Here is a 144,179-nt window from a genome sequence, read left to right on the forward strand (position 1 = left end):
ACATAACGATTCAATATTTTTAGATCCAGAACTGGTCTGAAGGAATTCTCCTTCTTTGGTACAATGAGGAGATTTGAATAAAACCCCAGCCCCTGTTCCAGAACTGGAACTGGCATAATTACTCCAGCCAACTCTAGATCTGAAACACATTTCAGAAATGCTTGAGCCTTCGCTAGGTTTACTGGGACACGGGAAAGAAAAAATCTCTTTGCAGGAGGCCTTATCTTGAAGCCAATTCTGTACCCTTCTGAAACAATGTTCTGAATCCAGAGATTGTGAACGGAATTGAACCAAATTTCTTTGAAAAAACGTAATCTGCCCCCTACCAGCTGAGCTGGAATGAGGGCCGCACCTTCATGTGGACTTGGGAACTGGCTTTGGTTTTCTAAAAGGCTTGGATTTATTCCAGACTGGAGATGGTTTCCAAACTGATACCGCTCCTGAGGATGAAGGATCAGGCTTTTGTTCCTTGTTGTGACGAAAGGAACGAAAACGATTATTAGACCTAAATTTACCTTTAGATTTTTTATCCTGTGGTAAAAAAGTTCCTTTCCCTCCAGTAACAGTTGAGATAATAGAATCCAACTGAGAACCAAATAATTTATTACCCTGGAAAGAAAGGGAAAGCAGAGAAGACTTAGAAGACATATCAGCATTCCAAGTTTTAAGCCATAAAGCTCTTCTAGCTAAGATAGCTAGAGACATATACCTGACATCAACTCTAATGATATCAAAGATGGCATCACAAATAAAATTATTAGCATGTTGTAGAAGAATAATAATGCTATGAGAATTATGATCTGTTACTTGTTGCGCTAAAGCTTCTAACCAAAAAGTTGAAGCTGCAGCAACATCCGCTAAAGATATAGCAGGTCTAAGAAGATTACCTGAACACAAGTAAGCTTTTCTTAGAAAGGATTCAATTTTCCTATCTAAAGGATCCTTAAAGGAAGTACCATCTGCCGTAGGAATAGTAGTACGCTTAGCAAGAGTAGAGACAGCCCCATCAACCTTAGGGATTTTGTCCCAAAATTCTAATCTGTCAGATGGCACAGGATATAATTGCTTAAAACGTTTAGAAGGAGTAAAAGAATTACCCAAATTATTCCATTCCCTGGAAATTACTTCAGAAATAGCACCAGGGACAGGAAATACTTCTGGAATAACTACAGGAGATTTAAAAACCTTATCTAAACGTTTAGATTTAGTATCAAGAGGACTAGAATTCTCAATTTCTAATGCAATTAGGACTTCTTTAAGTAAAGAACGAATAAATTCCATTTTAAATAAATATGAAGATTTATCAGCATCAACCTCTGAGACAGAATCCTCTGAATCAGAAGAACCAATATCAGTATCAGAATGATGATGTTCATTTAAAAATTCATCTGAAAAATGAGAAGTTTTAAAATACTTTTTACGTTTACTAGAAGGAGGAATAACAGACATAGCCTTCTTAATGGATTTAGAAACAAAATCTCTTATGTTATCAGGAACACTCTGAATATTAGATGTTGACGGAACAGCAACAGGTAATGTAACAGTACTAAAGGAAATATTATCTGCATTAGCAAGTTTGTCATGACAAACAGTACAAACAACAGCTGGAGGAACAGATACCAAAAGTTTACAGCAGATACACTTAGCTTTGGTAGCTCCAGCACCAGGCAGCGATTTTCCAGAAGTATCTTCTGACTCAGCTTCAACGTGGGACATCTTGCAATATGTAATAGAAAAAACAACATATAAAGCAAAATTGATCAAATTCCTTAAATGACAGTTTCAGGAATGGGAAAAAAATGCCAGTGAATAAGCTTCTAGCAACCAGAAGCACAAAATAATGAGACTTAAATAATGTGGAGACAATAGTGACGCCCATATTTTTTAGCGCCAAAAAAGACGCCCACATTATTTGGCGCCTAAATGCTTTTGGCGCCAAAAATGACGCCACATCCGGAACGCCAACACTTTTGGCGCAAAAGAACGTCAAAAATGACGCAACTTCCGGCGACACGTATGACGCCGGAAACAGAAAATAATTTTTGCGCCAAAAAAGTCCGTGCCAAGAATGACGCAATAAAATGAAGCATTTTCAGCCCCCGCGAGCCTAACAGCCCACAGGGAAAAGTCAAATTTTTAAGGTAAGAAAAAAATGATTTATTCATATGCATTATCCCAAATATGAAACTGACTGTCTGAAATAAGGAACGTTGAACATCCTGAGTCAAGGCAAATAAATGTTTGAATACATATATTTAGAACTTTATATAAAAGTGCCCAACCATAGCTTAGAGTGTCACAGAAAATAAGACTTACTTACCCCAGGACACTCATCTACATGTAGTAGAAAGCCAAACCAGTACTGAAACGAGAATCAGTAGAGGAAATGGTATATATAAGAGTATATCGTCGATCTGAAAAGGGAGGTAAGAGATGAATCTCTACGACCGATAACAGAGAACCTATGAAATAGACCCCGTAGAAGGAGATCACTGCATTCAAATAGGCAATACTCTCCTCACATCCCTCTGACATTCACTGCACGCTGAGAGGAAAACCGGGCTCCAACCTGCTGCGGAGCGCATATCAACGTAGAATCTAGCACAAACTTACTTCACCACCTCCATAGGAGGCAAAGTTTGTAAAACTGATTTGTGGGTGTGGTGAGGGGTGTATTTATAGGCATTTTGAGGTTTGGGAAACTTTGCCCCTCCTGGTAGGAATGTATATCCCATACGTCACTAGCTCATGGACTCTTGCTAATTACATGAAAGAAATGGAGGCATTAGGTTTAATCATCCAGCTGAAAATGTATCTCACTCACTGAAGTAGACTTTTGTTGCATGGAGTCATTTTTGGAGCTGAAAAATGTAGGTTCTGCAGCTTTGAACATACAGCAACCAAGCCTCTAACATCAACCTATATGGCTGGAGAAGAAATATTGATCCCTGATTAATAATTTTAGGACAATCAAACCATCCAAGATAGTTCAATTGCCAAATGGCAGATTAATGGGTGTTATAATCTTATGCTGATCCCAGGCATTTTTTAATTCCTTACAGTGTTTGTCGTTACCACCTATAATGGAGGCTTATTCCATGAATTAAATCTGTGCAAAAGCATTCACTCCCATTGGCTGTTTATATGGGAAGCATCTTAAAAATGTTGGCATTTGAAAGTTTTGTTGGATGCCATTAAATCTAAGGATTACCCCAAAGTTTGTTGAAAGTCTTCATATAGCTGTCATTATGTTTAATGAATTACGATTTTGCTCAGATAATTCTCCTCAAAATTCAAATCTGCACAATGATAAACTGATTAATTCTCCACAGTTGAGAGTAGCTTTTTAGGAGACATCTTTACTTTGTATTCACCCTACAAAATTATATTGCTGTTCTGAAAATGCTGCAATTCCAGAGTTATTGACAGTAGAATATAATTTTCTAGCTATAAAGACCCAGACAAGTTACTCCCCAGACTATATTGCTGGAATCTGTATTTATATGAATCCAGAAGGGGTCTCCACACTTTAGGAAGTATTGTTGCAAGAGCCGTATAAGCCATCTTGCTTATTTTACCACATGAATGGTTAAAAACAAGTTTCCTGAACATTTTCGACAATGTTTTGGCTGAAGGGAAGCTGCACTGCAGGAGCTGAATAGGTACAAAATGAGATCCTGACCGATTTTTAGTAGTTGGAAGAGACAATACTGCCTTTGGTATTGCAAACTCGTTCGAAAAAAGAAGATTTTCACTAGACATCAAATAACTTTTCACTAGATTCAGAATTTATCCATAAAGTCATAGTATTTGCAAGATGTCCTGTTTCTGATAGAACCAAAAAGTAGTAGTACTAATTTCACACTACAAGCAAAAGGTACTGCGCATGTCTGCTTCATGCTGAAATTTGGGGTCAAGCATCCTTGTGATCTATTTAAACCAGAAAAGTATGATCAGGAATTATGACAGAAGCAACCCCCATCTTAAACTTTTTTTCACTACTAAAATGCTGTTTAAGGGTTGTTCCAGAAGCTGAAACTTTGAATAAAACTGTGTGTATTTTTATAGTAAAACTAGCTTGAATGCTTAGTTTTAATATTTTGTGGCAAGAAACATTAATTTTTAAAAGAACAGGAAGTTAAAGCATACAATTATTTACCAAAAAGCATAGATAATTTAAGGGCAAATTTACCTTAGAAGATAAATCTTCCCCCTATGTTCTAGGACTTAATTTCAAGGGACATGAAACCCAAAATTTTTCTTTCATGATTCAGAGAAAGCATACAATTGTTAACAACTTTCCTATTTACTTCTTTTATGTAATTTGCTTTGTTCTCTTGGTTTGCTTTATTGAGAAGAATAGATAGGTAGACTGAGGAGTAGTGAATTGTTACTCTATCAAGAAAGGATACCAAGAAAAAACATAATTTATGTAAGAACTTACCTGATAAATTCATTTCTTTCATATTAGCAAGAGTCCATGAGCTAGTGACGTATGGGATATACATTCCTACCAGGAGGGGCAAAGTTTCCCAAACCTCAAAATGCCTATAAATACACCCCTCACCACACCCACAATTCAGTTTAACGAATAGCCAAGAAGTGGGGTGATAAAAAAGTGCGAAAGCATATAAAATAAGGAATTGGAATAATTGTGCTTTATACAAAATCATAACCACCACAAAAAAAGGGCGGGCCTCATGGACTCTTGCTAATATGAAAGAAATGAATTTATCAGGTAAGTTCTTACATAAATTATGTTTTCTTTCATGTAATTAGCAAGAGTCCATGAGCTAGTGACGTATGGGATAATGACTACCCAAGATGTGGATCTTTCCACACAAGAGTCACTAGAGAGGGAGGGATAAAATAAAGACAGCCAATTCCTGCTGAAAATAATCCACACCCAAAATAAAGTTTAACGAAAAACATAAGCAGAAGATTCAAACTGAAACCGCTGCCTGAAGTACTTTTCTACCAAAAACTGCTTCAGAAGAAGAAAATACATCAAAATGGTAGAATTTAGTAAAAGTATGCAAAGAGGACCAAGTTGCTGCTTTGCAGATCTGGTCAACCGAAGCTTCATTCCTAAACGCCCAGGAAGTAGAAACTGACCTAGTAGAATGAGCTGTAATTCTCTGAGGCGGAGTTTTACCCGACTCAACATAGGCAAGATGAATTAAAGATTTCAACCAAGATGCCAAAGAAATGGCAGAAGCTTTCTGGCCTTTTCTAGAACCGGAAAAGATAACAAATAGACTAGAAGTCTTACGAAAAGATTTCGTAGCTTCAACATAATATTTCAAAGCTCTAACAACATCCAAAGAATGCAACGATTTCTCCTTAGAATTCTTAGGATTAGGACATAATGAAGGAACCACAATTTCTCTACTAATGTTGTTGGAATTCACAACTTTAGGTAAAAATTCAAAAGAAGTTCGCAACACCGCCTTATCCTGATGAAAAATCAGAAAAGGAGACTCACAAGAAAGAGCAGATAATTCAGAAACTCTTCTGGCAGAAGAGATGGCCAAAAGGAACAAAACTTTCCAAGAAAGTAATTTAATGTCCAATGAATGCATAGGTTCAAACGGAGGAGCTTGAAGAGCTCCCAGAACCAAATTCAAACTCCAAGGAGGAGAAATTTACTTAATGACAGGTTTTATACGAACCAAAGCTTGTACAAAACAATGAATATCAGGAAGAATAGCAATCTTTCTGTGAAAAAGAACAGAAAGAGCAGAGATTTGTCCTTTCAAAGAACTTGCGGACAAACCCTTATCTAAACCATCCTGAAGGAACTGTAAAATTCTTGGTATTCTAAAAGAATGCCAGGAAAAATGATGAGAAAGACACCAAGAAATATAAGTCTTCCAGACTCTATAATATATCTCTCGAGATACAGATTTACGAGCCTGTAACACAGTATTAATCACAGAGTCAGAGAAACCTCTTTGACCAAGAATCAAGCGTTCAATCTCCATACCTTTAAATTTAAGGATTTCAGATCCTGATGGAAAAAAGGACCTTGTGACAGAAGGTCTGGTCTTAACGGAAGAGTCCACGGTTGGCAAGAGGCCATCCGGACAAGATCCGCATACCAAAACCTGTGAGGCCATGCCGGAGCTACCAGCAGAACAAACGAGCATTCCTTCAGAATCTTGGAGATTACTCTTGGAAGAAGAACTAGAGGCGGAAAGATATAGGCAGGATGATACTTCCAAGGAAGTGATAATGCATCCACTGCCTCCGCCTGAGGATCCCGGGATCTGGACAGATACCTGGGAAGTTTCTTGTTTAGATGGGACGCCATCAGATCTATTTCTGGAAGTTCCCACATTTGAACAATCTGAAGAAATACCTCTGGGTGAAGAGACCATTCGCCCGGATGCAACGTTTGGCGACTGAGATAATCCGCTTCCCAATTGTCTACACCTGGGATATGAACCGCAGAGATTAGACAGGAGCTGGATTCCGCCCAAACCAAAATTCGAGATACTTCTTTCATAGCCAGAGGACTGTGAGTCCCTCCTTGATGATTGATGTATGCCACAGTTGTGACATTGTCTGTCTGAAAACAAATGAACGAATCTCTCTTCAGAAGAGGCCAAAACTGAAGAGCTCTGAAAATTGCACGGAGTTCCAAAATATTGATCGGTAATCTCACCTCCTGAGATTCCCAAACTCCTTGTGCCGTCAGAGATCCCCACACAGCTCCCCAACCTGTGAGACTTGCATCTGTTGAAATTACAGTCCAGGTCGGAAGCACAAAAGAAGCCCCCTGAATTAAACGATGGTGATCTGTCCACCATGTTAGAGAGTGTCGAACAATCGGTTTTAAAGATATTAATTGAGATATCTTCGTGTAATCCTTGCACCATTGCTTCAGCATACAGAGCTGAAGAGGTCGCATGTGAAAACGAGCAAAGGGGATCGCGTCCGATGCAGCAGTCATAAGACCTAGAATTTCCATGCATAAGGCTACCGAAGGGAATGATTGTGACTGAAGGTTTCGACAAGCTGTAATCAACTTTAGACGTCTCTTGTCTGTTAAAGACAGAGTCATGGAGACTGAATCCATCTGGAAACCCAGAAAGGTTACCCTTGTCTGAGGAATCAAAGAACTTTTTGGTAAATTGATCCTCCAACCATGATCTTGAAGAAACAACACAAGTCGATTCGTATGAGATTCTGCTAAATGTAAAGACTGAGCAAGTACCAAGATATCGTCCAAATAAGGAAATACCACAATACCCTGTTCTCTGATTACAGACAGCAGGGCACCGAGAACCTTTGTAAAAATTCTTGGAGCTGTAGCTAGGCCAAACGGCAGAGCCACAAACTGGTAATGCTTGTCCAGAAACGAGAATCTCAGGAACTGATAATGATCTGGATGAATCGGAATATGCAGATATGCATCCTGTAAATCTATTGTGGACATATAATTCCCTTGCTGAACAAAAGGTAAGATAGTCCTTACAGTTACCATCTTGAACGTTGGTATCCTTACATAACGATTCAATATTTTTAGATCCAGAACTGGTCTGAAAGAATTCTCCTTCTTTGGTACAATGAAGAGATTTGAATAAAACCCCATCCCCTGTTCAGGAACTGGAACTGGCATAATTACTCCAGTCAACTCTAGATCTGAAACACATTTCAGAAATGCTTGAGCTTTTACTGGATTTACTGGGACACGGGAAAGAAAAAATCTCTTTGCAGGAGGTCTCAACTTGAAACCAATTCTGTACCCTTCTGAAACAATGCTCTGAATCCAAAGATTGTGAACAGAATTGATCCAAATTTCCTTGAAAAAACGTAACCTGCCCCCTACCAGCTGAGCTGGAATGAGGGCCGCACCTTCATGTGGACTTAGAAGCAGGCTTTGCCTTTCTAGCTGGCTTGGATTTATTCCAGACTGGAGATGGTCTCCAAACTGAAACTGCTCCTGAGGATGAAGGATCAGGCTTTTGTTCTTTGTTGAAACGAAAGGAACGAAAACGATTATTAGCCCTGTTTTTACCTTTAGATTTTTTATCCTGTGGTAAAAAAGTTCCTTTCCCACCAGTAACAGTTGAAATAATGGAATCCAACTGAGAACCAAATAATTTGTTACCCTGGAAAGAAATGGAAAGTAAAGTTGATTTAGAAGCCATATCAGCATTCCAAGTTTTAAGCCATAAAGCTCTTCTAGCTAAAATAGCTAGAGACATAAACCTGACATCAACTCTGATAATATCAAAAATGGCATCACAGATAAAATTATTAGCATGAGAATCATGATGTGTTACTTGTTGCGCTAAAGTTTCCAACCAAAAAGTTGAAGCTGCAGCAACATCAGCCAAAGATATAGCAGGTCTAAGAAGATTACCTGAACACAGATAAGCTTTTCTTAGAAAGGACTCAATTTTCCTATCTAGAGGATCCTTAAACGAAGTACCATCTGACGTAGGAATAGTAGTACGTTTAGCAAGGGTAGAAATAGCCCCATCAACTTTAGGGATCTTGTCCCAAAATTCTAATCTGTCAGACGGCACAGGATATAATTGCTTAAAACGTTTAGAAGGAGTAAATGAATTACCCAAATTATCCCATTCTTTGGAAATTACTGCAGAAATAGCATTAGGAACAGGAAAAACTTCTGGAATAACCACAGGAGCTTTAAATACCTTATCTAAACGTTTAGAATTAGTATCAAGAGGACCAGAATCCTCTATTTCTAAAGCAATTAGTACTTCTTTAAGTAAAGAACGAATAAATTCCATTTTAAATAAATATCAGCATCAACCTCTGAGACAGAATCCTCTGAACCAGAGGAATCATCAGAATCAGAATGATGATGTTCATTTAAAAATTCATCTGTAGGGAGAGAAGTTTTAAAAGATTTTTTACGTTTACTAGAAGGAGAAATAACAGACATAGCCTTCTTTATGGATTCAGAAACAAAATCTCTTATATTATCAGGAACATTCTGCACCTTAGATGTTGAAGGAACTGCAACAGGCAATGGTACTTTACTAAAGGAAATATTATCTGCTTTAACAAGTTTGTCATGACAATCAATACAAACAACAGCTGGAGGAATAGCTACCAAAAGTTTACAGCAGATACACTTAGCTTTGGTAGATTCAGCACTTGACAGCGATTTTCCTGTAGTATCTTCTGACTCAGATGCAACGTGAGACATCTTGCAATATGTAAGAGAAAAAACAACATATATATATAAAGCAAAATTGATCAAATTCCTTAAATGACAGTTTCAGGAATGGGAAAAAATGCCAAAGAACAAGCTTCTAGCAACCAGAAGCAATAAAAAATGAGACTTAAATAATGTGGAGACAAAAGTGACGCCCATATTTTTTCGCGCCAAATAAGACGCCCACATTATTTGGCGCCTAAATGCTTTTTGGCGCCAAAAATGACGCCACATCCGGAACGCCGACATTTTTGGCGCAAAATAACGTCAAAAAAATGACGCAACTTCCGGCGACACGTATGACGCCGGAAACGGAAATAGAATTTTTGCGCCAAAAAAGTCCGCGCCAAGAATGACGCAATAAAATGAAGCATTTTCAGCCCCCGCGAGCCTAACAGCCCACAGGGAAAAAGTCAAATTTTAAGGTAAGAAAAATGTTAAATTAAAATGCATTATCCCAAATATGAAACTGACTGTCTGAAAATAAGGAAAGTTGAACATTCTGAGTCAAGGCAAATAAATGTTTGAATACATATATTTAGAACTTTATAAACAAAGTGCCCAACCATAGCTAGGAGTGTCACAGAAAATAAGACTTACTTACCCCAGGACACTCATCTACATATAGCAGATAGCCAAACCAGTACTGAAACGAGAATCAGCAGAGGTAATGGTATATATAAGAGTATATCGTCGATCTGAAAAGGGAGGTAAGAGATGAATCTCTACGACCGATAACAGAGAACCTATGAAATACACCCCTTAGAAGGAGATCACTGCATTCAAATAGGCAATACTCTCCTCACATCCCTCTGACATTCACTGCACGCTGAGAGGAAAACCGGGCTCCAACTTGCTGCGGAGCGCATATCAACGTAGAATCTAGCACAAACTTACTTCACCACCTCCATCGGAGGCAAAGTTTGTAAAACTGAATTGTGGGTGTGGTGAGGGGTGTATTTATAGGCATTTTGAGGTTTGGGAAACTTTGCCCCTCCTGGTAGGAATGTATATCCCATACGTCACTAGCTCATGGACTCTTGCTAATTACATGAAAGAAACATAAATTATGCTAACCAGATAATTTCCTTTCCTTCTGTATGAGGAGAGTTCACAGCTTCATTCCTTACTTGTGGGAAATACAGAACCTGACCACCAGGAGGGGGAAAAGACACCCCTGCCAAAGGCTTAAATTCCTCCCCCACTCCCCTCGTCCCCCAGTTATTCTGCAGAGGGAACAAGGAACAGTAGGAGAAATACCAGGGTATAATTGGTGCCAGAAGAACAAAACAAAAATTTAGGTCTGCCCAATGGAGAAAACGGGCAGAGGCAGTGGACTCTCTGCATACAGAAGGAAAGGAAATTATCTGGTAAGCATAATTTATGTTTTCCTTCTTAATATGAGGAGAGTCTACGGCTTAATTCCTTACTGTGGGAAACATATACTCAAGCTCTAGAGGACACTGAATGAAACGGGAGGGTTAAAAAATGAAAAGGAGAGGCGAATCCTAATCTGAGGGCACCATAACCTGTAGAAACTTTCTCCCAAAAGATGCTTCAGCCGAAGCAAAAATGTCAAACTGGTAAAATTTTGAAAAGGGATGTAAGGAAGGTCAGGTAGCCGCCTTACAAATCGGCTCCATAGAGGCCTCATTCTTGAAGGCCCAAGAGGAAGCCACTGCTCTAGTTGAATGACCCTTAATCCTCTAAGAACAGAAGGACCTTGTTCCAGCAGATCCCTACAACAAGGTAACCTCCATGGAGGAGATGAGGACTTCCCCACCAGGTCCGCGAACCACATCCTCCGAGACAACGATGGAGCAATTAGGATAAAATAGACTTGGTTTTTCTACGATTACCGCTAAAGGCTATATATGGCATGATTGCATGATTAGAAACTACCTGTGTATTTATCTTCTTGTAATTGCATAATTGTTATCCGCTTATAGCCAATTGTTAGGGGCTATTTAAACCTTACAGGTTTATGGAAAAGCAGCTTGACAAAGGCTGAGTATCCTCAGCTGAAACGCGTTGCTGTTAACTTTTTCATCCCAAGGAGATCACATAGGAAGCATAGGACGCTTCTGAAATCACTATCAACTACAGCCGTAGAGCCGGAATCCTCATCATAGACGGCGACTCCCCCAAAGACTAGGACCAATCAGAGCCCCTTCCGGAGAAGGCGTGCACTCTGTAGGTTCACAGCGGGAGAACGCTGAGAAGTCCAAACCGGCTCCACGATCGGCTGTCCTCCTAAAAATTTGAAGGATCCCCTTGCATAGCTTCTACAGAAGCGAAACGGAGGTTCTATATTGGACGACCAGAACTGGACAATTTACAAAGACTCCGCTAAAGGTACCATTCAGCTGCACAAATATACGGTTAAACAGTATTTCAGATGTTTAATACATTTGTCATTCTTTGATGTTTTTCGCTACATGAACATTGATGTAACAGACTATCAGTCCGTTTTATAACTGTCCTTATCTAGTATATTATATATTACACCAACGATTAGAAGTTGATGAATTATTATTATCAGGTTTACCAGTGTATTTAGCACTGATCTTCTAGCCCTTAGATCTGCTGTATTAGATTCATAAGAAAACTTCGTACTTACATCGTTTTTTATCGTCTGTTATTGCTCTTTTATTGCTCTGTGCTACTACAGTTTTTCATTTTGTTTATTTTATATGCTGAGTAAGTTTTTATACATGCACTTATAGATATATCTATTATATTTACTACCTACACATTGTTGTTTCTGTTTTTAAGGTTGGTCACCCTGAATACACTATATTCTTCTGACACAGTGAGAATTACCAACGTCTTCTATCTGACTACCTACGTCCTTTATCTGATTACCATATTCTTATTGTTATTGTTTTTATATATAGTTCAGTAATAAATATTTATTTTTTCATAAATAGACTCTGTGTCCTTAGGGTATTTCAGCCTATTCTTGGCGCTGGTGTGTTATTTCTTTGCATGCTAGCAATTAGGATGGAGCAATTAGAATTACTGATGCTCGCTCCTGCTTGATGCGGGCCACTACACGAGGTAGAAATGGTAATGGCGGGAAAATGTAGATCAGACTGGACCTCAAAGGCACTGCTAATGCATCTATTAGCTCGGCCTGAGGATCCCTGGACCGCAGCCTATATCTGGGTAGCTTGGAATTGAGCCGGGATTCCATGATAACTATTTCCGGTGTCCCCTATCTGCTGCAAATCGCCGCAAACAGCTCGGGATGATAGGATTGTTTGCTGAGGAAATCCGCTTCCCAGTTGTCCACACCCGGAATGTGGATAGCTGACAGCGAGCAGTTGTGGGTCTCTGCCCATTCTAGAATCCGAGACACTTCCCTCATTGCTAGGGAGCTCCTCATCCCCCCCTGATGGTTGATGTAAGCTACCAAGGTTATGTTGTCCAATTGGAATCCGATAAACTGGGCCAAACCCAGAAGGAGCCAAGCCTTCAGAGCATTGAAGATCACTCAAAGCTCCAAGATGTTGATCGGGAGGAAGGATTCCTCTCAAGTCCACCGGCCCTGAGCCTTTCTGGCACCCCAAACAGCTCCCCATCCTGTGAGACTCGCATCTGTAGTCACAATCTCCCAGGATGGTCTGAAGAAGGATGTCCCTCGGTACAGGTGATCTGGACAGAGCCACCAGGAGAGCGATTTTCTCGACTGGCTGTCCAGAGAAATCTGTTGAGACAGATCTGAATGATCGCCGTTCCACTGTTTCAGCTGAAGAGGTCTGAGATGGAATCTGGCAAAGTGGATAATGTCCATGCAGGACACCATGAGCCCAATTACCTCCATACACCGAGCCACAGATGGCCTGAAGGAGGTCTGGAGGGCAAGACAATTGGAAATTAGCATGTAACGTCTCTGGTCTGTAAGAAATATCCTCCTGGATATGGAGTATATTATTGTACCCAGGAACTCCACCCTGGTACTGGGGATAAGAGAACTCTTTTCTAAGTTTATCTTCCATCCATGAGATCGATGAAGAGAAAGAAGGGCCTTTGAATGGTCCTCTGCCAGACGACAAGATGGTGCTTAAACCAAAATATTGTCTAAGCACGGCGCCACTGCAACCCCTCTGGTTCTGGCCACTACGAGCAGAGCCCCTAGAACCTTACTAAAAACTCTTGGAGCAGTAAAGCTAGACCAAACGGAAGAGGAATTAACTGGAATTGCTGATCCAGGAACGCAAATCTTAGGAACGTGAAGTGTTCCTTGTGTTTACGGACGTGAAGGTAGGCATTTTTCAGGTTTATAGTTGTCATGAATTGACCTTCCTGGACTAAGAGAAGAATGGACCTTATTGTCTCCATCTTGAACGAGGGAACCAACAGGAATTTGTTTAAGCACTTTAGGTCCAGAATCGGACGAAAAGTACCCTCCTTCTTTGGTACCACAAAAAGGTTTGAGTAGTATACCAGACCTCTCTCTGTTGGAGGTACCGGTACAATGAACCCAGGGAGGAGAGATCCCTCACACACCCTAGAAAAGCTTCTCTCTTTTCTGGTCTTGAAGACAGGTTTGATAAGAGGAATCTGCCCCTGGGAGGATAAGACTTGAAACCTATCCGGTATCCCTGAGCGATGATCTCTAGTACCCATGGGTCCTACACATCCCCAAATCAAGCTTCCAAAAATAGATAGTCTGCCCCCTACCAGATCCAAGGCCGGATCGGGGGCCACCCCGTCATGCCAACTTTGGCTCGGCGGGCTTCTTGTTCTGCTTTGATTTATTCAATGACTGAGAAGGTTTCCAGGTTCCTTGGACTGCTCAGGCTTCGAAAAGGGCTGCTGACGTTATGATTTGTCCGAACGAAAGGAGCTAAAATTAACACCTTGTCACTTAGGTTTATTCTTCTTATCCTGCAGTAAAAAGGCACCATTGCCTCCAGTAACCATAGATATGATTGAGTCCAGGCCTGGACCAAAAAGAATTTTACCCTTAAATGGAAGGGAGAGAAGTCTAGACTTTGAATTCATGTTTGCAGACCAGGACTTCAGCCAGAGTGCCCTACAGGCCAGCACATAAAAATCTGAAGCCTTGGCATTCAGGCAAATAATCTGCATATTAGCATCACAAATCACCCTTAAGGTCTTAATTCTTTCCTGTATCGCGTCGAGGAGACCTTCTACCTCGATCAATTTAGATAAGAAGTCGCACCAGTAGGTCACCACTCCAGCAACCACAGCAACAGCCGCTGCCAGTTGAAACAAATATCCCGTATGTTGAAATATCTTTCTTAATAGTTTCCAGCTTCTTATCCATAGGCTCCGTAAACGACGAACTATCCTCAAAAGGGATAGTAGTGTGCTTAGCAAGCGTGGATATAGCGCCATCCACCTTTGGAACAGAACCCCACAACTCCAATTGACAGTCCGGAATCGGGAATAATTTCTTAAAAGAAGGAGAAAAAGAAGAACCAAGTCTTTCCCATTCATTCTTAATCTTCGCCATCTTTACGGGAACCGGGAAAGTTTGTGGCACAACCTTGTCCTCGTAGACCTTATCTAATTTAGGAATACAGGGTTCCTCAAGTAATTTAGGTCCTGGAACCTCTAATGAAGCCAACACTTCCTTTAGCAGAAAGTAAAAAAGTGTTCAATCCTAAATCTAAACTCTGGTTCCTCCGCAGCTGGAGGCAGCAGATTACAACCCGAAAGAACATCCTCAGGAGTATCAGAGTTGTCTTTATCAGCGGATAATCTAGTATCTGATAAATCCAATAAGCTAGTAGATGACCCATGGGAAGGATAGCAATAATTAACCTTTTGCTTGCGCTTGGCAGGGCGAGGTAAAGCACTAAAGGCCACAGACACTGCCGCTTGTAACTGTTCAGTTAAGTCTGGCGGTAAAAGGGCCCCTCCACGTGGAGGATTAGGAGTGCTACGGGAAGTTGCATGTGCATTAGGAGATGACTGTAGGGTACGCACCTCACGGGATGGAGTCTCCTCAGAGGTGGAAGGTTCAGTCGTACTAAACATATTAGCTTTTTTCAGATAAAATTACTTTATCAAGGCATGTGGAACATAATTGAGCAGGCGGGTACACTGTTGCCTCCTCACAATATAGACAGGTATTAGACTTGGGTAAAGAGGGAGTACCCTCTAACGCATCAGAGTCCTCCATAGCTTGCGCTTATAAAAAAAAGACAATAGACAAAGATAAATGGCACCCTTATACCCCAATGGCTGGGGCACTCACCACCTCCTATGACCCAGGCCCAAGAGAGAAACCACTTAGTCTCCGGAAAACCGCACCCGGTCACATGGTGCCCCATACAGGACCGCCCCTGCTATAGCTTAAAGTGCTTCAAGCCTAAAAGGCTGCGCAACTTATGAAAACGAAAGTAAAAACCTGTACGAACAACATCTGCCTGAGCCACATCTCACATGTTGCAGCATAATCACAATATGTACATTATGTGAAAATATCCCCCCTGTTCAATAATCCCCTTTCTGAGATATTAACCCATGATTCCATACAGATATTGTGTTATCATATGTGTATAAATAATGAAACGATCTTACTGGAATCTATGCCATGGAACAGAACACAGCCTCTCAAGTTTGACAGTCTTGTAGCATCGCTCCTGACATGGACTTGAGTGATGGAAGCAGGCAGTGAAACTTGTCAACACTGATTGCTTAGAAGCTGTTAATACAAGTCTGGATGGGTTTGCATCTCCAGACTAACTTTTGTCAATGCTCTTACTGAGAAGGCTGACAAGACTACTAAAGGGACACTCAAGTCAACTTTCATTATTCAGATAGAACATGACATTTTAAACAACTTACCAATTTACTTCCATTAAAAAAAGTGCACAGTCTTTTCATATTTAAACCTTTTGAGTCACCAACTTCTACTGAGCATGTACAAGAATTCACAGAATAAGCATGTATGCATTTGTGTTTGGCTGATGGCTGTCACATGGTATGTGTATGCTTTTGTGATTGGCTGATGGCTGTCACATGGTGAGTGGAAATAGACATAACACTTTTAAAATTGTCAGGAAAAAAAATCTACTATTCATTTGGAGTTTAGACTAAGTGCTATTGCATTGTCTTGTTATCTTGCATTTGTTGATTATGCAAATCTACTGAGTTGACTGGTCCTATTCCAAGTCCCATTCCGAAGGGTAGATACCCTCCATAAGGAACTACTCCGTATCTTCTGACACTTCTCTGCCAACCTCCTGTGACAAAAGGTAAAGAATGACTGGGAGATGAGGGGAGTGGGGGAGGTATTTAAGCATTTGGCTGGGGTGTCTTTGCCTCCTCTTGATGGCCAGGTTCAATGTTTCCCACAAGTAAGGAATGAAGCTGTGGACTCTCCTATTATAAATGTTGGTTCATTTCCTTCTTAATATAAATAAATTGGAAAGTTGTTTACAAAAAGATATGCTCTATCTGAATCATTTTTTGAGTTTTATGTTCCTTTTAGTACAAAAAAAACCTAATCTTAATTAATATAGCATTTATATTCAAAAATTAGTTTGAATGTAAAAGACCGAGTTTTTTTGTGTGGCTATTGATGTATTACAAATGTGCTACCAGCACACACAAACACACACACTATGGGGCCTATTTAATATAGTGTGAGCGGACATGATCCGATATTACGGATCATGTCCGCTGCACATCAATACGCTGTCGGCATTTATCATTGCACCAGCAGTTCTGGTGAACTGCTGGTGTAATGCCACCCCCTGCAGATTTGCGGCCGCTAGCAGGGGGTGTCAATCAACCCGATCGCATTTGATCAGGTTGATTTCTGTCCGCCGACTCAGAGCTTCATAACTCCGTACGGAGCTTGATAAATATGCCCCTTTGACACTATAAGACACAGCTTCAGTCTTTTAAATATCAGTGATCTGAGAAGCACAGATACCATCTGAACACATATATAGGACTATTTGAAGTACATACACCCAAATGTATTAATTTATCTTACTGAGGCAGCGTAGAGCAACATGCAACTTTCAGGAAAAAAACACTTTTACATGGAAACTTGTAAACTATATTTGACATTGGGCAAAATAGCAAACATCCTATTAAATAATCAGCCAAAATCGAGCACTGTTTCCTTATACATTTTATTGGTTCATTGTTACAGTAGAGAATACACACTTGTTAAATAGACATGTTTGTAAAAAAAAAAAAGAAAATATATAGAAAAAAATATTCTACACTGTAGACATTAAAATCAGCTGCCACTGTTAGCAGCAGATGATACTACAATAATGCAAACTTTGTTGCATTTGAGCAGATCCTTCAGATGCACCAGATTAAACGAACAACTGGTGTATAAAGGAAAATTGTACTGAGGATAGGTATAGCAATTTTACCACTATAGAAACCTAAACAGCACCTAAAGGCACCTCAAGTACCAGTTTCATAACACTCTGAAAATACAGTTCCATCAAAGTACATCAACTTCACATGTAGCATACAGGTTCTTTACACAGATACAGAATCAATAACAATAAAAACCATTACTTCAGAATAGCAGCAGACTTATTATTACCTGCTGTTCTTGGTAAACATTTCTAGCTACATGTCCAAAAGGTTCTGTACCAATTGATATATGTTGGTGCCATTAGACACCTCAGTGCACAATTAGATATACAGGCCATAAATTAGATTCTACGGCTAAAAGGTGCCGTGCAATAGCACCATTAACAAAATATGGGTCACTATCTGCTTTTGAGGGGAGTGACAAGGACTTTGGGATTATTTAATATCAAAAAAATAAGTTTACTAATACTATATAAATGATGGAATAAGTTACATTTTGTAACTAGGTTTTAAAAGTTGTCCTAATTTATCTGCAAAATGTTTGAAAGTTCCTACAATTTTAATTAAATACACACACAAATACCAACTGCCTTAATATCCTGTACAGAAAAACCTAATATAAATGGGTTTGAGATAAAAACAAATGTATAAATGTGTGGCCCTCTATCATGGGAATAATTTGTACAGAAGAACTTTGTAACAGTTATTTACCACACAAAGCACATCCTGTTGGCTTACAGAGGCACTGTGTCAAACCTATAACGTCAAGTCTATTCAATGACATAATGTAAACAAAATATTATAAAGCAGTATAAGCACAACTTAGTTTATTGTGCTCAAAGGTAAAACAACTGCAAAATGTGACTAAAAAAAAAATAGTGGTACAACCTTTTCAACAAAATATAGTTGTCACTAAAATTCCTGAAGTGTTAAATCCAGTGCAACTGGGCAAAAGAATGTTTACCTCAGATAGCATTTTACTTTGAAGTTAAACGCCAACTTACTTAGAATCTGTGTCTACTTGGAAAGAGCTGTATTAATGGTATCCTACCGAAATGTCACAGGCAACAATTAAATGTTAAGCATGACTTTAAAATGTCACCCATCACAATGTTGACAATTTCTGATATTAACTTGAGTTAATGGTAAACATTTAAATGTCACTGTATAGTTCTGTAGTTCCACCTACTCTTATAATAATGTAATGGCATAACCCCTTGAATGAATGAGAAGCTACAAAAGCAACAATCAGCAACACTCTTAAAGGGATACCAAACCCACATTTTTTTATTTCCTGATTCAGATAGAGTATGCAATTTTAAGCAACTTTCTAATTTACTCCTATTATATATTTTTCTTCGCTCTCTTGCTATCTTTATTTAAAAAATGCATCTAAGCTAAGGAGGCAGCCAATTTTTGGGACAGCACTTGTTTATTGGTGGGTGCATTTAGCCACCAATCAGCAAGCACAACCCAGGTTGTGAACCAAAACTGGGCCGGCTTCTAAATCTACATTCTTACTTTTCAAATAAAGATAGCAAGAGAATCAAAAAAAAAATGACAATAGGAGTAAATTAGAAAGTTGGTTAAAATGGCATGTTCTATCTGAATCATGAAAGAAAAAAATTGGGTTCAGTGTCCCTTTAAGTAGTCAAATGTTTAAATGGAGAACGTAAGGTTAGGCTGACCCTAACTGTAAGTGTAATCCTACAAAGCACAGCAACATATTAAATATTTGACCAGTTTAACACAATTTCTTGACTGGGTCAACATCCCCTAGGGTTGCCCATTACCATGGGTAACAGCGTAACATGAGACATTATTTTGTTTATTGCTGCCAGTTACATTCCAAAAGCAAACAAATTAACCACATTGTAACAAATACTTTAGGGAGCACTTATTTACACCTCAGAGTTGTTTTGATCAATTGTTATGCACAATGGTTGCCTTTAAATAGTATTTTAAATAATACAATAACAATAGATAGATCACGATTACTGATTATATAAAGTATTTTTTATAGATATCAAGTTCTAATGAAGACAGCATTTTTAATACTACAAATCTGTTGACAGGGAAGCTTACATATTGGGTATTAATTAATATTTATTTGCTGGGCTTGTATGAAGTTCATCTAATTTATGACCTCCATTTCAATCCATCATAATTTCAATGTGAAAACACTGAGCTCAACTATTTTTTGTTACCATTCCAATCCATTAGAACAGCTACTGTTTGAATTGGTAAAACCACTCAAATTATGTATACATTAAAGGGATACAGTACTGAAACATTGTTACCCTTAATGTGTTTCCAGTTAATATTCTGTAGCTGGTACAAAAAGTAAGGGCCAGATTACAAAAGGAGCGGTATTTAACGCTCCCCCTTAACCTAGAAGTAAGGTTTTTGCATGCGACAGGTAGCGCTTGTATTATAAGTTGAAAGTAAAACGTTTTCGCTCGCATGCTAACCCAATGTATGCAAGAAGATCACGATCGCGTTAACTTATTTCCCAGTAGAAGTCAATGGATAAAAAAAGTGGGGGGAAAAATAACATCCTACTCGTGCACAAACCCGATTGCATATTCTCAAGTGTGCTAACCCAACATGAAACTATGAATATAGGCATGTGTATGTATGTATGTATGTATCTCTATGTTAAAAAAAAAAAAGACAGGCTCATATCTGAGCCTTTATAACTTTTAATTGTTATCAGAAAATGTTATTATGAGTGTAACAGTACTTTTAAATGTATTTTTGATGTGTTTTGTGACACTTTTTTGATTCACAAAACAGTTAACCAGAGCTCTGAGGACATGCTATCCTTATGCGCGTTAACTTCAATTGCACTCAAGTGATAGCGTTTACTTTTAACTTGTAATACGAGTGCTATACAAGACGTGCACAAACACCCACAATAATTTCCTTTTTGCTCACGCGTAACTGTTAGCGTGCCATTCGTAATCTTATACCTTAATGTATTGAAAATTGCTCCTTTAGCTAGTTTTGCTTATTGAAACCACAATCCATTGTTCTTAAGAACTTGCACATTTAAATGAGGTAAGCCAAAAGGAACAGAAGACCTGCTTATCCTATCTAGCTTTCTCTATATTCCAAGCCAATAATTAAGTATTGAAATTTTCATTGTGGGAGGTGGTTTTAATGATCAAACAGATATTTAAATTGCAAGAACAATTTCCAGTATATTTAATACTATGTAGATCGTATAACAAGTTATTAGAAACACATTAAGGGGAATAGTAGAGTAATGTTTGCCAGTAAGGGTAAAAATAGTTTTAAACATGAGACAAAATATATTTTAAAAAATTAGGAGTTTCAAGTGTTTTCACAGATCACAGGAAAGCAAAAAATATGTAATCAAAAGATAAAGTAAAATATAAGCTGGTAAAATATTGAAAATGACCGACTAATGTCTTATAATGCATGGCTTTCATTTAACACTTTGTACACATTAAAGACGTGCCCAGCTCACAATCTCATACAAGTATGAATAATTTACTGTCTAAAAATGTCCAAACACGTTAAAATAATATTTTGGTGTCAGTGTATAAGCTGTTCAGAAGCTTCATAATTTAAAAAGTACAGTATAAAAATGTAAACAATATATTTATATTTTTCTTTATCAAAGGGATAGAAAAATCTATCTAAATGTGCATGGTTGCATTTCAATTTAAAATAGAAGTATTTATTAATATAATTCCATTAGCAAAAATCCTACTAGTAAAAGTTATAACTGTTTTTCAGTGGCATACACACATACACTGTAAGGGCCCGTACACCGGTATTCAAACACCACACCTTTTCAGACAGTCATCAGTGGTATGACACAAATTAAGTATTCAAAGAAATAAAACACCACCACCGCTCTCTGTGCAGGCATGGTGTTTGAATGCTGGTGCACGGCCTTCACTGGATATGTGTGTATTCTGCTGAAAAACTAATAATTTTTACTAAAATTGTTTCTGCTAATGGGAGTAGATTGCAAAAATGCTTCTATTTCAAATTGAAATGCACCCTTGCCCATTTCAATTTTGACCTTTCTATAGCTTTAAACAATGAAACCATACTTTTTTTTTTTTGCTAAATTCTTAAAAAAAAAAATGGAGTGCCCCAAAATGAGGCTTAAAAACAGGCCAAACTGTATTTTAACGTTTTTAAGACCATTGAGAAAGCCTTATCAGGTGAAACACGTCAGGGCATGGGGGGGGGGGGAGTATTGGGGAGTCATCCATTTTTAATGGGAAAAGTTATAGCTAATATCTATAGCTGTATGTGATTAACAGAATTTTTGGACAGGATGCATGGCAGTCAAAATATTGGTCTTTAAAAACAGAATTTAATCATTGATAAATATGATAAAATGGAGATACTACTCATTAACGTGAATAAGGCTTACTGGTAACGTGATGAACAGTGTATATATATATATATATATATATATATATATATATATATAAAATAGAATTTCAGGACCTTAGTCTGCTAAATAATGAATTAATACAGATCAGTGCTAGAGTTTGAAACAATGATCACAGTAAATTGATTTAATAAAATGGACGATCTTATACTTGTTCAGCAACATAAACTTTGTTGTGCCAGCAATGAGTAATTAATATACAACATTGTGGTGTACATTAGAGCAAATATATATACCTCATATATGATTTCCATAGATTGTTATTTTGAGTACACAGTTGAATTGAATCAGCAAATATATTGCACAATTATATTGTTAATTTAGTTGAGAGGTTGATTTGAAACAATAGTATTGTCTAAACAGAGTCGGACGAATATTAGAATTTGATACTTACCATATCATATACCTCCAAGGGTAATTTAATTGAACACGGCTATACATATCCCGGGTTTTTAGGTTTTCTTATTCCCGGTTTTTAAAACAATAAATGTTAAGTTTTACTAACACTTTACTCCTTTGCAAAATCTAATAGAGTTTTTTCATGTTTATCGCTTTGTGGAAAATTATTCCCCCCCCCCCCCCCAAGTTACTGATGGATTTAAGGTTAAAAGGACAGTCTACTGGATTTTTTTGTATTGTTTAGAAAGATAGATAAGGCTTGTACTACCCATTCCCCAGCTTTGCACAACCAGCATTACTATATTAATATACTTTTTAACCTCTGAGATTGCCTGTGTTAAAGCTTTCACCAAGTACTGGTGAGGTTATTAAGATATACAACTACTGGAAAACCATGTGATCACTGATCTTTCTAACAGATTGGAATGACCTCAAATGTCAAAAGCCAGAAAAATGGTTTTTCTAATGGATTGGAACAGACCTCCAAAAATTGGTGTGATAAAAATTCAAGTAAGTGTAACTCTATTTACAAAAGCAACAATATAAAAGTAAGACTACCTTATCTTAAACAATATTTTGGCACACTGAACTATATCTTTGATCCCCGTTTATAACATTTGATCCCATATCCTAATCGCAGTAATATCTGGAGAAGACCACAGCATAAGACTTGTAAGCAAGTAACAATTGGGCAGATTCTGTTTCAGTTGAGAACCATATCACATAATTTAAAAATAAAAATCCCCATGTAGTACAAATAACATGCCAATAGATTTTTCAACTGGAAGGTCTAGCCAATGTCTGCAAAACAGTTAAATAACTTCTAGGACACATTCTTTGGCACCCAAATTAACTTTGGCCATGTTAATTCTATTTTTTAGGAAAAGATCAAACTATAAATAGGAGAAAATCTATGGTTTGGGAAAATAGGGCTGAAGTGCACATCATTTGGCTTTATAATAATATTGCATTGATTAATAGATATGCTCAGACTTGAAGACATAATGATCCCTGTAATTTCAGTTAAACAGAAGTGAAAAAAAATATGTATAAAGCGGATTTATGATATGCAGAAAAAAAATAATCAGATGCATTCCATAATTTTTGTAATCCAAAAAGCTTTGCATATAGTTCAATGACATCTTGAAATGAAATGACATTTTTTTTTTGTAGAGTTTCACATTCAAAATAGTACAGATGACTGCCAAAGATTTTTTTGGTTGATATTGAATAGCTTCTTGGAGAGCTATATTTTTTTCCATGCTACAGGTACTATAAAGTATTTAGTCTATACATGGTAGCGGTATTCTGTAATATAATCCTTCAGTCTCATAGGTAAAGGCAGTTCGTAAATCTTATCAGTACATTTATTAACTGTCATTCTACAGAGGTGCTGTAGAGATGGAGTAGATACATAAAGTGGCTTTACTAGCCAGAGGTGAACTGTTCGATTTGGAAGCGTTTCAGATTCAATCTTCTTATTCTTGGAAAGAAGAACATAATACTCAATAAGATGGACAACACTGTCAAACTGTTTCAACCTAGATCTGACACAGACAACAGAGTCCAAGCGAAATTTCCCTTCTCGGTACTCAATGCGCAGGTTGGTTGGTCCCGCAGAGGTTTTCACAGAGATAGTCAGAAGATAATCAGTGTGTGAACTGTCTCTAACCAAGAAAGTCCCTTCTGGAGCATCTTGCAATCGTTCTTTTGCTTCTCCAACAGTCATATTTCCCCAGTACCAGCCTGTTAAAATTAAACAGAAGTTTCATTAAAATTACAAAAAAAAAATGAAAGAACAATATTTACAAGCAATGTATCATAATACCACTATGTCATGCAGTACTAAGAGAGTGGGACACCAGATAACACAAAACTGAATAGAGTAATTTGGTTTATTCAAACACACACACACACACAGTCACATTCCAATTCCAAAAAAATGCACCCACTAGATCAGGGTTTGAATAATGTATTTCAAATTTAGAAGTCAGCAAGAATAGAAATAAGACCTCCAAGGAGGTGAGATTATTTATTCTGCCCCACCACCAATGTCACATTTTGTTTGTACACTTATTTTTAAATACATGAGCAAATAACATTTGGACTGTTTAACATACACACACATTATATATATATATATATATATATATATATATATATATATATATATATATATATATATATATATATATATATATATACACACACACACACACACACACACATACATACACATATATATATATATATATATATATATATACACACACACACACGCACACACAAACATTGTATATATATATATATATATACATACACACATGCATACACACACACACACACACATTATATAAAAATATATATATATATATATATTAGGGATGCACCGATACCGATACTAGTATCGGTATCGGTGCCGATACTGAGCATTTTCACAAGTACTTGTACTTGTTTACAATGCTCCGATGCCTCAGCCGATACTTTTTGAACCCTGTGGGGGAAGGAGGGAGCCTTGCGTGAGGAAGCTCCTGCTGTGCTAATACTGTACAATCAGAGAGAGCTACAGTAGAGACTGAGGGGCGGGACCGCGCTATTGCAGCAGGGAGCTAACACCTAACAAGGTAGACACTCAGAGATCGACGGCGTGTGGAGGAGTCAGACTGTATCAAGGTTAGGGGATTTTGCTTATGTGTGCATTATTTTATTATTTAAATATTGCAGCCAGCAGCCGTTACTAAAAGATAGCAGCCAGGTTAGGGGATATTTTTGCTTAAGCCATTATGTCTTGCAGGTCCGTTATTAACTGGAAACAGGGTTGAAAAACACAAACAGCGTTTGAACTGTTAGCTTAAGTTCAAACGCTGTTTGTGTTTTTCAACCCTGTTTCCAGTTAATAACGGACCTGCAAGACATAATGGCTTAAGCAAAAATATCCCCTAACCTGGCTGCTATCTTTTCAGCCATCAATGAAAATAATATATAAATACCCCCAATGTCTCTCTGCAATACGTAGTCCCAGGCTCCAGCTCATGCAGACCAACTCCCAATCAAGACACACACGTAAAGCAATTTTCACTGATTCTAACACCGGAGTGTGCCAGTACTTGTGATGCTTCTGGCTGCACACTCCGGTGTTAGAATCAGTGAAAATTGCTATGTCTGCTACGCTGCTTAGGCGTTTTTAATGCATCATTAATAAACAAGACTAAGTACCTCCAACTCCTGGGACTATGTTAAAGTGCTCTGAAACTATGTCTGACACCAGGGTGGAGAACGTAGGGAAAGCATTTTTGAAAAACGTTATACATTAGTATTTTTATTGTTACAGTACACAGAGAAGGGCACAGTGCATTGAAGTCACATAGTACAATAAAAATACTAATGTTTAACCTTTTTTCAAAAATGCTTTCTTGCTTAAATAAAAAACGTTTTAGTGACCTTATTTTTCACTGCCCAGTAACACACTGTGCAGCATCTTCTCCCCTCCGTATGTGCTCCTCCCCTGTGCCTCTGCCCCATGTGACTTACGTGTCATACTGTGAGCCCAGACTGACTAGGAAGTGGAACAGGAACACAGTGCTGCTGTCTGCTGTTTAGGATTTCAAGGTAGAAGCCCCAATGTGTCCCACTGCATAATGTCTTCCCCCAGTGTTCCCATCCAAATGTCTCACTGACTGGTCTGATTAGCTGATACAAAAGTGGCCAGGCATTTCTTCTAGTTAGACAAGGAGTTGACTATTAAACTTCTTTTTTAGACATTTGCCACAATAGAAAATAACTTTCTCCTCTCATCTGCACCACATGCTAGGGGTAGAACTCATTGTCCTCCAAGACAGTTTCAAATAATCCAATTGTTAACCCATTGACCACCAGAGGACTGCAGTGAATTGCTTTACACTTTACAGTGCATAGCAGCTTTTCTGGCAGCTATTTGGTTAACTGTATTTGTGTGTGTATTACTTGGAGCTGTCTTGGAGGACAATGAGTGAGTTCTACCCCTAGCATGTAGCTCAGAGGTGGAAAGGAGCTGCTTGGTGCTCAGTGCTGATGCTGTGATTTGCAAAAGAAGTGAGTCTGCAAAAATATATTTCTACTACACTACTTGTGTAAATGGAATGGTGTTCCTCAATCTACAGCACTTCATCAACCCCTGCACTAGTATAAGTTAAATTATATGGAACTGATCCCTTTATATTTGTGTTTTAAGTTAAAATACAAATATCAAGTGATCAGTTCCATATAATTTAGCTTATACTAGTGCAGGGGTTGATGAAGTGCTGTAGATTGAGAAACACCATTCCATTTACACAAGTAGTGTAGTAAGATTTTAACAGAGAAGGGAGGAAAGTTAAAAAAAAAAGTATATAACAAAAGGCTGTGGCTTGGCCATTCTTCTAATATAGTCTGGTGATTTGTTTGTGCTCCTTCCCAGTGCATTACTGTGCATGTTTTATATCTTCTTGAAGAATGCTGTGGCCATCACAGACATTCCAACCTGCAAAAGCTCATTTCAGGGAGGTGGCTCCACCCGCTACTGCGCCGCCGCTACCCCTAGTGTTGCCACCTCAGCCATGTTTTCCTGGGCCCTTATGAGTTACACATGCTGCAGGGTGTGCAGGGAGGAAAATGTATTGTGTTTCTGGACAGCACTATTCATATTCATTCCTGCACACCCTGCAGCATGTGTAACTTATAAGTGTTCTATATTTTAAGGGACAGGTGGCAACCCTAGCCACCCCCCTCCCAGTTATATATTGGACACCTTGAAACCCTAAATAAGATAGAGACTTATCATTAAAGTAGCTTCCCACTAAAGTCACATTAAAAAAAAAGTAGCTTTATTGCACAACCACATACAACAAACCTATTTTCCAGTGATCGTATACTTGTTGAATGCTTAAATATTTTAGAATACGAAGTTTAATTACGTGCAGTAAATAAGGTAGTATTTGTGTTTTATTTTATTAGAATCAATGGGGGCTTGTTATATATTTATTTTTATGTTTGTTCTGTGAAATTTACTTGAGTTGTTACAACAAGCCAATAAAGCTGCCTTTTTTATATATTTCATAATGTATTTTGAGTTACAGTTCTTCATACTTATAAAGAAGCTATCTTAAAACATTAGTTAGTCTGACTCTGTTGTAATGTGCTTGGGAAACTGTCACATGACAATAGAAAAGTATCGGTACTTGGTATCGGTGAGTACTTGAGAAAAAGTATCGGTACTTGTACTCGGTCTTAAAAAAATGGTATCGGTGCAACCCTAATATATATATATATATATATATACACACACACACATTATATATATACACTTATATATACATATATATATATATATATATATATATATATATATATATATACACACACATATATATACACACACACACACACACACAGATCCAATGATTGCACTCTCTGGGTTTAAGACACAGCAAACTTTAAAGCGTCACGTTTCGGGGCATTCACCCCTTCCTCAGACCTGGGGTGAATGCCCCGAAACGTCACACATTATAGTATTGTGTTTATCAAGCGTGGAGATAGTGCCATCCACCTTGGGGATGGAACCCCACAACTCCAATTGAGAGTCCGTGACAGGGAACAATTTTTTAAAGGAAGAAGGGGAAAACGACGAACCAATTCTTTCCCATTCATTCCTAATAATGTTCGTCTTTACGGGAACCGGGAAAGTTTGTGGTACAACCCTGTCCTCGTAGACCTTATCTAATTTAGCAATCAAAGGTTCCTCCGGCAATTTGGGCTCTGGAACCTCTAACGTAGCCAAAACTTCCTTCAGCAGAAAGCGTAAATGCTCAATCCCAAATCTAAAGTCTGGTTCCTCCGCAGCTGGAGGCTTAGAGGCAGCAGATTCCGACCCAGAAAGAGCACCTTCTGAAGTATTAGAGGTGTCTTCATCAGCAGATAATCTTGTATCAGATAAATCCAATAAGCTACTAGATGACCCCCTGGGAAGGATAGCAATATTTGACCTTCCGCTTGCGCTTAGCAGGGGCGAGGTAAAGCACTAAAGGCCGCAGAAACTGCCGTTTGTAACTGCTCAGTAAAGTCTGGCGGTAAAATGGCCCCTCCAGATGGAGGATTAGGAGTGCTACAGGACGCTGCATGTGTATTAGGAAATGACTGTAGGGTGCGCACCTCACGTGACGGAGACTTCTCAGAGGTGGTCGGCTCAGTGGTATCAAACATATTAACTTTCTTTGACATGATTACTTTATCAAGGCATATGGAACATAATTAAGCAGGCGGGTATACCTTGGCCTCCTCACAATATATACTTCAACAAAGGACAGAAGCGATCGGTCCGTAATCAAATTAAAGATTCTTTATTTCCACAGGTTAAAAAGGACCTCAGAGTCCATGGTACAACATAGAGGGTGTAGTGTATCAGATAAGCTTACGCATTTCGGCGAAAGCCGTAGTCATAGCCTGATCTATCCGGTACACTGCACCTATTTAAATACATAAAAAGGTATTCATTGGTTAATTGACAAATTAAAAATGTGCATAAACATACCCTCTAACAATGTTACATGATACCAGTGCTGTCCAGGATGAACATATAATCATTCTGGAAACATATAAATGCATACATCCTGCTTACGACCATATAAGAAATAATCGATACACCTAAAACTGACATACAAAAGAGAAGAGGGCATATAAAGAGATATTAATAAATAACTCCAATTTTAGTTGAAAAAAGTAGAGGAACAATTGTTATCCCACAAAGGAATAAAATACTGGATGCTAAATAATAATAATTTTATGCATGCGAGATTATCTCCCAAAACTAATGGCTCTTCTCCACCTAGCAATAATATCTCTGCTAGTTACCAACTCTATTCGCTACTAGGTAACTACAAGTAGCAAAGCTAATCTATATGCCCTTATTCCGTTAAGTATTCAGATAAATTACATATACCATACATAAGAATATACAATACATATATAAGGAGGTATCTATCCCGGAATGGGGGAACCAATCTAAGTATGAATACCAAAGATTTATGAACATCAAACCAAATCTAATGTTATCGCAAAAAATTCATATTGTCAGATATATTATCCCATTCCTGGCAGAGTATAAACAAACCTCCACAAGTTATCTATAAGCACTATATAAATATGAATTAAAGATGTAAACAAATCGGTATATGACAGTGTAGGATTACAAACAATATATGATAATATATCCAAACAGATATAAAGAGAATAAGCAAATATGTAAATATATAGTGATAAAATAATACACAAAAGAACTAAAAGAATAAAGTAAGAAAATAGGACACTCAATCTATTGCCAAAAAATAATTAAATCGCATTCAGAGTTTAGTCCTGTTGGTACCCTGGTTTTTAGACGGAATATCCAAAACATTTTCTGACGTTCAAGCCGTTTGTTCCTGTCCCCACCTCTACCTACTACAGGAATCCTTTCAATGATATTCCAGGCTAAGGTGTCAGTACTTTTATTGTGGAAATAAGTAAAGTGCTGTACCAAGGGAGTTTTTGCTTTACCTATATGTATAACTGAAAGATGTTCTCTGATACAGGAATTAACATCCCTAGTCGTAAGTCCTACATATTGAAGAAAACATGAGGTACATGTTATAAGGTATATAACAAAATGACTGCTCAAATCATTATCTTCATTTTCATACTGGCAAGTATCTGTACAGTTCCTTTTTGCTCGTATAAATTGGCCTTTGGCCACTGCATGGGGTACATGCCTTGGGTGGCAACTCTTGGCACTCAAGAGTGTATTACCTGAGATTGGCTTGTGATACATTCTTGACTCAATTCTACCATTGGGTAGTCCCTTGAGTTTCAAGTCCAAAAATTTATGGTATCCTTATGAAACTCATAGGTGAATAGCAAGCCTACCTCGTTGGTATTTACCCAGTTCACAAAGGTAAGAGCAGACTGTTCATCACCCCGCCACACCAGTAGCAGGTCGTCAATATACCGTCTGTATAGATGAATCTTAGTTCCAAAGGGATTAGTATCTGCAAAAATGTGGGACAGCTCCCACCATCCTATGAAGATGTTCGCATAGGATGGGGCAAATTTTGCCCCCATGGCTGCCCCACACTTTTGCAGATAAACCTTACCATTGAAACTGAAGACGTTATGGGTCAATAGAAAGGATGCAACCTCCAATACATATTCCTGGAAGTAGGTAGTGAAATCAGTGTAGTTGGACAGAAAATATTTCAACGCTTTTAAACCAAAGTTATGTTGAATAGACAAATAGAGTGAACTTACATCTATTGTCAACCAACTAGACTGTATATCCCAACCAGTCTCCTCTACTATCTTCAGGACATGTTTAGTGTCGCGAAGATAGCTTGGAAGGTTCTTAGCAATAGGCTGTAGAACCTCATCAAGCCATTGAGAGAGATTTTCAAAGAGAGAGCCAATGCCACTGACTATGGGTCTCCCCTGGACATCAGTTAGTGACTTATGGACCTTGGGCAAATGATGGAAAATTGGCATTCGAGGATGCTCCACATAGAGGAATTCTATGGTATTTTTGTCCAAGATCCCCAATTCACCACCTCTGTCCAGGAGATGCCTCAACTCTCTTTGATAATGGAGGGTAGGGTCAATGCTCAACAAATCATAGTTATCGCTATTGTCCAATTGTCTTAGGGACTCAGCTACATAATCACTCTTGTTGAGCACTACTACCCATCCCCCCCTTATCAGCATTACGTATTACAAGATCATTGTTATTTTGGAGTTCCCTCAAGGCTAGTTTCTCTTGTTGTGAGAGGTTAGAGGGGGCAGTCACGCCTTCACCTTTAAGTTGTATAAGATCCCTTTCTACTCTATTGAAAAACAATTCTAGAGTAGGAACTCTATTATGGATGGGATAGAACTGAGAAGGTTTTTTAAAACTCTTAATTCTATTTGTTCCTTACAAATGGCTAACGTCTGTAACGGAGTAATCTGTGATACATGTGGGGGTTGTGTGGGTTTACTAATTACATATTTCGAATGTTGGTGTATGGGACCAGCTGATATTTTGGGCACAATTGGATCCTTTGGTCTTACTGCTATATCCGCAGTTACTATGCTTTCTTGTGTGTTCTTTTTAAGAATACCAGATGGCTTGCTTACAAGCTCATCACCACTGGAGGATGCTCCATCATCAGACTGAAACCCTTCTCCTCCTGAGAATCAAACCTTTCTATTTTTCTTGTGTCTCTATCTACGTGCTCTATTATTATTAGAAAATGATCTATTTGCTTGTCTCAATTTTCTATTCCACACGTAAACAGTGTTACTATTGTAATCAGCTTTGTCTCGCAAATACTTAGAATGCTTGGTCTCAATCACACTCTGTCTAGACTCTGCTACAGTTTTCTGCAGTAAGTTGTCAAAGTTACAAAAATCATTATCCATACGAGTATTAAGTTCTAATAGTAAATTGTCTATTTCTAGTCTGAGTGCTTTAAGTTGTGAGATCTTATACTGTAATAATAGCTGCATGAGGCGAACAGAACAATCTGTAATAACTAAATTCCAAGAATCTATAAAACTTTTATCTGTAACATCAAATGTCGGATATTTGTTCATCTCTTGGTAACATTTGGAGCTCAATATACTTTTGAAAAGTCCAAATGTCCCATTGCAGTCTCAGTTCTTTTGTCAGATTTTCCATGCAATCAAATAATGCAGACAAACAGAAATTAGCTTTATCCTCTGAAAAAAATGTATCCATATCAGTGGTAACATGGTCCCTAGCTGTTGCAGGCAGGAGAGAAAAATATTGCACTGTTTGTTCCATGGCTCTTTATAAGTGCGGGATAGACTGTTAACAATGCAGCATTCAGGGGTTGCCAGAAAATCAATAATAATACAAAGTCACAAGAGGTCGCTGCACTGCTAAATATTTGTCATTAAAAATAATAAAGTTCAATAACCACTTAAAGGGACAGTCTAGGCCAAAATAAACTTTTATGATTCAGATAGAGCATGTAATTTTAAACAATTTTTCAATTTACTTTTATCACCAATTTTGCTTTGTTCTCTTGGTATTCTTAGTTGAAAGCTTAACCTAGGAGGTTCATATGCTAATTTCTTAGACCTTGAAGCCCACCTCTTTTCAGATTGCATTTTAACAGTTTTTCACCACTAAAGGGTGTTAGTTCACGTATTTCATATAGATAACACTGTGCTCGTGCACGTGAAGTTATCTGGGAGCAGGCACTGATTGGCTAGACTGCAAGTCTGTCAAAAGAACTGAAAAAAGGGGCAGTTTACAGAGGCTTAGATACAAGATAATCACAGAGATTAAAAGTATATTATTATAACTGTGTTGGTTATGCAAAACTGGGAAATGGGTAATAAAGGGATTATCTATCTTTTAAAACAATAAAAATTCTGGTGTAGACTGTCCCTTTAAGAGTTGATGGTGTAGAAAACGGCTTCCTTGCTTTAAACTAAAGGATGTGAGGTAAAGTCTCAGTATGCAAAAGGGTGATGCTCACCTTCCCTCCAGAGACAAGGACCTTCAGGCATTTTTGGCAGGAAACTCCGATCCAACCGAGTCTACTCAGGGACCCACGATATTCAAACTCCGCGGTCCGTTTGGAGTACAATGCCTGCCATACCATGCCCCCACATCCGTCTTCTTCCGGGTACGTAACCACTCACGTGGTCGAGTGATCACATGCTGTAAAAAATCCAATGGTCGCAAGCTGGCTATTTCGGTATACGGACTGTTCTTCTGGCGATAACAGTATACTTCAACAAAGGACAGGAGCGATCGGTCCGTATACAAATAAAAGATTCTTTATTTCCACAGGTTAAAAAGGACCTCAGAGTCCATGGTACAACATAGTGGGTGTAGAGTATAAGAAAGGCTTATGCGTTTCGGCAAAAGCCGTAGTCATAGCCTGATCTATCTGGTACACTGCACCTATTTATAGACAGGTATAAGACTTAGGTAAAGAGGGAGTAGCCTCTAACACATCAGAATCCTCCATAGGACCTAAAAGTCTTTCTCGGCTGATGAACCCATAAACTAGAGAAGATCCAGATGGGAACAATAAACACACATCCCTCCGGTCTATGTTCTTATGACCATACCCAGAAACCAAAGAGAATGGATATTACTTTAAAAGGTCAGCACTGGAGAAACTTGAGGCAAATATCCAGATTTCGTTCCCAGACAGGGGCTGAAACGTCCTGAACCCTGTTTAAGGAAAGTTTCTCATTGTACCTGGATTGCTGATACTCTAGAACAGTGATTTGTAACATTTTTTTTGCAGTGGCACACTTTTTTACATTAAAAAAATCCTGTGTCCAAGCAGCGATTATGGACGGTCGCATCTTCTTGAGCTCTGATAGAGACACTGAGAATCTGCCGATTGTCGGGGTAATTTTACAGCAAGATATATCAGATTGCACAATAATCCACAGCTTTCGTCTCTGGGAAACTTTACTTCATCGTTTGAGCTGTATTATTGACATCAGAGCCCAGAATCGGACAATAGAGGCCTAGAGCGGAAGCTCACAATAGGCAGAGCTTCCCCCTCGGATTGCCGAGGTCTTTGCCATAACTGGCTGCAACGCAGTACTTTACAAAGTATACCTCCTCACCCTGCGAATAAATCCTAACATAGCGAATAATGGCTTCTATAGAAGAACACAACCTACAGGATCGTCATGACCAGCAGTTTGCAAAAATAAAAGGCCTGTTGCATCGCATGATGGAAAAAGCTCCCTATGACAACCTAAAAGGCTTCTTTACCTGCAAAAGCACAATGTCGGATGTATCTAATAGACAGACAGAACCTAGCGTTTATATGGATGACAACACCTCTCCATATACAGACGGCTTGCCTTCTCAGCAGAAGAGATCTCGCTCCTCGGACCCGGGCTCCGGCCACTTACCGGACCCACAAGCCAAGCCTGAAACCACAGCTATACAATCACATCCAGGGAGTTTGGACACCGCCAAAGCTGATGTGCAGATAATGGCCGATTACAAATTAGAGAAAGCCCCTGAATATCCCGTGCTGAATAGAAGGGACCTTGCGGGGCCGAGGTCAGGGCAGGACTCACATGTGTCTCCAGTGGCCTCGGGGATCCAGCTGCCTAGCTTGGGAGAGGTCATATTGGTATCAAGGGGTGCAACCGACGCAATGAGCAAGCTGGCCGACAATGCAACATTTGGCAGCTCCACGGCTTTCCAGACCGATAATGTGTCGGTTACACATGAGACGACCCAGAATAAAAAACTTGTGCGCCATCATTCTAAACCGGCTTATGCTCAGACGCCATCTTTGCAGCTGGATTATGTTGCTCATTGATGTAGCCGGAGTGGGGGAACTTTTAACTGCCTGACGGAAAACAAGGGAGCCCCATGGTACCATAATATACTGCCTTATTTAGCAAGCACTAGCCAGCATGGTATAGCTGAAATGAACTCTTACAGCTACCATTATAGTGGACCTGATCTCATACCAGTAAAGGTTTGAACCACGCTAATATACTAGTATAATCTGCAGCACCTTTGCTAGAAACGTATTCTCTGATAGTTATGGCTGATTTTACTGTTTACATGTTTATTTGTACATATGTTCACTCTTAGACGGTCTTTTTCCCTTATCAGATATCTAACATTATTTAAATCCACGCCCCATATACAACCTTTACATAATATAAAATATCAAGGAGGCGCAGGACTTCACAAGCATAAAGACATAGAAACCAATGTCATGATCTTACTATGAATATTAATAAGCCCTTAAATGAAGGTAACCCCTACAGTCAACTAACATACAGGCGATGGCTTAGTTGCCTGCGGCAGAGGCAGCGGCTAAGTGCCTAATACTTTTAATCTTTCTTAAGTAGCAAATTACATCCCAGCTAAACGTGTACTATACCCAAGCGTTAATCATTTGGATAATGGCGCTCTCCTGCGCTAAATCCTCTTAATATATCAATAAGACATCTCCCATGAGCCTATCTCTTCCCACAACTATTCTTTCTGTCACTATTGACCATTAAGGGACTCAGTTAAGATACACGACATGTGAACCGTTTATGCACACCCTAGCACACCTAATTTCTCCATTTTAATTGTAACCTTAGTTGGTGCACACTAAGAAAACTGAATATTTCTGTGAAATCGCTATGTTAGTTGAAACATGTATGGAGGTCTAATTTTCTTTTTCATAATTGTGATACACCTAATTATATTGTACTGTACTACTGCAGTGTTTTTCAACCAGTGTGCCGTGGCACACTAGTGTGCCGTGAGAGATCCTCAGGTGTGCCACGGCAGACTGACAACAGTGTGACATATTTTTTAAACTTTGCTTTTTTTTTACTCCCAGTGCAGGGGTAGTTTGTAGGAGGCATGGCATAACAGCACAATACATACAGTATGTGTGTGTTTGTGTGTATGTGTATATATATATGCTGTATTAGGCTACAATGTGTGATTTTTTTAAAATTTTGGGATGGTGGTGTGCCACAGGATTTTTTAATGTAAAAAAGTGTGCCACGGCAAAATAAAGGTTAAAAATCACTGTACTACTGTATATGCCACCTCCGTGACCAGTTATGGTTTATAGCATCCTTTTCTCCCTAACCCTGTTATCTCAAAACCGTTATCAATCAAGATGTAATTTATTATGTTTAGTTTGCTTTGTTCTTTATTATCCCCTGGATACAAATCAGCACTGTTTCACGGGCCCAAAAGTGACCCACCATACCAAGGAAAAGGGGAAGAAAAATGAGGACTGTAATATTTTTATGTACAGCTTGGACAATCAGTTATGATGTGAATGTTTGATATATTTTCTGTATTATGTACTTATTGTGAAAACACTGTTATTCCCTCAATAAAAAGATTTAAAAAAAAAAAAAAAAAATCCTGTGGCACACCACCATCCCAAAATTTTACAAAATCGCACATTGTAGCCTAATACAGGATATATATATATATATACAGTATATAAATATATATGAGAAGGTATACCAGCTTAGAGAATGTAATGCACTGCTGAGCACAGATGAATAAAAAAATATCACCTGGTGCAAGGAGGTAAGAAAAATTTAAATAAAAAATGTAAGAAAAAATGTAGCTATACCTTTAACCAGCACTTGCCCATTAAGCAACAGTAAACATATTGGCAATCATAGATCAAGTAAATAGAGCCGGAGACCGAATGCAAGATATAATTTATACATGTATAAATTATATCTTGCATTCGGTCTCCGGCTCTATTTACTTGATCTATGATTGCCAATATGTTTACTGTTGCTTAATGGGCAAGTGCTGGTTAAAGGTATAGCTACATTTTTTCTTACATTTATATATATATATATATATATATATATATATATATATATATATATATATATATATATATATATATATATATATATATATATATATATATATATATATATAGACTAACGTGGAGTACGGCTAGACCCAATCATGAGAGGAAAGATCAGAGCAATCCTACTCTGACTTTCAAAATAACAAAATCTTGATTGAAGTGAAATAAATCCATTTTCTTCAGACACCAAACACGTCACCTCCTCCTTGCACGAGAGGCAAAGAGAATGACTGGGGTGTGTGGGAAGGGAAGTGATACTTAAAGGGACAGTCAACACCAGAATTATTGTTGTTTAAAAAGATAGATAATCCCTTTATTACCCATTCCCCAGTTTTGCAAAACCAACACTGTTATATTAATACACTTTTTACTTCTGTGACTAACTTGCATCTAAGCATCTTCTGACCGCCCCTAATCACATGACTTTTAGTTATTATCTATTGACTTGCATTTTAGCCTATTAGTGCAGTGTCTGCCACTAGCCACGAGCGTGATCACAATGCTATCTATATGGCCTACAAGAGCTAGCTCTCCCCTGCTGTGAAAAGTAAATAAAATAGAGGTGGCCTTCAAGGGCTTAGAAATTATCATATGTGCCTCCCTAGGTTTGCTTTCAACTAGAATACCAAGAGAACACAACAAAATTGTTGATAAAGTAAATTGGAAAGTTGTTTAAAATTACATGCCATATTTGAAAAATTAAAGGTTTTTTTGGACTTGACTGTCCCTTTAACAGCTTTGCTGTGGTGCTCTTTGCCTCCTCCTGGTGGTCAGGAGTGATATTTCCAACACTAATTGATGATCCTGCAGACTCAGTGTCATTAGAAAGAAATTAACGCAGTCATTCACATTCTCCCGGACCGCATCGGTATAAACAATACACAGCTGACCCTTAAAGGTTTGTGTGCATCACTGTGAATGACTGAGTTAATTTATGGACAAACAATACCTAATTTTTTATGAGTAAGTGACTGTATATTTTTTTATTACACTATTAAATATTGTTTAAACAGAGTTGCGCTCTTTTTCTTGTTTTACAGATTATATATATATAAATATCTAAAAATAAAAAGAACATTTTTTTCTAAGTGAAGTGCAACATAGGAATGTAGATTTCTATAAAAAAAACACATTACAACATATTAAAAATGATTAAATATGATATTGCATGTTTCAAGGTATTTCCCTGGGAAGGGCTCCAAAGAGTGAGATATTATATATATATACACATATACACACACACAAACACACGTGTGTGCACATACATGTTTACACATATGAATACATTGGACCAGTCAAACACCTTGCAATATACCATATCCCTTTTAAAACATTTTTATCAATATTAAAATTATATTGTTACAAAACTGCTGCCGACACGTGCACGCTCCTGAACTTACTTTCTGCTTTTTAACAATGGATAATAAGAAAACAAAGAACACATAATAATAGCAGTAAAACAGAAAGTTGTTCTATCTATAAAATTGTATGCTCTATCCAAATCACGAAATATCCCTTTAATATGTTTTTGATGGGTTTTGTAAAAAAACTATTTTTTTTAACCCTTTCACTTTACATCAGGTCTCAGGTCCAGCTAAATATTCTAGAACAGTTTTGTCTTGTGCTCAAGTGCAGACTATAACTTTCAACTTGTTTTAGCATTTATGTCTAGAAGCTCCTATGAGCTGTGACCCTGCATACAAAGATATGTTAAAGCGACAATAAACACCTTCAGATTATTATAGAAAGTGTTTAGTTATGTGTAATGAAATAACTTTTCAATAGCATTTCTTTTGCAGCCTTTTCATGTAAGTTTGCTCTATAAAGTAAGGATTTTCAAATTCTCAGAACCCTGCAGACTTCTCAAGGCTAACCTTGCTACATATATTTTCTTAATTAGCTTTTGTTCATAATAACTGCAAAACAATGTACTGCAAAACAATGTACATTATTCTAATATTATAACCGTGAACAGACTGGTTGACGGCTGACTAAAGTCTATAAGGCAAATTGTGGGTGGAGTTTGACTATTGAATAACAATTGCAGTAAAAAGAATGCTAATTTGTTTAAAAAAAATATACAAAACTGTCTTGTAATTGAACGGTGTTTACTGTCCCTTTAACAACTAATAAGGATTAGTATTTAAATTACAAGCACACTCATACTCTTGAGTGAACGGTTTAGAGACAACAGAGTCTATTAGAAAACAACGCATGCCAAGTAAGAATTTTCTTTGAAAGCTATAAATGAACTGCACAAGTAGTTTTCCTGGAAACTAAACACACAGCAATGCAGTGTAACCCAGATAGAACAGTTGATTGCACATGTGACTAAGCAAGTGTCTGAAAGTGAATTTTTCCCATTAAAAAAAAAAAGAAAAGAAAAAAAAGGTTACAGAATTATACACAAGAGTTTCAATAGAGTTTTCTACATTTAACACCATCTTTGACGCTGCTGCAAATATGTAAACAAACTTAGTTCTGATGCATAAAGTGCTACTTTACTTCTTTACAAATGCATTTGTTTAACCCCTTAATGACCAAGGATGTACCCTGTAGGTCGCTGGTCTTTTTATGGGGGGTGTATTTCAATAGTGCAGTCTCGTCACCAGCGGCAAGACGCGCTATTACAGGCAGGCAATCCCTTAACGACCAGCAATGTATATAAAAAATATAATAAAAAAAAATTAATAATAATAAAAAAAAAATTACACACACATATATATATATATATATATATATATATATATATATATATATATATATATATAATATTTCAAAATTTAGGAGCCAGAACAAAAATCTAGGAGCCATGTATTTTTTAGGGTGGTGTATAAATATGCATATATAGGTAAGAAGCTTTATTGTAACTTAAAACATAACCTCCTACACTCAAGCAAAGCCTATACACAAACACAAAATATAATTAAACAAAAGCATAATTATACATGTATATCTGTTCCCAAGCTGAGAAAACAAATATAACCACCCTCTTATAAGCTAAACATATTTGCCTATAATTATTATTTGGATGAATTCCTTTGCATGGTCCTGATGCCAGCCATACAATAAATTACACTATTTTATTATGCCACTTCACTAACTGGAGGTCATTTCTCAACACTTACTCAACAGAAATATGTAAGATGCTTAGAGACATGGCGGAGGTGGTCAAAATGCTTAAAGGGACAGTCTACACCAGAATTTGTATTGTTTTAAAAAAGATAGATAATCCCTTCATTACCCACTCCCTAGTTTTGCATAACCAACACAGTTATATAAATACACTTTTTACCTCTGTGATTACCTTGTTTCTAAGCCTCTGCAAACTGCCCCCTTATTTCAGTTCTTTTGACAGACTTGCATTTTAGCCAATCAGTACTTTCTGAATGATGAAAGTTTATTTTTGGACTAGACTACTGTCCCGTTAAATATTAAATGAGCCGCAGATGAAAAAGGAAATTTATGCTTACCTGATAAATTTATTTCTTTTACGATATGACGAGTCCACGGATTTCATCCTTACTTGTGGGATATCGCCTCCTGGTCAGCAGGAGGAGGACAAGAGCTCCACATCAGAGCTGCATATATAGCTCCTCCCTTCCCTCCCACTCCAGTCATTCGACCGAAGTTAGGAAGAGAAAGGAAAAGCCAAGGAGCAGAGGTGACTGAAGTTTAACAAAAATAAAGACCTGTCTTAGAAAATGACAGGGTGGGCCGTGGACTCGTCATATCGTAAAAGAAATAAATTTCCTTATTTTTTACAAGATATGACGAGTCCACGGATTTCATCCTTACTTGTGGGATACAATACCAAAGCAATAGGACACGGATGAAAGGGAGGGACAAGACAGGAACCTAAACGGAAGGCACCACTGCTTGAAGAACCTTTCTCCCAAAAACCGCCTCAGACGAGCCAAAAGTATCAAATTTGTAAAATTTGTAAAAAGTGTGAAGAGACGACCGAGTTGCAGCCATGCAAATCTGTTCAACAGAAGCATCGTTTTTAAATGCCCATGAGAACGCCACAGCCCTAGTGGAATGAGCCGTAATCCTTTCAGGAGGCTGTTGTCCAGCAGTCTCATATGCCAAACGGATGATACTCTTCAGCCAAATAAGAAAGAGAGGTAGCCATAGCTTTCTGACCCCTATGTTTTCCAGAAAAAACAACGAATAATGAAGATGATTGACGAAAATCCTTAGTCGCCTGCAAGTAAAACTTCAGGGCATGAACCATGTCCAAATTATGTGACGCTCCTTCTTATAAGGATTAGGACACAAGGAAGGAACAACAATTTCCTGATTAATATTCTTATTACAAACAACCTTAGGAAGGAACCCAGGTTTGGTACGCAAGATCACCTTATCAGAATTGAAAATAAGATAAGGAGAATCGCATTGTAAAGCAAAGCTCAGAAACTCTGCGAGCAAAAGAGATAGCAACCAAAAATAAAACTTTCCAAGATAACAACTTAATATCTATGGAATGCATAGGTTCAAACGGAACTCCTTGAAGAACATTAAGAATTAAATTCAAACTCCAAGGAGGAGCAATTGATCTAAACACGGGCCTGATCCTGGTCAGAGCCTGACAAAAAGACTGAACATCTGCCAGACATTTGTGTAGCAAAATAGACAAAGCAGAAATCTGTCCCTTTAAGGAACTTGCAGATAACCCCTTCTCCAATCCCTCTTGGAGAAAAGACAAAATTCAAGGAATCCTAACCTTACTCCATGAGTAACCCTTGGACTCACACCAATAAAGATATTTACGCCATATCTTATGGTAAATCTTTCTAGTAACAGGCTTACGTGCCTGAATCAAGGTATCAATGACCGAATCAGAGAACCCTCACTTAGATAAAATCAAGCGTTCAATCTCCAAGCAGTCAGCTGCAGAGAAACTAGATTTGGATGATAGAAGGGTCCCTGAATGAGAAGGTCCTGCCTCAATGGAAGTTTCCACGGCGGCAGAGATGACATGTCCACCAGATCGGCATACCAAGTCCTGCGAGGCCACGCAGGAGCGATGAGTATCACTGAAGCCTTCTCCTGTTTGATCCGAGCAATCACCCGGGGAAGGAGAGCAAATGGCGGAAACACATAAGTTAGGTTGAACGACCAAGGCACTACCAAGGCATCTTTCAGTTAGGCCTGAGGATCCCTTGACCTGGATCCATATCTCGGAAGCTTGGCATACTGGCGAGATGCCATAAGATCCAGCTCCGGCCTGCCCCATCTGAGAATCAGGTTGGCAAAGACCTCCGGATGGAGTTCCCATTCCCCCGGATGAAACGTCTACTCAAAAAATCCACCGACAGATAACAAGAGTGAGCTTCCGCCCACTGAATTATCTTGGATACTTCTGTCATCGCTAAGGAACTCCTTGTTCCTCCTTGATGATTGATGTACGCCACAGTTGTGATGTTGTCCGACTGGAATCTGATGAATTTGGCCGAAGCCAACTGAGGCCAAGCCTGAAGCGCATTGAATATTGCTCTCAACTCCAGAATATTGATTGGAAGTAGAGACTCTGACTGAGTCCACACACCCTGAGCCTTCAGGGAATTCCAAACTGCGCCTCATCCTAGTAGGCTGGCATCCATTGTCACTATCACCCATGAGGGTCTGCGGAAGCACGTCCCTTGGGACAGATGATCCGGTGACAACCACCAAAGAAGAGAGTCACTTGTCTCCTGATCCAGATCTGATTAGACAAATTTGCATAATCTCCATTCCACTGCCTGAGCATGTTCAGTTGTAGTGGTCTGAGATGAAAACGAGCAAACGGAATGATGTCCATTGCCGCCACCATCAATCCAATCACCTCCATGCACTGAGCCACTGATGGCCGAGGATTGGACTGAAGGGCTCGGCATGTATTCAGAATACATTCCGTCAAAAAGATTTTCATGAACAGAGAGTCTATTAGAGTCCCCAGGAAAGGAACCCTTGTCCGTGGAATTAGTGAACTCTTTTCTAGATTCACCTTCCACCCGTGAGTCCTTAGAAAGGATAGAACAATGTCGGTATGAGACTTTGTCAACTGATAAGACAACGCCTGGATCAGAATATCATCCAGATAAGGCGCCACTGCAATGCCCCGCGGTGTGAGAACCGCCAGCAGAGACCCTAGAACCTTCGCGATGATTTCGGGTGCTGTGGCCAGCTCGATGGGAAGGGCCATGAACTCAAAGTGCTTGTCCAGAAAGGCAAACCTCAGGAACTGGTGATGATCTCTGTGGATAGGAATATGCATCCTTTAAGTCCACGGTAGTCATATATTGACCTTCCTGGATCAATGGGAGAATTGTCCGGATACTCTCCATCTTGAAGGATGGAACTCTGAGAAACTTGTTTAGACTCTTGAGATCTAAAATGGGTCGGAACGTTCCCTCTTTTGTGGGAACCACAAAAAGATTTGAGTAAAACCCCTGTAACTGTTCCTGTATTGGAACAGGACAAATTACTCCCATAGTGGAGAGGTCTTTTACACAACGTGGAACGCCTCTCTTTTTATCTGGTCTACAGACAATCGTGAAAGAAGAAACCTTCCCCTTGGGAAGGAATTTTTGAACTCCAGCTGATATCGAGACACGATTTCCAGTGTCCAGGGATCCTGAACGTCTCTTATCCAAGCCTGGACAAAGAGAGAAAGTCTGCCCCCAACTAGATCCAGTCCCGGATCGGGGGCCGCCCCTTCATGCTGTCTTGGGAGCAGCAGCAGGCTTCTTGGGTTGTTTATCCTTGTTCCAAGCCAGGTTAGGTCTCCAGGTGGCTTTGGCTTGAGAAAAGTTCCCTTCCTGTTTAGTGGCAGAGGAAGGGGTGACTCCCTTGAAATTACGAAAGGAACGAAAATTACTCTGTCGTCCCCTTTGCTTAGATGTCTTGTCCTGATGGAGTAGATGACCCTTACCTCCCATAATATCAGAAATTATTTCTTTCAGATCAGGACCGAATAGTGTCTTTCCCTTAAAGGGAATAGCCAAAAGCTTGGATTTAGAAGACATATCCGCAGACCAAGACGTTAACCATAAGGCTCTACGAGCCAAAATAGAAAATCCGGCATTCTTTGCGACCAATTTGGCAATATGAAATGCGGCATCTGTGACAAAATAATTAGCCAGCTTAAAGGGACAGTATACTGTAAAATAGTTTTTCCCTTAATGTGTTTACAATTGCTTTTTTACCAACTGCAGAGTAAAAAAAATATGAAATTAGCTTTTAAAGGTTTATTTGTGTATATTAAAGCTCTGATTTTGTGTTTTGAAGCCACAACCTAATAAAATGGGTTGAGCTTGTAGGTATAATCAGATCTCATTACTGTATCACATTGTGTACATATACCTGCTTCTTTATCTTATATCTGTCCATAAAACAATCACCAGTACTTGGAGAGAACAATGGAAAATCAACATTTTATTACCTTATCTCTGCTATATCCCACTGGGAGTGTAATTTCTTCTGCTGGATGTGTTTACAAAGCTTATCTATAGCTTGGACCTGAGGCCACAAACTTTCAGAATAGGTGGGGATACCACATGCTAAATCAACTATTTCAAATGCCAATATAAGGGTATAGGAGCTACTTGTAAACAATTTAATACACTCCAACAGGTAAAGTAGATCATTGGGAACAAATTAAAGGGGAGAAATATTTTGAGTAAACTGTCCCTTTAAGGGCCTTAATTCTGTACATTATTTCCTCTAAAGAAATCTCAGTCTTAAGAGACTCCTCTAAGGCCTCAAACCAAAAGGTGGTCGCAGTTGTGACTGGTACAATGCAGGCCGTCGGTTGTAATAAATATCCCTGGTGCACAAAAAGTTTCTTAAGAAGACCCTCCAGCTTTTTATCCATAGGGTCTTTGAATGCACAACTGTCCTCAATAGGAATAGTCGTACGTTTAGCCAGGGTGGAAATAGCTCCCTCCACCTTGGGGATCGTTTGCCAAGAGTCCCGAACGGTGTCAGCTATAGGGTACATTTTCCTAAAAATAGGGGAGGGAGAGAAAGGGATACCCGGTCTTTCCCATTCCCGTGTAACAATTTCCGTCATTCTTTTAGGAACCGGAAAAACATCAGAGTAAGAAGGAATTTCTAAATATTTATCCATCTTGCACAATTTCTCTGGAGGAACCACAATAGAATCACAGTTGTCCAGAGTCATCAAAACCTCCCGCGGTAACAGGCGGAGATGTTCAAGTTTAAATCTGAAGGATGTGACGTCCGAATCTGTCTGGGGTAAAGCACTCACTGAGTCAGACAGTTCCCCTTCAGAGAGGGTCTCCTTACCCCCCAATTCAGATCCCTGGGAGGGCATATCAGAGATAGCCATCAAGGCCTCAGAAGTCACGGAAACCATATGAGTTTCTGTCCTGCTGCGTTTGCCCTGTAATATTGGCAACTTAGATAACACTTCTGTGAGTGTAGATGACATAACTGCAGCCATATCTTGCAGCAATGTGAAAGAAGCAGACGCCAATGAAGAACATGGCGTCGCTTGAGCGGGCGTTAAAGGCTGTGACGCTTGGGAAGAAAGTTGCGGCATACCCTGAATCTCATCAGTATGAGCATCTTCCTTAGACATATCTTTATTAAAAAAATATATTTTCTTTACATTGTAAGGCTCTCTCAACACAAGTGTCACAAAGTGTAACAGGAGGTTCCACAATGGCATCTAAACACACGAGACATGTATTTTGCTCCATGTCCTCCATAGTAACAGATGCAAGGTACAAGCTTAGCCAAGCCCCTTGTAACAATCAGAGCTCTAGTGTAGAATATAATAGAATACTGTGCCTTTAAATAATAAACGTCTTATTATTAATAGTGTACTGTGCCTTTAATAATTTTATTAAGCCCCAAAAAATAGCAGTATTTAGGTGCGGATCAAATATACTTTCACCTCACATGGGCCCTGTTTGAAAACAAAAAATAAAACACCAGTCAACCTGCCACAGCTCCGCTGCGGCTCCTACCTGCCTCCGTGAGACAACTGACCTCCGATCAGCATGCCTAGGAACGTTTGTAGCACTCGTGACAAACGTACTTAGGAGCTGAACCAGAACACTTTCAATGTTCCCCGGGACCTAACTGATACGCAACAGCGCTACAAAAGCGCACAAATAAAGTCCCACCCATCGTGGGCGTCAAACACGGAACCCAGGAAAAAATGTCGAAGGCCTTTAAACACAGTTTTGCCCGCAATGTCTCATAGTCCCAGCGTCAGCCACAAACACCATACACTGATCTGTCTTAATAAAAACTAAACAGAGCAATGCCCGCTATTGACTACTTCTAAGTAATAATTTACACGTCCCAGCCCTTCTGGCTAAATTATGCCTGACTTTCTGGACAAATAAACAATGTGTGGCATGTCTATCTCTTTAATAACATCCAAACATACTGTGTAGGGAGACCCCTTACCAGAGTCCTTAACCCCAAAAAACACCATAACAGAGCACAGTCACTTCTGAGTATCTGCTTCAAGCCCCAGAAATAAAACTGCACCTACCTCCATGCTGAGTAACAGCATGAAATCACTCACAGTGTCCAGAGGTCCGCTATTTCCCTCCAGAGGTCCTGTGGATAAGAAAGGGTCTAAGGTAAATTCACTAAGTCCATTTCCAGGCAGCACCAATAGGGGAGGCGCAGTGAGAGTAAAACCCCACCAGTTCCCAGCATAATTGGTCTTCCAGAAGTTGCCCGGTAGAAAAATAGTACACTTTGGCACCATTTAAAATAAAAAATTATTGATTGAAGAATTTAAACTAACACCTCACTTTACCTCTTCCTATCACTAACACAGGCAAAGAGAATGACTGGAGTGGGAGGGAAGGGAGGAGCTATATATGCAGCTCTGCTGTGGAGCTCTTTGCCTCCTCCTGCTGACCAGGAGGCGATATCCCACAAGTAAGGATGAAATCCGTGGACTCGTCATATCTTGTAAAAGAAAGAGTGGTAGTTAGTATGTAAAATGTAAAGTGTTCTTAAAGGTGACAAATGAATTATATTTTTGCATATAAACATATTTGCAATATACATGTATTGGCAAAAATGCTTCTAGTAAAAAAATTATCCCTGTGTTAGTGTTAATATTTTTCTCTGCACGTGAAGCATAGCTAGATATTTTCAGTGCAATAGCATTTTAAATACTACAGCTGCTCAGAGCATCAGTGGGGCTTGTATCATGCCAGCAATTATAATATTGAGTCATTACCAGATGATAGAAGCACCTTAGGCTCTCTGAGTAAGTGTTGCATACATACTTAATACACTTTAGAAACAGCTATAGCTTTTATTAGAAGCATTTTTGCTAATACACGTATATTAGAAAAATTCTATTAGAAACTGAAATGCATCCAAGTGTATTCCAATTTTGGCTGGTATGTCCCTTTAAAGTCGTATAGGAATTGTATGACCCTTTAACAGAAGATGTGTGGGTAAGGAACTGATATCAGATGAGGGACATACATATACACTTTTAGAATTCACCACTCTAATATGATGTGTCAAAGATAAATCAGAAACCAAGAGCAAATAGAAAACAAAAATGACAAATGTCCAGTCAATGTATTTAAAAAAAAAACAAAATCAGGTTATACTACATTACATAGCTATAGTACATTTGATGCCAATGCAAATTCGTCACCCCTATTTGTGGCTAGATTTAACAAAGTAAGGCAGAAAGGGGCGTATATCTTCGCCCCTGTCTGTTGAGCTTCACGTCTAGCGGGCAGCAATACACTCCCCGCATTTATCATTGCACACTGCGGCTAGTGGACAAGGGCTGTCAACCTCCCTGGCAGGAAAAGTCCAGGGGATTGTCATATGTCACATAACAGGTAGCAAAGTGGCTTATGAAGCAGCGGTCTTAAATCTCTGTTATAGGTTCACTTTGCAAACCAGCAGCCGATAGCGCTCCGACCCCTTGATAATTCTGGGCCTTGGTGTCCACCGCTTATTTGTAGCTAACTTGGCCTAGTGTCACATAAAGTTGCTCTTTTCCTCCTGATTGTGTGATCCAGCCGTATATATATATATATATATATTACAAATAATCAGAAATTGCATCTTCTCTATCATAAAGACAAAAAAAAAACATGTAAAAAGGTTTCGTCAAAAATAGATAAAGAAAAAAATTACTACATTAACAAGCTGTACAATACAAATATATGAGGTTTAAGTTGTACTAATGTGAACAGAATAAAATTAACATTTCAATAACACACAATGGGCTAGATTACAAGTGGAGAGCTAGTTTATTGCTCTCCCGTAAACTGGCAAATTCGTCTGTTTATGGGTGCACGATAAATAACCAGCCATTACAGGAGGCTGGTTAATGGTACCACTAACTCACGGTACCAATTAGAGCTCCGAAATTTAACTAGAGATCAGATCTCTAGTTAATTTAAAAATGTCCCCCAAAATAAACTGTTTTGTGCCTTTTTTTTTATTTTATATATTTTTTTTTTTAAATATAGCATCTTTAATTTTTAAAATAAGAACTGCACAAAGCAGTTTTTAGGGGTAAAGTTAGGAGATGTGAGGTGTTAGAAAACAAAAGGCACTGAAAAGTGTCTTTACGTTGTGGCCTATCAGGACTCTATGTTCACTGTAAATATATATATGTATAAGCTTATATACATCAAAAGAAAAGAGTCCAGCTATCCTTAGTTAAAACGAAATTCTTTATTGAATCCTTTAAAACAGCAAACAGCAAACATAGACGGTGTAGAGGGAGCAGCACTGTCTGGCTTTACATGTTTCGGATCAACTCCGTAGTCAGAGCCTACGGTGATGTGCCTCTCACCTGTTAAAATACCTTAAGAACAAACGGGATTGGCAAAAGGTAAAAAACGTCCACCTACTCTATCCACTAAGAAAGAGTTAGTCAATATTATTCACCTGTGTAGCAAGCAGTATTGTTGTTAATCCAAGCATAATTGTTTCAAATGCAGTATGGAGAATAAGAAATAATAATACTGCATATGACTGTACTGATTACTATTAACAAAGTCACATATAATTGTCCAGTGCAATAAATGCATATAAAGTGCAGAAACAATATTGGATAAACACCACTAAAACATATACTGTAACTCTAGAAAATGAGAATACCTGCATAATACTAGTTTGTTGGAGAACATATTATGAACAATTGGAAAATATTGATATTTGTACAAAGTATATGATGTGGATAAAAAATTTTTAATTATGAGTATTATATATAATCCTGCAGGGGCCATAGTAATCAAAACAGGATACTAAACTAAATAAAATAAAAATATTATTATTGGTATTAATATTAAAGGGACAGACCAGGATACTGGCATACATAGGACATATATATATCAAGGATACAATATACGTCTAAAATATGTTAGTTAAATTTATATTAATGAAAAATAATCCTCAATACATGTGCAGTATAATGAAGAAATTATTCCCATAGATTCATGACATCATATTTGGAATTTAGACCGTTGGGTAAACGTGTGCCCATGGTAAAAATCCAGTAAGCCTCGCGTCTGGCAAGAAGTTGGTTAATGTCACCTCCCCTGCTAGGTACCACAACCCTCTCTATACCACACCATTTAAAACCTCTAAGATCATTATCGTGATATGTACCAAAATGTTGAACAATGGGAGTGGTTGCCCTTTTAGTGGAAAAAGAATTGAGGTCACGAGAAGTGAGTCCAATATATTGGAGTTTACACTGGGTGCACTCAATAAGATATATAGCTGATTCTGTCCTACAATTTATACAAGAATTTATTTTGTATGTTTTATTGGACACCACACTGGTATATTCCTTAGTAATTCGTGTATATTCGCAGGGTTTACACTTACGGTGCCCACACTTATACATGCCAATATGTTTAAGCCATGTGGCTTTCTCTTTTTGTGTTGGTCTAAGTAAAGTGGGAGAGAGTATTGATCCCAAAGTGGGACTTTTCCGATAAGAGCATCTGAGCCCCCTTTGTACAATGTCAATGAGTTTATCCTCACCCCGTAGTACCTGTAAGTGTTTTTTTACTATATTGCAAATTTGAGTGTACTGGGCACTATGTGTTGTCACAGTGCTGCGCCCTCTACACCGTCTATGTTTGCTGTTTTAAAGGATTCAATAAAGAATTTCGTTTTAACTAAGGATAGCTGGACTCTTTTCTTTTGATGCATTAACTTTTTCCAGCAACCAGACTATCCATTCCTGCTATATTCAACCTAGGAACACCTGTGCAGCTGAAAGTTTCTACTCCCTTACCCGCATGGTGATTGGAACGTCACTATTGGTCTGTACTGCAGCCTGGTCTGTGGGTTTCCTGACCTACCAATTGGAGGACTCTTGGTGACGTAACGCCGGATAGATCCGGTACTCGAGGCGGAGGGATCCCGAAAGGAGCCGCAAAGAGTTAGCGGAGAATACGGACGCCGACGAACAGCTGGGACAAGTTGAGGCGAGTGGTTTTTACCATTAGGTCTCGTCCCATGCCGGATACTTATCGTCGGAACCTGCCAGTGACAACACTAAGGGTGAATACTTCTTGGTGAGTTGCCCGCTGAACCACAGCGTGTTTTTTGGGACTTTGTTACTCTTAAGCTGAACAGGTTTTCTGTTTATTACATTTCAAGTATACATTTACGTGCACTTTATGAAACTGGGTTTCTCTTTTTTGTGACTAAGCTTATATACATACATATTTATGTGTTAATATGTGTATATACACATAAACACAAATCTATATTTATTTATAAAATATTTTACCAGGAAGAATACATTGAGATTTCTCTCATTTTCAAGTATGTCCTGGGTCCACAAAACATTGCATTGATACAATAGGGTACAATAATACAAAAAACAGAATTTATGTTTACCTGATAAATTACTTTCTCCAACGGTGTGTCCGGTCCACGGCGTCATCCTTACTTGTGGGATATTCTCTTCCCCAACAGGAAATGGCAAAGAGCCCAGCAAAGCTGGTCACATGATCCCTCCTAGGCTCCGCCTACCCCAGTCATTCGACCGACGTTAAGGAGGAATATTTGCATAGGAGAAACCATATGATACCGTGGTGACTGTAGTTAAAGAAAATAAATTATCAGACCTGATTAAAAAACCAGGGCGGGCCGTGGACCGGACACACCGTTGGAGAAAGTAATTTATCAGGTAAACATAAATTCTGTTTTCTCCAACATAGGTGTGTCCGGTCCACAGCGTCATCCTTACTTGTGGGAACCAATACCAAAGCTTTAGGACACGGATGAAGGGAGGGAGCAAATCAGGTCACCTAAATGGAAGGCACCACGGCTTGCAAAACCTTTCTCCCAAAAATAGCCTCAGAAGAAGCAAAAGTATCAAACTTGTAAAATTTGGTAAAAGTGTGCAGTGAAGACCAAGTCGCTGCCCTACATATCTGATCAACAGAAGCCTCGTTCTTGAAGGCCCATGTGGAAGCCACAGCCCTAGTGGAATGAGCTGTGATTCTTTCAGGAGGCTGCCGTCCGGCAGTCACATAAGCCAATCTGATGATGCTTTTAATCCAAAAAGAGAGAGAGGTAGAAGTTGCTTTTTGACCTCTCCTTTTACCAGAATAAACAACAAACAAGGAAGATGTTTGTCTAAAATCCTTTGTAGCATCTAAATAGAATTTTAGAGCGCGAACAACATCCAAATTGTGCAACAAACGTTCCTTCTTCGAAACTGGTTTCGGACACAAAGAAGGCACGACTATCTCCTGGTTAATGTTTTTGTTAGAAACAACTTTTGGAAGAAAACCAGGTTTAGTACGTAAAACCACCTTATCTGCATGGAACACCAGATAAGGAGGAGAACACTGCAGAGCAGATAATTCTGAAACTCTTCTAGCAGAAGAAATTGCAACCAAAAACAAAACTTTCCAAGATAATAACTTAATATCAACGGAATGTAAGGGTTCAAACGGAACCCCCTGAAGAACTGAAAGAACTAAGTTGAGACTCCAAGGAGGAGTCAAAGGTTTGTAAACAGGCTTGATTCTAACCAGAGCCTGAACAAAGGCTTGAACATCTGGCACAGCTGCCAGCTTTTTGTGAAGTAACACAGACAAGGCAGAAATCTGTCCCTTCAAGGAACTTGCAGATAATCCTTTCTCCAATCCTTCTTGAAGAAAGGATAGAATCTTAGGAATCTTTACCTTGTCCCAAGGGAATCCTTTAGATTCACACCAACAGATATATTTTTTCCATATTTTGTGGTAAATTTTTCTAGTTACAGGCTTTCTGGCCTGAACAAGAGTATCAATAACAGAATCTGAGAACCCTCGTTTTGATAAGATCAAGCGTTCAATCTCCAAGCAGTCAGCTGGAGTGAGACCAGATTCGGATGTTCGAACGGACCTTGAACAAGAAGGTCTCGTCTCAAAGGTAGCTTCCATGGTGGAGCCGATGACATATTCACCAGATCTGCATACCAAGTCCTGCGTGGCCACGCAGGAGCTATCAAGATCACCGACGCCCTCTCCTGATTGATCCTGGCTACCAGCCTGGGGATGAGAGGAAACGGCGGGAATACATAAGCTAGTTTGAAGGTCCAAGGTGCTACTAGTGCATCTACTAGAGTCGCCTTGGGATCCCTGGATCTGGACCCATAGCAAGGAACCTTCAAGTTCTGACGAGAGGCCATCAGATCCATGTCTGGAATGCCCCACAGTTGAGTAATTTGGGCAAAGATTTCCGGATGGAGTTCCCACTCCCCCGGATGTAATGTCTGACGACTCAGAAAATCCGCTTCCCAATTTTCCACTCCTGGGATGTGGATTGCAGACAGGTGGCAGGAGTGAGTCTCCGCCCATTGAATGATTTTGGTCACTTCTTCCATCGCCAGGGAACTCCTTGTTCCCCCCTGATGGTTGATGTACGCAACAGTCGTCATGTTGTCTGATTGAAACCGTATGAACTTGGCCTTTGCTAGCTGAGGCCAAGCCTTGAGAGCATTGAATATCGCTCTCAGTTCCAGAATATTTATCGGTAGAAGAGATTCTTCCCGAGACCAAAGACCCTGAGCTTTCAGGGGTCCCCAGACCGCGCCCCAGCCCATCAGACTGGCGTCGGTCGTGACAATGACCCACTCTGGTCTGCGGAAGGTCATCCCTTGTGACAGGTTGTCCAGGGACAGCCACCAACGGAGTGAGTCTCTGGTCCTCTGATTTACTTGTATCTTCGGAGACAAGTCTGTATAGTCCCCATTCCACTGACTGAGCATGCACAGTTGTAATGGTCTTAGATGAATGCGCGCAAAAGGAACTATGTCCATTGCCGCTACCATCAAACCTATTACTTCCATGCACTGCGCTATGGAAGGAAGAGGAACGGAATGAAGTGTTTGACAAGAGTTTAGAAGTTTTGTTTTTCTGGCCTCTGTCAGAAAAATCCTCATTTCTAAGGAGTCTATTATTGTTCCCAAGAAGGGAACCCTTGTCGACGGAGATAGAGAACTCTTTTCCACGTTCACTTTCCATCCGTGAGATCTGAGAAAGGCCAGGACTATGTCCGTGTGAGCCTTTGCTTGAGGAAGGGACGACGCTTGAATCAGAATGTCGTCCAAGTAAGGAACTACTGCAATGCCCCTTGGTCTTAGTACCGCTAGAAGGGACCCTAGTACCTTTGTGAAAATCCTTGGAGCAGTGGCTAATCCGAAAGGAAGCGCCACGAACTGGTAATGCTTGTCCAGGAATGCGAACCTTAGGAACCGATGATGTTCCTTGTGGATAGGAATATGTAGATACGCATCCTTTAAATCCACCGTGGTCATGAATTGACCTTCCTGGATGGAAGGAAGAATTGTTCGAATGGTTTCCATTTTGAACGATGGAACCTTGAGAAACTTGTTTAAGATCTTGAGATCTAAAATTGGTCTGAACGTTCCCTCTTTTTTGGGAACTATGAACAGATTGGAGTAGAACCCCATCCCTTGTTCTCCTAATGGAACAGGATGAATCACTCCCATTTTTAACAGGTCTTCTACACAATGTAAGAATGCCTGTCTCTTTATGTGGTCTGAAGACAATTGAGACCTGTGGAACCTCCCCCTTGGGGGAAGCCCCTTGAATTCCAGAAGATAACCTTGGGAGACTATTTCTAGTGCCCAAGGATCCAGAACATCTCTTGCCCAAGCCTGAGCGAAGAGAGAGAGTCTGCCCCCCACCAGATCCGGTCCCGGATCGGGGGCCAACATTTCATGCTGTCTTGGTAGCAGTGGCAGGTTTCTTGGCCTGCTTTCCCTTGTTCCAGCCTTGCATTGGTCTCCAGGCTGGCTTGGCTTGAGAAGTATTACCCTCTTGCTTAGAGGACGTAGCACTTGGGGCTGGTCCGTTTCTACGAAAGGGACGAAAATTAGGTTTATTTTTGGCCTTGAAAGACCTATCCTGAGGAAGGGCGTGGCCCTTACCCCCAGTGATATCAGAGATAATCTCTTTCAAGTCAGGGACAAACAGCGTTTTCCCCTTGAAAGGAATGTTAAGTAGTTTGTTCTTGGAAGACGCATCCGCTGACCAAGATTTCAACCAAAGCGCTCTGCGCGCCACAATAGCAAACCCAGAATTTTTCGCCGCTAACCTAGCCAATTGCAAAGTGGCGTCTAGGGTGAAAGAATTAGCCAATTTGAGAGCACGGATTCTGTCCATAATCTCCTCATAAGGAGGAGAATCACTATCGATCGCCTTTACTAGCTCATCGAACCAGAAACACGCGGCTGTAGTGACAGGGACAATGCATGAAATTGGTTGTAGAAGGTAACCTTGCTGAACAAACATCTTTTTAAGCAAACCTTCTAATTTTTTATCCATAGGATCTTTGAAAGCACAACTATCTTCTATGGGTATAGTGGTGCGTTTGTTTAAAGTAGAAACCGCTCCCTCGACCTTGGGGACTGTCTGCCATAAGTCCTTTCTGGGGTCGACCATAGGAAACAATTTTTTAAATATGGGGGGAGGGACGAAAGGTATACCGGGCCTTTCCCATTCTTTATTTACAATGTCCGCCACCCGCTTGGGTATAGGAAAAGCTTCTGGGAGCCCCGGGACCTCTAGGAACTTGTCCATTTTACATAGTTTCTCTGGGATGATCAAATTCTCACAATCATCCAGAGTGGATAATACCTCCTTAAGCAGAGCGCGGAGATGTTCCAACTTAAATTTAAATGTAATCACATCGGGTTCAGCTTGTTGAGAAATTTTCCCTGAATCTGAAATTTCTCCCTCAGACAAAACCTCCCTGGCCCCCTCAGACTGGTGTAGGGGCATTTCAGAACCATTATCATCAGCGTCCTCATGCTCTTCAGTATCTAAAACAGAGCAGTCGCGCTTACGCTGATAAGTGGGCATTTTGGCTAAAATGTTTTTGATAGAATTATCCATTACAGCCGTTAATTGTTGCATAGTAAGGAGTATTGGCGCGCTAGATGTACTAGGGGCCTCCTGAGTGGGCAAGACTGGTGTAGACGAAGGAGGGAATGATGCAGTACCATGCTTACTCCCCTCACTTGAGGAATCATCTTGGGCATCATTTTCAGTGTCACATAAATCACATCTATTTAAATGAGAAGGAACCTTGGCTTCCCCACATTCAGAACACAGTCTATCTGGTAGTTCAGACATGTTAAACAGGCATAAACTTGATAACAAAGTACAAAAAACGTTTTAAAATAAAACCGTTACTGTCACTTTAAATTTTAAACTGAACACACTTTATTACTGCAATTGCGAAAAAGTATGAAGGAATTGTTCAAAATTCACCAAAATTTCACCACAGTGTCTTAAAGCCTTAAAAGTATTGCACACCAAATTTGGAAGCTTTAACCCTTAAAATAACGGAACCGGAGCCGTTTTTATCTTTAACCCCTTTACAGTCCCTGGTATCTGCTTTGCTGAGACCCAACCAAGCCCAAAGGGGAATACGATACCAAATGACGCCTTCAGAAAGTCTTTTCTATGTATCAGAGCTCCTCACACATGCGACTGCATGTCATGCTTCTCAAAAACAAGTGCGCAATACCGGCGCGAAAATGAGGCTCTGCCTATGATTAGGTAAAGCCCCTAGAGAATAAGGAGTCTAAAACAGTGCCTGCCGATATTATTTTACAAAAATACCCAGATTAAATGATTCCTCAAGGCTAAATATGTGTATATATGAATCGATTTAGCCCAGAAAATGTCTACAGTCTTAATAAGCCCTTGTGAAGCCCTTATTTACTGTCTGAATAAAAATGGCTTACCGGATCCCATAGGGAAAATGACAGCTTCCAGCATTACATCGTCTTGTTAGAATGTGTCATACCTCAAGCAGCAAAAGACTGCTCACTGTTCCCCCAACTGAAGTTAATTCCTCTCAACAGTCCTGTGTGGAACAGCCATGGATTTTAGTAATGGTTGCTAAAATCATTTTCCTCTTACAAACAGAAATCTTCATCTCTTTTCTGTTTCAGAGTAAATAGTACATACCAGCACAATTTTAAAATAACAAACTCTTGATTGAATAATAAAAACTACAGTTAAACACTAAAAAACTCTAAGCCATCTCCGTGGAGATGTTGCCTGTACAACGGCAAAGAGAATGACTGGGGTAGGCGGAGCCTAGGAGGGATCATGTGACCAGCTTTGCTGGGCTCTTTGCCATTTCCTGTTGGGGAAGAGAATATCCCACAAGTAAGGATGACGCCGTGGACCGGACACACCTATGTTGGAGAAACAAGATTAATACATAACATATGCAAAATTTAACATAGCACAGGTAGGAAATATATAATCAACCATGACAGGTGCATTCTGTTTTGAGATATGCAGAGAGGGATCACTTAAAGGATTTTAGGCTTGGGGAAGGTTTTAAAGTGTGCGGGGAGGTCGTTCCATAATTGTGGTGCTCTGTAGGAAAAGGAGGATCGAGCTGCTTTCTTTTTGTATAGAGGCAAGCTAAATAATGTGCTGGTACTGGATCGGAGGTTATAGGAGGTGGGAATAGCCGGGGAGGGCATTCTGCTCAGGTAGGGTGGGAGCTTCCCAGAAAGGCTCTTAAACACAAGGCAGGAAAGATGGAGGGTGCGTCTGGACTCCAGCGACAGCCAGTTTAGTTCTTTTAGCATGTCACAATGGTGGGTCCTGTAGTTATATTGTAGCACAAAGCGGCAGAACGAGCTATACAATGTATTAAGTTTATTAAGGTGAGTTTGCGGTGCAGGTGCATATACTACGTCCCCATAATCCATGATTGGCATGAGCATTTGCTGTACAATCTTTTCCTTTACTGTAGGGCTGAGGCAGGATTTGTTTCTGTACAGGGCACCTAGTTTTGGATAGAGTTTAGATGCAATTATTTCTATGTGGAGGCCAAAAGATAGATTGGGTCTAACGACATACCTAAGTATTTGATAGCGTGGACTGCGGTCAGTGTGCAATATGATTTTGTTTTGATGCGTAGATAGGAATTTTGCAGTCTGTGTAATTTAGGTCCCATTCCAAAGATCATTGTGACAGTTTTGTCAGTTTTTAGGAAGAGTTTGTTTTTTGAGATCCACTTTTCTACCTTTGTGAACTGGTCTTGGAGCACTGCCTCAAGCTGCAGCAGATCGGATTTGTTTGCATAGATTACTGTGTCGTCTGCGTACATGTGTACAGTTGAGGATTTGCAGACATTTGGCAGAACATTTATGAATAATGTGAATAGTAGGGGGCCGAGAATGGAACCTTGGGGAACACCACACGTGACTGGGAGAGAGTCACTGTCAGAAATGGAGACATACTGTGATCGATCCGATACATATGATCGAAACCAGGTTAGCAGACGATCACCAATACCTGAGTTTTTTAGTTTGAGCAGTAGTATGTCGTGGTCTACTGTGTCAAAGGCCTTTGCAAAATCAAGGAAAATTGCTACAATTATGTCTCCTTGTTACATGCCAGTTTGGATGTCGTTGCAAACTTTTAGGAGGGCAGTTGTAGTGGAGTGATTTGGGCGAAAACCTGATTGAACAGGGGTCAGATAATTAGATTGTTGGTAATACTCACAGTTCCGTATGGACGCATTTTTCTAAGATTTTTGACAATACTGGGAGCAATGTTGGCGATAGTTGGTAACCAAGGTTAACTCACCACTTTTATGGATAGCCACTACTCTTGCAGTCTTCCAAAGTTTGGGTATGTAACCAGACACCAAGGATTTGTTAATTAGGGTTGTGACAGGTTTAGCAATTGCCGGCGCACTGAGCTTCAACAGCATTGCTGGAATTTGATCAGGTCCAGACTGGTTTTTCATTTTTAGATTATTAAGGTGTTTCTTAATGACACTGATGGGTACAGGTCTAAAATTGAACTTATCTATACTGGGTCTTTGCAGATTTAGCGGGGCCAGATCCACATTTGTAGTTTCAGGATGCGTGTCACTTATTAGTTTGTCAATCAGGGTAGTGGAGCATCTGAAAAAATAATTGTTAAAGGCATTTGCTACTTCTAAGGGAAGTTGCAGGGTTTGGTTTATCCACTTTGACAGTGGAGGATTGGGAGTGGATTGGGGGAGTGCGTAAGTTATTTATGACTTTCCAAAACTTTCTAGGGTTTGATATGTTATTGTTCAGATTTTCACAGAAATATTGGGCCTTGGCCAATTTTGTTTGTTTAGTGCATATATTTCGCCATTGTCTATATACACAGTGATCATTCATAGAGGCAGTATGTTTGTACTTTGACCATATCTATATACCATTTTCATATCCATACAGTATATATTTTACATTTGCTGGTCATCACTGTGCTAGGTTCTCTGCAGTGTCTGTCGGCATGAGAACAAGGCTCCCATTGGGGTCTATGGAAGTGTGATCTTGTGAGCGCAAAGCTTGCCTGCAATGCGAACGTGAGTTCGCATTATGCTGATCATGTAGTACCAGGACACACGTTTGCATGCGCCAGTATTACTGAGTGGAGCGCAAATATTGCACTCGCAGAAGTGCAATTTTACACTCCACTTGTAATCTGGCCCAATATATGTAATCAAAGTAATAATGAAATACTGCTACTTTTCATAGTTATAACAACTAACAAGTTTTAAAGAATTTAATAATAGATCAGTCGTTAAGTTTCTCTAAATACAAAATGTTTAATTAAAATATGCTTAATACTCATTAAGCAAAAGTTAACAATAATCATACAATTTTAAATAAGGCCCTAACAATAAATTCAATAATATTAACCCCTTAACGACCAGAGCCGTACTCTGTACAACTCTGGTCACTATGCCCTTAAGGACCAGCTTCTCTCTGCCGCGATCTCGCTCAAAATTGCGAGATTGTGCTATTTCTGCATGCCCCAATGAGTGGGGCACTGCAGAAATAGATTTGCAGAGTTACCGGTGCAAAGAGGAGCACTCTGTAGCCCTCTCTACATAGGACAGTGGTGGTGCCGATCCTTGGTGGGTGGTAGGGTAAGGAGGGAGGCGGGTGGGCGGCCTATCGCTGGAGGGGGCGGGAGGAGGGCGGGACCGATACGCCAGTGAGGGGGAAGGAGGTAGGAGAGCCAATGAGGGGTATAATAAATAAAATTAAAAAATGTTGGGGGAAAGCAATCTGGGAGGGGGTAGGTTATTGAGGGGGGGGGGGGGCAGCTACACTACAGAAAAAACGATTAATTTATTTATTTTTAAAATGCCTAATTTGCAGCAAACTGGGTACTGGCAGGCAGCTGCCAGTACCTAAGATGGCAGAAAATAGGTAGAGGGGGAGGGTTAGAGAGCTGTTTGGGGAGGATCAGGGAGGCTGGGAGGTAAGAGTGGATACTACCTTGCAGAAAATATATTTAAAAACAAAACAAAAAAAAAAAAAAACACTTATTTTAAACTGGCAGACTTTCTGCCAGTACATAAAGGGACAGTTTACTCAAAAATGTTCTTCCCTTTAATTTTTTTCCCAATGATCCACTTTACCTGCTGTAGTTTATTAAATTGTTTACAAGTATTTCCATTACCCTTATATTGGCATTTGAAATAGTTTATTTAGCCTGTGGTATCCTCACACATCCTGAAAGTTTTTGGCCTCAAGGCCAAGCTATAGATAAGTTGTGTAAACACAGCCAGCAGAAGAAATTACACTCCCAGTGGGTTATAGAAGAGATAAGGTAATAAAATGTTAATTTTCCATTGTTCTCTACAAGTATTTGTGATTGGTTATGGACAGATATAAGATAAAGAAGCAGGTATATGTGCACAATGTGATAAAGTAATGAGATCTGATTATACCTAGAAGATCAACCCATTTTATTAGGTTGTGGCTTCAAAACACAAAATCAATTAATTCATAGACACAAATAAGCCTTAAAAAAAGCAAATCTAATACATGTTTATACTTTGCAGCTGGTAAAAAAATTAATTGGAAACACATTAGGGGATTTTTTTTTATAGTATACTGTCCCTTTAAGATGGGGGTGACGTTTCAGGGTGGGGAGGGAAGAGAGCTATTTGAGAGGGGTCAGGGAGGGATCAGGGGGGGGATGAGTCAGGTGGGAGGCTGATCTCTACACTAAAGCTAAAATTAACCCTACAAGCTACCTAATTAACCCCTTCACTGCTGGGCATAATACAAGTGTGGTGCGCAGCTGCATTTAGCTTCCTTCTAATTATCAAAAAGTAATGTCAAAGCCATATATGTCCGCTATTTCTGAACAAAGGAGATCCCAGAGAAGCATTTATAATAATTTGTGCCATGATTGCACAAGCTGTTTGTAAATAATTTCAGTGAGAAACCTAAAATTGTGAAAAAGTTAACAATTTTTTTTTTATTTGATCACATTTGGCGGTGAAATGGTGGCATGAAATATACCAAAAATGGGCCTAGATCAATACTTTGGGTTGTCTAGTAATATATATATGGCTCTATTTCTGTTTAAATGTAGTGATGGCAAAAATGCTCTGGTCTTTTGGGGAAGTTTTTGTCTGAAATGCCTGGTCCTTAAGGGTTTATAGTTTGAGTTCTTAAAGGGACATGAAACCCAATTTTTTTGGCATATCTAGATATGCTCAGTAGCTGCTGATTGGTTGCTGCACATAGAGGCCTTGTGTGATTGGCTCACACATGTGCATTGCTATTTCTTCAACAAAGGATATCTAAAGAATTGAGCAAATTTAATAATAGAAGTAAATTGGAAAGTTGTTTAAAATTACATGCCCTATCTGAATCATGAAAGTTTAATTTTGTCTAGACTGTCCCTTTAAATAGCAGAGCTCCAAACTGTCCGGCATATTGAGGGATTGTACCTTCCACTGCTTCCCATGTTCAAAGCAAAACCAGTGACTGCTATGGCTTTGCCCACAAGCTACTTGACTACATCCATAGAAAACCCACTTCTCCACCCCCAAAAAAACTGTGGTCCACCCATAAGTTCCCCTCCCTCTGCTGTCCTGTAAAGTCTCTGGGAAATGTTGGGAGGTATCTTATAGCTTTAAAAAAAAAAATGAAAATATAATGTAAAATATAGTTTTAATTTAACAAATTCAAAGCTAGCCTTAAAGGGACAATTTACACCTTAGTAATCTTAAAGACTTATCTTAAGTCAGTGTTTCTCAACTCCAGTCCTCAGGACCCTTAACAAGCCAGATATTCATTAGATCTTAACTAGAGCACAGGTGAAATAATCAGCTTATCAGTAATCATGGTTACTAACCCGCTCTCACCCTTCAGATGATTATTTCACCTGTGCTCTAAGATATAATGAAACTCTGGCCTGTTAAAAGGACACTGAACCCAAATGTTTTTTTTCGTGATTCAGATAGAACATGCAATTTTAAAGGGACAGTCTAGGCCAAAATAAACTTTCATGATTCAGATAGAGCGTGTAATTTTAAACAATTTTCCAATTTACTTTAATCACCAATTTTGCTTTGTTCTCTTGGTATTCTTAGTTGAAAGCTTAACCTAGGAGGTTCATATGCTAATTTCTTAGACCTTGAAGGCCACCTCTTTTCAGAATGCATTTTAACAGTTTTTCACCACTATTAGTGTTAGTTCATGTATTTCATATAGATAACACTGTGCTAGTGCACGTGAAATTATCTGGGAGCAGGCACTGATTGGCTAAACTGGAAGTCTGTCAAAAGAACTGAAATAAAGGGGCAGTTTGCAGAGGCTTAGATACAAGATAATCACAGAGGTTAAAAAGGAAATTTATGCTTACTTGATAAATTTATTTCTTTTACGATATGACGAGTCCACGGATTTCATCCTTACTTATGGAATATCGCCTCCTGGTCAGCAGGAGGAGGCAAAGAGCACCACAGCAGAGCTGTATATATAGCTCCTCCCTTCCCTCCCACTCCAGTCATTCGACCGAAGTTAGGAAGAGAAAGGAAAAGCCAGGGTGCAGAGGTTACTGAAGTTTAACAAAAATAAAGACCTGTCTTAGAAAACGACAGGGTGGGCCGTGAACTCGTCATATCGTAAAAGAAATAAATTTATCAGGTAAGCATAAATTTCCTTTTCTTTTACAAGATATGACGAGGCCACGGATTTCATCCTTACTTGTGGGATACAATACCAAAGCTATAGGACACGGATGAAAGGGAGGGACAAGGCAGGAACCCAAATGGAAGGCACCACTGCTTGAAGACCCTTTCTCCCAAAAGCAGCCTTGGACAAGGCAAAAGTATCAAATTTGGAAAAAGTTTGAAGAGACGACCAAGTTGCAGCCTTGCAAACTGTTCAACAGAAGCATCATTTGTAAATGCCCATGAGGAAGCCACAGCCCTAGTAGAATGAGCCCTAATTATTTCAGGAGGCTGCTGTCCAGCAGTCTCATATGCAAAACTGATGATACTCCTCAGTCAAAAAGAAAGAAAGGTAGCCGTAGCTTACTGGCCCCTACGGTTTCCAGAAAAAACAACAAATAATGAAGATGATTGACGAAATTCTTTAGTCGCCTGCAAGTAAAACTTCAGGGCACGGACCATGTCTAAATTGGGAAGAAGTCTCTCCTTCCATAAAGAAGGATCAGAACACAAGGAAAGAACAACAACTTCTTGGTTAATGTTCCTATCTGAAACGACTATAGGAAGAAAACCTAAGCTTGTTCTAAACACTACCTTATCTGAGTGGAAAATAAAGTACGGAGATTCGCACCGTAGCGCCGAGAGGTCTGAGACTCCTCGCACAGAAGAAACGGCACCCATAAAGAATGTTCCAAGATAGCAACCTGATAACGAAGGAATGCATAGGCTCAAACGGAGCCCCTTGGAAAACTCTGAAAACTAGAATAAGACTCCATGGAGGAGTAACTGAATTGAACACAAGCCTGATTCTTACCAAGGCCTGACAAAAAAATTGTACAACTGGTACACCTGCTAGACATTTGTGAAACAAAAATGGATAGAGCTGAAATCTGACCCTTTAGGGAACTAGCAGAGAAAAACCCCTCTCCAGAACTTCCTGGAGAAAAGACAAAAGTCTAGGAATCCTAACTCTAATTCAAGAGTAGCCCTTGGATTCACACCAATAAAAGTATCTAAGCCAAACCTTACGGTAGATCTTTCTATGTACAGGCTCACGAGCCTGCATCAAGGTCTTTATGATCGGATCAGAGAACCCACGCTTGGATAAAATGAAGCGTGCAAGCTCCGTGCAGACAGCTTCAGAAAGCTATATTTTGGAAGAAGGAAGAGACCCTGAATGAGAATGTCCATCCTCAACGGCAGTCTCCAAGGTGGTAGAGATGCCATCTCTAACAGGCCCGCATACCAAATTCTTTGAGGCCATGCCGGTGCTATGAGTAACACCGACGCCCTCTCCTGTTCGAGTCGGAGAATAACCCAAGGAAGAAATGCAACAGAGGAAACAGGTATGCCAGATTGAAGGTCCAAGGAACTGCCAGATCGTCTATGAAATCCGCCTGGGGGTCCCTGGATCTCGACTCGTATCTCGTAAGGTTGACATTCCCTCGAAATGCCCACAGATCCAAATCCGGCTGTCCCCAATTGAGGATCAGGTTGGGAAACAACTCCGGATGGAGTTTCCACTCCCCCGGATGGAACGTCTGTCTGCTCAAGAAATCTGCCTCCCAATTGTCTACTCCCGAGATGTGGATCGCTGACAGGCAACAATAATGGGTCTCCGCCCATTTAATCATTTTGGATACTTCGGCCATCGCTAGGGAACTTTCCTGTTCCCCCTTGATGATCAATGGAAACCACAGAAGTTAAATTATCCAAGCAAAATCGGCCGCAGCTAACCGAAGCCAGGCCAGAAGAGCAATGAGTCGTTCTCAGTTCTAGTTGTTTATAGGGAGAACCGACTCTGACCGAGTCCAAAGTCCCTGAGCCCTCAGGGAGTTCCAGACAGCTCCTCAACCCCCGAAGGCTGGCGTCTGTTGTCCCAATATCCCAAGCTGGCCTGCGAAAGCAGGTTCCCTGGGATAGATGATCCAGAGATAACCACTGAAGAGAATCCCTTGTCTCCTGATCTAAAGTTATCAGAGGAGACAGGTCTGTATAATCCCCGTTCCATAACCTGAGCATACTTAGCTGTAAAGGTCCGAGATGGAACCGAGCAAAAGGGGATGATATCCCTTGTCGCCACCATCAGCCCAGTTACCTTTATGCATTGATCCGAAAATCGGAGGGTGGACTGAAGGGCACGACAGGAATGTAACAACTTAGTTTGTCTGACCTCTGTCAGAAAAAAATCTTATCGACAGGGAATCTATTATGGTCCCTAGAAAGGTTACCCTTGTACTCGGAAACAAGGAACCCTTTTTTTTTTCTTTTTTTTCACCCATGAGTACACAGGAAGGATAATACCAGGGTAGAATGGAATCTGGCTTGTTGAAATGATGGCGCTTGAATTAGAATGTCATCCAGAGACGGCGCCACTCCAATGCCCTGCGGTCAAAGAACCGCCCAAAGAGATCCCAGCACCCCTTTAAAAATTCTTGGAGCAGTGGCCAGGCCCAAAGGTAAGGCCATGAACTGAAGTTTTTGCAAAAATGCAAACCTTAGAAACTTGGAATGGTCCCTAGAAATGGGAACATGTAGGAATGCATCCTTTAGATCCACCGTGGTCATGAACTGACCTTCTTAAATCAGTGGTAGAATGGAACGTGTAGTTTCCATCGTGAGCACGGAACTCTAGAAATTTGTGTAGACTCTTGAAGTCCAAGATTGGTCTGAAGGGTTCCTCTTTCTCGGGAACCATAAACAGATATGAGTAAAAAACCCTAACCCTGTTCCTGTGCTGGAACAGGAACGATCACTCTACACAATGTAGAATGCCTTTCCTTGTATCTGAACTGCAGATAATCTAGAAGAAAGGAACATGCCGATAGGGGGAAAATCTTTTAATTCCATTCATACCCCTGGAACAATCTCAGGCTTCTTGGTTTGCCTGGGTTTCCAAAAAATGTTGGGTCTCCATGAAAACTTAGGTTATTCCCGCTTAGCGGAGAAAGAGGAAACAATTCCTGAGTAATTCCGAAAGGACCGAAGCTTAATCATCCTATTGCGGGAGAAGATGGCCCTTACCTCTCAGGATATCAACAATGATCACCTGCAGAGTAAGTCCGAACAAGGTCTTGCCCTTGTAAGTAATAATAAGAAGTTTAGTCTAGAAGACACATCCACGGACCCAGGCCATAGCCATAAGGCCCTGCGGGCTAGAACCCGAACTCTTATTTGCCAGTTGAAGACTTGCAGATAAGTGTCTGTAATAAAGGCAGTAGCAAGCTTCATAGCCTCTATCTTGTCTTGAATCTCCCCCAAGGGAGTCTCCTACAGTTTAAAATGTGTTTCATATCACTTTGTAAGTAATGGGTACTTGTAAAGCGCGGCTAACCACCCGTAAGGGTCTCAAGACGCTGCTCATTTTATCCACCCCGGAAGGATGAAAGGCTGTTTCTGTAGAAAAACAACTATACTCATATGTTCGTTTGAACCATCCTTAGTCACAAAAGATGAACTAACACGCAACCAGCCCAAATACATGTATTCATAAGGTACACAGAACAAAACGTTACTGTCTCTTTAAACCTAAAAGTAACTCATTTCTGTGTTATAGTGTACCATCCTACTTCACAAAGGATGAAGTAACCAATAAACAGCCGTAAACCTACAAAGAAAGCTTACACAGAAAGCTGTTGCTAACACTTTAAGGTCTCTTATCATCCAATTAGAACCTTCTAAATGTAGAGCCTTCAGCCTTTGACATGTGGGGCAGCAATGCGGCCCATGAGGATACACCGGCTGTCTTTGTTTGAATTAGCCATTGCGATGTACATAAAACAACCATGTCCTGCGCCCACAACTCCATATGCAAGGAAGGAACCGCAGAGCACCGCATGGGATCAGAAAACATACTTAATGTGTGCACATATTAAAATATTAAACAGCAAATACATTAAACAGCTGCAAGGCAGCAAATAAAAACGTTACTGTCTCTTAAACACAGAACAAGAACGTTATTTCATATGTGCTACTGTCTCTTTAAAAATATAAAAGGCTTTTATTTTCTTGTTTGTAAAAAGGAAATACTGCAGCACTCAGGCAACAGATCAACCACTTACATTCTAAATAACAAAATGTCCATGTAGAGCGTCATGTTTATAACAACATGACCTTAGTCACAAACAAGCACAGGAGAGTTTATATACAAAGTGCAATACTGACTCTTGTTATGCCATATGTTGCATAGTATATCTATAGCGTGACATAGAGTCATCCTTAACCACTGCAACGCTCTACCCTCCGGAGTCTAATGGAGGAATTAATTGCCTGCACAGCTAACTCCGCCCCTCGTGGGCGACACTGTCTATTAACATTTTTAGACAACTTCTCCTCCCGGTCGCCATTGTTACTAAACAAGGAGTAAAAGAACAAGCTGCTGGTTCATGACTTTGTCTAGAGCCCAACTCATAGCACACAGTGTCCCTTTGCAGTCACGTGTATACTGACAATAGCTGTATACTGACAATAGCCGTAGAGAACAAAGTGCGCATCATAATAACAAATGGCCACAAGGCACCGCCCATCGTGGGCGTATTAACCTGCAGTTCCCGGTCTTTCTATAAGTATCGTTGATTTAACAACTACATTACCAGGAAACGACCTCTGTAAATGAAACTCGGGTACTGCTTCAGTATCGATCCCCACTGAAATAAATTACCCACAGCTCGAGTGATCTCTCAAGGAAAAAGCGAGCTCCTTAGCCCATCAAGTGCGCACCAAACTAACACTCCTGATGCTAATAAAAACTGACTAATAGCCTTAGACTGTTAAAAGGCCAACGGAGCCGACAGAAAAATATGGGGATAAGTATTCTACTGTGTCAGTCATCTCAACAACACAGCCCAATGTAAACCAAATCACCAGTATCTAATACCATCCTGCTGCACATCGTCCTGTAGCCCCTGCTAAGGAAAACTGTCGGAAAGGTCTCTCCTTTAAAATACAGGAGTTCTTACCCTTAAGTACAAGTGCTCCACTTCTCTGAGATCTTTTTATTACCCAGAATAAAAAGCTAGCACTTACCTCAAAAGCTGTACGACAGCATGGCAATCCATCAGGTTTTCAGAGGTCCTCTCCCTCCCATAGCCCTGTGGAATAAGATAAGCCTGGGTTAAAAGTGCTTAGGCTATCTGTATTTAGGGCAGCAAATATGTATAGGAGGCGCAGTGACAATAAAAACCCCACCAGTTCCTATTGCCTTAAAGCCAACAGATGCTTCTCTTTTTGTACTGAAGAGATTGATCTGGTCTAGGCTACACCCCAGCACAAAGCAGTACTCAGAGGCACTACTTTAAAAATAATAAAATCTTGATTGAAGAAACTAAACTAACACCTCACTTTGCCAGCTCCTATCTTGCTAACACAGGCAAAGAGAATGACTGAAGTGGGAGGGGAGGGAGGAGCTATATATACAGCTCTGCTGTGGTGCTCTTTGCCTCCTCCTGCTTACCAGGAGGCAATATTCCTTAAGTAAGGATGAAATCCGTGGACTTGTCATATCTTGTAAAAGAAAGTATATTAATATAACTGTGTTGGTTATGCAAAACTAGGGAATGGGTAATAAAGGGATTATCTATCTTTTAAAACAATAAAAATTCTGATGTAGACTGTCCCTTTAACCAACTTTCTAATTCACTCCTATTATCAAATTTTCTCTTGGTATCTTTATTTGAAATGCAAGAATGTAATTTTAGATGCCGGCCCATTTTTGGTGAACAACCTGGGTTTTTCTTGCTGATTGGTGGATAAATTCACCCACCAATAAACAAGTGCTGTCCAGGGTCTGAACCAAAAAAAGCTTAGATGCCTTTTTCAAATAAAGATAGCAAGAGAATGAAGACAAATTAATAATAGGAGTAAATTAGAAAGTTGCTTAATATTGCATGCGCTATCTGAATCACAAAAGAAAAAAAATTAGGTTCAGTGTCCCTTTAAGGGTCCCGAGGACTGTAGTTGAGAAACACTGCCTTAGATTAATCTGCAAATAGCCTCCTCCACAGCAGGAACAGTAAAAAAAGTTATTTTAAAGAGCATAGTTTCTTGGCACTTTGAAATGGCTGCCAAGCTACTCCCACTGATGACATCACAATCTGGGCTGCATATGGTGTCCAATCACAAAAGGCTCATTAGTTTGATTAAACAGACTGTCAATGTTATTCAGTAGAGTGCATAGATGCAGCCCAGATCGTGATGTCATCAATAGACGGAACTTGGCAGCCATTTCAAAGTGGCCAGAAACAATATTCATTTTAAATAATCTATTTTACCGTTCCTGCTGCAAGATATAGTAAGGGGTGTAGGAGGCTATTTGCAACTTAATTTAAGGTAAAACTTTAAGATAACTGAGGTGTAGACTGTCCCTTTAAGAGATATGAAGATTTTCCTCACCCAAAAAAATGTTTTGTTCATTAAACTTAGTTTGATGATGATACAATTTATTTTATTTGGTTTATAATGGTGTTTACCATTTAAAGTCTTCATTTCAAAGCTTTAAAAATAATGTATTAGGTGTTACTTATGACAATTTTGAGAGGGGCCTGGAACCAAACTCCCTCACTTCCCATTGACATACATTATAAACTGGGTTTCAATTTACAATGGTTTAGATTTACAATCATTCCTCCTGGAACCTAACCCTGACGTAAACTGAGGGCTATCTGTAATCGATTATAAGATTAGTTGACAACTATTTTCATAATCGATCAATTATATTGATTAGTTGTTGCATCTCTAAAAAATAATGTTTTACCGAATTCTAATAATAGTATTAGCAAATTAACTATCGGCTAGATTACGAGTTGTGCGTTAGGGCAAAAAAAGCAGCGTTAAGAGGTCCTAACGCTGCTTTTTTACACCTGCTGGTATTACGAGTCTTGCAGGTTTAGGGGCACCGCACACTTCTTTGGCTTTACCGCAAAACAACTTACGTAAACTTTGTAAAGTCTTTTTTCTATGGAACTTCCATAGCGCCGGTATTACGAGTCTATCCTGGGAGGCCAAAAAGTGAACGGTACACCCTACCCTGTCAAGCGTCCTAATGCATTTAAAAGTCAGTAGTTAAGAGTTTTATGGTACAACGCCGTAGCATAAAACTCATAACTAAAGTGCTAAAAAGTAAACTAACACCCATAAACTACCTATTAACCCCTAAATCGAGGCCCTCCCACATCCCAAACACTAAAATTTTGTTTGGTTGTGATTGAACTGGGAGTAAGTGTGAGTGTGTGTAGTGTGAGGATGGCAGGGAGAGGTAGGGCAGAGGGGAGGAGGGGAGAGGAGTGGCAGGGAGAGGAGTATTATAGAGGACAGGAGGATCAATGGGGTCCCCGTCAGAGAGTAAGTGGAGTGGGGAGAGGGCGAGCTAGAAGGGATGATGGGAGGGGAGATGCCCGAGAGCCCCAGAGACCAGGCACATCTAGGAGAGGGACAGAGGGTGCACATGGGGACAAAAACATTTGCTAAACCGCACCTAATATAATTATCACACAGACTGTATCATCATCAATCTAAGTTTAATGAACAAAAACAAAATAATTACACAACAGACTGTATCATCATCAAACTAAGTTTAATGAGCAAAAACGTTTTTTATTTGCATTTTTCTGCAAACAGTTCTCTGCACTGAGTCTGCAGCTAAGGGAAGTGGCTGCTAGATCTTGTTCCTTTGAAAGCTGATCCATTGATCATGTCTGGCTTGCTTTTCTTTGCATGTGTTTGCTGCAACACAAGCGGACAGCTCCACCTACTGGCTATTTTAATGTATGCATGTGCTAATGCTTTCAATAGCAGTCAATGCTTTTCAATAACAGTCACATGACTGAAAAAAAAGGTTGTTATTCTGAAACGGCGCAAATTGACTCAGCGTAAACCGAGGGCCACCTGTAATTGGTTTGCAATTAGTTGGTCTGCGCACAGCACCAGCTGCTTTACTCCAATGAGCTCCTGCACATGGCATTGTGTTTTATGGTTATGCCCTTAGCCTAAAGGATGTCTACAGACATTTTACTTTTCACTTTTTGAGGACACTAAGATTTTTTTTTACGTTTACATCTACTGCTGTCTTATGTGCAACCCAGAAATAAAATAGGTGTCATAATTTGGATTGTTTGTATTAAATCAGGTGATTTGGGACTGTGATTTGCTTGATATGGTGCCGAGCTTGTTATTTACACTTAGTTCTAGATTGATGGCATTTGTTATTTGAATTGATGTGCACTATTATCTGTTTGCACAATGATAATCGGCAATAGCAAGAGATCTGCTAATACTGTATAGATAAACGTGTAAGGCTTTGTCCTGTAGGGGTGTTGAAAATAATCTCCACCACGATGCAACCCTCAAAGACGCTGCATCGATGCAGTGAGGAGGCTGAATCGATTCACGCGGCATCATGTGTCCCCACCGGCACAAATCTTCCTTCCCATTCTTCCCCTATCACATAGTTAGCTCAGTAACAAGTTAAATACTATACTACGGTGTTCACGCAGGCTACAATCTTGCTTTCCTTTAAAAAGGTGTTCAGCTGGCTTATGCTTAGTTAGTTACTAAGTCCAACGTAACGTCAATCACTGCACTAGTATACTGCGCTTTGTATTCTCTGACTATACGCGAAGGTGGCAAGCCGAATGCACTGTATTCAAGTTGCGACCTTTGCATATAGTCAATAGAGAATACAAAGCACATTATACTAGTAGCAGTGATAGACATTACGTGGGACTTAACTAACTAACTAAGAAGAAAGGGGTTTGCTAAAAAGGTGGTACATGGAAGTAACAAATAGCGTAACGTAACACTATTTCCTCTGTGTGACACGTTGTAGACAGACTAGACCCGTGGCTCATTATTATTTTGTTACTTGGAATCCTACGGTGAGAAATTAAATTCACTGTTTTTATATAGCAGCACACTACATTCAAATTTTAAATTATCATAGTCGTAGGTGCACTTTATGTTGCGAGTGGGAGAGTATTTTTTGTGATAATTGTTCATGAAAACAAAATCTGATTCTGCATATCCTAATGTCATAGCTTAATTTATGACATAAGTTAATAAGGTGTTCTATTCCATAATATATATAGAAACTATGACAAATATGGGATCTGCGTCTATCCTTATGCATTAATTTATTAACCCCTCACCTTCCAGCTGCAATGCATTACTCTGAGCCAAAGATAAAACTTGTATACATGCACCAAGCATCACTATTTAATACTGATAATATGGTGATATAGAAGTGCGCTGGTTGTACTAAAAAATACCAGACACCTACAGTGGTTGGAAGATCCTTCAATCTTCCAAAGGAAAGTGTTAAGTAAAAAGAGATTAGTAGGTGCGCTAAGATTTAGCTTAAGGTATAAGTGATTTATATATATATATATATATTTATATATATATATATATATATACACACACACACACACACGTGTTATAAATCTCTATTTTTCATAGTGACATAATAGTGTATAGTAATTATAGTAAATATGATATGCTAAAGGGTAAAAAAAAATCTCCCTAATAAGATTTACTGAGAGTTAATATGGCACTATAGACTAAATTAATATAATATGTGACAGTGTTTCACAAATATTGTACCACTACCACCAGCCTTGCAAACTGCTGGAAGCACTAACTGTAGAATTAATTAGTAGACAACTTTATTACTTTGTCAGTGTTTTAGTATTGACAAAATATTGGTATATTCATCTTAGTTTGAAGTATAGTTATTTTTATTCTCCTATAGACAACATTAGACAATGACATGCAAACAAATAAAATATATATTAACTGCAAATCATGTACTAATTGTAATTTCACTGCGAACATAGTATTGCATTAAAAAAATACTGACATAAGGATCTTTATAATATATATATATATATATATATATATATATATATATATATATATATATATATATAGTGTATATATATATATATATATATATATATATATATATATATATATATAAAAAAATATGGAATAGAACAAGTGCATGAATATCATGGGCAGTAATCGTGATGCATCACGGAATCGAATCGTTGACAGGATAATCGTAATCGAATCGTGAGACCAGTGAAGATGCAGTGAAGATGCACACCCCTATTGTCCTGTACCTGATATATAGTCTTTAGTCTTCACAATTTTAGGTTTCTCACTGAAATCATTTACAAACAGCTTGTGCAATTATGGCACAAATGGTTGTAAATGCTTCTCTGGGATCCCCTTTGTTCAGAAATAGCAGACATATATGGCTTTGGCGTTGCTTTGTGGTAATTAGAAGGCCGCCAAATGCCGCTGCGCATCACACGTGTATTATGGCTAGCAGTGATGGGGTTAATTATGTAGCTTGTAGGGAGCTTGCAGGGTTAATTTTAGCTTTAGTGTAGAGCTCAGCCTCCCACCTAAAACATCAGACCCCCTGATCCCTCCTAAACAGCTCTCTTCACTCCCCCACCCCACAATTGTCCCCACCATCTTAAGTACTGGCAGAAACTCTGCCAGTACTAAAATAAAAGCTATATTTGGGCTTTTTTTTTTTTTTTAGCATATTTACATATGCTGCTGTGTAGGATCCCCCTTAGCCCCCAACCTCAATGATCCCCCACCAAATAGCTTTCTAACCCTCCCCCTCTGCCTTAATGGGCGCCATCTTGGGTACTGGCAGCTGTCTGCCAGTACCCAGTTTAGTAACAAAAAGTATGTTTGTTTTTTTTTATTGCCCTTTTCTGTAGTGTAGCTTCCCCCCCCCCCCCACCAAGACCAACCCCCCACCAAGACCAACCCCCCACCCCTTCCAGAACCCTTAGATGATCATTTAATTTTTTTAAATATGTTTTTTTTTTTTTTTTTTTTTTACTTTTATTAACTTTTTTTCTGCAGTGTAGCGGTTCCCTCCCGCCCTGTGCATGCGCCCGCCCGCCGCCCCCCGTGCGTGCTCCCGTCTGTCCCGCCCCCAATCCCACCCCCCTCCACTCCACTCGGCACATCGATGGCCGCTCACCCGCCTCCCAGACTTGCTCCCACCCACCAACGATACCGGCCACCGATGTCTGGTGCAGAGAGGGCCACAGGGGGGTTATTGCAGGATGCCTCGATATCGAGGCATCACTGCAATAACCGGAAAGCAGCTGGAAGCGAGCAGGATCGCTTCCAGCTGCTTTCCAGACCAAGGACGTACGCCACACGTCCTTGGTCACTAACTGTATTTATTTTGAGGACGTGTGGCGTATGTCCTTGGTCGTTAAGGGGTTAAGGGTCCCGAGGACTGTAGTTGAGAAACACTGCCTTAGATTAAGCTGCAAATAGCTTCCTCCACAGCAGGAACAGTAAAAAAAAAGTTATTTTAAAGAGCATATTGTTTCTTTGCACTTTGAAATGGCTGCCAAGCTACTCCCACTGATGACATCACATAGATGCAGCCCAGATCGTGATGTCATCAATAGATGGAGCTTGGCAGCCATTTCAAAGTGGCCAGAAACAATATTCATTTTAAATAATCTATTTTACCGGTCCTGCTGCAAGATATAGTAAGGGGTGTAGGAAGCTATTTGCAACTTCATTTAAGGTAAAACTTTAAGATAACTGAGGTGTAGACTGTCCCTTTAAGAGATATGAAGATTTTTCTCACCCAAAAAAATGTTTTGTTCATTAAACTTAGTTTGATGATGATACAATTTATTTTATTTGGTTTATAATGGTGTTTACCATTTAAAGTCTTCATTTCAAAGCTTTAAAAATAATGTATTAGGTGTTACTTATGACAATTTTGAGAGGGGCCTGGAACCTAACTCCCTCACTTCCCATTGACTTACATTATAAATTTGGTTTCAATTTACAACGGTTTTGATTTACAACTATTCCTCCTAGAAACTAACCCTGCCGTAAACTGAGGGCTACCTGTAATCGATTATGAGATTAGTTGACAACTATTTTCATAATCGATTATCAATTATATTGATTAGTTGTTGCATCTCTAAAAAATGTTTTACCAAATTCTAATAATAGTATTAGCAAATTAACTATCGGCTAGATTACGAGTTGTGAATTAGGGTAAAAAAGCAGCGTTAAGAGGTCATAATGCTGCTTTTTTACACCTGCTGGTATTACGAGTCTTGCAGGTTTAGGGGCACCGCACACTTCTTTGGCCTTACCGCAAAACGACTTACGTAAACTTCGTAAAGTCTTTTTTCTATGGGACTTCCATAGCGCCAGTATTACGAGTCTATCCTGGGAGGCCAAAAAGTGAGTGATACACCCTACCCTGTCAAGCGTCCTAATGCATTTAAAAGTCAGTAGTTAAGAGTTTTATAATAGTGTATAGTAATTATAGTAAATATGATATGCTAAAGGGTAAATAAATCTCCCTAATAAGATTTACTGAGAGTTAATATGGCACTATAGACTAAATTAATATAATATGTGACAGTGTTTCACAAATATTGTACCACTACCACCAGCCTTGCAAACTGCTGGAAGCACTAACTGTAGAATTAATTAGTAGACAACTTTATTACTTTGTCAGTGTTTTAGTATTGACAAAATATTGGTATATTCATCTTAGTTTGAAGTATAGTTATTTTTATTCTCCTATAGACAACATTAGACAATGACATGCAAACAAATAAAATATCACTTTAAGTTTATTAAGTCTGAAATTATATTAACTGCAAATCATGTACTATTTGTAATTTCACTGCGAATATAGTATTGTATTAAAAAAATACTGACATAAGGATCTTTATAATATATATATATATATATATATATATATTATAGAACAAGTTCATGAATATCATGGGCAGTAATCGTGATGCATTGTGGAATCGAATCGTTGACAGGATAATCGTAATCTAATCGTGAGACCAGTGAAGATGCACACCGCCTATTGTCCTGTTACTGATATATAGTCTTTAGCCATTTTGCCTTTTTTTTGTTTTTTATAATTTTAATTAATTGGAATATGTACCAAATTCAACCTCTGTAAGTATATATCTATTATTTTTAAGAGTGGACTAGATATTTTCCCCTAACCTTATAGCTGGTTATTTACCATTACATATAGATATTCAAGATATTTTTATGTCAGAATGAAGTCAAGGATTTCTTTTTTAAGAGGCCTATTGCATTGTTGGAGAGCTAACAAAGATAAATAGCCCACCTTGGAAACATTGGCAAAACCCTGCTTATGCATCTCAGGCACCTCAACACCATCTGAGCATCTCTTATCTGCTGCAGGCAAAATAGCTTGCACAAAAAAAAGAGAGCCAGCCTCAGCCAGGAGCATGTGGACATGTTGACATTTTTGCATTTCAATGCAAAGTTTCTGAAAGAGTGAATAACAGAAGTTTATAAACAGTGGTAGTCTACCTCTTACTAGTTCTACCTCTTTTCAAACAGTTTTGCAGTTTTGCTTTGCTTAATTATAAAAATGTGTCTGTTAAAAAAAAATTGGACCAACAGTTGTGTTAATGTAAAGTTGTAAAGATATATATATATATATATATATATATATATATATATATATATATATATATATATATATATATATATATATATATATATATATATATAGATATATATATTTATTTATTTTTTGAAAGATAGTCAATAATATAAACAACAATAAGATAACACAATAGCATTAGCATCTATTAGCATCTATTTTAAATTTGAAATGAGCAGCAGAATATTTTCTGGCAATTTTAAAGTTAAATTTCCCTCCCCCTGTATCATGTGACAGCCATCAGCCAGTCACAAAATGCATATACTTATATACTGTGCACCTTTGCACATGCTCAGTTAGGAGCTGTAGCCTCAGAAAGGGGGCATATAAAAAGAATGTGTCTGTCAAAAGAAATGAGATAAGGGGCAGTCTGCAGAGGGTTAGATACAATTTAATCAAAGAGGTAAAAGTGTATTAATATAACAGTTTTGGTTATGCAAGGCTAGGGAATTGGTAATAAATACCCCTTTAATTCTCCCACAACTCAGTACAGACGTATCTAGGTTCAATCAACGTCAGCTGCATGCCACACAAAGAACAAAAGAATGAATCCACACAAAAAAAAAAAAAAAGTGATTGAGACTTCATGGAAGTTCTTTCAATTGCTCTTTAATGACTCAGTACTTGGAAAATGAAGTCACTGTTAGGAAAGTGTTCTGTCAATACCCAGTATCATTTGGCACTTTCAGATGTTTGAATCTCTTAAAGACATGCTTGACAGGTTTTTTGTGAGCTATGGCTGTTGCCTCTTTTCCACAATTCTTTACAGTATAAAACAATGATACTACATGTAAAAATGCAAGTTGCCAGACAGGGGGCTTAAATTAACATTAGCCAGATTTATTAAACAGACAGTAAACATGTTTTTAAGCACTGCATAGTAAGGAAGTCTGTGCTTATGACCACAAGACTATAAAAGTGTTAATATAGTTAAAGGGACAGTAAAGAAAGAATTAAAACTACATGGATTGGATAGAGCATGACATATTAAACAACTTTGCAATTTATTTATATGATCAACTGTGCTTAATTCTCTCTGTAGTCTTTGTTAAAGAGTAATCCTGGGTGAGCTCAGGAACTTGCATGTGTCTTTTACCATCAGGCAGCAGTATTTGCAACATTGTTTTTAGCAATGGAATACATAGCTGCAAACACTTTTGTCTTAGAGTACTGTACTAAAGACATGGGCACAGCCCAATCAGCCTGACTAGCTTCACTCTTCAACATAAGATACCCATAGAATAAAGCAAATTTGATAATAGAAGTAAATTGGAAGGGTTTTTTTAAACCTTCATGATTTTGATAAAAAAAAAAAAAAATTTTTATTTTGACTTTACTGTTCCTTTTGTATCTTAACCCTTCGTAGTTGCCATCTGTCAAACTTACTCGGCCAATCAGACATCACACAGCCTGCCCCACAGAAAGGAATTAGAGCATTTTCCTGCACTCTGTTTTAGCAGCTCTAGCTTAAAGGGATACTAAACACAATTTTTTCACTTTCAGGATTCAGATAGAGCATGCAATTTTATGCAACTTTCTAATTTACTCCTATTATCAATTTTTCTTCGTTCTCATGCTATCTTTATTTGAAAAAGCAGGAATGTATACCTAAGAGCCGGCTCATTTTTTGTTCAGCACCTGGTTAGCGCTTGCCGATTGGTGTTAAATGTAGCAAACCAATCAGCAAGTGCAACCCAGGTGCTGTACCAAAAATGGACTGTCTATATATTATATTCTATAAATATAGAAGAGAACGAAGAAAAAATTAATAGGAGTAAATTAGAAAGTTGCTTAAAATTGCATGCTCTATCTGAATCATGAAAGAAAAAAAATTGGGTTTAGAATCCCTTTAAAGTGATGGTAAACTTTAGCTAATCAAATGTCATACATGTAATCTTTGCCATTAAAAAAAAGTATATCTGTACTTTTTTTTTTTTTTTTTAATCTATCCGTAAAATGGGTTAAATCCATGCCTATAATAATACTTCTACTACAATGTTATGCCGGCCCACTGGGATAAACTTTATTTTATGACAACTCCAATCAGTGTGTGTTTCATATGACACTCTTAAAGTCCAGCCCTCCTTTGAAAGCCCATAGGAAATCTATGTAGAGAGTGGGTGGGGCTGCTCTCTATGTCACAGCCCAGCCAAAAGAGGTAATAAAGGGGTCGGAGGAACAGAAGATACCAAGTAGGATTAGTAATCTTATTATAGAGTGTGTGTATGTGTGTATGTGTGTGTATATATATATATATATATATATATATATATATATATATATATATATATATATATATATACACACATACACACACACACGCAAAAGTTTAGGCACCCCTGACAATTTCCATGATTTTAATTTATAAATAATTGGGTGTCTGGATTAGCAATTTCATTTTGATCTATCAAATAACTGAAGGACACAGTAATATTTCAGTAGTGGAATGAGGTTTATTGGATTAACAGGAAATGTGCAATATGCATCAAAACGAGATTAGACAGGTGCATAAATGTGGGCACCCCAACAGAAATATTGCATCAATATTTAGTAGAGCCTCCTTTAGCAGAAATAAAAGCCTTTTGACGCTTCCTATCGCCTGTAAATGAGTGTCTGGATTCTGGATGAATGTGTTTTGGACCATTCCTCCTTGCAAAACATCTCAAGTTCAGTTAGGTTTGATGGTTGCCGAGCATGGACAGTCCGCTTCAAATCACCCAACAGATTTTCAATGATATTCAGGTCTGGGGACTGGGATGGCCATTCCAGAACATTGTACTTGTTCCTCTACATAAATGCCAGAGTAGATTTTGAGCAGTGTTTTGAGTCGTTGTCTTGTTGAAATATCCAGCACCGGGGTAACTTCAACTTTGTGACTGATTCCTCAATATTATTCTCAAGTATCTGATGATATTGAGTGGAATCCACGCAACCCTCAACTTTAACAAGTTTAACAAGTACCGCCACTGGCCACACAGCCCCACAGCATGATGGAACATCCACCAAATTTTACTGTGGGTAGCAAGTGTTTGTCTTGGAACGCTGTGTTCTTTTGTCGCAATGCATAACGCTCCTTGTTATGACCAAATAACTCAATCTGTTTCATCAGTAGACAGCTACTTCTTCCAAAATGAAGCTGGCTTGTCCAAATGTGCATTTGCATACCTCAAGCAACTCTGTTTTGCGGCGTGTGTGCAGAAAAGGCTTTTTCCGCATCACTCTCCCATATAGCTTCTCCTTGTGTAAAGTGCGCTGAATTGTTGAACGATGCACAGTGACACCATCTGCAGCAAGATGATGATGATGTAGGTCTTTGGAGGTGGTCTGTGGGCTGTTTTCGACCGTTCTCACCATCCTTTGCCTCTCCAATATTTTACTTGGCCTCCCACTTCTGGCCTTAACAAGAACTGTCCCTGTGGTCTTCCATTTCCTCACTATGTTCCTCACAGTGTACACTGACAGCTTAAATCTTTGCAATAGCTTTTTGTAGCCTTCCTCTAAGCCATAATATTGAACAATCTTTTTTTTCAGGTCATTTGAGAGTTGTTTTGAGGCCCCCATGTTGCCAGTCTTAAGAGGAGAGTCAAAGAGAACGGCAACTTGCAATTGGCCACCTCAAATACCTTTTCTCATGATTGGATGCACCTGTCTATAAAGGCTTAATGGGCTCACCAAACCAATTGTGTGTCCCAATTAATTAGTGCTAGGTAGTTACAGGTATCCAAATCAACAAAATGACAAGGGTGCCCAAATTTATGCACCTGTCTAATTTCGTTTTGATGCATATTGCACATTTTCTGTTAATCCAATAAACCTCATTTCACTACTGAAATATTACTGTGTCCTTCAGTTATTGGATAGATCAAAAGGAAATTGCGGATCCAAACACCCAATTATTTATAAATGAAAATCATGGAAATTGTCAGGGGTTCCTAAACTTTTGCATACAACTGTGTATATACATACGCACTTTTTTTTTTTAAATGCAGTTTTGCTTGTACACATTTTCCTTGCAACAGTCTTAAAGTTTGAACTGTACAATCACTTTAAGTCCGATCGGTGTTGCAGAAGGAAAACAACACAGAAAGCAGAAGCGAGCACTAATTAATTTTAATAGAGTGGGAAGTATAGCGTCTGATTGTCTGTACCTCCCAAAGAAATGATGGTAAAATATGACGTTATAACAAGCACTCATTTTCTGCGTCAACATATTTAGCACATATATATATATATATATAAAAATATACACAGCATCATTGTTCATTGTAGCACTATGTTAAAAAACCTGCAGCAACATAAGATTTATAAATGGTTACTAAACGTTGAGTGCCATTGTTTTATTGGATTCAATGCCAATATCTGAAACATTCCGGGCCAGATTACGAGTGAAGCGTGTGAGCAAAAAGAGGTTTATGGCAGGTGTCGTCGTGTTCATCAGGCTTATCACTCGTATTACAAGTTAAAAGTGTGAACGCTTGAGCACTATCGCCATTTACTCTAGAATGATTACCGTAACCAAGCTCTGGTTAACTGTTTTGCAAAACAAAAAAGTTGCACAAAACACATAAAAAATAAATTAAAGTATAGTTACACTCATAACACTGTCTAATAAAAAAAAAACTAAAAATAATGCAAACAAAAGTTTTAAGGACACAAAGATATCAGGTCTCAGGAAAAAAAAATCCGGCAAAAGGCTGTAACAGATACATACATAATTACATATACATGTCTAGAATGTGTATATATATATATATATATATATATATATATATATATATATATATATATATATATATATATATATATATATATATATATATATGCATTTTATTTATATGTGTATATATGTATTTAAAAACATATATACACAAAAATACATATGTACACATATACAGAAGTGCATTGGAGCCCTATTCAGTTAAGTAGATGAAAACAAATAAAAGCATATTTATGCAATATCCATATTTAATAAAGAAATTGTATTTACTAAAAATATTTTCACATTCCAATGTTTTGCACATAGCAGAAAATGTTGCAAGTATTTATAAATAGATATTCCAAGATTTTATATATATATTTATAAATAGATATTCCAAGATTTTATATATATATATATATATATATATATATATATATATATATATATATATATATATATATATATATATATATATATATATATACACATATACATGTACACACACACAGAAATAATGCCTTGCAAAAGTATTCACCCCCTTGACTTTTTACCTATTTTGTTACATTACAGCATTAAAGTGGCAATAAACATACAAAATAATGTTATATAATTCTGCACATAGTGCAGAATTATACAACATTAGCTTACCGGTAGTTTTATACTTTAAAGGATTGCAGAGAAATTGTAACTTAAACCTCCTTTTACCAGAACGCCGCTCCTTGCTCTACTGAGCGGTTCTGGATTTTACACAGCGCATCTCTGCAACACTGTGTGCCCGGTCGCGCCATTAAAATGAATGTAGCTCGCTCCCGCTCTGGTCTAGAGATGTGCTGTGTAAAATCCAGACTCGCTCAGTAGAGCAAGGAGCGGTGTTCTGGTAAAAACAGAATTTATGTTTACCTGATAAATTACTTTCTCCAACGGTGTGTCCGGTCCACGGCGTCATCCTTACTTGTGGGATATTCTCTTCCCCAACAGGAAATGGCAAAGAGCCCAGCAAAGCTGGTCACATGATCCCTCCTAGGCTCCGCCTACCCCAGTCATTCGACCGACGTAAAGGAGGAATATTTGCATAGGAGAAACCATATGTTACCGTGGTGACTGTAGTTAAAGAAAATAAATTATCAGACCTGATTAAAAAAACCAGGGCGGGCCGTGGACCGGACACACCGTTGGAGAAAGTAATTTATCAGGTAAACATAAATTCTGTTTTCTCCAACATAGGTGTGACCGGTCCACGGCGTCATCCTTACTTGTGGGAACCAATACCAAAGCTTTAGGACACGGATGAAGGGAGGGAGCAAATCAGGTCACCTAAATGGAAGGCACCACGGCTTGCAAAACCTTTCTCCCAAAAATAGCCTCAGAAGAAGCAAAAGTATCAAATTTGTAAAATTTAGAAAAAGTGTGCAGTGAAGACCAAGTCGCTGCCTTACATATCTGATCAACAGAAGCCTCGTTCTTGAAGGCCCATGTGGAAGCCACAGCCCTAGTGGAGTGAGCTGTGATTCTTTCAGGAGGCTGCCGTCCGGCAGTCTCATAAGCCAATCGGATAATGCTTTTAATCCAGAAGGAGAGAGAGGTAGAAGTTGCTTTTTGACCTCTCCGTTTACCAGAATAAACAACAAACAAAGCCAAAGTTTGTCTGAAAACCTTAGTAGCTGCTAAGTAAAATTTGAGAGCACGAACTACATCCAAGTTGTGCAACAAACGTTCCTTCTTTGAAACTGGATTAGGACACAAAGAAGGCACAACTATCTCCTGGTTAATGTCTTTGTTAGAAACAACTTTTGGAAGAAAACCAGGTTTAGTACGCAAAACCACCTTATCTGCATGGAACACCAGATAAGGAGAAGAACACTGCAGAGCAGATAATTCTGAAACTCTTCTAGCAGAAGAAATTGCAACCAAAAACAAAACTTTCCAAGATAATAACTTAATATCAACGGAATGTAAGGGTTCAAACGGAACCCCCTGAAGAACTGAAAGAACTAGGTTGAGACTCCAAGGAGGAGTCAAAATTTTGTAAACAGGCTTGATTCTAACCAGAGCCTGAACAAAGGCTAGAACATCTGGCACAGCTGCCAGCTTTTTGTGAAGTAACACAGACAAGGCAGAAATCTGTCCCATCAAGGAACTTGCAGATAATCCTTTTTCCAATCCTTCTCGAAGGAAGGATAGACTCTTAGGAATCTTAACCTAGTCCCAAGGGAATCCTGCAGATTCACACCAACAGATATACCAAATTATGTGGTAATTTTCTGGTTACAGGCTTTCAGGCCTGAACAAGAGTATTAATAACAGAATCTGAGAACCCTCGCTTTGATAAGATCAAGCGTTCAATCTCCAAGCAGTCAGCTGGAGTGGGTCGAACGGACCTAGAACAAGAAGGTCTCGTCTCAAAGGTAGCTTCCATGGTGGAGCCGATGACATATTCACCAGATCTGTATACCAAGTCCTGCGTGGCCACGCAGGAGCTATCAAAATCACCGACGCCCTCTCCTGATTGATCCTGGCTACCAGCCTGGGGATGAGAGGAAACGGCGGGAACACATAAGCTAGTTTGAAGGTCCAAGGTGCTACTAGTGCATCCACTAGAGCCGCCTTGGGATCCCTGGATCTGTACCCGTAGTAAGGAACTCTGAAGTTCTGACGAGAGGCCATCAGATCCATGTCTGGAATGCCCCACGGTTGAGTGACTTGGGCAAGATTTCCGGATGGAGTTCCCACTCCCCCGGATGCAATGTCTGACGACTCAGAAAATCCGCTTCCCAATTGAAAAACTACAGTTAAACACTAAAAAACTCTAAGCCATCTCCGTGGAGATGTTGCCTGTACAACGGCAAAGAGAATGACTGGGGTAGGCGGAGCCTAGGAGGGATCATGTGACCAGCTTTGCTGGGCTCTTTGCCATTTCCTGTTGGGGAAGAGAATATCCCACAAGTAAGGATGACGCCGTGGACCGGACACACCTATGTTGGAGAAAGGAGGTTTTAGTTACAATTTCTCTGCAATCCATTAAAGTATAAATGTGCCGGTAAGCTAATGTTATATAATTCTGCACTATGTGAAGAATTATATAACTTTAGTTTGTAAGTTTACTGCCCCTTTAAGTTCAATGTTTTATTAATCTGAATTGTATGTGATGGATCAGAACACAACAGTCTAAGTTGGTGAAGTGAAATGAGAAAAATATATACATAAAACTATTTTTTAGAAATAGAAAATAGGCATGTGCGTATGTATTCACCCCCTTTGTTATGAAGCCCATAAAAAGCTCTGGTGCAACCAATTACCTTCAGAAGTCCCATAACTAGTGAAATGATGTCCACCTGTGTGCAATCTAAGTGTCACATGATCTCTCATTACATATACACACCTTTTTTGAAAGGCCCCATTGGCTGCAACACCTAACCAAGGGGCACCACTAACCAAACACTGCCATTAAGACCAAGGAACTCTCCAAACAAGTAAGGGTTAGGTTGAGAAGTACAAATCAGGGTTAGGTTATAAAAAAAATATCTAAATCTTTGATGATCCCAGGAGCACCATCAAATCTATCATAACCAAATGGAAAGAACATGGCACAACAGCAAACCTGCCAAGAGACAGTCGCCCACCAAAACTCACGGACCGGGCAAGGGGGGCATTAATCAGAGAGGCAGTACAGAGACCTAGGGTAACCCTGGAGGAGCTGCAGAGTTCCACAGCAGAGACTGGAGTATCTGTACATAGGACGACAATAAGCCGTATGCTCCATAGAGTTGGGCTTTATGGCAGAGTGGCCAGAAGAAAGCCATTACTTTCAGCAAAAAACAAAAAGGCACGTTTTGAGTTTGCGAAAAGTAATGTGGGAAGGTGCTCTGGTCTGATGAGACTAAAATTGTACTTTTTGGCCATCAAAGAAAACGCAATGTCTGGCGCAAACCCAACACATCAAATCACCCAAAGAACACCATCCCCACAGTGAAACATGGTGGTGGCAGCATCATGCTGTGGGGATGTTTTTCAGCAACCAGCACTGGGCAACTGGTCAAAGTTGAGGGAAAGATGGATGGTGCAAAATACAGGGATATTCTTGAGCAAAACCTGGACCACTCTGTGGGTAATTTGGGCTAGGACGGAGGTTCACCATCCAGCAGGACAATGACCCCAAACACACTGCTAAAGCAACACTTGAGTGGTTTAAGGGGAAAATGTAAATGTGTTGGAATGGCCTAGTCAAAGCCCAGACCTCAATCCAATAGAAAATCTGTGGTCAGACTTAAAGACTGCTGTTCACAAGCGCAAACCATCCAACTTGAAGGAGCTGGAGCAGTTTTGCAAGGAGGAATGGGCTAAAATCCCAGTGATAAGATGTGGCAAGCTCATAGAGACTTATCCAAAGCGACTTAGAGGTGTGATTGCCACAAAGTATTGACTTTAGGGGGGTAAATAGTTATGCACATTGACTTTTTTCTGTTATTTTGTCCTATTTGTTATCGCTTCACAATAAAAAAAAATAAAAAAAAACCATCATCAAATATATATTATATATATATATATATATATATATATATATATATATATATATATATATATATATATATATATATATATATATATATATATATATATATATATATATATATATATATATATATAAAGTCAATTAGCCAGTGGCCCAGCACTCCAACCTTGGCGGTGTGTTAACAACCTGGGTGCAATCCTCCCAGGTTGAAGGGCACTGTCAGGATTTTTTTGTAGACAATGAATATATTTATTCTGACAATACCAAAATGTAATTTGTAGAAAATCAAAGTCGACGTTTCGGCTCCCATATGAGCCCTCTTCGAGTCGAGATTTATCTTTAGTTGGCTATCAAGCCATACTCCCAAACAAGAAAATGTGCTTCTTTTCACTCTTTTTTCTCTATTCTCTCTAAACGCTACCTTCTTCTCCACTTCTACTTCTTTCCTACAGTCTCTTTCTGCCCCTGTTTACCTTCTCAGAAGTAACATTCTAAGCGCTAATGGGGTCCCTATAGCCCTAGAGGAATAACATCCTTGCACTTTCATGGATATATAATATCCCTTTAGATAATAGTTTTAGCACATAGCCCAAAATGTGTGTTAGTGCTGGAATAGGAATGTACATTCTGCAAATACAACGTGCTAACTTTGCTACTTACAACATGCCACCAGACTTCAGACTCTCTAACTAACTTTCACTTGCCACTGTTAAATTTCTACCCGCCAATGGCCCAGATAGATATATATTGTACCAAAATACCAGATAACAATCAATCAATTTGCAGCTCACCTTGTTGTAGATTTTCACTTGTATACCAACTCACAGTAAAGGAAATATGCCCTGTCTGTTGAAAATTATTTTGGAGTCTTAAAAACAGGAAGTTACAATTCCTTAAAGGGCCAGCAAACCCACAAAATAATGTTATATAATTCTGCACATAGAGCAGAATTATATAACATCAGCTTAGCGCCATCTTTCTACCTTAAATGATTTCAGTGAAAAATTGCTATGAAAGTTACTTTCACAGTACGCCGCTCCTGGCTCAACTGAACGGGTCTGTTTGTCATCCCTAAGCGCATCGGGCACGCTGTATATTCAGTTGGCCCGATCGCACCATTAAGCTCAATGTAACTCGCTCCTGCTACCAGACCAGAGTGGGAGCGAGTTACATTGAGTTTAATGGCACAATCGGGCCGGCTGTGAATAGACAGCGTGCCCGATGCACTTAGGGATAACAAACAGACCCGCTCAGTAGAGCCAGGAGCGGCGTACTGTAAAAGTAAATTTCGTAGAAATTTTTCACTGAAATCTTTTAAGGTAGAAAGATGGCGCTAAGCTGATGTTATATAATTCTGCACTATGTGCAGAATTATATAACATTATTTTGTGGGTTTGCTGGCCCTTTAAGGAATTGTAACTTCCTGTTTTTAAGACTCAAAAATAATTTACAAAATCCATTGTGGGCTCCTTAAAAATATATGGTTGGTTCCTCAATATTCTCTTATCATTTATTTAAATGACGTCTCATTGACAAGTTTTATTTTAACTACATACTAAATACTAACAAGAAATACAATATTCTACATCAAATGCAGTATTGTGCCCCTTTAGATTTAGAATACTAACGGACATAAGAAATTAGAATATAAATTATATATAATTTCAGATTCTACAGTAAAATTCACATTGGTTCAACATAATTGAAGATAGATAGATATCCACAGGGGGAGTAAAAACTGCAACAACAACAACAAAAAACACCACAATTGAATGTCCATTTCTCCCCCCCCCCCCTTTCTTTTGAAGGACCACTAAACACAAATTGTAAACTACATGATTTTGAACCTTTTGTTTTTAATCCATCTATGAAAGGGTTAAATCACCCCATATAGTAATGCCTCTATTGCAATGTTATGTCGTCGAACTTGAATAAACTCTTTTTTATTTCTTTTATTTATAAAATTTCAGTGAACATCCAATCAACGTGTAATTTGACACTCTTGAAGTTCGGACCCTTTACAGCCCTTAGAGAGCCTATGTAAAGAGTGAGTAGGACTGCTCTATACATCACAGCCCAGACAAAAGAGGAAATGAAAGGGGGCAGAGGAACAGACAATACTAATTAGGATTATAAATCTTATTACAAACTATATTTATACACTTTAAAAAAATAATAGTGGTTTTACTTGCAAACTAATATATTTTTTCATTGCAGCATTCTTATAGTCTGAAATTTAACATCACTTTAAGATAGATGGTTTAGCACTGATTCAACCTAGTTTATACTGCAAAGAATGATTTGCCTATCATGATTGTTGATGCAATACTGATAATATACCCTTTCAAAACATGTGACTGCTGAGAATCTTAGGGGGGGGGGGGAAGAGTGAAGTAAACAAAAGCTCACATAAATTGCCTAAAAGTATTAACCGAAACCTCCCTGGGAGAAAATAAAACAAGCACACATTTTAGATGTATTTTACAACAAAAGGGCAGCAAAATTACACTTGCAAAAATGAAAAATGTTATGCGTAGTTGAAATGTCAAGTTTAATGGTCATTTAATAACTAGCTGTAGCTAGTAAGTGTCCATTTTTTTTTATTATTTTTTATGCAAATTTAAGCACCCCACCCAAGCTCATTTGAACTCATGACAGTGTATTAAAGTTGCATATAAAGCCAGGGAGTCTCATTCTATTATAAAGATTAAAAGCAGGAATGATTCAGCTCATAAAGACAAAATATTGTAGTGTTAGGACCAGTCAACATTGGTTGGTGACTGGCTAAGAAAAATTTGGCCATATTATGTGACTTGTGTAACATACAATTTATATATATATATATATATATATATATATATATATATATATATATATATATATATATATATATATATATATATATATATATATATATATATATATATATATACACACTGCTCAAAAAAATAAAGGGAACACTTAAACAACACAATGTAACTCCAAGTCAATCACACTTCTGTGAAATCAAACTGTCCACTTAGGAAGCAACACTGAGTGACAATCAATGTCACATGCTGTTGTGCAAATGGGATAGACAACAGGTGGAAATTATAGGCAATTAGCAAGACACCCCCAATAAAGGAGTAGTTCTGCAGGTGGTGACCACAGACCACTTCTCAGTTCCTATGCTTTCTGGCTGATGTTTTGGTCACTTATGAATGCTGGCTGTGCTTTCACTCTAGTGGTAGCATGAGACGGAGTCTACAACCCACACAAGTGGCTCAGGTAGTGCAGCTCATCCAGGATGGCACATCAATACGAGCTGTGGCAAGAAGGATTGCTGTGTCTGTCAGCGTAGTGTCCAGAGCATGGAGGCGCTACCAGGAGACAGGCCAGTACATCAGGAGACGTGGAGGAGGCCATAGGAGGGCAACAACCCAGCAGCAGGACCGCTACCTCCGCCTTTGTGCAAGGAGGAACAGAAGGAGCACTGCCAGAGGCCTGCAAAATGACCTCAAGCAGGCCACAAATGTGCATGTGTCTGCTCAAACAGTCAGAAACAGACTCCATGAGGGGGGTATGAGGGCCCGACGTCCACAGGTGGGGGTTGTGCTTACAGCCCAACACTGTGCAAGACGTTTGGCATTTGCCAGAGAACACCAAGATTGGCAAATTCGCCACTGGCGCCCTGTGCTCTTCACAGGTGAAAGCAGGTGCACACTGAGCACATTTGACAGACGTGACAGTCTGGAGATGCCGTGGAAAACGTTCTGCTGCCTGCAACATCCTCCAGCATGGCCGGTTTGGCAGTAGGTCAGTAATGGTGTGGGGTGGCATTTCTTTGAGGGGCCGAACAGCCCTCCATGTGCTCTCCAGAGGTAGCCTGACTGCCATTAGGTATCGAGATGAGATCCTCAGACCCCTTGTGAGAACATATGCTGGTGCAGTTGGCCCTGGGTTCCTCCTAATGCAAGACAATGCTAGACCTCATGTGGCTGGAGTGTGTCAGCAGTTCCTGCAAGACGAAGGCATTGATGCTATGGACTGGCCCACCCGTTCCCCAGACCTGAATCCAATTGAGCACATCTGGGACATCATGTCTCGCTCCATCCACCAACTTCACGTTGCACCACAGACTGTCCAGGAGTTGGTGGATGCTTTAGTCCAGGTCTGGGAGGAGATCCCTCAGGAGACCATCCGCCACCTCATCAGGAGCATGCACAGGCGTTGTAGGGAGGTCATACAGGCACGTGGAGGCCACACACACTACTGAGCCTCATTTTGACTTGTTTTAAGGACATTACATCAAAGTTGGATCCGCCTGTAGTGTGTTTTTCCACTTTAATTTTGAGTGTGACTCCAAATCCAGACCTCCATGGGTTAAAAAATTTGATTTACATTTTTTAATTTTTGTGTGATTTTGTTGTCAGCACATTCAACTATGTAAAGAACAAAGTATTTAATTAGAATATTTAATTCATTCAGATCTAGGATGTGTTATTTTAGTGTTCCCTTTATTTTTTTGAGCAGTGTATATATATATATATATATATATATATATATATATATATATATATATATATATATATATATATATATATATATATATACACATACACACACACAAACAATATTGCCACCAGTAATTACACATACTTTGTGTGCTTATTTATAATAATATAATATATAGAATAAGGTTAAAAACAAAAACATGTAAAACTATGTCACTATATACACAATAGGCTACATTACAAGTAGAGCACAAAAAATGTGTGCACTTATTGTCTGGGCATATTTCACTTTCTTGCCCCTCCTGGAAAAATTTCTGCAGACAGAGATATATATATATATATATATATATACACACACACACACACACACACACACACACATACATACATATATTGGGCTTAAAGAAACTACTCCCAGGTGGCAACCGTGACATACAACAAGCTGCTGAGCTGTTTATTCCTGGCAGACTGCTTCTTTCTCTGATTGTATTTATATTATGACCCTGGCGAATGTCTCCCTAAGAGTGATGGGAGAAAACAGATGTGGATTCCTTGCCCAATGTGCCTAGAGGGAGATGACTGCACCTCACTGGCAAGGCCCAAAGAATGCCGAAACAATTCTCTGGGGATGCCATGTCCCTTGTTCACAGGAGGACTGCCTGGTATTTTAGGGCTGGACTGAGCTTGTTAGGCGGGATCAGACTGATATACTTCAGGATAATTCTCCTCTGTGAAAAGAACAATTGGGCTAAAAGAAGCTGTTCCAAGGTGGTAACTGTGCAAAAGAACAAGTTACTGAGCTGTTTGTTCCTGCTTGTATGTATGTATGGCCAGCCTTTGGGGTGCGAGCTGTGCGGCCGCACAGGGCACCATGGCAACAAGGGCACCAGGCGGCCGTCACAGCTTGCTGTCCCCCAGTGCACCCACGTCATTGTCTCTCACAGCTTGCTGTCCCCCAGGGCTCCAGTGCACCCACGCCATTGTCTTCCAACGCACGGCGGCTGGCAGAGTAGTGAAGGGGCGGGGATTATCCCTGCTTCCTTCACTACCAGCTGCACTTCCGAAAATCATTCATGCTGCGCATCGAAAGACAGCAAGATAGTGGCACAGGCGCACTGAAGCCCTGGGAAATGAATGGGACATAATGGAAATGGATTGGGAGCTAATGGACCTGAAAGGGGGGCTAATGGACATGAAAGGAAGGGGTAATGAAAATTAAAGGAAGGGGAAATTAAGATGAAAGGAGGGGGAATGGTGATAAAAGGGGGTAATGGATATGGAAGGGGAGGGAGTATTGGAGATGAAAGAGCGGAGGGGAAATGGAGGGGAGGGTGAAAGTAAATGGAATGGACGTGGAAATGGAAATGGTGGAAAGAGAAGGGGATGGAAATGCGGGGAGGAAGGATCATGGAAAACGGAGAGAAAGAGACGGGAGTGAAAAGACGGAGACTATGAGTTTGCATATCAATCCATGAGTGAATCTGAGTGTGTGTGTGCGCGTGCATGCATGTATATACAGTGTATGTATGTATGTATGTATCTAGTGATGTGCAGTCACTAGAGGCAGGTGAGGCAGTGCTTCACCTCTCATATGGGCAAAAATATATATTTTTTTTATTGGCTTTAAAAAAAAAATTGTAATTTTTTTTCCCCCAGCATTTTTTTTTCTCACAGCTATATGTTGTGCAATGGAGAGGCACAAGCAGGTCTGCCCACCATTACACAACATGCTGCACCACCTACTGGATGCAAGTGGTTAAGATCATTGCATGGCCCATTAACTGCTTATTTGAGGCAGTCCTATTTGGGCTGAACCAATCCAGCGAGAGGCATTAGTAAGTGGAACATAGGGTTGGGGCTGGATGTTTAATCATGTCTCTCTCTCTTTCACTCTAACCTTCTTTGTGTGATTGTGTCTCTCTTTCTCTCTCACCCTCTGTGTGTGATTCTCTCTCTCTCTCCCTCTGTGTATGATTGTGTCTCTCTCTAACCCTCTGTGTGTGATTGTGTCTCTCTCTCTAACCCTCTGTGTGTGATTGTGTCTCTCTCTCTAACCCTCTGTGTGTGATTCTCTCTCTCTAACCCTCTGTGTGTGATTGTGTCTCTCTCTCTTTCTCTCTAACCCTCTGTGTGTGATTGTGTGTCTCTCTTTCTCTCTCTCTCTCTAACCCTCTGTGTGTGATTGTGTCTCTTTCTCTCTCTCACCCTCTGTGTGTGATTGTGTCTCTCTCTCTCTCTAACCCTATGTGTATGATTGTCTCTCTCTCTTTCTCTCTAACTCTCTCTGTGAGATTGTGTCTCTCTCTCTTTCTCTCTCTCTCTAACCCTCTGTGTGTGATTGTGTCTCTCTTTCTCTCTCTCTAACCCTCTGTGTGTGATTGTGTCTCTCTTTCTCTCTCTCTAACCCTCTGTGTGTGATTGTGTCTCTCTTTCTCTCTCTCTAACCCTGTGTGTGATAGTGTCTCTCTTTCTCTAACCCTCTGTGATTGTGTCTCTCACTCTCTCTTTAGTTCTTTCTAACCCTCTGTGTGTGATTGTGTCTCTCTCTCTTTCTCTCTCTCTAAACCTCTGTGTGTGATTGTGTCTCTCTCTCTTTCTCTCTCTCTAATCCTCTGTGTGTGATTGTGTCTCTCTCTCTTTCTCTCTAACCCTCTGTGTCTCTCTCCCCAGTCTCTCTCTCCCTTTCCCCCTGAGTGCTTTTCTGTGTTTCTGTCTACCTTTTATTTATTTAATTAATGAATTGGTAGTGCCATCTGATGGTGTGGCTTTATTTAAAGGGGTGGGGTCAAGCGCCCCACCATCTTTTAATTTCACCAGCCGCCACTGGATCAATACATTTTTATATTTACTGAATAATGAAAGAATCTATAAGCATAATTTGCAGCATTAAAGTAAAAAGTATGTTTTAAACATATTTTAATGGGCATGGATTTCTAGATCTCATAATCAAAGCAAGCATTGTGTTATCTGGCAAGAGTTTCTGTTACAATCCTTTTATACTAAAATCAGATGTTTACTAAGTTGACCAGTTTTCCAACACACCATTTAAAGGGACATGAAACCCATATGAAACCCATATACTTTCCAATTTACATCTAATATCTAATTTTCTTCATTCTTTTGATATCCTTTGTTGAAAATCATATCTAAATATGCTCAGTAGCTGCTGATTGGTGGCTGCACATATATACCTCATGTGATTGGCTTACCCATGTGCATTGCTATTTCTTCAACAAAGGATATCTAAAGAATGAAGGCGTATCCTAGCCACTGCCTCACCAGCCTCTGACGTCACATGTATGTGTATATATATATATATATATATATATATATATATATATATATATATATATATATATATATACACACACACACACACACATATATATATATATACACACACACACACAGACCTCATAACCAGAATGAGGTTTAAAACAGTAATAGAATGAAAAACCGTTACTTAATAATTAATACACAATGGGCTTGATTACAAGTGGAACACAAAAATATTAGCGCTAACACCACTCCACTCCTAAAGCGATAATATGTAAAGAAATACTTGATATTGCATTGTTGTTAGTATATATATATATTATACATACATGTAAAAACAAGTGCTAGAGCATGTTAAATCGTTTACTAACAGATCATGTACTTTTATTTCATAATTTGAAGTAGTTGATTTTGCCTGGTGGGCAGGAAGTGGGGGAGTAAAACCCATTTCAAAGTGTGTTCCTGCATAAGCTCTGAACTCTTATCATCTGCTTGCACATTTAAGGGAATGGGCATGACACACCTCTCTCCTTGAAATGAGCAGGGCCAGGGAATTTTCCAGGGCACCAGGTGCCACTGGTACCTAAGTTTGTCAAGCCACACAGCAGAATACATGAAAAGGCCAACTGAAAACAGTTTTGTTATATGGAATATAATCATACATTTAAAATAAAATAACAAATATATTAACACTTCAATTACTAATGATTAATTACAATACAAAAGTCCAATAAATGATTGTCAGGTGAATACTGGGTAACCCGTGTGCGTCATCTTCAGATCCGGTAAGGATCATCGTTATGTAAGTGGCCCTTTAGCAGTTTTGGGTGTTTTTGCTCATATATAGAGAGTACACAGAACACATATCCTTATTGTATTGTTTAATAGTTTGCTTACATTATTCACTTTTTAACTTATTTTTATTGAGCTTTTAAGCAAATGCAAAGTAATTTATAGCCAAAATCTAATTTTAAAAACTCTTAGCAAACCACTAGTTAACTTCCAACCACTTTGAAAGATTCTGGAATGCTACAAATTTTAAAGAAAATAAATGCAATTTTTCTATCATTTTAGTTACCGTCTAACATCAATATTACCAAATGTTAAAAATATATATATATTTTAAATCTAAAAACTAAATTTATCATTCCATACATTTTTAGCAAATTACATTTTGAAAGCACAAAGTTAACACTAGATTAAATATGCAAAGAAAAAAATAAAGTGAAAATGGAGTGTCTATGATTCAAGAACATTATATTATAAATAAACAAAATAATAATTTTTGGTAAATTACTAGTGCTTTCTTTGTGTATTCTCTACAAAAAGAAAAAAGTTCCCTAATCCTAAAATGAATTATTATTTCATTTTTATTTAAAAAAAATTACTTTAAAAAAAAAAAAGAAAGAAAAAGTTTATTGCTGCCAGAAGACACAAATATCTTGTATACTTGGAATCAGCAGAGCTAAGGAAATTAAAAATATTTACATCTGAAAAGATGCCAAGTAAAATGGTTTAACGGTAGCGTTTCTTTTATATGAACCAACTTTTTTTTTTGCTTCGTAAAGCTTCACCAAGTCAAGAGTATAGAAATGAAGAAAAGGCTATGCCATGAAAAAAAAGATAAAATTCAGACAGATAAATTAATAAAATTAAAAAAAAAATCACATGCTTAGCAAAAACTGATTGGCACCCATTATATACAAAACATAAAAAATATCTTTATTTTTAGATGTGGACGCTGCTTCTCTAGTGTTAAATGTTTTTAGAGCAAACTCTACACAGAAACAGTCAGAAATGTGTAAAAATATGGGATTTAAACTTTAGAATATTAATAATTTTGTAAAAAATCATAAAAACTGGAGCCAGATAGTTGCACACATGTACTAGTGGAACAAAGGTAACTAAACTCAAAATAGTGTGTATGCCAGATGTAAATGCTTGTTACATGTGAAGCTTATAAATTACATACATTAAACCACAATAACGTCTACAGGTAAAAGGCTGAGAAATTCCTTCTAATAACCTTTACACATTTAAAGCAAATGTGTCAGGATTTCCAGAAAGAAAAATCAATCTTCCGTCAGGCTTCGATTGCACAATGCTGTCGCCAAATGTATTTTTAAAATGCATAAACTGTTATAATAAAGTCTGTGGAACTAATTTCTGAGATGCCCGGTGGCTTTGACCCAGCACAATAATCCGACACTCTTAAAGGGACAATAAACTCAAAATTTAAGCCACCATTAAAAAAAAGGTTTAATTTCAATGAAACTATAAAGGCATTGCAGTATACATAACAGGGCTAGATTTATCAAAGGCTAGGCGAACTCTGTGTGTGCCTCGCCTGGAACTGTGCCCCAGCTCGCCTCCGGAGAAGCGCACATGTGCGCCTGAATTTATTAAAAAAAATAGACGTAACTTTGCGCAGGTGAGCTGGGGCATAATAATGATAAATTTCGCCTGTCGGAAACAGCATTTACTCCCAATTTATCATAGTACATCCCTATAAATATGCCGCCATGTTTTGGTTATATATATAAATAAATAAATAAATAAAACTGTTGGTACCCATATGCGCCAGCGGAAGCGCAAATTTCTGGCAATAACAGTCTCTTCTTGGTGCTGAGCCTTTGAAAAATTAGTTAAAAGAAGAAAGTACTGCATCACAAGATGTAAACGCATGTATTATAATGGTGTTCACCTCAGTCTGTATGGCGAAATATACAACATGCAATTGAAGCCGAAATTGCAGTTCCCTATCAGCGCAAAGCAATGATAAATAAGAAACTGTGCCTATTTGTAGGTCGGGCTGTTAAATTACGCCTATTACTAACGTATATTGTTTCACTAGGGAGCGCGCCTGTGTGCCTAGGCGAATGCAAGCAGAGTGCGAAGAAGTTTCTTTCAGCCCTTAATATTTTGCTGTAATTCATCTGAAATGTGAGCATGCTCCAACGGATCTTAGATTTTGTAACACAAAGAAATTGTAATATAAAATGTTTAATTATGCAAACAACAAAACTTGATCTGTTTTCATTACCCCCCTCCCCTTTACTGTAATTTAAAAGGACATAATAACAGAATAATTTCTGCAATATATTTGTATTAGAAAACTTTTTATAGTAAAATTAAACTATGTTTCAGGGGCATATTTACATATGCTGTTTTTTTGCACTGAATAAAACAAAACATGTGAGCTGCTGGTGCAATGCTGAATACGGCGAGCGTATTGCTCGCCGTATTCAGCAAGGTCTGGCGGACCTGATCCGCACTGTCGGATCAGGTCCACCAGACTTTCTTAAATAGGGGCCATGGACTCAAACATTTTAAGCCTAGCCTACTACATATCTGCACCTTATTGGCCTCAGCAGATGTAACTAGATAAGATACTGCAAAACAATAAAGAAAATAAATATCTGTTCATCTGCAATATCACGTGGTAAAAAGTAACATTGCACAAGAGTTCTCTTGTGCAATCCCGCCCCCTGCTCTTATGTAACCAATTATGGGATAGCCAGGAATGACAATCACCACGCACAAGCCACTGTTGAGGTGATTATTCTCACCACCCATGAGGTGGTGGACACCTTTCACTAACAAAATGAGTAACAAGCAAACTATTCACTTCCATGACCCTTTTAAGCATGCGGTGACATTGATACGTACCACACAGTGATTGCTTAGAGTTCTGTATAAACTCATTTACAGGTTAGCTTAGCTGGCCACAGTCAAGGGAGATATGTTTACCATGCACATTGTGATTTTCAAGTGGTTAATTCTTAATTTGCAAAACCTTGCACATTATAAAATGTCTTCTTTAAGATCCAATAAATAAAAAAAAAATAAAGACACAGTAAATTCAGAAAATGAAACTTGTGATTGAGATAGAGCATGTAATTTAAAAAAAACAAAAAACTTCCCAATGTATTATATTATCAAAATTGATGTGTTCTCTTGGAATCTTTTTGTTAAAAAGAGTAAGCTCAGGAGCAGCAATGTACTACTGGGAGCTAGCTGGCAATTGGTGGCTGCACATATATGCTTCTTATCATTGGCTCACTTATCAGTGTTCAGCTAACTCACAGTAGAGCACTGTTGCACTCTTCAACAAAGAATGCTAAGAGAACAAAACATTTTAGAACAGAAGTAAATTGGAAACTGATTATGTATGGGAGATATACATCAATCACTTTTTCAACTGGTATAGAACTATCTAGAAGTTTAGATATGTCACATAGCGTTGAGCTCTACTGTGCTGACGTGTAAAAGCGAACATACTGTCTAAAGATCTGTGCACTGAGTCTTTTGAAGACTTGGGCCGTTTCTCAAAGCCAAGGTCGTGGTTGAAGTCCACTGCCTTATTGTGTTCCTCCCTTACAGGCCATGAACCAATCAGAAAGGCTGTAACAAATACAGCACCTCAAAGAAAAAGCTGAATCTTTGGTCTCTGACATGCAAAAAAAAAAAAACCTGGTTGTTCAGAGGTTAACAAAAGTTCTATCAGCCAGTGAGCACTTGCAGGAAAAAAAAAACTATTGGCGTATTACTATTAATCTATATGTAAACTGTTTTTAACAGTTTTGGGGGGCAAAACATGTTTTAAAACCGTTTAAATCAAGCTCTTTCGGAAAATAAGAGATGTTTTTTCCGTACAATGTCACTTTACTGAAATTTTACAAAGTATAACAATTTCTTGTCTTTTGAACCGATATATAATTTATTTTTAAGCTTGCCGTAGATGTCACTGCCCACCAATAGAGATGTAAAACGTATCGGTCTGTGAGTAATCTATACTTTGGACAACTAACATATTTTATTAGCTTCAGAATAAAAAGCAGTAACTTAAAGGAAACTAAACACCTTATAATAAAATTAAATATATGTTATTTCTCTACAGAATAACATATTAGCCAAGTGACTAAATGCTTTTAAAATAAATCAACATCTTATTTTGCATTTGTCCCATTTGGAAGAGCCATTCAGGGCTTGAGTTTGCAGCTGAGAAAACTAGCAATAGTCATTATGCAGTATAAATTGCAATGGTTTGCAGTTATCTGCTGAAGACAATTGGGGCAAAATATGTAGCAGGGTTAGTCTTGTCTACAGGACACATTTTCAGCTCTAACAATTAGAAAATCAATCATTTTAAATTGTGTAAAGGGGGCAAAATAAATAATTGAAGAATACTGCAAAGTTGTCTTACTGCAAATAATTAAAATAATTTATATTAAAATCTCAAGATGTTAGTGTCCCTGTATTTGTGGTAAAAGAACATTGAATGTGTTTTATTAGGGCTTTCATGTGCATAATAGAAACTTTAAAATTGTATTAAACTTTCTAAAAAATATATATAATTGTCATTAGATGGAAAACTATACCTATCATTCGTATAACTCCTAAGCAATTAAACAAATTCTAAGTATCAGTACAAGAATAAAAAAAAAATAGGTTAAAACTATTTAATACCCTTGAAACTACAACAATCAAATCTGAGTTCCGCTCACACAAAGTTAGTGCAAACTAGCTGACTCATTCTACTACATTAGTGCTCACTGGAAACCCTCCAATGAGTGAAGTAACCTTAAAGGGACATGAAACCCAAACATTTTCTTTTATGGTTCGGATAGATTATGCAATTTTAAACAACTTTCCAATTTACTTATATTATTTAATTTGCTTCATTCTCTTGTTATCCTTTGCAGAAAGATTTATCTAGGCAAGCTCAAGAGCAGCAAAGAACCTAGGTTCTCGCTGCCGATTGGTGGCTGCATATATATACTGATTGTCATTGGCTCACCCATGTATTCAGTTAGAAACCAGTAGTGCACTGCTGCTCCTTCAACAAATGATACAAAGAGAATGAAACTAATTAGATAATTAGAAAGTTGTTGAAAATTGTATTCTCTATCTAAATCGTGAAAGAAAATGTTTGGGTTTCAGGTCCCTTTAAAACTAAATATAACTTTATTATGTACCTGAACATATTTGCAGATTTGGCTTTGGGTGTCACTAAAGGGAAATACATATCCCAAAGGCTTAACTTCAAGAAGAATATATTTTCAGGGGATCCCATTATATGATTAAAATGTAACTATTTATCGTGTAGAAATAGAAGGTTTATAAGAAACGGAAAAAAAAATGTTCACCAGCCTAGCAAAAAAACAATAGCACGGAGATGGACAAAAATGCACAGTGCATACAAAAAAAAATATTTGGGGAGGTAGATTTGCATCTTATGTACTTGTAACACATTCAGAAGTGAAAAGTATACATGAAAGGCAGTTTCCCATTATAGTGAGTTTTTACACCCTTGACAAAATTTATAATTTGTTACTTTTGATTTAGGAGCTTTAAAAGTGCTACAAATATTTTTAACTGACTAACATAACTTGATTTTTATAGGTGTGTGAACAGAGAAAACCTAAATATAGTAAAATCAAGAGAAACATTTTTTTCCGGATACATATACACTATCCTTCATATGAAGAAAGATGCACTCTCTGTTATTATATATACATATACACTATCCTTCATATGAAGAAAGATGCACTCTCTGTTATTATATATACATATACACTATCCTTCATATGAAGAAAGATGCACTCTCTGTTATTATATATACATATACACTATCCTTCATATGAAGAAAGATGCACTCTCTGGATTTATGAAGCAAATTCTTTTTACTACATATCCAATGAGTGCATCTTTCTTCATATTTGTGTGTATAATATATATATAAAATAACAGAGAGCGCACTCGCACTTAACTGACAACCACCAGGGTGCAGGCAAAAAATTAAAATAGGTGACTGAAAAAGGCTTGCACTCACTGGATTTGTGAAAAATGGTGCTTTTATTTGCACATCAAAAAATCAGTGACGTTTCGGGGATCAATCACCCCTTCATTAGACTGAAGCAGTGATTGTCAGCTCTGAACATTAACAGTCATCAGGGTTGAGGGTATAAGGTGATATGTCATCCTCTATTTAGTTTATGATATCCATAGGTGCCATATATCATGTTATTCTTTATATAGCACAGACTGAATGTTGGGACAGGGTTGGCTCATACAGGGGTTGGGTTCATAAAGTGGCAGGGTCTACAGGTGGAGGAGAATAAGGAGATGGACTGAGAGGTCCCACCAACTTTTCTTGCCCAGGTCCCAATAAATGAAAATGGTGGTGCTGCTTATTTATTTTAAATGCAATACATCTGTGAGGAGTACAGTCATTCAGGAACTACAGCAAGTGCATATAAAGCCAGGGAAAGACAAAATAAAGCAAGTATTTATGTGTGTTACCAATATACATCCAGCCCTGGGAATCACACATTACTGACCTAATGACACTCACTAGCCCCCTCCCTACAAAGTGGTGCAGAATAGCCACCTATCCTCCATACCCACCTGATCCCCCACTCACCTGAGCTCCGGAGCTCCCCCATAGACTGTGCAATTCGGTCCTCGTGCTCCGCTCCCTGTTCTGTGACCCTCTGCGGGGAATTCCCCTCCACTGAGCCGCTGTTTACGCTGCTGGGGCTGTCTGTCGTCCCGGGTGATCTCAGGGTCATTGGACAGCCCGCTGCACCCTGCAGCTCCACTGTGTCCTGGGGCGGCAGGGCGCTGATGGGGCTCGGGTCACGCGTGGTGGGCACCGCTACTAACGGAGGTCAGACTACATGGCCCCGGGTGAGAAGCGCCCAGGGAGCCGTAGCTGTGTGCAAACAGAATCGATCCCTTCGCCCGACTTCCTGGAATTAGAGAAACGAGGTGGAATGTGAATTGAAAGCCAATTGCACAACGAAATACATGAAATATATACTAAATATATAATAATATATACACGTTACATCCGCGTGCATTCGGCTATATACCATTGCTTTATACGTGGTATAAAATATAAACTATTTGTAAGGACATACAATAGGTTTATTTATATGTATACTGTATAATAGAATTATTAATATCTAATAACAAAGATACATTTGCTAAGGTGACTAAATATTAATGCAGGCATTGAACCTAACACTCATATAGAAGCTCTGCTATATACATTACAAAATATGCACTTGGATTCACTGTGTGTGTTAATTTATTGAGCAAAACAATGGAGATAAATTGCAATGTGTAGAAGAGATTTTCTTCCCAATTATACAGAAACGGAGACAATTAGGAGAAAATTGGTCGCTGCTGTTTACGCCCCACAGAGTTCAGATCACACGCGTGGGTTTTACTGGGACAAAATAACTAGAATCGATATAGATTTACTTTCCGTTAAACACTCCATAAGTGCCAATGTATGACATATATATATATATCACATAACATGATCACAGCTCCAAACAAATAATAGTGATTGCCTAATAAGTAAATAAACAAGCACATGCAATAGATATAATCATATACAATACATGGCACTATATACACGCACAGCATTGGCTCTGAGATCCTTATTAGTAAATCAGGCCATAAACTGTGCTACTTTATAAACATTTAATTAAAATAAAATTTATGGGATGCTGGATATAAGGAAGAGAGAAATAAAAAAAAAAAACACTGTTCTGTTACTGTATATCCGTATTGGAATTACCTTAAACTCAATTTTAAAATTGTTTCTCTTGTAAACAGATAACTGACGGATCTGAAACTTTTACTGTGACACAGCTATGTATATGGCATCCAGAATATATTGTACCCCTGTGTCTGCCTTAATATAAGACAAAATAATTCAGTCATATATGATGACATTGTGTATAGAGATTATATTTTCATTTGGAAGAATTATGATAGATGTATACAGTGTAGGTGTGTACAGAAAAAAGAATATACCCGAATGTAAATGTAATGCTAAATGCAATAGACAGTTATTTTTCCTAACACCCTTGATAAGGATCCCTGGCCTAGGCAATTATCATAACGACGATTTCAGCTAAAAAGTTTTTGTATCAACATCCTGTTACAATTTTGTATCTAAAATAATAACTATAAAATGCTGCACCTAATTACCCAATTCTTCAAAGCACGGTTTCATTTCACAAAACAAATTGCAATTGGTTATGATACGATTGGTGTAATTGGAGTAGCGCGCGCACATTTTCACACCCGAACACAACGAATTGTTAGAATTATGGAGGTCTCATAAGGCTTTTGACCGATTCACACAAAGAAACTATCTTACAAAACGGATGTGTTCGCCTATATTGATTATAACATATTGTAGGATGTGAGGTTATTCTGTGTGAGTTGGATTCCCACCAGTGTTTTCTGTTCTTTAGATATTCTCTCTAGATTCTCCTTATCACATGCCAGATATAGCGAGGGCTTTACAGCCTGTTTACCTCCCAACATCTACTACATGCTGCTGTCTAGGAACCAAACTGCTCTCAGATAACAACACACCAGACCACCTTAGCTAATACAATACAACGGCCTGCTATGTAATAGACCACCTTAGTTTATGCAATATAATAAATAAACCCTTCCCCCAAAATAACAACATGAATGCATAAAGATCTGTAGATTTTTACCTTATTCTCTCGGTTGATTTGTTCCTCCTTGAGGAGGATCCAGAGTTCCGCATTGACTTCCTTTTTATACAGTTTAGTACACACAAGAACCCAAGGATGTGACTTCAACACTAAATATTTGTCTGTTCTAATCTCATTGGATTAGAATTCTCTGGGGAATTTGTTGTTTTTTAAATTCCTTACTGATACTTCTTAACACCCCTCCTTTATGTTTTAATTTGAAGACCGCATTCTGCAGATATGCTATAGGGGTGTTAACTTCTTAGCTGCCAGATAGGTCAGCAGCACATTTGGGAGCCAAGGGGTTACAATCTAGTGATGTATAAGAAACAACAAAACTCTGGCAGCAGCCAGGGTCTCTATTTGAATATTTATTATGTGCGGTTCTCTCCAGATCCCCAGTCTGTAATAAAGAAACAAACCGACCTTGTGGGGTGATTGCTGCTCGCACACCATGCAGTGAGTGCAGGGCACCTCCTCAGCCAGTCACAGCTCTGGGTCCATGATCATTGCAAGACAGCAAGGTGAATAGAGCCTGTGCACCATCCCATAGCTGGATCTGCACATCCATCTGCTTCAGACCAAACTGATGATCATTTGCGAGGGAATAAAAAACAAAATCAGCTGGCCTGAGCGCGAGTATTATTTTTATTAATCTGAAGATGTTGCCTCTAACTGGAGATATTGTATTTTACCCCAATTGCCGTGTATCCTTGTGTACGAGCCTTTGATTCTCTCCCTCCCTTGCCTCTGATCTACACGCCAGTCTCTCCCTCCCCATATCTGGTAAATGCAAAGGCTGCTTTCCAGGAACTTTCCAGGAATTAGCCCACGTGACCAATGCTTCTGTGTTTTGCTCTCTGCTTCCCCAAGTGGTGATATTCCCACAATACACAATGTGAGCTGAATGCTCTGCAAGGGGAGACTTGCAAGTATCATCGCAGCGAACCCTCGTTCACTCTGTTCATCCCGATTTATAAAAAGGCCGTGTAAGAGCAATAACAAATCTCTGTGAAAAGAACGCAAATATTCATATTAAATACATGTAGATAGATATAGTACCACAAGTTATTACTTCCTACTGTTAAAGAAATTATATTCTTTAGTAATTAATAACCCATCCTAAAAGACGCTTAGATTGTTTTTAAGCTATTAAAGGGACAGCCTACAATATAATTTTTATTGTTTTAAAAGATAGATAATCCCTTTATTACCCATTCCCCAGTTCTGCATAAACAACACCGTTATATTAATATAATTTTACCTCTGTGATTAACTTGTATTTAAGCATCTTCTGTCAGCCCCCTGATCACATGACTGTGACTATTGACTTACATTTAGTAGTGTGTTGTGCTAACTCTTAAATATTTTCCCTGGTGAACACATTGTTATCTATATGGCCCACATGAACTATCAGTCTCCTGTTGTGAAAAGCAAATACAAAAGCATGTGATTAAGAGGCTGTCAATAAAGCATTTGAAACAGGCAGATATTTAAAAGTTTAAATGTTATAAAGTATGTTAATCTAACAATGTTGGTTGTGCAAAGCTAGGGAATGGGTAGTAAATGCATTATCTATCTTTTTAAACAATAACCATTTTTGTGTAGACTGTCCCTTTAACCAACCTGTATGCTATACAATATATAATAATTAATATATATACATTTAATTTCTGTATATCACAGGCACAATATTTTAATTTACCAAAAACAGAACCAAAATATAATGTATTAGCTGGGTAGCAAGTTAGTAACTATGGAGCTAGTTCTGTAAGTTTACAAGTCATTTGTTTTGTTTGTTTTAACAGAGACCTCTCACTAATAGATGTCATTTTCCTGATTTAGTGGTCTTGTGGGGTGTTTCATATGTACGTGTTATTTACTTTGCGCACTCCCTCTTGCATTATATTACTATATAGCACATCTAATCAGGAAACACGCTTTGATACTGTGCTGTTCCTAGGACTTTCTGGCATGGATCTATATAGACAATAATTTAGTGCTATAGTGGAAAACAACATATAGTATATTATAGGTTGTCACAAAACGTGAACTGCCCCACGAGTGGTACGTTATGATGTGTGTAGTGTGTTGAATTTAGTGTGTTTTATATTTTGTATGTAATGTAATGTACTTTGCGGTATGTGTGATCACGTACGTAACTAAAATGTTTTTTATACTGTTGTTTTTGAAGAAATAATACACAACAATACAATAGTTAAATCAATCCCATCATCGTATCTCGAGTAACATCATAATATATTGGGAAAGCGGCGAGGAGTCCCATAATTTCTTGTAAGATTTGATAAACAGGAAAGTTACTCAAATCCTTTGAAACAACAGAGGCCCAACCAAATGAACAGTAAAACCACGACCAGGGTAATTTACAACAGTGTTCATTAGTAGTTTACCAAATTAAACATATATTATTGTAAAAAAAAAAATAATGTATGTTTTGTTTGTGAAGAACTCAATACTAAATAGAGCTCTTACTCATGCAAACAGTTTGCTGCATGCTAAATAAGGACCAGATCATTTTACAGTGACATTTACTGCTTGGATGAAATGTATTAAATTGGTTTACTGATCACACTGGCAAAATAAGAATACCTTTAAGCAAGGGCCCCCACTAGAAATTTTACTTACTTAACCGATGACATGTGCAATTTTTGACCAAGTGACTAAAACATATATGCACTTTATTCTTAAGTGTAGTCATACTTGGAAATGTTGTGAAGGTAGTAACACACAAACACAGAACTCAGTAGTAAGGTCAAAATGTTCTAAAAAGGAACAGGCAATGGACACACACCTGCACACAAACTTGCACATACACCCAAGGAAACACCCACAGAGACAGCCTCAGAAAACACACAAATACATACACACTCACAGACACCCACAGAAAACACACAAAGGCTCAGACACACAGAGACACAGATAACACACAAATACATACATACACACACACCCTCACAGAGACATCCACAGAAAATGCACAAAGACAGACACACAAACCCTCACAGAGACCCACAGAAAAGAAATACATACACACTCATAGAGACACTAACAAAAACAAAAAGACATAAACAGAGACACCCACAGAAACACTCACAGGAGGTAACATTTCTGCACATTGCCATTACCCTAAATCAACAGTGTGTGACATGCATGATAAAACAAAATAGCAGAATTTAAGAGATCACTTTTTAAAGAATCATATTTGTAAATGAGCAAACAAAAATACTTATGTGAATTCAAAATGTTATATTATTGATCTATCAGAATGGGTAGATAAAGAAAAGTACTTTTGAAAGGTTGACATATGTTTGGGGTTTTTCCCCCCCATTTTCCCCAACCAAGAGAACCACTTCAAATCTGTCAGCTGAACTTTTGAATTTTTACATCATTGTCAAATATTCATAAATACACTGCTGCATATTGCTAAAAAAAAATGTGTTTTTATGGACCCCTGGCCCCACCATACAACTACCACACTGAATTTACAATCTGAAATTGCACAAATAAATAAAAAAAAAACATTTACTAAGTAAGTCCTACTTACTCGGCAAATGAAAGTGATCTGCCATCTGACTCAGGCACACACTGTACAAACTGAAGTGCCAAGTCTGTCTTACACTGTGCATAGGGGTTAAGTGCACACTCAGAAATCCTCCCCACGCTCGATAGCACTCTGCTGTAGCGCTCTCTGGTTGTTGTTTTTTTTAAATAATAGTTGTGCTTGCCTCATGGGCCCCCCTTGGCCCACTGGGCCCCTGACAGGAGTCAGCCTATTCACCCCATGATGGCGGCCCTGCCTTTAAAGGGACACTGAAGACTGAAACAAATTTAGTTTTCTTTCGTGATTCAGATAGAGCATAACATTTTAAGCAACTTTCTAATTTACTCCTATTATCAAATTTTATTAATTCTCTTGGTATCTTTATTTGAAATGCAAGAATGTAAGTTTACATGCCGGCCCTTTTTTTGGTGAACAACCTGGGTTGTCCTTGCTGATTAGTGGATAAATTCATCCAACAATAAAAAAGTGCTGTCCAGAGTCTGAACCAGAAAAAAGCTGATGCCTTCTTTTTTTAAATAAAGAGAACAAGAGAACAAAGAAAAATTGATAATAGGAGTAAATTAGAAAGTTGCTTAAAATTGCATGCTCTATCCGAATCACAAATATGGTATTCATGAACTAGCACTTTCTGGCTGTGAAAAGCTAATAAAATGCACTGAGATAAAAGGCAGCCAGCAGGTGCTTAAAAACGGGAAGAGATTTAGAGGTTATAAAGTATATTAACCCCTTTACTACCAGGACTTTCAGAGAAAACCTGCTATTTCCTATCACTCCATTTAAACAGAAATAGAGCCTTCGCTATTTTATTTACCTGTCAAAACCACACACATATATATATATACTGTATATATATATATATATATATTTTAAATAGACAACCCATGGGCCTCTATTTATCAAGGTCTGTCGGACCTGATCCGACAGTGCGGATCAGGTCCGACAGACCTTGCTGAATACGGCGAGCAATACGCTCACCGTATTCAGCATTGCACCAGCAGCTCACAAGAGCTGCTGGTGCAACGCCACCCCCTGCAGACTCACGGCCAATAGGCCGCCAGCAGGGGGTGTCAATCAACCCGATCGTACTCGATTGGGTTGATTTCCGGCGATGTCTGTCCGCCTGCTCAGAGCAGGCGGACAGGTTATGGAGCAGTGGTCCTTGTGACCGCTGCTTCATAACTGCTGTTTCTGGCAAGCCTGCAGGCTCGCCAGAAACACGGGGCATTAAGCTTCATTCGGAGCTTGATAAATATGCCCCATAGTATTGATCTAGGCCCATTTTGGTAAATTCCATGCCACCATTTCACCACTAAATGCAATCAAATCATTTTTTTTTTTACATATTTCACAAACTTTGTGTTTCTCACTGAAATTATTTTAATTTTGCTTGTGCAATCATGACACAATGGTTGTAAAAGATTCTCTGGGATCCCCTTTGTTTAGAAATAGCAGATATATACGACTTTGCCATTGCTTTTTGGTAACTAGAAGCCCGCTAATTGCAGCTGGGCACCACACTTCTTTTATTCCCTACAGGGAAGGGGTTTGGTAGCTTTTATGGTTAATTTTAGTTTTAGTGTAGAGATTACCCTCCCACCTGACACTTCCCACCCCCAGATCCATACCTGATCCCTCCCCTCCCAAACAGCTTCTTGTACTAGTTTCCACAGTTTTCTAAGGGAACATCCTAAACTTTTGAAAGACATACAGGAGTCACAAAAGTACTAATCATAAACAATGACAGAGTCAGAACATGAATGTAGTTGTACTCTTGGAATTTAAAGTAGATAGATAAGGAAGGAATTGCTGGTGGCATTAGGACTAGAGCCCCTAAAATGAACAATAGCTCACTTAAAGGTACAGTATACTGTAAAATAGTTTTTCCCTTAATGTGTTTACAATTGCTTTTTTTACCAACTGCAGAGTGAAAAATGTATGAAAATTAGCTTTTTAAGGTTTATTTGTGTATTTTAAAGCTCTGATTTTGTGTTTTGAAGCCACGACCTAATGAAATGGGTTGAGCTTGTAGGTATAATCAGATCTCATTACTGTATCACATTGTGTACATATACCTGCTTCTTTATCTTATATCTGTCCATAAAATAATCACCAGTACTTGGAGAGAACAATGGAAAATCAACATTGTAGTACCTTATCTCTGCTATATCCCACTGGGAGTGTAATTTCTTCTGCTGGCTGTGTTTACAAAGCTTATCTATAGCTTGGACCTGCGGCCACAAACTTTCAGAATAGGTGGGGATACCACATGCTAAATCAACTATTTCAAATGTCTATATAAGGGTAAAGGAGCTACTTGTAAACAATTTAATACACTCCAGCAGGTAAAGTGGATCATTAGGAACAAATTCAAGGGGAGAACATTTTTGAGTAAACTGTCCCTTTAAAACAATAAAAAACAAACAAAAAACAATAACTAAAAAAAAATAGAACAGTCTAGAAAGCCCATAAGAAGTCAAATTATTAAAAAGATATTGCACTTTTTAAAAAAATTTGACTGAAAAGGACATGAAACCCAAAAATTTTCTTTCATGATTCGGATAGATGATACAATTTTAAACAACTTTCCAATTTATTTCTATTATTTAATTTGCTTCCTTCTCTTGTTATCCTTTGCTGAAAGATTTATCTAGGCAAGCTCAGGAGCAGCAAATAACCTAGGTTCTTGCTGATGATTGGTGGATGCATATATATACAGATTGTCATTGGCTCACCCATGACCTTAGTTAGAAACCAGTAGTGCATTGCTGCTCCTTCAACAAATGATGCAAAGAGAATGAAACAAATTAGATAATAGCAGTAAATTAGAAAGTTATTTAAAGTTGTATTCTTTATCTAAATCATGAAAGAAAATTTTTGGGTTTCATGTCCCTTTAACCCCTTAATGACCAAGGACGTACGCCACACGTCCTCACAAAAAAGACAGTTAATGACCAAGGACGTGTGGCGTACGTCCTTGGTCTGGAAAGCAGCTTGAAGCGATCCTGCTCGCTTCCAGCTGCTTTCCGGATATTGCAGTGATGCCTCGATATGGAGGCATCCTGCAATAACCCCCCTTGGCCATCCGATGCAGAGAGAGCCACTCTGTGGCCCTCTCTGCACCGGACATCGGTGGCCGGTGTCGTTGGTGGGTGGGAGCAAGTCTGGGAGGCGGGTGGGCGGCCATCGATGTGCCGAGTGGAGGGAAGGGGGGCGGGATCGGGGGCGGAACAGGCGGGAGCGCGCGCGTGCACGGGGGCGGCGGGCGGGCGCGTATACGGGGCGGGAGCGGGAAGGAACCGCTACACTACAGAAAAATAAAATTGTTAAAAGTTAAAAAAAAAATATTTTCAAATTTAGAAATAAATATCTAAGGGATCAGGAAGGGGTGGGGGTTGGTCTTGGGGGGGGGGGGAAGCTACACTACAGAAAAGGGCTTTTTTTTTTTAAAAAAAAAGGCACATTTGTTGCTAAACTGGGTACTGGCAGACAGCTGCCAGTACCCAAGATAGCGCCCATTAAGGCAGAGGGGGAGGGTTAGAGAGCTGTTTGGTGGGGGATCAGTGAGGTTGGGGACTAAGGGGAGATCCTACACAGCAGCATATGTAAATATGCCAAAAAAAAGCCTGAATATAGCTTTTATTTTAGTACTGGCAGAGTTTCTGCCAGTACTTAAAATGGCGGGGACAATTGTGGGGTGGGGGAGGGAAGAGAGCTGTTTGAGAGGGATCAGGGGGTCTCATGTTTCAGGTGGGAGGCTGAGCTCTACACTAAAGCTAAAATTAACCCTGCAAGCTACATAATTAACCCCTTCACTGCTAGCCATAATACACGTATGAAATGCAGCGGCATTTGGCGGCCTTCTTATTACAACCATTTGTGCCATAATTGCACAAGCTGTTTGTAAATGATTTCAGTGAGAAACCTAAAATTGTGAAAAATGTAACGTTTTTTTTAATTTGATCGCATTTGGCGGTGAAATGGTGGCATGAAATATACCAAAATTGGCCTAGATAAATACTTGGGGTTGTCTACTACACTACACTAAAGCTAAAAGTATCCCTAAAAGCTCCCTACATGTTCCATAATTAACCCCTTCACTGCTGGGCATAATACACGTGTAGTGCGCAGTGGCATTTAGCAGCCTTCTAATTACTAAAAAGCAACGCCAAAGCCATATGTGTCTGCTATTTCTGAACAAAGGGGGTCCCAGAGAAGTATTTACAACCATTTAAGCCATAATTGCACAAGCTGTTTGTAAATAATTTCAGTGAGAAACCAAAAGTTTGTGAAAAAATTAGTAAAAAAGTGAACGATTTTTTGTATTTAATCGCATTTGGCGGTGAAATGGTGGCATGAAATATACCAAAATAGGCCTAGATTAATACTTTGGGATGTCTACTAAAAAAAAAATATATACATGTGAATGGATATTCAGAGATTCCTGAAAGATATTAGTGTTCTAATGTAACTAGCGCTAATTTTGAAAAATAATAGTTTGGAAATAGCAAAGTGCTATTTGTATTTATGGCCCTATAACTTACAAAAAAAGCAAAGAACATGTAAACATTGGGTATTTCTAAACTCAGGACAAAATTTAAAAACTATTTAGTACAGTGTTTTTTGGTGGTTGTAGAATTTTTTCCTCATATTTTATATTTTTTTTATAGTAAATTATAAGATATGATGAAAATAATGGTATCTTTAGAAAGTCCATTTAATGACGAGAAAAACGGTATATAATATGTGTGGGTACAGTAAATGAGTAAGAGGAAAATTACAGCTAAACACAAACACCGCAGAAATGTAAAAATAGCCTTGGTCCCAAACGGACAGAAAATGGAAAAGTGCTGTGGTCATTAAGGGGTTAATATGACCATATGATCCCTTTGAAATGTATTTTTGCGGTTGGTGTTGGGGTTTTTCCAGCTAAAACAACTGGATCCACAACAACACACTGATGTTTCATGTATTCTTTGTTTAAAAGTGTAATAAAAAGTGGAAATATCTCACACAACCTCCGTATTAATCATTTAAATTTTTTGTGCAACTTAAATATCTAAATAAACTATTAACCCCTAAACCCCAATCCCCTCACAACGCAAAGTATCTAAATAAACTAATAACCCCTAAACCGACATCCCCCCACAACGCAAACTATCTAAATAACATTTTTTAAAATGTTAGAATATTTTTTTTTCAGTTATGGTAGGTTTTTTATTTTTTGTAAAAGTAAGATTTTTTATCTGTGTAATGGTGTTTTTTTTATTTAAATGTAAGATTAAGGGGGCGGAGCCAACACCGGGAGAAGCTGGTCGCACTCATAGGGAACTCCTGCTCCAAGTTTTCGAATTTCCACTTATACCCTAAAATCTTTACCTTTTTCTTTTGCTTTTTTGCTTTTTTTGGTATCCCTGGTCCCTCTCTCCCTTCAGTTATATCATTTTTGCTGTAATTGAGGACATTACACTTCAGAACAGTGACTGCGTGCCTTTCATTCTTGGAGCCCTTATATCGGAGGCCCCAAGGAGACTAATCTACTCTATGGCACTCCGAGGTATTGGAGCCTGTCTCCTCCACTGTACCACAATCTTGAGTGCGCCCCTGGGCCATCCGCTTACCCTGCCTGCAGAATAGACAGTTTGCTGTCCCGACATCACCAGCCGCTTGGAGGCGGCGCCATCTTGGTGTCTGTTCGTGCGCCATGAGGAGACTACGGGGCGATACTTGCAGAGCGGCGCATCTCCACTTACCTGCATCTAGAGCTGTCGGTGCCTCCGCTCTTAACAGGGGAGACCTCCTTGGAACCTATAAGAGAAAATAAGTAAAAGAACACTCCTAACTGTAAGTACCAAGGTACTATATCTGTACTATAGCTCATGACACAGGAGTTTTAGTGTGCAATAACGCAGAGGTATTGAACCCCAGAGCATTACCATAGTTAACAGTGCGGGCCAGTGAAGTCCATACACCACACTACCATATTGAAAGGAGGGAGGAAGGAGAGTGAAGGGAGAGAGGGAGGTAGAGAGAGGAGAACGGAGGAAAAGAGGGACAGGAGAAAGAAACGGAAAGGAGAATAAAAAGAGGAGAAAAAACTAACAGGACATAAAGCTCATATCCTAACACTGAGCAAACACCCTATGAAGGAATGCTGCCCTAACTTGCATTATTAACATCTGTTGCCACAACCTTAACAAGCTCTGAAGCTAGGAGAAAAAACTGTGAATATATCTAGCTAGTAGAAAGTCAACACAGTGGTTTTAGAGAATACAGCATTTTATTTTTGAGACACTCTCCTCAGTTAACCACTTAACTTGCACTTATAGCAACAGTCTCTACCTGGCTTTACTATCCTTGCCTGATTTAGTATCTCATCATTAGACTCAACTACCTTACTATGGAGTAAGATATTACTATAAGGCAGCAAATAAAGCCCACCATACAACCAGTGTTTTACGCACTCAATAATAGTTATACCTCTTAAACCTTTGGAGATTTATCTTCTGAGAAAAAGAACCCATTCACTGTAATTCTACCCTGGGTCAAATACCACAAACTGGGATTTGCGCCAGACAATAATTATATAATTATGTCGCAGTCACAAAGGAGAAAAAATAAACCGCAATACGCCCCTAAAAAAACTGTAATGAATCATTTCAGTCCTCTTCCATCTGATTACCATAATATGTCTGAAACCCCTGACTCCCTTGGCCCTTATTCGGACAAATTTCCTCTCTGTGCCTTGAAGAACATTCAACATGGCTCTGGAGAAACGGTGACACCCACCTTTATATTAGATTCTTTAAAAAATATGTTGGATGATCATCATTCATCGTTTGCAGCTAAATTGTCCGCCTCCACAGCAGAACTCAAAAAATAAATCTCTTTCACTAACGAACGCATTGATACGCTTGAGAGGCAGTGTGAAGATTTGGCTACGGAACAATCCAATTGTCTAACTTACACTCAACATCTATCGGAATATATGGATTCAGTTGAAGATAATATTGCAGACCTCGAGGATAGATCCCGACGCAATAACCTCAGGATCCAAGGGGTGCCGGAATCTGTGTCTTCCAGTGATCTCCAACCTTTCTTGAAGGACCTGTTTCAACAGCTTGCTCCAGTATCTTCTGACTCTGAAAACCTAATAGATAGGGCTCACCGCTCTCTAAGACCTAAAGGTTTATCTGAAGAACAGCCACGAGATGTCATTGTCCGTCTGCATTATTTTACCTACAAAGAAAGGGTCCAGAGAGCACATTTCCAGAAACCCTCATTGCCAGAGAAGTTTTGCAATTTACAAATATTTCCAGACCTCTCTGCCAGAACCCTCCAACAAAGAAGGACATATACAGACGTCACTGCCATACTGATGAAAAAGAACATTCGATACTGATGGGGCTATCCGATTAAGTTGCTGGTATTTAAGGACAATCAAACATTCACTATCCATAATGTTAATCAGGGCTTGACCCTGCTCAAATCCTGGAACTTAACTACTGCTCCTGATGAGAATTCTAGCAACACACCCCAACAACCCTGGCAACTAAATGCCAAAGCGCCTGAATGGGGGTCTTCTCTACCTAAAAGGCCCATCACAACTAACTCATAAAATATGCATTGCTGGACTCCTACATGGAAACACTTCTCTATGAACTTTGCTATCCCCCTTGAGATGGAACTCCGCTGAAGGACTGATAAGTATCAATAGAGTTGTGTAGTTTTCTTAATAGTTCTAAATGTATTGTTCCCACAGCTCTGGTTATCTTGACTTATACAAGCCCACCTTGGTTCCCTAGCCTCTAGGTTACACACACAATGCTTACTCAAACAATATACATGACTGCATAGGTATTAAATAGGCCCAGATTTCTCTACCACATTGAATTATACATAGCACGACACTCTAGCAAGTACTGGACATACTCTATTTCCTCCCACACTGAAGGGAAATATCTCACTTTACTGTGAACAAATAATCATCTCAAAATCTCACTAAGTACTAATGAAAATGAATCCTATACCTATGTACATACCACATTCTGAAGCGATATTAGAGGTGGGCTTGTATTGTTGTTGTGTAACTTTGAATTGTATTCTAGGTTGTTATATTGTACTTTATAAAACGCACAGGATCGTTTTTGTCATTGAACGTTTAAAACAGATTGCATTGTGCTCACTTGGTATGTATACCAGCCCTGTGGGTAAAATATATGGGGTTTTTTTAATTGTACATTTAGTCTCTACTTTGAATAGAATCACTGTACACTTACACAGCTCTGCTCATCTAAGTCCTAGCCCATTCCTACGTACGTTGACAGTCCTAACATTATGGAACTCCACAGCAGGACTGATAAGTATCGGTAGAGTTGTGTAATTTTCTTGACTGTTCTTTTGTATTATTCCCAAAATTTAGGCTTGTCTTGATCTGTATAGGCCCACCTCGGCTCCCTAGCTACTTTCAACTCTTTACACACGCATGACTCATTCAGGCAACACACACACCCTTTAGAGGTACTAAACAGGTCCAGACTTCTCTACCATATTAGGTTATACCTAACATAGTACCATAACACGTGCTGGTCACTTCCTATCACCTTCCACATTGTAAGGAAACACATCACCTTACTATGGATAATTAATTACCCTAAAATCTTACTAGACGCTAAAGGAAGCAGGCTATACGCCTATGTCCGTGCCACATTCTGAAGCGCCATTAGAGGTGGGCCTGAATTGATGTAGTGTAACTTTGAATTGTTTTCTAGACTGTTATATTGAGTTTTGCATCAAATACCGGTTTGTTTTTCTCTTTGAATGCCTAAAATAGACTGCATTGTGCTTATTTGATGTGTATACTAGATTTTTGAGGAAAATATATGTTTCTAACTTCCGCAGTTAATCCTTATTTTTAAATAGAATCATTTTACATTTGCACAACTCTACTCATCCAAGCCCTAACCCATCCCCACATACACTTATAGTCCTGACATCTAAATCCCCTTATATGCACAACAATTTCTAACTTGTTCTCTTTTAGTCCGCTATGGATTAGCACCCAGCCCTGAAGGCTACCCTATTCCTAATCTCCTACAAAAACACTGACCAATATCCTCAATGTGTTTTTTAGCCACAATATATAATGATCATAGGTGGGCGATCCTTTGCGGCCGCTCGCTCTCCTTTCTCTTTACTAACACATAGATTCCCTGTGTTAATTTCATAACTCCTTTTTTATTTATTTATTTGCGACCATTCTCCCGGACGAATATACATAATAGGCACTTTGTGCCTTTTCCATATTTACACATATCCCCCCATCCATAACGTGCTCCTCTTTTAGGGGAGACTACCCAAGCGGTTTATCTTGTCCATACCGCAAACCTTTTAATCCAATACAAGACCCGCTGTTCTGTTAGGATAGGCACCGAAAATCTCACGCTTTTTCTTTTTCTTTCTTTCCCTTTCTCTCCCCTCCCCCTTCTTCCTTTCCTTGCTTTTTCCCCCTTGGTTCTCATTCTTTAATAAAAAAAAAATCTTTTTTTTTTCTCTCTCTTCTCTCTCTCGTACTCCCATAAAATATGGCGCTATCATTTATTTCTCATAATGTTAGGGGCCTTAACACCCCTAGCAAACGAAGCAGACTTCTACACTTCCTTAACCATACAAAAACTAAGGTGGCATTTTTACAGGAGACCCACTGGTTGAGGGCTCCCCAGTTCCCCTCAAACTCAAACAATACCCGGTGATCGAGACTGCATCTTTCACGAGCAAGTCCCGAGGGGTAGTGATATTGATACACAAGAGCGTTCTCTTTTAAAAATTGAATGTTCATGCAGATCCCCGAGGGCGATACTTGATTGTAAACTGTAAACTGGAGGGTACTCTATACACATTAGCATCTTATTATGGACCCAGTCCCTTAGGAAGTTCCTACGTCTTTTAGATTCCCATAAAATGGGTAACCTATTACTTGCAGGGGACTTTAACATGGTTCTAGATACCCTCTTAGACAGACACTCCCCTAGAAATAGGGCCTACGACCTCTCTTTACTTAAAACCACTAAGCAATTTAATACCCTTATCTCGCACCACAACCTATTCGATATTTGGAGATCGCTACACCCCACTACTAGAGATTATTCATACTTTTCTACAGTGCACAATTCTAATTTCCGCATCAATTTCATTTTCTGTGAACCTCGTTTGTTAGACTCTATACAATCTGCACAGATCCCGAGTTGCACCTGGTCGGACCATTCTCCCATACACATCACAATACATCTTCCTACTACCCAGACTACCAGACCCTCTTGGAAGCTACCTGAATATTTGCTTGCTGAGGTTGATAATCTTAGCCTAATAAAGGAAGAAATAAAGCAATTCCTATCCATTAACGATAATGGGGCAGTAAATGACCACTGACTCTGGGGCTCACTTAAGGCTTATCTTAGAGGTATCTTTCTTAAACTAGCATTCAAACATAAAAAAAAACAGGGAGAGACACTCGCAAAACTTCATGTAAAATATCTTTCTCTAGGTCTCCAACATAAACTCACTCTTGACCCAAAAATCCTGGTACAGTTGGAGGAAGTGAAAGCTCAGATTTCCAACATAGAGAACACTAAACTGCAATAGCAGATGCAAAAAATAAAACAATTGTATTATGCAAAGGGGAACAAAGCAGACCGCCTCTTGGCTAATAAATTGAGACAAAGAGCAGCTGATGCTCAAATTTCATATATTAAAACACAGAATGGGCCAGTTCGGCTTCCCTCAGATATTGGCAAAGCGTTTTCTAAATACTACCAAAAACTCTAAAATCTGAAAGATTCCCAAGACTGCCCTACGCCCACGTCTGCAAGATTGTGAAGATTGTTTACTGAAGTGGCTGCTTTTATGAAAGGTGTGAAAATGTCATGTGTTTGCAAGAAACAAGGTCTTAACGCGTTTCAGCTCCCTACCCGAGAGATCAAATAAAGACCCCAGGGTTATTCGTACAGCAAAGCAACAACCAGGTTTATAAGGACTGACATCACTACAGCCTACTACTCTTGAAAAAGCCGGGCTGTCACCGGCGAAATGCGTTGAGGTATTGTGGCTGTTCTGGGCATCCGTAGACACAGACGCAAGGCGGTTTGATGACGTATCCCTTTGGTGAGAGCATCGCTCACTTTGCCGGGAACTTTTGAATATCTTCAGACGGACGCCTTGGATCTACCGTTGCCTTTGGTCTTGGTGAAGCTGTATTCTAATATTATACTCTGCTGTTTTATATTTTACATCTAGTAAGTTCATTACTAGCGTGTGCTGTTTTGAATAAAATACCCCTACCTTGAATCGGATGTGTGCTTTCTTTTTCTTCTTTGCTGCAACAATTAAGGCCTTTCTTGACCCACTGTCTCTACCAACGCTTACGGAAGATCAGAAAGCCTATTTAGATTCAACTCTCACTACACGTGAGATAAAGCTGGCCAATAAATCATTGAAACATCATAAGGCCCCAGGACCGGATGGCTTCACAGCTGTTTTTTACAAACAGTATGGTCCCCTCATTGCTCCCTTACTCGCTAGAGTATTTTCTTTGGCGGGCGAACGGGGTTCACTTCTCTCTGAATTCCTCACCGCAACAATAGGAGCCATACCGAAACCCGGGAAGGAACCTAATTCTTGCGAAAATTTTTGCCCCATATCCCTCTTAAACAAATTTATTTGCTAAAGTATTGGCCAAGAGGCTAAATTGTATCCTCCCTAATAGATTGGGATCAGGTGGGCTTCACGCCAGGTAGAGAAGGGCCCAATAAAACTAGAAGTCTTTGGGGGGTGGAGCCAACAGCCGAAACAAGTAGATGCAGCTACTATGAGCTCCAGCTATAACCAAGGCATTTAAACGTCTAAAATGTTATATTACTCTTTTTAAAAGACTCTTACAATAAGCTTAGTGTCTGGAGAAGACAGTGGAACCTGCAAATTTTCTTTTTTTTCTTTTTTTTTTTGTATTAAACATCTCTAGAGATTACCGCCTAATAACGCTACGCACTGAGGCCTATTCGGCATGCCTGGACCTGAGACGGTTCAGCACACTCGGAAAGTATAGTATATAGTATGGATGCTTATATCCCTGAAGAGGAGGAAACACCATTCTACTAGCCAACGTATCCCACATATACAAAAAGAGAGGTAATAACCCAATAATGGAGATTGAACATCTCTTACAACTGATGGCAGAAAGGATGGACGTGTATTTTATCTCCCTTGTGGACGCACTGAGGGGTGAGTATAGCGACATACCCGACAAAACCGGTACCTTAACTCAAACCTTCTTTAGTACCCACGGGGAGATGGAACAAGTTAGATTCCCTACCACTGATCTTGAGGAGCAAGCTGAGCCAGATGGATGGCAGGGTAGCGAGACAACCCCAGATATAGTGAAGGCATGCTCCGAACACTCCGTGGCGACGGAGGTACATCCTACTCACAGAATGGACACAGAGGAACTTACTTCTGGCTTCCTAGCGATGCGGCCGGTCACTGGGAAACATCAAGCCCATGTTGGATTGCAGCCTCTGAGTTCCGCACTATCGAATACAGCCTCCGCTCCAGGTATGCAATGCTCAGACCTTCCGGATTGCAGAAAACTTTTTAGAGATGCCAGCTTATATTTGTACCCTGAGAGCACCACACGTCTGCTGGGAACCGACTCTACACCAGTCTCAAAAGCTAACTACAGAGACTTCACACTGTGGCTTTCTCTATGGAGGTCACTATTACCTATAGGTGTAGGCTAAAGAATAGGACATGACGGAACACTCTGAAGGGTTCAGTTATTGCACACGCCGCAAGCCCTGAGTGTTCACATTAATTTTTACTGAAGATTCTCAATAGGCGAGTGCGATGATAGCATATACATTCTTATACAGCATACCGCTGTAGGTTAAAAACCGCAGAGTTTGAAATCTACCTTGTTTTGTAGCCGGATATTATGGGACATACTGTTCACTTAACAGGGACGCTGCATACTGATGGTGGTTCCCACACTGTCTCTGAGACAGTTCTGTTTAGATCTATGATTTAGGTTAATTGTGTTAAGTTTATGTATGCACTAAATTAATCTTAGGTTCAATGTTTTCTGTACATATCCGCTCTGTTCTCTAGCCTCTATATCATATTGGAAACTTATATATTTTGAAACAGAGCCTTAGGGGATATCCTCCAGATATGATCTTCCTAAGGGCTATACTGACTTCATCCCAATAGTTATCCCTAGCCTGAGTAACATAGTTAATAGATTATTAGTGCTAAGTACAAATGGAAAACATTTGTCTATAAAGTTTAATTGCCTAGTATTTCTATGGGGTTTTGTTATATTTTTGTGTATGATCTTGACACTCTGAATGCTTATGGGATATGTACATGTTACAGCCATTTATAGTTAAGTTGTGATGGTTACTTCTATTTAAGCTACCATAGTTAGAGAAAGGCTAATATTAAATCTACATTACCCAATACCTTACTCTGATAAAATGGTGGACCATCCAGATAATTTCCTATAAGATAACCATAAGCCTCTACTATTTTATAGTTTAATATTTTATTTACCTCTCCTATATTTGTTTACGGTTATTGATGCAATATAGTTCAATGAGGTCTTACTAGGACCCTTCTTACTTAACTAACTGTGCTCTTCTATATGATTGTTCTAATGTGACAAATGCTATATTTAGTTATTGCTAAACAGAGTTATCTAGCATTGTAAAGTGTACTGTTGACATTGCATACTTTATGGTGGTGTTTTGTTTAAAGTCCTAACGGGAAAAGATGTATACTATTCATATATATGTTGATTGCAATTAGCTATGGCCCCTAGATAATGCCTAATTTGTGGTTCCTCTCTTACTTTATAGAGGCATAGATTTTAGTCATGGTAAGTGTAATATGGACTCAAATTCCTTCTAGTAGGCTCTCATACGTGCATGCGCCAAGGGAAGATCAAAAATGTAACCCCTCATTTCTTCCCTAGGTAGTTGAGAGAAAAACTAACTCAATTACTACCACAACTTTAAGCCTACTGGCCCTGACCCTAAGATAATTTACCCTAAGTACTGTTATATATTTTATGTTTACACTAGCTTCTTATAAGCTTGCATATGAGGGATACATAGATTTTTCAGGACAATTCCTTCTCAGTACATGCATGGAAATCCCCCTCTAGTGGTATTATTTTACAATTATACCCACTCATCTATCACCTCCATCTGACCCCTCTCCTCCCTTTCCTGCCGGCATATATTACCTGCGGGTCATATCCCCACTCCTTTTGCACACATCGCCTATAGCTGGTATCTCCCCAGGAGAGGGGCTCATGTAGCAGTCCTCTGCTCTTCATATATATAAATATCTCCCCCTGTTCGTATCCTTTATTGGAAGCTACCCTTACTTTTACATACCCTAGCTTAAATTTACTCATGGCTTAAATAGAGGATAACTCCATTAGTAGTGTACTTGAAAGCTCTGAGATCCCAGCGCATTTACAAACTCGACATTCTAACTGGCTCCGTCCTCCACTCCCCCCCCTACTCTATTTTGAGCGGCTCTCACCCGCTGCATTCCCCCTCCCCATAAAACTATAGAGCTTACTCCTCCCTGGCCCTAATCTTATCTGAATAGATACCCTAATTTACTTTTTTTTTTTTTTTTTTATATATTTTTTATTGAGGTTATAAGAAACGTTACAGAAAATGTTCATTCATTGACATTAATGGTTTAACATTGGAACATACATAGTATACTCATAAACATAGTGGAGAAATAAAAATATGACAGGTCTGGACATATATTCTGTGCTTCTCCATAAGAACAACAAGACAATAACCATGTAGCATGGACCTGTATCCAGTATTCCTATTGTACAGATTGTGAGTAAAGAAATTTGTAGGAAATATCAAGTCAACCAGAGTAATATTGTAAGATGTGGATAACTGGTAAAACCACAAATAGCGATGAAAACCTCGTTTTTATATTGTATGAATAATAAACCTGAACTCCACATTGCAACTTGAGCGATATTTTTTAATAGTAAAGGAAAATTGGGGCATGTGGTGATTAGCTGTTGATTGGTCACTTTTGGACCAAATTGGCGGGGAGGGGGAAAAGGAGTGCAGCGGGCAAGAGCCGCTCTAAGTGTAGTGGGGAAGGGGAGTGTGGGGGGCGGAGCCTTAGATTATATTAAGAGCATGAAGTGCAAGGAGTGGATATAGAATGTACTACAGAGCTAAAGGGTTGGACTACAAGGCCTAATCTAATGGTTATGTAGTTAATAGGGGGTAGCAGAGAATGCTCAGGGTATGTTTATTTATAAATGTAGTTGAGGGGCTAATTGGAAGGCCCTATCCAGGTAGATAGGAGGATTTTGACCACGTATCTATAGGTATAGAGGGCGAGGAACTGGAGATGTCCTATGAGGGAATGCTCTATTTAATTGGATATCATGATTCCTCTAGGGGGTTCTATAAAAAATGTAAGTTGGTTGCTAGAGGTTATTATCTAGGACCATTATCCCATGAGGGGCCATAGCCAAGTAAAGAGCGACTGTATTCTGGATCAGGACGCGATACAGATAAAACTGCTATCTATAAGAGGAATGAGGGTGGTTCTTATGAAAGTTATGTGGAAGGGGGGATGTTGGTGTGTATGAGATATAGAATATAGGGGACTTCTGGGTGAGCTCCTCTCCTGGGGCAATGCCAACTATAGGCGATGTGGGGAAAAGGAATAGGGGTATGACCTGCAGGCAACCAGTACCAGCGGGAAAGGGAGGAGAGGGGCCCGGCAAGAAAAGATAATTTGTACTAACCAGAAATTCACCCTAGGGAACATCATTTTCCAGGAAAATAAATATAATAAGGCTGGGAATAGAGCATTCATATATATCCTTGGTATGTAAGAGATGGGAGCTATAGGTAGGAGAAGCATCACAGTTGAAAATTTTCTCTTAAGGTAGTTTAGGTCATAATAATAAACTTCTCATATACAACAAATGTGTAAGTATAGTACATAAAAAGCCGCTAGCTAGAAAACAAACAACTCTCAGCATGTAATAGATGACATTTATAAGGAGGTATGGTAAGATCTCTAACATCCATGCAGTGGGGTATTTTAAGAGAGATAAGGTAGTCACTTGCGTGGGCATTTCTAATATTCTCATGCTGTGACGGCACTGATATAAAGGATACCAAGGGAGGAAGTGGGTATAATTTATCACGGCCAGAGTATATAAGTAACTGTGAGGTGAATATTTTCAGCACCGTACATACTGTCAGTTAGTACCCAGATACTTTGAACCAGTTTAGTTATTTTATCTTATAACTTGTAGCACAACATATGTCTAGCGCTTTGCAGTCAAAGCCCACACGCCTTTATAAGTAAGGGATAAAAACTTATATGCTGGACCGTGCTTTCCCAGTAGACACAGCCCAGCAGCATCTATAAATACATGTATGGAGAAACTGCAAAATACTTAGTTTCTCATCATGCTATCTAGATATTATTTATAGTAATCCTCATGAAATAGCTTTCAGAACCTCAATAACTGAAATATCTAAACCAGCATATAAAGCATGATTGCTATCTGGATGGGTTCTACCTATAATGCAAGCAAAGGCACGTTACCTGATTTACAATATGTTGTGTCAGCTGTACTAGGAGTTTGGAGCGTAAAAGAGCAAAGTGAGAAGTACTCTGAGGAGCGAAACTAAGTGCCTGGTATGCTTTAGTAATCTAGGACGATGCCCAAGAGTCTCTTAGTGCAAAACTGAGTAAGGGGCCATGAGAGTAAAAACAGTCAAACAAAACACAGTGGAACATGCTGGAACAAAAACTGAGCCTTTTTATAGAGGTGCTCTTAACATCAAACAGCCCAAGGAGTGAAGGGAAATGATGTGTCTTATATTCCACTGCTTAACATTGTATTACCCCTTGCAAGATTGGAGCGGCAATATTTTAGTATGCAGATAACGTTACATAGTAAGTCCCTAGTAAGAAGTAAATTGAATTAAAGGGATTTTGTGATTAAAGTGAGAAAACACATGTAGTTTGTCCAGATTTAAAATCCAGTGTTATAGTCATATTCAGCATTCAATAATGTAAGCGTATATATCTTTTGGGCAACTTCAGAAACAAATATGATTTATGGGCGAAGGGAGGCTGAGAGATTGCCAGATAATAAACTACATTTGTGTAGAGTAAAAAGACCCCATAACACACATAAAATAGACAGGCAATAGAGTAAAATATGTAGTCTAAAGAGGCACCGAGTTAAAAGGAGGATCTGAATATTAATACTAATATATCTATACTATCCCCCTGCAGAGATTTCTGATAAAGGTTAAAACACATATAAACATACATATAACCAAATGAAAATAGTAGCCGTTTCATATACCATCCTATGTATGTGGAGGTGTCAATCCAAATATTCGCCATAGGTAAACATAAGTATAATGGGCTGCTAACTAAGATATGAACTAGTGGCAAACAAGGGCAATTTTCCAATAAGTGAAGTACATATGCTATAAGGCTAAACTTAACTAAATAAAAATATCGTTAGTAAGCTATGCAATGAACATTGAAAAACAAGTGCATGGATTATGAAGGTAACTGGCACAATAAGTTGAGTATTATTATTAAATTTAAACATACACATGAAGGTGTCCTCAGCTTAGTATCCTTACAAGCTAAGTCCAAACTTGTGCAAAAGAGTCCAAGTGCTGGGATGACCTGAAAGTTCAAGTGCCGACACGCCGTTCCTTAACCTATACCTACAGGCAGAGGCATCCGCTCCGGAGGAAGCTGCGATATTGAGGAGCTGCAGATATCTGGTAGATCTGGGGTGTAGGTGGTACTCAGCGGTAACTGAGCGTTCCCAGGGTGTGAGGCTAGATTGCTGCGCGGGAATGGCTTCCGGTAGATGTTATCTGCTGTCAATGGTGCGTGTGATGCTAGGGGACCCTGAGGCATCTCTGGAGCTACTGAAGTGGTATCGGTGAGTGCGGTAGATTGCGCCGTATTATCTAGACATAGATTGGCTCCTGGAATCTTGTGTAGCTCATGTTCCCCCTGCTCCTCTTGCTCGATCCGTCTGACATCCGATGGGCCATAGGTAAGACCTGGGTCAACTGAGGGGAGGAGGGGTGAACCAGAAGCAGTTTGCAGGGCAGCCGAACAAGCTATATAGTGCTGGTCTAAGCGGGCGGCCATATCCTTCAAGAGGGAGATGACTAGCTTCAGGGTGCCTGTCTGACATACTGCGTCATGTGAGCCCTCCATGTTGTTCAGCAGGCAACGCAGCTTATATTTTTATTTTGCTTCGCTGTGCGGGTCACACTTTTTCAGAGTCCATCCCAGCCCATAGTAGTAGTAGAGAGTCAAACTTCCATACTGGTGTTAGATTCTTAGGGCTTGCGTCTGAGCACTGTGTTCACATGGCGTCTTTAGGATAAGCATTTCAAGCCAAAGTTCCTCTTTCTGGCCACCAAGTCTGGTTTAGTACTCGATTTATGAGATGGGCTACCATGGATCTTTGTAAGAGGATTGGAATTATTCACCCAGTTACCAAAGAATCCCCAAAAATCTCTTAAAAATAAGGTTTAGTGCCAGAGCTCTTGTAGTATGCGACTGATCAGCTTGGTAGTCGGCTCCGCCCCCCTAATTTACTTTTTATATGGCACAGAGAGGACCATTTTTGTTTATACTGCATTTATGATATTCTATTATAAAACTGAAGTCTCCCTATAGATAGCCCAAATTATATAATAACACTTGAGATATATGGATACACAATGCTTTTTCTACATGTTTTTTTTCTGCCATACCTTTCTAATTATACTGTGTATACACTTATCTGTAAAACTAGAAGTCTTTTAAATATATTTCTCGAGGCCAAACGACGGAAAATATTGTGCACCACCTTGGCCTTGGATGCGGAAAAGGCCTTTGACCGCGGGATCTGGTATACCTGTTTGAAGCTCTCAACAAATTTGATTTTCCATCCCACTTTCTCACATGGGTAAGAGCTCTCTATTCATCCCCCTCAGCGTCGGTCAGAGGCTTAGGGTTTATGTCCCCCTCCTTTATGATCACTAATGGCACACGGCAGAGCTGTCCCTTGTCCCCTTTGATTTTCGCATTAGCAATGGAACCACTGGCTGTAGCTCTTCGCTCTGATGACAACATCAAGGGAATAAAACTAGCTGGAAGCACTCAAAAGATCGCTCTATTTGCTGACGATCTCACAGTGCTTCTAAGCGACCCTATCCACTCTCTCCCAGCTCTATTCGACCTTTTACATGCCTTTGGAGCTCTTAGCTACTATAAACTTAATGTAAATAAAACAGATGATTATGCAATTAACATGCCTGATAAGGAATATTCTATTCTTAAGAGGAGGTACACTTTTAATTGGTCACGGCAACGCCTTAAACATCTAGGAGTGTTTCTCTCATGTAATATTTCGACTATTGTTGAATCTAATTTCTACCCTCTTCTTCACTCATTTCAAAAATCTGTAGACCATTGGAATGTCCCCAGCATTTCATGGCTGGGCAGAGTAGCCGCCTTCAAAATGACCCCCCTTCCTAAGCTTACTTACTTGTTTCGGACATTACCGATCCCTATACCCAAATCCCTTATTGGGAAATTCCAACTTCTCTGTAATAAATTCATTTGAAAGGATAAACACCCGAGAGAGGCTACTAGACTTCTTCAACAACCACTGCTAAGTGGGGGTGCTGGCGCTCCTAACTTGGCATATTATCATGAAGCCTCTAGATTGGCCCATATCCTCCCGTGGAACTCTGAAACTTCTGACTGCAAGTGGTGGCTACTTGAACAAGCAACCTTACCACACCCACTTACATTATCAGATCTACTATGGATCCCTAAACACATCAGGGTGTGAGGACTTGTCATTTTGTCCTGTCCCTTTAAGTTCAAATCTCCTCCTCTCTTAACTTTCTATATAAGCTGTCCCTATCCCAGAATTCATTGCTTGATTATTAAGATGTACTGAGGAAAAGTAACTTTGAAACTCTCTCTACTCTCTTGATTATATATTGAGCCATTCGTAGGAATCTATTATTTCTTAAACTCACAAATTTGCCTTATTCGTATCCTGAATTTATTATTTTGAAACTCTTTCTGTATTGGAGTTTTCCGGATCGTCTTCTCAGCTATCTGCTAAGTTCACTTACCGTTCTGATCCAGATTGACTATCTCGGAACGCTGAAGCCTGTGATGTCACCTGCGTCCATCATTCACACCCGCAGCTGCACGCTGAACAAACGGATAACGCTAAGGCCTTAGCAAGGACATTCCCCAGCGATACAACAAACCGATCACTATCAAGTCAAGAGTGAGGTATGTGCAATTGTGACTTTATTATTTTGCCTGATGCTAATGTCTCAATGAACATAACGGATAGTGGCGCAAACAGCTAGAAAGCCTCAAGTCTCGTTTAACGATGTTAATCTTAGGACTGATAATTTAAACAGGATCTATGACAAAGGTATTAAGCTGAAATGTTTATACATCCATCTACCTCAATCTTGCAAACGTTAAGCTATACTTCAATACAATGTGATATATCACTATCTTACAGACTACAGACAAGGAAAAATAACAAATCTATTCCTGATTCTCTGATCACAAAGATATAATCTAGATATTATCACTTAACTCTCTGAGAGTTTTGTTCACTGAATTGTACATCTAACTTCCAGTAAAGAAGCCACATATTCCCTAATCCCGCATAAACTTGCTTTCATACAGGTACCTATTATTCAAGTAATGAATTAGAGGTGATAATGAAAACATACACTCAGTGCAAAAGTGAATTCATTACTAATTAAAATAATGATTAATTACAGAATAATCAAGCCATAAAAAACATATCATTTTACACACATTGCAGGTTAAACATGGATCCAATAGAAATGACAAATCAAATTACATCTTTGAATCAGAAGGTGGAAATACTTGCCCAAGGTTTAACAGAAATAAAGAATGAGAATAATACTCTGAGACGTATTCTCAATGATTATGTAACACAAAAATCAAATGAGTTACCTGAACCACAAGTTAATCCTCCCACAACCTTCAGTGGTGATCGAACAAAATGTCATGAATTTAAAAATGCCTGTTTGCTAATGTTTTCCCTAAAGCCCAGAACTTATCGCACAGATAAAATTAAAGTTTGTACCGCAATCTCCTATCTATCAGGAGAGCCCGGAACATGGGCAGATAGATTTTTTGAAACAGAAGATCCAATTCTAAACTCTTTAGAAAAATGTTTCCTGACCATGGCGATTTTTTATGATGATATAAATAAACAGCAAGCAGCTGAACAAAAATTGAGATCCCTAAAACAGGGAAAAAGAGCAGTGGAGGATTACATCGCTGATTTCCAACTTTGGGCCACTGACTCCCAATGGAATTCTATCAGTTTAAAGAATCTATTTCGACTGGGCTTATCTGAACATTTAAAGGATGAGCTTTCACGAGTAGAATTTCCAGAAACTTTGGAAGCACTTATTAAGTTAAGTATAGCTATGGATAGGAGATACCGTGAGAGGAAGTACGAAAGGCACCAATATGAAGTCTCACCAAAAAGACCATATCATCCATTTCAAGAGAAAACTTCTACTCATCCTGTACCAATGGAAATAGGGACAATTCGAGGTCCTCTTAGTCAGGAAGAAAAACAAAGAAGACGTCTAGCTAATTTTTGTCTATATTGTGCTAACAAAGAACATGATGTAGCCACGTGTCCTATCCTCTCATGTCAGAAGAAGGGTAAGTCCCCACTTAATTACTCAAAAGAATTACCTAGAAAACATTCTCACTTTGCAATAACATTGTCTTTACAGTGGGATCAGCTACAGGTCCAGAACAAACCTATCATTGATTCAGGAGCAGATGGAATCTTAATTGAAGAATCAGCTGTAAAATTAAATAAAATACCTATTGTGCAAAAGGTTTCTCCTGTTTTTGTACGAGTAATAGATGGTTCACAGATTTTGAAGGGTCCAATCACGCACCATACCATTCCCATATTAACTATAACTCCTAATGGTCATAAAGAATTTTTATCTTTTGATATAATCCCCAGGTCCATAAATCCAATAATTTTAGGGTACCCATGGTTACAAAAACATAACCCCTCCATAGACTGGATACACAACATTATAACGTTTCCCTCACAATTCTGTTTGAATACTTGCTTCCCCTACTTAAGTATAAGACACCTAGCACCTATTTTACCCAATGAATACAAAGATTTCAGTGATGTCTTCAACTTAAAAAATGCCGAAACACTACCGCCACATAGGCATTTTAATTGTCCTATTGATACAAAACCAGGGGTTGAGATTCAATCCAGAAGGATATTCCCTCTTTCACAGAAGGAGTTAAAAGATCTAAGGGAATACTTAGATGAAAATCTTAGAAAAGGCTTTATAACACCATCATCATCTCCAATTGCCTCAGCAATCTTCTTTGTTACAAACAAAGATGGTTCACTCAGACCAATTATAGATTATAGGGCATTGAATGCTGTCACTATCAAGAATAGATATCCATTACCACTCATCCCACAATTAATTGAACGCCTCAATGGTGCAAAAATCTTCACAAAATTAGATCTTAAAGGGGGCATATAATTTAATTTGCATGAAATCTGGAGATGAGTGGAAGACAGCTTTTAAAACAAGATATGGGTTATTCCAATATAACGTTATGCCCTTTGGTCTAACAAATGCTCCAGCTACATTTCAGTTCTTTATTAATGAGATTTTCAAAGAACTAATGGATGTGTGCGTAATAGTGTATCTGGATGATATTCTCATATATTCAAAAACCCTAGAAGAGCACAGAAAACATGTCTGTTGGGTATTATCAACTTTGAGAGATCACCAACTATATGCAAAAATGGAAAAGTGTCAATTCCATAAAGACACCATTAAGTTCTTAGGATACATTATATCTCCGAAAGGGATACAGATGGATCAGGAAAAGCTTACAGCAATAGCAAATTGGCCTACTCCCACCTCGATAAAATCATTACAGAGATTCTTGGGATTCACAAATTTCTACAGAAAATGTATTAATCATTTCTCCACCATAGTTCAGCCATTAACTAGGTTAACTGGTAAGCAAAAATTTATTTGGGATTCAGATGCTGACCAAGCTTTCCACTTTTTAAAAAAAGCTTTTACAACAGCTCCCATACTGCATTTGCCTAACCCTGAGTTACCGTATACCTTAGAGGTGGATGCCTCTAATGTGGGTATTGGAGCCATACTATCTCAAACTGGTCAAGAATCCTTTCATCAACATCTAATTGCATATTATTCTCACAGATTAACACTAGCTGAAAGAAACTATTCATTGGGAGATAAAGAGTTACTTGCCATGAAATCCGCAATGGAACATTGGCGACATCTATTAGAAGGTACCTCACAACCCTTTCAGGTGTATACTGATCACAAAAATCTCCAATATCTAAAAAAAAATAAAACATTATCTTCCAGACAAGTACGATGGGCCTTGTTTTTGGATCGTTTCAATTTTACCCTTACACATATTCCAGGAAAAAAGAATATAAAAGCTGACGCCCTATCAAGATCTTTTGAGACATCAGTAGAGTCTGAAGGTAAGGTTCATATCATTCCTCCTTCTAAGATCATTGGAGTCATTACCACTGTAACTTCTGATCTATTCCAGGCACAACAGTCTGACATGAACATCCCACCAATTTGTGAAGCTGATTCAGACTCCGGTCTCTTTACATATAAAGGTTTAATATACGTTCCAAGCTGTTTGAGAGAACAATTCATTCAAGAACACCATGACAACCCACTAGCAGGACACCCGGGAATAGAAAAGACAAACGAGCTTGTCAGTAGAAGCTTCTGGTGGCCCCAAATGAAAACAACAATACAACAATATATAACCAATTATCACTTATGTGCTACAAAAAGGAAGAAACATCATAAGCCCTACGGTCTTCTCACACCGCTACCCATACCTCAGAGACCTTGGGATATAATTTCAATAGATTTCATAGTCGATTTGCCGATGTCTAACTCACATAATACTATAATGGTGGTGGTGGATCATCTCACCAAATTGGCACACTTCATCCCTCTAAAGAGAACACCCACAGCGTATACCACTGCTATAATATTCAACAACCATATAGTTAAACTACATGGGTTGCCAACATCAATTGTGTAAGATCGAGGTACCCAATTCACCTCGAAATTTTGGAAATATTTATGCAAGAACCTGAGAATCTCACTTAGGTTTACAACAGCCTTTCACCCCCAGTCAAATGGACTCACCGAGCGATTAAACCAAACACTTGAACAGTACTTAAGATGTTACATCTCATCTCAACAAGACGATTGGTATGACTGGCTGCCAAACGCTGAATTCGCTTACAATAATTCAATCAACAGTTCCACCAAGGTTTCTCCATTCTATGCAACATACGGATACCACCCGAGAAGTTTTCCAAATACCTTAAAGTGATGGTAAACTCCCTTGTGGGTAAATACCAGATTTCTAATCTTTAATATAACAGTAATCAAACCGCATTAAAATTAAAAATTGTTTATACTTGCTTTTAGTATAATTAACACATATTCCCAATCCGTTTTAGCGCTGCTTAGCTCCACCCCTCTGATTCCTTACACAAAATCTATGTGAGTCTATTGCGGTCCCACCCGCTCTGCACGTCAGAGCAATTGCACGCTCCCGACATGGATATTATTACCGCATGCGCAGTGGTTTAAATGATGTGTACCAGGTAAACACTGAGTCATGAGATTCAATGGTTACTTAGTGCCATATAAAGCAAAACAGTGATGAGAACGAGTGAGCGAGGGATTGGTCCCTTAGAAAACGAGCAATTTCTATTAAAATAGTTATAAATCAGTAAGTCTATTACTATTTCATATATTTATAAATCAAATATGCATAGTTATAAATTATATTTAAAAAATATGATTACTTTGGCGTGCCGTGTTGAAGTGTCAATCAATGCATGCAGTGCAAAAACATGAACGCGCAAATCGTCACGGAATTTAAACGTTCCTGATTGGAGGAGCATATTGTAAGAAGAATGCTATATTGCGCAGGCGTATAGCGGGTTCCTTAGAAGTAAGCCTGTCTAACGACAGGCTTAGTGATTGGACAAAAAAACAAGCAAAGAATATGACATCACAGGGGGCTGGAGATGGATCGCATAAGAATGTCATACTAATAAAAGGATTGTAAGTAATTACAAATATACTTGATTAGATGATATTTGGTGTGTCACATTGATTAAATTAATTGATGTTAATTAACTATTTACATAAAATGGAGTTTACCATCACTTTAACATGTTCTCAATCTCCTGCCGTCTCTCAATATACTAGTGATTTAAAGGATGTCATGAAAACTCTACAAAACCATCTAAGGGAAGCTAAAGCATCTCAGAAGAAGTACTATGAGAGAAAGCATCAACCAGCTCCGAATTACAAGGTTAAGGATATGGTTTGGTTGTTCACAAAAAACATAAAACTGAGGGTTCCAAGTAAATAGTTTGCGGATCAGTTCATTGGACCATTCCCAATAGTAAAAATTATCAATGAAAATGCAGTTACCTTAAAACTACCTCCCAAAATGCATATACATCCTTCATTTCATGTATCACTTCTAAAGCCCTATTTGGGACGAGACATTCCTCAATCCACTGTCTCCTCCTCACCATTTGATGATCAACAGGATTATGAGATGGATGCTATTCTGGATTCTAGTGCAGTTAACAATTAGATTATAAGCGCTAGAGAAGAACAGACCGGCTTAACTACTGAATTCCCCTCCAGGAAAGCAAGAAATCGAGAGCAAAAGGTCAGAAGGTAGTTAAGCGCTAAGAGCAAGGTTTGTGGGAGGATGTTATATATCTATAGATAAAACTATATATCGGTGTATATAGTGGATATAAAATCTAATACTGGATAGGTGATAAGTGCTGTGTACGTACCAGTATTTGGAAATAAATATATAAAGTGAATAAAAGATAAAGGAAGCAAGGAAAGTACAATTGTGGATACAATTTATTTAAAATAGGTTTAAAACAATATATCTAATATGTGACAGTTAAAACATTTGTATCTAAAAGTATAGGGACGTCTCCCTTATTCGTTACTGTTTAGTAACACTTGGTAAAAGAGATCAAATGGCAGTGTAAAGTACTTGCGTTTTAAATTGCTATTAGCAACTGTGAGATGAAAATGTATCTCCTTAGATGTTCAGTAGAGATTCGAAGTAGCAGTCGGGTAGCGGCCGCGTTGTATGCGGTTTGGCGTGGCGTTACCAGATGGTATTGATTTGCGCCTTTTTTGTAGCCGGTGTGACGTCACTAAAGCCGGTTGTGTGCGGCGTTTCTGTGGTAGCCCCTATTCCGCAAAAAATTGTGGAAGTCTTGGGGGAGTAAACTGTGGAACTTGGCGGTCAAAATAAATGACTTGATGGTTAAAAGCAGTTTAGGGATGAAATGATCCTCAAATTGTGCTGACTGTGCGGTCGCGATGTAGCGACTAAAAGAGCAGTTTGTTCCCTTTGGTTGCTAGTAGCAACTGGTGGATCCTTTAATGTCGAAAACTTGGCGGTCGTTGAAAACGACTATTGAGGCAGGTGTGTCTTTGCGGTCATTAAAAAATGACTAAGCGTCTAAAAAGTCTTAGAATGGCTTTGCGGTCACTTTATAGTGACTGGGAGATCTTTGCGGTCGTTAGTAACGACTCTGATGTTCCTATATAAATGTGACCAGGCACAAGAACATAGGGTAAACGTCCTCCAAATGTGTAGTATAGTGAAATAAACAAAGGCTAAAAAACAAATAGCACAGTGTCTCAGTCAACGCGTTTCGCCCGTGGGCTTTATCAAGACATGTTGTTCTGTGCTAACATGTGGGTATTTGAATACTAACATCCATTTTCATTGGTGAACTAATTAAACAATTAAAGGTGGAATATGTTGTTCATAGTAAATCAGACTTAAGGTGGAATTGTTCAGTAATAGTCAAACTATCAACATATAGTACATACATTCAAAAAATGGCAAGATATATATCTAAAGTTGGTAGACAGCGTGTTTAGGTGTTGTTTTTTAAAAAATAGATAAAAAAGGTGTCTAAAATGACAATGTATGTATATATTTATATATTAGACATGAGGAAGAATTAAGAATAGACACACATGTCTGCGAATAATCTGCTTATAAAAAAGGGGTAATGTCTAATTCAGAGTTCAGCCCTGTGGGGTGTAATGTGTCCATATTGTATATCATTTTGGCTTCTAATTTCAGTAGTTGGTTTTCTAAGTTGCCCCCTCTCCAGTTAAGTTTTACTTTTGCAAGGCCCCAAAATTTAAAGTGTTTCAGATTGTTGTTGTGACTTTCCCTGAAATGTGAGTACAAGTGTGTATCAAGATTCCCTCTGTCTATACAGGAGAGGTGTTCCCTAATTCTTTCACGGAGGGTCCTGGTAGTTTCTCCGATGTAATATTTTTTGCACGAACATTCAATGATATAAACCACTCCTTTATCCTGACATCTTATAGTATCTTCTATTTTGAATTTAAAGTTATTAACCTCAATTTCTTTCTTTTTGCAACTGTATTTGCAAGAGCGGCACCCAAAGCATGGAAAAAAGCCAGATAGTTTTTTCCCTTCTAAGTTAATCTCATGGCTCTTTTTTGACAGGGGTTTTAGTTCACTTTGTGCCAGTTTATTCTTTAAATTTTGTGCTCTTCTGTAAATAATTCTAGGCTGTGTTGGTACTTTCTCTCCTATTATTGGGTCTGTTTGTACTAGGTGCCAATGTTTTGTTAGAATTTTCTTAATTAGGTTGCTGTTGTTATTGTAATTTGTAATAAATGATACATCTATTGTGTTTGATTGGTCTTCGTAGTTTAGGCTCGTTTTATCTTTATTCTTGTATGTGAGAAGTGTTTTTCTGTCTATTTTATCTACTTCTTCCTTTGCCGAATTGATAATTTTCTCGTCATACCCTCTTTCTCTAAATTTAGTTTCTAGAATGGTTATTTGTTTCTCATAGTCTGTATGTCTCGAGCAATTTCTTTTTATCCTTAAATATTGCCCTTTAGGGATGTTATTCTTCCACCTTTCTAGATGACAACTGTTATAATGTACAAAATTGTTGGCGTCTACTTTCTTGAAATGTGTAGTGGTTACAATTTGATCATCTATTACTTCTATGTCGAGGTCGAGAAAGATGGCTTTGTTTTTACTGTATGTATATGTAAAGTTGATGTTTCTGTCATTTTTGTTCATATCATCACAGATCTCTATTAGTTCAGATTCTTCCCCTTTCCATATGAATATAATATCGTCTATATATCTTTTGTATAGTACAAGATTTGCACAAATGTTTTAACTGTCACATATTAGATATATTGTTTTAAACCTATTTTAAATAAATTGTATCCACAATTGTACTTTCCTTGCTTCCTTTATCTTTTATTCACTTTATATATTTATTTCCAAATACTGGTACGTACACAGCACTTATCACCTATCCAGTATTAGATTTTATATCCACTATATACACCGATATATAGTTTTATCTATAGATATATAACATCCTCCCACAAACCTTGCTCTTAGCGCTTAACTACCTTCTGACCTTTTATTCTGGATTCTAGAACTCGTCGGAGGACACTTGAGTACTTGGTACATTGGAAGGATTACGGAGATGAAGAGAATTCTTGGGTTTCTATTCGGGATCTGAACACTCCTATCTTGCTGAAAGATTTCCATATTTCCAATCCCACGAAACCTGGTCCTGGAGTTCCTGGGGGGGACTTTTGAGAGGGGGGATCTGTCAGGACTTGTCATTTTGTCTTGTCCCTTTAAGTTCAAATCTCCTCCTCTCTTAACTTTCTGTATAAGCTGTCCCTATCCCATAATTCATTGCTTGATTATTAAGGTGTACTGAGGAAAAGTAACTTTGAAACTCTCTCTACTCTCTTGAAAATATATTGAGCCATTCGTAGGAATCTATTATTTCTTAAACTCACAAATTTGCCTTATTCGTATCCTGAATTTATTATTTTGAAACTCTTTCTGTATTGGAGTTTTCCGGGTCGTCTTCTCAGCTATCTGCTAAGTTCCCTTACCGCTCTGATCCAGATTGACTATCTCGGAACGCTGAAGCCTGTGACGTCACCTGTGTCCATCATTCACACCCGCAGCTGCACGCTGAACAAACGGATAACGCTAAGGCCTTAGCAAGGACATTCCCCAGCGATACAACAAACCGAGAACTATCAAGTCAAGAGTGAGGTATGTGCGGTTGTGACTTTATTATTTTGCCTGATGCTAGTGTCTCAATGAACATAACGGATAGTGGCGCAAACAGCTACAAAGCCTCAAGTCTCGTTTAACGATGTTAATCTTAGGACTGATAATTTAAACAGGATCTATGACAAAGGTATTAAGCTGAAATGTTTATACATACATCTACCTCAATCTTGCAAACGTTAAGCTATACTTCAATACAATGTGATATATCACTATCTCACAGACTACAGACAAGGAATAATAACAAATCTCTGATCACGAAGATATAATCTAGATATTATCACTTAACTCTCTGAGAGTTTTCTTCACTGAATTGTACATCTAACTTCCAGTGAAGAAGCAACATATTCACTAATCCTGCATAAACTTGCTTTCATACAGGTACCTACTATTCAAGTAATGAAAGCATACACTCAGTGCAAAAGTGAATTCATTACTAATTAAAATAATGATTCATTACACAGGGCCTCTCTTAATATCCAAAACTACATTGTTCTTACAGCCTTAAAATTTTGGGATAAAACTCGCTCACTACCTCATATAGCTCCTCATCCATCCCTGATCCATACGCTTTCGGGCCTGCTCTGTGCCCTTCAGGATTCACACCCTCCATTATTGCACTCACATGGAATTCTTAGCATACAAGATCTATTTCCTAATAGACAAGTAATGTCCCTTGCAAGCTTCCGCTCCACATTCCAGCCTTCTAATCTATTACCGTTCGAGTTCTGGAGATTACGAAGTCTTCTGTATTCATGGGGTTTTGCAACTCTTCCTTTGCGAGACCCTACAGGCTGGGAACAGAGATGGTATACAGCCAAAAAAATCCCTAAGGCTCTATCAATATCATATCAAGATATCCTAAATCCTCCCACCTATCTTAAATCAATCCATATCATTTTATGGGAAAACGATCTACAGTTTCAAGCTACTTAGGAGGAATGGTCTAAAGCCATGTTAGCAACTAAACGAGCTCTTCACTGTGTCACACTGTTAGAACTATACCTTAAAATATGTATGCAATGGCACATGACCCCACTGCGACTCTTCAAAATATCCCCCATGAATTCTCCGCTCTGTTGGCGAAACTGTGGCAAGGTTGGTTCTTCAGCACATGTGTGGTGGGAATGTCCTGCCCTACAACCACTATGGGCTATGGTCTCCCATAGGTGTTCTGATGTGGTTCCGACCCTTTGGTTGGATCCGCAAAAGGTCCTATTTCATTTGGGCGTGGGGCTCCCTCTTTCCCCTGTGGGTCTCCTCAGCATCTATTTACTAATGGCCAGTTGGCCACTAAATTGGCTATCACCCGTTTGTGGAAACAAACTAATATCCCCAATTGGCATGATATAGTCAAAATTATGGATTATCTGGAAGTCATGGAAAGCCCCATCTTCACAGTAAATAACAAGGTCTCCTTGCATTGTCAGTCCTGGGAATTGTGGAAGGAACTTAAGGCTTCCAAAACCTAAATTGCAGAAGACTTAAAGAGACCCCCTGATTCTCATTTGCTTCCCCCTCCCTTTGTCCTTATTTTCCCCTCTGTTTCCCTCCCTTCCTTGTGTTCCCTTTTTTTTTTCTTTTTTCCTCTCTACTTCTTCTCTCTTTCCTGCTAACTCTTGTTTTACTACAATCTTCGGTGCATCTCCTTCAGATGCTGCATTATGTCATAACCATAAGTCCCTTTTTATTAATTACCAGATACCAATATGCGCACCTGGTACTAACATTTGCTTACATTTTGCACATATTATGCCTGCTAAACTCATTACAATCCCGTAACTACATTAAGCTATTCTTCACCTATTAGAGACTGCTGGACTTCAGATGCTTAATATTTCCCCCATGTATACTTAGTTATTGCATGTGATTAAAGATATTTCTTTGGATGTTTTGTATACTGACATACAAACTGTTCGATTTGCTGATAGATAATAATACCTGCATATTTCTTAACAATACAGATTGTACATCTGTCCAACATTATATGTTAGCGCTTTTATATTTTATGTTGTACTAAAGTTACAGGGCAACAAAAAAGTTGAAAAAGTGAGGTTAACCATCACATGGTTGGAGTTTTATGTGATGCAACAGAAATGACTTTGACCTACATTTAGAGTTCGGCGTTAGCCGTGAAAACCAGCGTTAGAGGCTCCTAACGCTGGTTTTAGGCTACCGCCGGTATTTGGAGTCACTCAAAATAGGGTCTAACGCTCACTTTTCAGCCGCGACTTTTCCATACCGCAGATCCCCTTACGTCAATTGCGTATCCTATCTTTTCAATGGGATCTTCCTAACGCCGGTATTTAGAGTCGTTTCTGAAGTGAGCGTTAGAGCTCTAACGACAAAACTCCAGCCGCAGGAAAAAAGCAGGAGTTAAGAGCTTTCTGGCTAACGCCGGTTCATAAAGCTCTTAACTACTGTACCCTAAAGTACACTAACACCCATAAACTACCTATGCACCCCTAAACTGAGGTCCCCCCACATCGCCGCAACTCGATTAAATTTTTTTAACCCCTAATCTGCCGACCGCCACCTACGTTATACTTATGTACCCCTAATCTGCTGCCCCTAACCCCGCCGACCCCTGTATTATATTTATTAACCCCTAACCTGCCCCCCACAACGTCGCCGCAAGCTACTTACAATAATTAACCCCTAATCTGCCGACCGCAAAGCGCCGCCACCTACGTTATCCTTATGTACCCCTAATCTGCTGCCCCTAACACCGCCGACCCCTATATTATATTTATTAACCCCTAATCTGCCCCCCTCAACGTCGCCGACACCTGCCTAAACTTATTAACCCCTAATCTGCCAAGCGGACCTGAGCGCTACTATAATAAAATTATTAACCCCTAATCCGCCTCACTAACCCTATCATAAATAGTATTAACCCCTAATCTGCCCTCCCTAACATCGCCGACACCTAACTTCAATTATTAACCCCTAATCTGCCGACCGAATCTCGCCGCTACTGTAATAAATGGATTAACCCCTAAAGCTAAGTCTAACCCTAACACTAACACCCCCCTAACTTAAATATAATTTACATCTAACAAAATTAATTAACTCTTATTAAATAAATTATTCCTATTTAAAGCTAAATACTTACCTGTAAAATAAATCCTAATATAGCTACAATATAAATTATAATTACATTGTAGCTATTTTAGGATTAATATTTATTTTACAGGCAACTTTGTATTTATTTTAACCAGGTACAATAGCTATTAAATAGTTAAGAACTATTTAATAGTTACCTAGTTAAAATAATAACAAAATTACCTGTAAAATAAGTCCTAACCTAAGTTATAATTAAACCTAACACTACCCTATCAATAAATGAATTAAATAAAATACCTACAATTACCTACAATAAAACCTAACACTACACTATCAATAAATAAATTAAATACAATTTCTACAAATAACTACAATTACATAAACTAACTAAAGTATAAAAAAATTAAAAAGAACTAAGTTACAAAAAATAAAAAAATATTTACAAACATAAGAAAAATATTACAACAATTTTAAACTAATTACACCTACTCTAAGCCCCCCTAATAAAATAACAAAGACCCCCAAAATAAAAAAATGCCCTACCCTATTCTAAATTAATAAATTTAAAAGCTCTTTTACCTTACCAGCCCTGAACAGGGCCCTTTGCGGGGCATGCCCCAAGAAAATCAGCTCTTTTGCCTGTAAAAAAAAAACATACAATACCCAAGCCCCCCAACATTACAACCCACCACCCACATACCCCTAATCTAACCCAAACCCCCTTAAATAAACCTAACACTAAGCCCCTGAAGATCTTCCTACCTTGTCTTCACCATACCAGGTTCACCGATCCGTCCTGAAGAGCTCCTCCGATGTCCTAATCCAAGCCCAAGCGGGGGGCTGAAGAGGTCCATGATCCGGATGAAGTCTTCTATCAACGGCATCTTCAATCTTCTTTCTTCCGGATCCATCTTGCAGACCTCCGACGCGGAACATCCTGCTGGCCCGACGGACTAACGACGAATGACGGTTCCTTTAAGGGACGTCATCCAAGATGGCATCCCTGGAATTCCGATTGGCTGATAGGATTCTATCAGCCAATCGGAATTAAGGTAGGAATATTCTGATTGGCTGATGGAATCAGCCAATCAGAATCAAGTTCAATCCGATTGGCTGATCCAATCAGCCAATCAGATAGAGCTCGCATTCTATTGGCTGATCGGAACAGCCAATAGAATGCGAGCTCAATCTGATTGGCTGATTGGATCAGCCAATCGGATTGAACTTGATTCTGATTGGCTGATTCCATCAGCCAATCAGAATATTCCTACCTTAATTCCGATTGGCTGATAGAATCCTATCAGCCAATCGGAATTCGAGGGACGCCATCTTGGATGACGTCCCTTAAAGGAACCGTCATTCGTCGGGAGACGCCGGAAGAAGAGGATGGATCCGCGTCGGCTGCTTCAACATGGACCCGCTCCACACCGGATGGAAGAAGATCGAAGATGCCGCTTGGATGAAGATGTTTGCCGGTCTGGATGTCCTCTTTTTGCCGGATAGGAGGAAGACTTTGGAGCCTCTTCTGGACCTCTTCAGCACCGGATGCCAGGACAGATCGGTGATACCTGTTGAGGTGAAGACAAGGTAGGAAGATCTTCAGGGGCTCAGTGTTAGGTTTATTTAAGGGGGGTTTGGGTTAGATTAGGGGTATGTGGGTGGTGGGTTGTAATGTTGGGGGGGGTATTGTATGTTTTTTTTTACAGGCAAAAGAGCATGCCCCGCAAAGGGCCCTGTTCAGGGCTGGTAAGGTAAAAGAGCTTTTAAATTTATTAATTTAGAATAGGGTAGGGCATTTTTTTTATTTTGGGGGTCTTTGTTATTTTATTAGGGGGCTTAGAGTAGGTGTAATTAGTTTAAAATTGTTGTAATATTTTTCTTATGTTTGTAAATATTTTTTTATTTTTTGTAACTTAGTTCTTTTTTATTTTTTGTACTTTAGTTAGTTTATGTAATTGTAGTTATTTGTAGAAATTGTATTTAATTTATTTATTGATAGTGTAGTGTTAGGTTTTATTGTAGGTAATTGTAGGTATTTTATTTAATTAATTTATTGATAGGGTAGTGTTAGGTTTAATTATAACTTAGGTTAGGACTTATTTTACAGGTAATTTTGTTATTATTTTAACTAGGTAACTATTAAATAGTTCTTAACTATTTAATAGCTATTGTACCTGGTTAAAATTATTTCAAAGTTGCCTGTAAAATAAATATTAATCCTAAAATAGCTATAATATAATTATAATTTAAATTGTAGCTATATTAGGGTTTATTTTACAGGTAAGTATTTAGCTTTAAATAGGAATAATTTATTTAATAAGAGTTAATTAATTTCGTTAGATGTAAATTATATTTAAGTTAGGGGGGTGTTAGTGTTAGGGTTAGACTTAGCTTTAGGGGTTAATCCATTTATTATAGTAGCGATGAGCTCCGGTCGTCAGATTAGGGGTTAATAATTGAAGTTAGGTGTCGGCGATGTTAGGGAGGGCAGATTAGGGGTTAATACTATTAATGATAGGGTTAGTGAGGCGGATTAGGGGTTAATAACTTTATTATAGTAGCGCTCAGGTCCGCTCGGCAGATTAGGGGTTAATAAGTGTAGGCAGGTGTCGGCGACGTTGAGAGGGGGCAGATTAGGGGTTAATAAATATAATATAGGGGTCGGCGGTGTTAGGGGCAGCAGATTAGGGGTACATAAGGATAACGTAGGTGGCGGCGCTTTGCGGTCGGCAGATTAGGGGTTAATTATTGTAAGTAGCTGGCGGCGACGTTGTGGGGGGCAGGTTAGGGGTTAATAAATATAATATAGGGGTCGGCGGTGTTAGGGGCAGCAGATTAGGGGTACATAGGGATAATGTAAGTTGCCAAACTCCAAATCTAGGCCCAAATCTTACATTTATTTATTTATTTTAAATGATTTTTATTGAGGTTAAAGTCACAATACAACATAGTTGTGATACATCAAAATATACATGAATATAGGGGAAGAGAATCACAATATGTACATTGTTGAAAACATAAAGGCCTAGATTTGGAGTTTGGCGGTAGATGGGCTGTTAACGCTACGCAGGCTTTTTTCTGGCCGCACCATAAAATTAACTCTGGTATCGAGAGTCCAAAAAAATGCTGCGTTAGGCTCCAAAAAAGGAGCGTAGAGCATTTTTACCGCAAATGCAACTCTCGATACCAGAGTTGCTTACGGACGTGCACGATTCTCCCATAGGAAACAATGGGGCTGTTTGAGCTGAAAAAAAACCTAACACGTCTGCACCTAACACTCTAACATGTACCCCGAGTCTAATCACCCCATACCTTACACTTATTAACCCCTAATCTGCCGCCCCCGCTATCGCTGACCCCTGCATTATATTATTAACCCCTAATCTTCCGCTCTGTAAACCGCCGCAACTTACATTATCTGCCCCCCTCAACGTCGCCGACACCTGCCTACACTTATTAACCCCTAATCTGCCGAGCGGACCTGAGCGCTACTATAATAAAGTTATTAACCCCTAATCCGCCTCACTAACCCTATCATAAATAGTATTAACCCCTAATCTGCCCTCCCTAACATCGCCGACACCTAACTTCAATTATTAACCCCTAATCTGACGACCGGAGCTCATCGCTACTACAATAAATGGATTAACCCCTAAAGCTAAGTCTAACCCTAACACTAACACCCCCCTAACTTAAATATAATTTACATCTAACGAAATTAATTAACTCTTATTAAATAAATTATTCCTATTTAAAGCTAAATACTTACCTGTAAAATAAACCCTAATATAGCTACAATTTAAATTATAATTATATTATAGCTATTTTAGGATTAATATTTATTTTACAGGCAACTTTGAAATTATTTTAACCAGGTACAATAGCTATTAAATAGTTAAGAACTATTTAATAGTTACCTAGTTAAAATAATAAGCCCCTGAAGATCTTCCTACCTTGTCTTCACCTCAACAGGTATCACCGATCTGTCCTGGCATCCGGTGCTGAAGAGGTCCAGAAGAGGCTCCAAAGTCTTCCTCCTATCCGGCAAGAAGAGGACATCCGGATCGGCAAACATCTTCATCCAAGCGGCATCTTCGATCTTCTTCCATCCGGTGCGGAGCGGGTCCATGTTGAAGCAGCCGGCGCGGATCCATCCTCTTCTTCCGGCGTCTCCCGACGAATGACGGTTCCTTTAAGGGACGTCATCCAAGATGGCGTCCCTCGAATTCCGATTGGCTGATAGGATTCTATCAGCCAATCGGAATTAAGGTAGGAATATTCTGATTGGCTGATGGAATCAGCCAATCAGAATCAAGTTCAATCCGATTGGCTGATCCAATCAGCCAATCAGATTGAGCTCGCATTCTATTGGCTGTTCCGATCAGCCAATAGAATGCGAGCTCTATCTGATTGGCTGATTGGATCAGCCAATCGGATTGAACTTGATTCTGATTGGCTGATTCCATCAGCCAATCAGAATATTCCTACCTTAATTCCGATTGGCTGATAGAATCCTATCAGCCAATCGGAATTCGAGGGACGCCATCTTGGATGACGTCCCTTAAAGGAACCGTCATTCGTCGTTAGTCCGTCGGGCCAGCAGGATGTTCCGCGTCGGAGGTCTGCAAGATGGATCCGGAAGAAAGAAGATTGAAGATGCCGTTGATAGAAGACTTCATCCGGATCATGGACCTCTTCAGCCCCCCGCTTGGGCTTGGATTAGGACATCGGAGGAGCTCTTCAGGACGGATCGGTGAACCTGGTATGGTGAAGACAAGGTAGGAAGATCTTCAGGGGCTTAGTGTTAGGTTTATTTAAGGGGGGTTTGGGTTAGATTAGGGGTATGTGGGTGGTGGGTTGTAATGTTGGGGGGCTTGGGTATTGTATGTTTTTTTTACAGGCAAAAGAGCTGATTTTCTTGGGGCATGCCCCGCAAAGGGCCCTGTTCAGGGCTGGTAAGGTAAAAGAGCTTTTAAATTTATTAATTTAGAATAGGGTAGGGCATTTTTTTTATTTTGGGGGTCTTTGTTATTTTATTAGGGGGCTTAGAGTAGGTGTAATTAGTTTAAAATTGTTGTAATATTTTTCTTATGTTTGTAAATATTTTTTTATTTTTTGTAACTTAGTTCTTTTTTATTTTTTGTACTTTAGTTAGTTTATGTAATTGTAGTTATTTGTAGAAATTGTATTTAATTTATTTATTGATAGTGTAGTGTTAGGTTTTATTGTAAGTAATTGTAGGTATTTTATTTAATTAATTTATTGATAGGGTAGTGTTAGGTTTAATTAAAACTTAGGTTAGGACTTATTTTACAGGTAATTTTGTTATTATTTTAACTAGGTAACTATTAAATAGTTCTTAACTATTTAATAGCTATTGTACCTGGTTAAAATAAATACAAAGTTGCCTGTAAAATAAATATTAATCCTAAAATAGCTACAATGTAATTATAATTTATATTGTAGCTATATTAGGATTTATTTTACAGGTAAGTATTTAGCTTTAAATAGGAATAATTTATTTAATAAGAGTTAATTAATTTTGTTAGATGTAAATTATATTTAAGTTAGGGGGGTGTTAGTGTTAGGGTTAGACTTAGCTTTAGGGGTTAATCCATTTATTACAGTAGCGGCGAGATTCGGTCGGCAGATTAGGGGTTAATAATTGAAGTTAGGTGTCGGCGATGTTAGGGAGGGCAGATTAGGGGTTAATACTATTTATGATAGGGTTAGTGAGGCGGATTAGGGGTTAATAACTTTATTATAGTAGCGCTCAGGTCCGCTCGGCAGATTAGGGGTTAATAAGTGTAGGCAGGTGTCGGCGACGTTGAGGGGGGCAGATTAGG

The 144,179-nt window shown here is 38.9% G+C and overlaps 1 protein-coding gene across 2 annotated transcripts; it reads right to left on the bottom strand.

Annotated features, from left to right (window-relative positions):
• Positions 1–17,303: 17,303 nt before the first annotated feature.
• On the bottom strand, positions 17,304–102,992 carry SOCS2 (suppressor of cytokine signaling 2). 2 transcript variants are annotated; one of them, XM_053716898.1, is made up of 3 exons: positions 102,687–102,992; positions 100,157–100,484; positions 17,304–24,104 (listed from the first exon to the last, which is right to left on the bottom strand). In XM_053716898.1, the coding sequence occupies exons 2-3, from the start codon at positions 100,302–100,304 to the stop codon at positions 23,647–23,649; spliced, it is 606 nt and encodes a 201-aa protein (XP_053572873.1). In that variant the 5' UTR covers positions 100,305–100,484; positions 102,687–102,992; the 3' UTR covers positions 17,304–23,646. The 2 variants fall into 2 exon arrangements, with proteins under 2 accessions (XP_053572873.1, XP_053572872.1); XM_053716897.1 differs by having other exon boundaries at positions 102,261–102,992.
• Between the last annotated feature and the right edge of the window lie 41,187 nt (positions 102,993–144,179).

Source organism: Bombina bombina, chromosome 6, assembly GCF_027579735.1.
Source record: "Bombina bombina isolate aBomBom1 chromosome 6, aBomBom1.pri, whole genome shotgun sequence".
NCBI lineage: Eukaryota > Metazoa > Chordata > Amphibia > Anura > Bombinatoridae > Bombina > Bombina bombina.

Bases quoted from the DNA above. Each gene is read 5' to 3' on its own strand.
- SOCS2 (XM_053716898.1), bottom strand. From the start codon at position 100,304: ATGACCCTGAGATCACCCGGGACGACAGACAGCCCCAGCAGCGTAAAC. The intron at 24,105-100,156 runs GTGAGTGGGGGA...TAATTTTAACAG, and splicing joins GGGGGAGCTCCGGAGCTCAG to GCTGGTACTGGGGAAATATG.